Genomic DNA, 130,761 nt, shown 5'->3' on the forward strand with positions numbered 1-130,761 from the left:
CATTTGACATCTAGTCATAGCCAATACATAGACACTTTAATAGCCTGTGCATACAGTAGCCTTTCATCTTTTATAAAATGCGATTTTGGCCAAATGTATTTTACAGAAGGAAAAACTGAGCGCCCATATAGGTACAACAAACTAGTTGGTTATAACCTGTTGATGCAAATGTAATGTGATGCCGCCGGCGCCGTTTTAATGACGGACAAAAAATGCAAATTTTCACACATTCGCTGGTCAAAAACTAGATACTGATAAGTAATACAACAACATATAATTTGTTTTTACCATCGGAAAAATAACAGGTGCGCCCCCGCGCTGTTTCGTACTGGAACTTACACAAAGCGACGAGTGATCCTCGTCACCTAGGTAACATATATTTTAAGAAGTAAGACATTTCTTCTTTGATTTATGATTGCTGATATACACCTAATTTATTAACATTTAGACTAATCATGTTATGGCTAATTCAAGGCTGTTAATATGCACGTATTATCTAGCTAATTTTTTAATCTATAGTATTCTACACTCTCCGCTCGTCCTCACATGGTTTTACTACAGTAATATTGTAGTAGTGACTTGCATTTTTTTTTTTACAGAAGATGACTGAAATCTTTATATTTTATCATGCAGAGTGTAATTCATGATTTAATTCATTCCAAGGCTTCATTTATTTGATCCAAAATACAGCAAAAACAGTAATATTGTGAAATATTTTTACAATTTAAAATAACTTTCAGCATCATTACTCCAGTTCAGTACTCTTCAGTGTTACGTGATCCTTCAGAAATGCTTTTCACTGCAACTGTACTTTTCACACTATTTATTTATTTATTTATTTATTTCATTGCTGGCTTATTTTAGGGAAAGTGTAGTGAATAAGAGACCTTCAAGAGACCAACATCCCTGGCTCACAGAAGGTTGCTGTTAGGTTTAAAGAAGCCCTTAAAACCATGTTTATCTATATTATCTATATTATTATTATTTTGATTGTTATTAATCGTGAATAAATCTAAAGCTTTTGAGACTATTATTTTGTGTTATTGAAAATGGGAGGGGGGTGCCCTTTTTTTAGTTTCAGCACATGCCCCTCAAAAAGTCTGTGCACGGCCCTGGTTCACGCTCACCTGGCTATGTCTGGCAGGTTTGTGTATAGGAGGATCTTTGTTGACATATTTGTACGCATGCGCGAGTGGTTGTGTGGCAACAAATCAAACAGTATTGCGGGCTGTAAAGACGCGACGAGCACTTTCAAGAGAGTTAGCGGGCAAAATCCACAATATATAAGCACTTTAACATCTGAAGACCGGAGGAGGTTTGGAGAGAAGCTCAAAATGTGTATTGGTGACAAAATCGAAGTTATTTCAAAGCCCATATGAGATCTCCGCTGACTGTGCGTGCAACTCCCCAAACAGACGAGCCATTTATACTTGACGCAACTGTTTTGTTTTAGACTGAACACCAGACCATACAACTGATTTAGACGCGCAAACTGGGTGATGATGAGATGTACTAATATCCGTCTGCTCGGGCAGATTCGGCTCAAAGTCGTGCATCTGCGGATGCGGAGGCACGCGCGCTGTTAAGCCGAATCTGCCCGAGCAGACGGATATTAGATTTTGATTACCTTCGCGCTCATGCGGACGCGTCGACTATAAACAAGGTTTTACAGCTCAGACACTTGTTTTTTTTTTCATATTTTTTTGCAAGTGGAAGATCTTGGTTTACATTTGGACTTGAATGTGATCTTATAGGCTTGAAAAGGTTGGTGACCACTGCATAACGCAAACCCAGTCAAACGTTTGACTGCAGTATCTTCTATTCTATGCGCCTTATAATCCGGTGCGCCCTATATATGAAAAAGTTATAAAATAGGCCATTCATTGAAGGTGCGCCTCTGCTTATAGTGCGGAAAATACGGTAGTCTGGATGCTGTGGATCGCGGTTTGGGACACCTGAATCAGAACGCGAAAACACGGATGACTCGTGTTGATTTGACTCAGTTTTATTATTTTTTATTTTATTCAATCTTCTATAAATACATAGTCACTAAGACTTAGGCCTACCATGAACAAAATTAGCCTCACAAACTCGATCAGTAACGTTAGGAATCCAGGCTTCGGAGCGTCCAGGTTCAATCGCCTAATTGCAGGCAACCATTTCTTTCGTTTTTCGCGATCCTTTTCGGAGGGAATTCGAAAAAACTTTTTATCAGGCCCCCAACGAGCCGTACAATCGACCACACAGCAAGAGTGAACCATCCTCTTCTCTAAATCCTCCTCCAAACGTGCAAAACAATCAAATTACAGGTATCTAGCGGTGTTTCCTGCCACACGATTCCCGTGATGCAACGCGGCAAACATAAACAATGACGTCACAAAAGATCCGCCTATTCGGCGCCATTATCCGCATCAACGAAGACAACTCAAGCGACTTTGGCAAAAGTAGAAGATGGATTCAAAGAGACCGGCTTCTAGTTCATCCCAAACCCCAACGCAAACTCCACGTAACCGCGTGCACAACTCTGGTTGCAGTTTCGCGTGTCGCCAGAAGGGGGCATAGTTCTGCAAAAACTCAGAGACTTGCGCAATGCACCTTTAATTATATCACTTTTTTTTTTTTTACTTAAAATTATGTTTTAGTAAAGCAAAGCTAAATGTAATTTGTTTAGTTCTATGCAGCTATGCATTAATACACACTAGACAAATGCAGTCTCAAGGTGAATACATGCATAAATTAGGCTAAACAAATTATATTTTATTTACTGACAACAATAGGAAACATGAATAGATGAGTAAAAGAATGAATAAAAGTAGCCATCACAATAAATAAATACATATACAAGTCAACAACACATGAAACAAAGCTTTATTCAAACTTATTGTTCTAACAATCACATATTTACAGTAAACCCCACATCCTACTGCCATCTCAACACAGCTGTGCCAATTCTGCGGCTTTATTTTGATGAATCACCTGACTAACGGGCCCTCATTCGCTTGTCTTTGCCGTCCTCATTGCTGCAGTCAGACTGGAATCTGATCATGGATGGGAAAGGGACATCAAGGCTATCCTTGCCTGAGAGCACCCATCTGCCTCATCACCCCATACAGGGAGCCAGAACAGAACCCTGTACAGCAAACACTCCCGTGCACAAAGCATAGTAGAGCCTTTGGCATGCTGAAAACACACTGGTGCACTATTTTCTTCACGGCCTTTGTTTTCTGAGGTTGTTGTGTGCTGCACTGTGCTTCACAATCTCGCTCTTCTCAATGGGGACATCGTTGAAACAGAGGATGAGGAAGACCATGATGATGGCCCCCCTGAACCCCGCAACCTTGAAGCAAAAGTGGGAGAACGTGTGCGGGACAATCTGCTGTGTCTGCTCCTAACATTCATGTAACCGCTCTATCTGCAAACATTTAAACAGGTTAAAACGTTTTAAAATTCATGTCAGCATTCAGTTTCTTAATATTTTTACAATTACTTTCATGCTAATTTTTGTTATAGCTAATGTTGAATGTTAGCTTAATGTTAGTGTTTCTGTTTATTCCAAGGTTTACTGTGGTCAGCCGTATCTGGTGGAGGACCTGCGCCTAGACCCGACCACAACGCATCCCTGAAGTGTCATCAGAGATTTTGTTAACTAGACTCCCCTGTGAAGGCCTCATTGACACGACAGCCATCGGCACTGATCCTCAACAAACCCGTCTACATGACGCGTGATGACTCCGATCTTAAGAGACAAATGATTATACTTACCTTTTGAGTCCTTTTAGCGTATTTGAAGTTATTGAAACCTATAAGAAAAAAATAGGTACGAATTTATATTCTTTGTTTGGGAAGTAAACCTTGTATTTTATTTTTCTTTCCTGTATTTTCTGTTATTTATTTATTTTCTGTTATACATTCCAGTTATTGAGTTCAAGTTTTGTATTCAACACAAACAAATCAATACATTCAGTTAAACCTAATACCTTGTGTAAGTGGCTCATTATTGTTGTGAAGTCCTTATTCTGTGCAGGCGAATTTAGTCTTCTGATCTAAATGGTCCATATACACAGACTTTGTGTCTGTACCAAATTGAGTAAAGGGTTACAAGATGGAACTGGATAAATATTCTGAATGTTCCGATCCAAATCTAATTTCTGACCTGTAATGCTGCATGAATCATAATCATACACTGTTCGTTCGTTGGCCAGAGGAGAATTGGCCCCCTGACTGAGCCTGGTTTCTCCCAAGGTTTTTTTCTCCATTCTGTCTCGTGATGGAGTTTTGGTTCCTTTGTTTCTGTCGCCTTTGGCTTTTGGCTTGTTTAGTTGGGGACATTTAATATCTAACAATACTATTGATCTGACTGCATTGACACCATAATGAGCTCTGGAGAAAACCGTGATCGTCCAGTGTTGGCTAAAACATAGTACCATTTTGAAACGTATCAGCAACTCCTAGCAACTGTTAGCTAGGCTTAAAATATTTTTTTTCAGTGCGGGGTTAGTTGTAGTGTTACAATAAAGCCGCCAAGTGTACAACAATAATGAAATGAAAACAGAGTATTAATTTATATATTTATATATTATATATTTATGTTGGACTTTCACAAACAATGTTGGAATTTAAATGTCAAAGTATGATTTTTTCACATTAGTTTACTATGCATTGATCACTTGTTTATTTATTAAAAATATAGCCTGTTTTTCATGCAATGAACCCTTTAAAATGTTATTTTAAAGCTTGTTTTTATTATTATTACTGTTATTATTTTTAATAATAATAATAATTTTGCATGCAGCTGGCACACACAAATATAATTCGATTGCAATTACAATATTTGATTATTTTGTTTATTTATTTATTGCAAAACTGTGCAGCCCTTTCCTATATCTCTATCCATTATATTGATCCATAATAGAAGGATGATTGGATGAGGGATGGATGTATGTATGGATATCTATCTATACAGATGTACAGACAATATCAAACTATACAGATAAAATAGTACTGAATTATATGTGTTACACACAAGTGTTACAACGAACCCCTCTGTCTGTTACAATTAACCCCCGCATATGGGGTAAGTTGTAACATTTGCACTTCTGTCACCTTCAGTGCAACTGTACAAAAATGGTAGGTCCTAGAAAAAAACTTTAAGTGTTCATTTGTAGCAGAGATGTGTATGTGGCTTGTGTAAAAAAAAAAAAGAAAAAAGATTAATCTAACTTAATTTTTTTTTAAATAATTGAGCCAAAACCAAAATGTGTTAGGTTGTTCCCCGCTCTCCCCTAGGCTATGTCTGCTCACGCTCCCTGTACATAATAAAGCAAAATCACAAATATACTATATTATACTATCTAGTACACCTTCAACAATTCAACAGTTTACAGTAGTTCTACAAATGTGATTTTAACATGCAAGGAACCGTGTTTTTGGTTTTTAATAATCACATTTGAAAACACCCGCATCTCTGTCCTCTGCGATGTTCGATTATGACGTATCCTCTCCCGTTGCCTCCTGGGAAGGCTAGGATAGAAAAGTATCCATCGATGAGTGCTTCAGAATCTGTCAGGAAGCAGTAGGCCATCCAGGGATTTCCCGTCTACTGTATTATGAATACTGAATGTAACAGAGGTATTTTTCTCTATGGGGACTTTTATTTTGACAGGTTTTTCTTTCTCCGACGTGCTCGCGGGAGATGCAAAGACATCTGGGAAGAAGAAGAGAGCGCAATAGTTTACGAGAGGGACACGCCATGATTGCTGTACAAGAGGTCGATATTTTTCCGTTTAAGCTGTAATGTAAAACAGTGATGCAAGTTCGGATTAAGTTTCGTGAGTAATAGTGTACATCAACATTGTCATGTGAGACTGTAGACACAGTTGAAACAGAAGTTCGGTCGATTGCGTCATCGGACGGAGAACGGTGTTGGAGACTGGCTGAGAGCACGAGAGAGAGTTGCTAAAGCCGTGAGTTTAATCCAGAACATTTGTTTTTCCGTAACGTTAGTATGACTAAGAAATTGAGCGTCCTACTGTTTTTCTGGGTGATCTACAGACTGTTTTGGAACGAGAGACATTTATTTTTTGTTGGTGAATCATTTAAGTGCACTTGTTAGTGCGCGAGAATGCGTATGTGAGCTGAACGATCGATTTTGAAGGAGTGATTCGTTTTTTTAGAGACTGACGATCGTCCATGATCAAAATTTGTTCTTGAGAGACATTTTTGTGTGTGATTCAGATCATTCGATCTATGCGTGCCGCGTGTGAGCTGGCTGAGCTGCGCCATTTTGTTCCAGAAAGTTCCTGAGTTTTTCCTGGGCCGTGCTGAAACTTTCTTGTGTTTTTTATTTTTATTTTTTTATTTTTATTTGCCCTGCCATTCTTACGACATCTCACTGTCCTGTCTCAGCTGTTCATTACATCGTTACAGCTGTTGTTCAAGTCATCGCAAGTCATCGCAAGTCATCGCAAGTCATCACATCAAAGTTGTCGTTGCCACAGACTGGTACTACAGTTCGATACACACACATACACGAACATTTCACTGATATAGTGTGAACTGAACTGAGTGTTTGAACAAACTGAGGGTTTCAACTGTCAATTTGAACTGTGTTTGTGATAACTGAGTTGTTTGGAAACTGAATCATCAAATTGATTCATGGGAATCGTTTAAGTGATTTCAAGGTCACCTACATTCGAAATGAGTTGTTAGAAGTGAGTCATTTAAGTGAAGTCAGTGTTATCTATTCAATTGAAAGAGGTTCTTTGAAATGAATAATTTGTGTTGAACTATAAGGGTCATCAACATCCAGTGTTGTTTGTAGATGAGTTTGTGCCCTATTCTGACATTCATTTTGGGGAAACACTTTTGAGGTGTTAAAAGAGGCTTGTTTGGAAAGTGTTAACTATCTGAAGATCTTTCAAGAAAACAAAACAATCTCAAAACTGTTTAATTTTTTTTTATTTTATTTTTTGTTACTTTTTGGTATTTTATGCTATTGAAACAGATCCTTCCAGCAGAAATATAATTTACAGAGAGAAGGAAAATAAATTGCTAATTGTTAAAACGTGAAACATTTGACAGTTTTTTTTTAACTTACCTTGGGGTAGGGGCGTCTCACTTACACTATTAGGATTAGGTGGGTGGGGTTGTGAATTTCAATTTATTTTTCACTTACATACACTTCAGGAAGCCACCGTGTCGACATACTCACCTGAAGCCTACGCTACCTATTCCTGTAGTATAAAATAGTGTAAGAGAAAACATATACATTAACATATTGCATATTGAGGCTCAAAGCACTCGAGCGGGGACTAAGATCCTTTCGCTTTTAAGTCTTCCAAGGTAGTGTTTTAATTTTCCCCTACGAGGCGAGACTTACAGTCCCGTTACATTTGGCGTCACGAACAGGATAGAATTAGACTGTATTTACCTTTTTGTTTTGTGTCACACGTCCCAGGCCTACAAGCTGAAGAATGGCAGAGTTTGAGGAACTGAAGAGGGAGATGGCGGAGATGCAGAGGCGGTTTGCCGAACAGGCGGGAGCACTCGACCAGGCAAGAACTGAACAAAGAGAGGCCCTGTCACTAGCAAGAGCTGTCATCGAGCATCAGGCTACCGCTCAAGCACCCCCAGCTACCATTTACATTCCCAGGGACAGAAAACTGCCAGAGTTCAGTGGCCGTTCGACCAAAACTGGAGAGTTGAGCGTTGAAGAGTGGGTTGCATCAATGAAATCTGCCTTCCAAGTGATGAGAGTACCTGCAGAAGATCGTGTAGAGTTGGCGAAACAGCATCTCAAAGATGAGGCCAAAGCAACTGTGAGGTTCATGTTGGGTGATGGTGAAAAATCTACCGATGATATCTTTCAAGTCCTACTAGACACCTATGGAGACAAAGTACCAATTGGAACCAGACTGAAAGATTTCTACGAACGAAAGCAAATGCAAGGTGAGATGATACGCTCATACGCATATGACCTACAAGAAAGACTCAGCCGAGTTCAGCGCAGAGAGCCAAACAGAGTTCCAGAGGCCGAAAGTGTGTTAAAAGAACAACTTGTCTTGGGCCTCCGAGATGATTTTCTGAGGCGTGAAATGAAAAGGCGAGTTAAAGAGGATGCAAGTTTGACTTTTGTTCAGGTGATGCAAGCCGCAATCACTTGGGCTGAAGAAGAAGAAACTCAAACGCCAGACATTCCAAAACACAGCCCCCGTGTCAGAGTTGTAAGTGCTGATGCAGAGCAAGCTTCCTCTGCATTAACACTGGAAAAACTGCACGAAGCTATACAGAAGATTGCCGCCCGTCAAGATGAACTTTACCAAGCAGTACACAGTAATAGCAGAGTACAACTTCAACAGAGTCGTCCAAAAAGACAACCCCTAAAGGACAGTGATGGCCGATACATCTGTTATTCATGTGGTGAACCTGGGCACACTAGCAGGTACTGTCCCAAAGGTACTGAAGCAACTACAGTAACTGATCAGTCCCGACGTTCTACAGTGATGCCTGGAACTAACACAAGAAACGTTCCATCCAGTACAGCTCAAACCAGCCCTGGGCCATCTATGATAAGAAGTCATACAGCTGAATGGACTGACGACGTGACAGAGAAGTTGAAAAGTGGTGCATTTGGAGATTGTCTGACTGTCGAAGTTAGAATAGCTGGTGTTAAGACAAACTGCTTACTGGATACAGGCTCAGAAGTGTCCACTATTACAGAGTCGCACTTTAGGGAGCACTTCGGAGAACAAGAGCTGAGACTGTCATCTGCTCACTGGGTACGACTCACTGCAGCTAATGGACTCGACATTCCGGTTCTAGGATGTCTGCAAGCTGATGTGGAGTGTATGGGGAAGGTTCTCCCAGGAAAATGCATCTTTGTGCTGACAGACACAAGCCCACAAGCAGAGGAGATAAAAGGACTTTCAGGAATAATCGGAATGAATATAATCAGTGAGTTCAAGTCAGTGTTCGTCACAGGCGAGAATGTGAAGTCAGTTAACAAATATGGACAACCTGCAGAAGCAAAGATACGAAGGATGTTAGCCAGCGTTGAGAAAACCGAAACTCTGAGTCCTGACGGCAAGATTGGGTTTGTCAAAGTCGGTGGAAAACAGGCCGTCACCATCCCTCCACTAAGTGAAAAGGTGTTCGAAGGTCGTTGCAGAGTGCCACCTAAAGTGAAGTGCCAAGTATTAATTGAGCCCACCACTGGTGTGAGTCTACCCAAGGGGCTGCTAGTGGCTAATGTGCTAACAAAAACTGAGGGTGGTAAAGTTTCTGTACGTGTCATGAATTCGAGCGAGCGGACAATCAGACTTAACCCAAGATGCAGAGTGGCAGTAGTTTCTAAACCACAGGAGGTGTTAACTGAGAATACACTGGAGTTTGAAGAGGAGGAAGGGACGCTTCATGTCAGACGAGTGGTGCATGTTCAAGCAGTCGAAATCTCTGACAACCCCCCAGTACCAGTCCAGGTGAATTACGAAAAGCTCACCCCTGCACAAAGAGAGGAACTTAACCAGTTGTTAGCAAAGTACAGAGACATATTCTCCAAAAGTGACAGTGACTTTGGGTACACACAGTCAGTAACGCATGACATTCATACCGGTGAAGCTCCACCAGTGAAACAGAGGCACCGTAGGGTACCGCCACATGTTTTCCAAGAATTCAAAAAACACGTGCAGGACCTAGTGTCACAAGGCATCCTTAAGGAGAGTGCGAGTCCCTGGGCATCCCCAGCAGTGATAGTTGTGAAGAAAGACGGCAGTGTGCGTTTCTGTTGTGATTACAGGAGGTTAAATCAAGTCACATGCAAAGACGCATATCCACTTCCCAGAGTGGAAGAATCTCTGGACGCACTGGGAAATGCTCAGCTGTTCTCCACCTTAGATCTTACAGCTGGCTATTTCCAGGTAGCTGTAAATGAGCGTGATCGTGAAAAGACAGCAGTCACTACCCCGTTTGGACTGTTTGAGTGGACGCGGATGCCATTCGGGCTGTGCAACGCGCCAGCCACCTTCCAGCGCCTTATGGGAGTAGTGCTCGGGGATTTGACCTTCGATGTCCTCTTGATATATCTTGATGATATTATCGTGTTTTCTAAAGACTTCAAGAGTCACTGTGAGAGACTAGAGCTGGTCTTTGATCGACTGAAGCGGCATGGCCTAAAGTTAAAACCAAGCAAATGCTTTCTCTTCAGATCTGAAGTAAAATTCTTGGGCCACGTGATTTCCTCTGAAGGAATCCAAGTCGACAGTGAAAAGGTTAGTGCCTTGGATGCTTGGCCCGTGCCTAAAAGTGTGAAAGAAGTGAGACAATTGATCGGATTCATGAGTTATTACCGGCGGTTTGTACCACAGTTTGCTCAAATAGCAAAACCATTGCATGCGTTGATGGGCAGCAAAGACAAAAGGAGAGCATCTGAACTGTTCATGTGGAGTAGCGAATGCCAGACTGCGTTTGACAAATTGAGACAATACCTGATGTCACCACCTGTCCTTGCTTACCCCGACTTTGGCCTTCCGTTTATCCTCACTACAGATGGAAGTCAACAGGGCCTCGGAGCTGTATTGAGCCAAAAACAAGGTGGAGCAGAGCGCGTCATTGCATTTGCTAGCAGAGGCCTGAGAGGATCAGAGCGGAATGACAAGTACTATAGTGCATTCAAACTGGAGCTGTTGGCCCTTAAGTGGGCTGCAACAGAAAAATTTAAAGAGTACCTGATGTTCTCCAAGTTCACTGTAATCACTGACCATAATCCACTGCGTTATCTGGAGACCGCAAATCTTGGTGCAGTTGAGCAACGCTGGGTGGCCCAGTTAGCGGAGCTTAATTTCGAGGTTCTCTATAAGCCTGGAAGACTGAACACCAATGCGGATGCTCTATCAAGAATGCCCTCCAGTGAAGTTCCAGAACAGGAAGACACAGAGAAGGATTTCATCAGACTGAACTCTGAGGAAGTGCGTGCATGCCTGTGGCCCGCGCAAGACTCCAAGCAGGGCGAGACTGATGTTCAAGTGGCCGTACAAGCGTCCATCAAGAAAGTGCTGAATGGTTACAGCTGGAATGAAATAAGGGAGCTGCAAAGAACTGATGCCTTGATGGGTCCCGTGTACAATGCACTTTTCAAAGAGAAAAAAACAAGCAGGACAGAACAACAGAGTATGCCACCAGAGTCGAAAAAGCTTTACAGACAGTTTGAACGTCTTCAACTGCATAATGGAGTGATGTTTAGATGCATTCTTGATCCAAGGGATGGAGAAAAAATTAAGCAGCTGGTTGTTCCGGTCCCATTACAGCGATCAGTTTATGACAGTCAACATGAGCATGGGGGTCATTTCGGAGAAAAGAGTACTCTGACACTGATGAGGCGGAGCTACTATTGGCCTAAAATGTCTACGGATGTTCAAGGATTGATAGCACAGTGTAAAAGATGTACCCTTGCAAAGGATGTCTTTCCAAGAATCCGAGCTCCGATGACCTGTAGCAATGTCACTGCTCCTTTAGAAGTGCTGGCAATGGACTATACTCAGCTGGAAATGTCCTCAGGAGGGTATGAAAATGTACTGGTTCTCACTGATATGTTTACCCGGTTTACAGTTGCCGTCCCAACCAAGAACCAAACAGCGAGTACCACTGCAAAGGCCCTCATCAAACATTGGTTCGTCTGCTACGGGTGCCCAGCTCGTCTGCATTCAGATCAGGGAAGATGTTTCGAGGCGCAAGTGATCAAGGAACTCTGTAAAGCCTATTGTATTGGAAAAAGTCGTACAAGTCCCTACCATCCTCAAGGAAACTCTCAGTGCGAGCGGTTCAACCGCACAATGCATGATATGCTGAGAACGTTGACACCTGAGAAAAAGAAAGACTGGAAAACTCACCTACCTGAGCTAGTAATGGCATACAACAATCACGTCCACTCATCTACTGGCTATTCTCCCTTTTACTTGATGTTTGGGAGGGATGCGCGCCTTCCATTAGATGTGTTGGGTGGAAAGGATGTGGAGGAAAGTGATGCAGAAGACTTGGACGAATGGGTGAAGAGTCATCATGGTCGACTAAAGACTGCCGTAGAAGTCGCAAATATGGTCGCACAGGAAGCTTCCAAGAGACGGAAAAGAGTGTATGACCGCAAATCTTCTGGAGCGTTTGTAAGGCCTGGTGACCGTGTGTTGCTACGTAATCACAAACATAGGGGCAGAAATAAGATTCAAGACAAGTGGGAACATGCACCGTACATTGTAGTAAAGCAGAATCATTCAGACATACCTGTATTTACTATCAAACCTGAAAAGGGGGGTCCATCCAGAGTAGTACACAGAGATCAGCTCCGTCACTGCACCTTTCCTTTGTCACCTGTTATGCCACTTACAACCACATGTAGGCCCGTAAACCAGTCAGACTCCGAAACCGAATTCCCAGATCTTGTTTGTTTTCCAGCCACTGCACATAGACAGAGTAAAGATAAAGGGGTGGTACAGATGGAAACCAATGATGTAGAACAAAGAGGGAGTGTAACACAAGAACAGGGGAATGTAGTGGAAGATGTGGTCTCTGAAGTAGAGTTGGGAGTACAAGAAGTTTCTGATGATGCTGACATTTCAGATGTTGAATGTGAAAATGTTCCAGAGCTCAGACGCTCTCAAAGGCAAACTCGTGGTAAATTACCTGTGAGGTATAGAGCTGATTATCTGATGAAATAAGGTAGAAAGAAGAAAAATTAACTGAGGTTGTGATGAGGAATATGGATGAACTTGTTTGAGATTGAAAAGAATGTATTTTGTACAATGTTGCACTTTTAAATTGTGTTCTGTTTATGTTCCAGGGGCAGGCTGTCTGGAGATGTCGATGGTATGGCAGGGTTTAGCAGGGGGGAATGTAACAGAGGTATTTTTCTCTATGGGGACTTTTATTTTGACAGGTTTTTCTTTCTCCGACGTGCTCGCGGGAGATGCAAAGACATCTGGGAAGAAGAAGAGAGCGCAATAGTTTACGAGAGGGACACGCCATGATTGCTGTACAAGAGGTCGATATTTTTCCGTTTAAGCTGTAATGTAAAACAGTGATGCAAGTTCGGATTAAGTTTCGTGAGTAATAGTGTACATCAACATTGTCATGTGAGACTGTAGACACAGTTGAAACAGAAGTTCGGTCGATTGCGTCATCGGACGGAGAACGGTGTTGGAGACTGGCTGAGAGCACGAGAGAGAGTTGCTAAAGCCGTGAGTTTAATCCAGAACATTTGTTTTTCCGTAACGTTAGTATGACTAAGAAATTGAGCGTCCTACTGTTTTTCTGGGTGATCTACAGACTGTTTTGGAACGAGAGACATTTATTTTTTGTTGGTGAATCATTTAAGTGCACTTGTTAGTGCGCGAGAATGCGTATGTGAGCTGAACGATCGATTTTGAAGGAGTGATTCGTTTTTTTAGAGACTGACGATCGTCCATGATCAAAATTTGTTCTTGAGAGACATTTTTGTGTGTGATTCAGATCATTCGATCTATGCGTGCCGCGTGTGAGCTGGCTGAGCTGCGCCATTTTGTTCCAGAAAGTTCCTGAGTTTTTCCTGGGCCGTGCTGAAACTTTCTTGTGTTTTTTATTTTTATTTTTTTATTTTTATTTGCCCTGCCATTCTTACGACATCTCACTGTCCTGTCTCAGCTGTTCATTACATCGTTACAGCTGTTGTTCAAGTCATCGCAAGTCATCGCAAGTCATCGCAAGTCATCACATCAAAGTTGTCGTTGCCACAGACTGGTACTACAGTTCGACACACACACATACACGAACATTTCACTGATATAGTGTGAACTGAACTGAGTGTTTGAACAAACTGAGGGTTTCAACTGTCAATTTGAACTGTGTTTGTGATAACTGAGTTGTTTGGAAACTGAATCATCAAATTGATTCATGGGAATCGTTTAAGTGATTTCAAGGTCACCTACATTCGAAATGAGTTGTTAGAAGTGAGTCATTTAAGTGAAGTCAGTGTTATCTATTCAATTGAAAGAGGTTCTTTGAAATGAATAATTTGTGTTGAACTATAAGGGTCATCAACATCCAGTGTTGTTTGTAGATGAGTTTGTGCCCTATTCTGACATTCATTTTGGGGAAACACTTTTGAGGTGTTAAAAGAGGCTTGTTTGGAAAGTGTTAACTATCTGAAGATCTTTCAAGAAAACAAAACAATCTCAAAACTGTTTAATTTTTTTTTATTTTATTTTTTGTTACTTTTTGGTATTTTATGCTATTGAAACAGATCCTTCCAGCAGAAATATAATTTACAGAGAGAAGGAAAATAAATTGCTAATTGTTAAAACGTGAAACATTTGACAGTTTTTTTTTTTAACTTACCTTGGGGTAGGGGCGTCTCACTTACACTATTAGGATTAGGTGGGTGGGGTTGTGAATTTCAATTTATTTTTCACTTACATACACTTCAGGAAGCCACCGTGTCGACATACTCACCTGAAGCCTACGCTACCTATTCCTGTAGTATAAAATAGTGTAAGAGAAAACATATACATTAACATATTGCATATTGAGGCTCAAAGCACTCGAGCGGGGACTAAGATCCTTTCGCTTTTAAGTCTTCCAAGGTAGTGTTTTAATTTTCCCCTACGAGGCGAGACTTACAGTCCCGTTACATGAAGTTTCGGACATACTACTCTTTTCACATACTGTTTTCTCCTATATACTGTAGTAGGTAAGTAGGCATATTCGGAAGCAAGAACAGAATATGCATGTCCAAATCTCTACCACCAAGGGATTTCTCGCGTACTCTTTTATGAAAACTGAGGATTCGGACATACTATTCATTCGCCTACTGCTTTTTGCATACTATAGTAAGGAAGTATGCGGTTTGAATGTAGCCATACGGTGCGTCCCAATTCGCATACTATCCGTCCTAAATAGTATTCAAAAATAGAATTAGTACGTCCCAAATCGTAGTATGTTGAAATGAGTGTTCCAAAGAGACCCGGATGGTCTATTTTTTTTTTCAGTCAGAATCCGAAGTGCAGATCGATGCGCAATATAACGGCTAATATTGCCCACAACCCATCGTGCGGTGGACGAGGATTCGGTTAGAACCACAAACACGAGTGAAAAGTGTTAAAAAACTACAGACGTGGAGGACGCGCGAGTCCGGCAGTTATGTAGAGAGGTTTAGATAAAGGGGTTTGAGTGATTAATTATCAGTATCTAACCTGACGAAAATTGATTTATTCAATGTTGTCCACATTTTATTGAAACTGCAGAAGCATTGTGAACTTTTGTAAAGATACGTTTAGCCATTAACTTTTAAATGCATCATTATATTCAAATTGCAAACACATGAGGAGAGTCTCCGCATGAAAGACCCACGACTGGCAGATCAACGTGCAACTACATTTAAAACACGAAACAAGCAAGAAAACAAGAAAAGGCATTTGACCGGGTTGAACACAGCTATCTCTGGTGCACACTAGAGTTCGGGTTCAGCTCTGGTTTTATCGCCATGATTAGGGTTTTGTACAAGGATGTTGAGAGTGTACTGAAAATTAATGGTGATTTTAGTGCTCCTTTTAAAATTAACAGGGGTATTAGACAAGGTTGTGCACTTTCAGGAATGTTGTATGCTCTTGCCATTGAACCTTTATTAGATCAGAGAAAGCATTGAAGGTTGGACCATACCTTGCTCTGGAGACAATTTTAAGTTGTCTACATATGCAGATGATATTAAAAAAATGGATTGGAAAAAATGGAAATGGCTTTTGCCAAAAATGTCTTTTAGAGGGAAGGTTATAATAATTAATAACCTGGTGGCTTCAGTTTTGTGGCATCGTTTGGCCTGCATCGATCCTCCAAATGGACTTTTGAGTAAAATTCAAGCCAGTATGGTGGACTTATTTTGGAGCACTTTTCATCGGATACCGCAGAGCATACTTTTTTTACCCAGAGATGAAGGAGGACAAGGACTTACCCATTTGCCCTGCAGGGGGGCAGCCTTTCGACTTCTGTTTTTTCAAAAGTACCTTACAGGACCAAATGATCTAGTCTGGAGAAAAGTGGCTGATGTTATTTTTAATCAAGCTGGCAGAATGGGATTGAACTCTGTTTTGTTATTGATGGACTCGAGCAAGCTGCAGTGCAACGGACTGACTCCTTTTTATAAAGGACTTTTTAAAGTTTGGGACTTATTTGAAAAGCGGAGGTTGGAGGCGACTTCCTCGTTGTACTGGCTTTTGGAGGAACCTCTTGTACATGGAGCTCGGCTTGATGTTACTTGTGAAGTTACACCTGGACTACTTCATTGTTTAATTACCACTAAGACATTAAAACGGCATCATTTGTTGGATGTTGCTGGTTCTGGTTTAAATAATGCTCAGTCCATGGCCTCATATCTAGGTGTGCGGTCGGTACGGTATGTAGAAAAAATTCTGGACATTTTTTAACAGAAACTCACAGAGGAAGAAAATAATCTGGTTCCTAATAATACTGATCCCTTTCCAAGTATTTATCTTAGTCCCAATCTCAAAGGACTGTCTGGACCTTTTCTGAACCTGAGGGGGCTAGAAGGGTTAAGTGTGCAGGATGTTCAGAGTAAAGTTTTGTATAAATGTTTTAAATAAAGCAAATTTAAAAGAACACAGTGATACAGTGTGGAGAGAGGAATTGGGAATAGATAATGAAAATAAACCTGTTTGGAGAGTTTTATACAAACCACCAATTGAAAAATGCACAGGTGATATTCAATGGAGAGTTTTACACGGCGCAGTTGCTGTAAATGCATTTGTGAGCTTAATTAATCACAATGTGATTTTCTTGATGTTCTTTTCATGAATTTTGGGGAGATTTTTTCTTCTAAGATTTGGATTCTTGGACCCAAATATAGTGTGGCACAAATTTTTTTATTGGGCAAGCCAAACTTGCTGTTTACATAACCAGGAAAAACAAAATTTAAGGTAGAGAAGGACAACATGTGGTTATTGTATTTAAAAATATGATAAAAGCAAGGGTTATGTTTGATTTCAAGTTCTATAAACTGATGAATGATTTAGAAAGTTTTTTGCACAAATGGTGTTTTAATGGAGCTATTTGTACGGTTGAAGAAGAAATGTTGATTTTTACTACCATGCTACAATAAGTCTTGATTTTTGTACGTCTTTTTTGTTTTGTTTTTGGATTGGATGTTTTGCTGACGTTGTAATGATATAAATAGAGTGTGTTGACTCAAAACTCAAAAAAAAAAAAAAACTTTTTGGTATTAATCATTGCTATAGCAAAATTCCTTCTTCAGCATTCTCTGTAGTGCACTGGATCTCAACCTTTTTTACTTCAAGGGCCTTGTTAAGGCCCCCTTGTGGGCCCCGCTCCCTGGTTGACAACCACTAGTGTCCAAATTAAGCTTATATTATAAATGTATATGATTTAAAAAGTCACCCTGTAGTGCAGCGTAATTATAAATCTGGGTAGAGGTTCACTTCACTATTTGTACATTTATTGCACTAACCATTAATCAAACCTGACACCCACTCAAACAATTCAAGTGCATATTAATAATGTATGTTCCCTGTTGCATGCATAAATCATTACATGCAATTATACAAAACAATATAGAAATATTTTCTGCATCTGTAATTTTCGATTTTGTAAGGTTCCATCACATTATTATTATTGGCTCATGCATTTTAATGCAGAGTTGGTGTGAATGTAATAAATGGTCCCACAGTGAACAACTGTCCCTTACAGCTTGCATCTGAATGTGTGCTTAAATATATCTTCATTACCTTCGTGCTGACACTTTTAATCTCTTTAAACCTCAAACAATTTACAGTACAATTAATCTACACTCCCCAATAAAGTTTTATATATATAATATACACGAGTGAATTCTGAATTCAGTGTCCCTATCAACCTCTTTATTTTTTATTTTCTCTTCATTATTATTATTAATAATCAACCTGAATTCACCCTATACACAATTGTTTAATTGAAATAATAAGCCATTGTGGTGTTTCTTTGAAGTATTCAATTACTACTCTAGTCAAAAAGGATAAAGGAATGAGAGGAAAACAATAAAATGCACAAATCAATGGCAACTATTGCAAATGTTCATATGGTGCATTTACTGTAACATAACAAATGCATGCATCAATTCACATATTCAATAGACCCATCCATTGTAGCACAAATGCGCATCATTTTGTTCCTGCAATTTAATTCTGTAATGTAAAGCACAAATATGTTTCACACAAATGTAGAAATGTGTTTTGGCAGCTTGTTTATTTGAATTATAAAGTACTTCTTTGTTTTTGTAAAGGAAGGCCTTCTTCAGCAGATAAATCCCTGAATTGCATACATGCGAATCACCACAGTGTCATGAACGTGAAGCTAAAGCACTTTTTGTAAGGTGCTCTAAATAAAAAATTTAGCCTTAATAAATGGCTTAAATGTAATTATAAATGTGCCTTGAAAAATATACAGAAATTCACCTTTACATTTGAGGATACTTTTCAGACTTGATACATCACTAGGCCTGAATGCCTGATGATATTGACAAAGCAGATGTATCGAGACTCAAAAGTGCCCTCAAATTATGTCTCAAATATAATATATATTTATATATATACACACAAACTCCTGGGCAAAAAAATGAGCCATGGCAAAAATGGCACAAAAAAAACAACAAAACAAAACCAAAACATTTGTGGGGCCCTATCTTGCACCCAGCGCAATAAACTTTGTACACCGACGCATGTGTCATTCCTATTTTGCACCCGCGCACAGCGGACTTTTCCCTCCACAGACGCACGCCGGTAAACTAGGCAATGAACTTGCGCTACCGGGGGGGGCGGTGCAGCGAAAAGAGGAGGCATGTTTCGGCGCAAACGTTCCCCGATGCTATTTTGCAGGCTTAGAAAACAATTCCGCCACTGACCAGGAAAAACCTAGTCTAAAGTCAGTGGTGCATTGCGCATGTTATTCATATGCTATTTTAAGGACGCATGCTTGGCATACACTTTGATTATCTCATCTACACAGAGGCAGCAGTTTTCATTTTTGCAAATCATACATTATTACAAGGAAAAATATTAACACACGAGGGAAATCATTGTTGTGTCCATGAAGATGTGAAAAAATAGGCATAAATCACATTTACCCAAATTATTATACGCCTGTTTAACCGAAGCTAATTTGGGTGGGTTTCTCCCATCCCCAATGTCACTTCTCTGTGTTTTACGGCCCTGACGAGAACGTCGGTCTCCTCGGCTGTGAACCGCTCCTGGTGTGCGCCTGGCAAATCCGCCGTATAATAGCAATCTGCCATGGAACAAGCGCGCCTGCTCTTAAAGGGAATGTGAGATGTCGCTCTGATTGGTTTATTTCACGTTACGCCCAAACCACACCTATGAATAATGAAGCTTTCAGACCAACCCATTTTAGATTTGCGTCGGGCGCAAGAGTCATTTATCCCACCGGTATAATACCAAAAGCGCCCAAGACCCGCCCACAAAGTTACTTTCGTTTTGCGCTTGATACTTGCGTTTCAGATCGTTAAAATAGTGCCCGTGGTCTTTTAATGGTCTTAACCATTTTAATCACAAATCACTGGTCAGGAAATTATGAAGAATTGCATGAATACTGTATACAGAATTGCCTTCCCCAACATGCAGACAGCTTTTTACAGGAAGAAGAGTCAGTGTTGTTCCACTCAATGTTAATGGCTTCAAAAAGTTCATGAGCAGCTGAAAAATGCTCCCAGTTAGTTTGAGTTTAATGTGAGAGCAAATATTCACTATACGGTTCAAATCTTGACTCTGACCAGGCCAAAACATGAGCCGGATGGACTTGGACTCAAGACGCTTCTTGTTTGTCTTTGCAATTTGAGCAGGAGCCTTGTGTTGAAAAATAACATCTGATCATTCCTCTTTAAATAACAGCTTTTCATTTGTGGGAAGCAAGCCATTCTGCAATAGTCTCCTGTACTCCAAAGCATGAAATGACTTTTCACAGTGAAGTAGCTCAACAATACCAGCAGCTGAAAAGGCTCCCCACAGAATGACACCTCTTTCTTCATGCTTTACTAGAGATGCACTTATTTTTATATTTCTCAACAGATTTTTTGAAGACACCAATCTAGAGCATCACCATGCAACTCGTGTTTCATTGTGATTCATCACTCCACACACAACTTCCCATAATCTGCCAATCTTCATTCTGACCTTTTCTGAGACAGCAATGGGTTTTTAAGTAGTGCATTTGCTAAAATGTTGCTAATTTCCTGACCAATAATTTGGCATTAAAAAACGACTGTCTTTTGGCATTAAAAAGCTATTGTCAGGACTTACTCAAGGTGTGGACCTTATTGCATATGCATTTGTTGGAGTTTCCCTTTCAGAGGCAAAATGTATGGGAGGAGAGTATTTAAATATATTATGGTCATTATGAAAAATAATCTGGCTGCGTCTGTATTTATATATATATATATATATATATATATATATATATATATATATATATATATATATATATATATATATATATATATATATATATATAAATACACACTAAGAAAATAAAATATGTTGAAAAATGTGTCCTATAGGCCTATCCTGCTAGAAAATTACCAGTACTTTTTCTGTCAAGTTTATGCACATGTCCTTCACAATGTTAAACTACATTTTAAGAAAGTTTAGCTTATGCCATCAGAAGGAATGTTGAAAGATAAATAAGAACTTACTGAAATCAATCATGTCTCGTAATCGATCAATCAGTGTTTCAACAGCGGAAAGACGTCAATAAAACAGCTGGAGACCAATAATGTCACTTAACGCAAAATTTACTTCAGGAAAGGCATTTAAAGGTCCCATGACATGCTACTTTTTGTAGGCTTTAATAGGCCTTTGTGGTCCCTAGCAGTGATGCGTGGGTTGATCCAAAATCAGCGGGTGCCTGCGGTCACCCGCGGTTACCCGCGGTTACGAGTCATCCAAACATATTTTTAATGATATTCGGGTCGCGGTCGGTCGTTTGAAATAAAGATGCAAATTAAACCTTTAGAATTTAAATAGTACTAGACACAATTTTCTATGAAATACATAGGCCTACACTTTATTGGCTGAACTGGCAAGAAGTACGATGACGCACAATCTCAGTCTGCAGATAGAGATGGAGGCGGCAAGAGAAAAGGTGAAGACTGGGGAGTGGAAGCTCCGCAAATACACAAATAGAAAGAGCAAAGTGTGGGAGACATTTGCCGAAATAATGAAAGATGATGACCAAAGTGCTGGCTTTGTCATGTTCCTGCGATGCTATTTACACATGATTTGATAGCCACAAAACTGGCACGACCAACCAGGCACGGCGCCAGGATTCCAGTTTTGGATGGGCCAGATCAATTGTGGGTGGGCCTTAAATTAAAAACGTTAAATAAAAAATAAAAAACATTATCCAAACACTGCTTAACCTAATAAAAAAATATTGACTAATATAGCCTACTGTTATATTATCTGTGCGTATACATAATAAAGATTTTAATAGCTTGATGCTCTTTAAATATTTTGTTGCATTGTTAAAAGTTTCGGTGCATAGGACAGACCTATCCGCGATCGCTCTCCATGGTTCTGACCAAAGAAGAGCGCTTTGGAATCTCCATTACGCATCATACGCATGATACCTGGGCTGCATTTTCCGGTAACATTGTCTCTTAGCGCGCTACGAAGACTCTTAAGGTATAACTCAACTAAATGTATACTACCACTAAAGGTATATCATTGCTAGGCGTCTTCAGGGCTATCATCCACTCGCGAGGCAGAGGCGCTGGCGCCCTCCTAGCAACGGCGCTGTTTTTGGTAAAACATGATTTTGACGACTTCATTAAGTTTTGTTTTATAGAAAACTCTTTTTAAAAGATTTTCGTTTTGTATAAATTGTATCTTAATTTTGATCAATGTTTTATCAATCAATTGCCCGTATTTAATGAATAAGAAGCAAATATATAGCAGACAATGTAATAAGGTGCCTGCACGATCACTTGCATTGCTTGTGCCTCACAGATTTGAGAAATATAGGCTATATATTACAGAAAGCTTGAAATGTCTACTTTTAAACGAAAATATTCAAACCAAAATAAATAGGCTACTCTCTGATTATGTAATCCATATGAAATGTGCATTTCTCTCTGGCGTTCATGGTGAGTGCGAATCGTCAACTTCATCTTTGCAGCGACACAGAAAACACCAGTTTATTACTAAACAATTAAATGTCTCCTTGCTAATTTAGACACATTCATAATCATTAGGCTACTTTAACCGGTTCTTTGAGGAAAGCTTTATGCGTGCGGTCATAACGCTTATTATCCTGTAGGCTATAGCCTATTTAAGTAATTAAATTAATATAAAGGGTCGATTTGTCCACGAATGGCTTAAATGAACAACTTCTAGTCGACTAGAAAAAAAAATAAAATTTAGTCGGAGGCAGCCCTTATTGCTCATATTTTCGAAACACCAGGCCATTCTGGATTGAGTGAGCGACCGGAGCGGAATCTTCAGAAAATGCGCTCTCCGCTCACGAGCTCTGATCGGAACAAACCCGAACCTCACTGTTTGCTGAACTTGCGCAGAAACATCAAAATAGACATAACCAGCTTTTTAAAATTGTTTTTAAAACTAAACATTTAGGGCCCTATTTTAACGATCAGAAACGCAAGTGTCAAAGCGCAAAACGCAAGTAACTTTGTGGGCGGGTCTTGGCACTGTTGCTATTTTCCCGGCGGGATAAATGACTCTTGCGCCAGGCGCAAATTTAAAATGGGTTGGTCTGAAGTAGCTTCATTATTCATAGGTGTGGTTTGGGCGTAACGTGAAATAAACCAATCAGAGCGTCATCTCACATTCCCTTTAAGAGCAGGCGTGCTTGTTCTAAAGCGGATTCCTATTATAACGGCGGATTTGCCAGGCGTGCGCCAGGAGCGCTTCACAGCCAAGGAGAGCAACGCTCTCGTCAGGGACGTTGGGGATGGAGAAACCCACCCAAATTAACTTCGATTAAACAGGCGTATGATAATTTGGGTAAATGTGTAAGCTAGATGTATGCTTTTATAATAAATTGTCTATCTATCTATCTATCTATCTATCTATCTATCTATCTATCTATCTATCTATCTATCTATCTATCTATCTATCTATCTATCTATCGTAATAATGTATGATTTGCAAAAATGAAAACTGCTGCTTCTGTGTAGATGAGAGAATCAAAGTGTATGCGTGTTGTGCACACGCTACATTGATTATGGCCAAGCATGCGCCCTTAAAATAGCATATGAATAACATGCGCAACGCGCCACTGACTTTAAACTATTTTTTCTTGGTTAGCTTGGATGAAGGAACTAAAAAAAGGCTTCGGTGTTCATTTGTAGCCTACATCCAATTATTGAGCAATTATTATGCTTCGCTCGCTCAAAAGCCATGATATCTCTCGTGGACAAACTAAAATCGCGCGCGTTCCTACTTCCTAGCTCATTTTCTCATGGGCGGGAAATATTCTGTAGGTGGGCAAAGCAGAGAAAGGGGAAATCTACATTTCTCCTTATAACATCATAAGGAGGAGATTCAAGATCAGCCCGTTTGAGCTTCCATTTTCTCAAAGACAGAGAAAGATAGCAAAAGCTTGATTTACACCGATAAAAATTTCTAGAAACTTGGGGACCATATACAGGCTAGGGGAACTCATATTAATGTTAAAAAACCTCAGAAAGTGAAAATTTCATGTCATGGGACCTTTAAATGATGTCACTTTCGCTTTGTGATGTCATTTAAAGCAACAGTACATGATTTAAAGATAAAACAAGTTAGTGTGACGGGGTGGTAAGTCAAACTGAGGGACTCACAATATAAAACAATTATAAAATATTTACAAAAAAATAAGGTTTATTTTGAATAAATATATCTTATGTAAAAAAATGATTAATACAATCCTGAAAATAATAAATGTTGTATATATATATATATATATATATATATATATATATTTGTATCACAACCCCAAGGATGCATAAGGCGGTCAAATTGATCCATTTTCATTTCCTTTATAATTTTGAGTCTTGGTGATATTATAGATGCAAATGTCATTTTGGTCGTGAAATTGGCTATGTACTAATGCAAAATGATTAAAAAAAATTGTATATTAATCTTTATAAATAGCATTTTTATCATATATCATGTTAACAAGAACACCTGAATTAATAACTTTAAGCTTTGGAAACACATTTTGGGACATTTTTGTGCCTTAAGCATCTCATCAAACGTTGCGGACCCAAATGGCACATGATTCGTAGAATGACTCACGATTCGTAGAATGACTCATCCACTCTTGGATTGCGTGTGTAACGGAGGCCAGTTAGTGAAAGTCGCGCTGACGACTGCTAGTGAATGCGGTGTTTAGTATCATTGTTAGTGCACTCGACTCGCTTGCAGGGAGATCGGGGTTCGAGGTTCGAGACCGACTCAGAGCAGGGCTGTTAGGATTGAATAGTGAGTTTAGGAGGCGTAACAATGAAAGAAGGAGTGTGTTTGTTTGGATTGATTTCAAATATCAACATTGGCCAACAGCATATTTCAAAAACTACTGATCCCTAGCCTGGTTAAAACCAGACCCTTCTCAGTTGAAACTGAGTGTAGGGTCTGGAGAAGCTATGTAGACAAATCATTTCCAAAGGGGCGTCACCAACCGACGTAGCTCAGCTTGATTGACAGGTGATCTGCTGAGACTTTGTTTAATATGTTTAATATCAAACGTAACCGAAAAGTAGCCTGCTCTGTCCTGTCTGCCAGCGTGTTGTCAGTCTCCTCTCTGCTCCGCAATGTATTTTTCACTGCGTGTGCGTGAGAATTCCTTCAGCGTCGCTGCGCTGTCGTCATCATGTAAATCCCTCCCCAAACGTTTCTGATTGGTGCCGCGATTTTGGCGGCACAGAAATGAGTTTGAATGGGCTCTTCTCCAGACTATCCTGGAGAGAGAATGAAAATTCGCCGGAAGTAGTCTGGGTTTTCCCAGGCTAACTGATCCCACCTTTAACTGTCAAAAGATCAAGGAAAATTTGAATTCTCAGTTCATGACCCCTTTAACTATGAATTAACTAATTAACTAATAGAAAGCAAATGATTTCTAAGTTGGCTACTCTATTAATGTACACTTATTATAAAGTGTTACCAATTAATTCCAACTGTTTTTAATGAAAAGTCATGGAAAAGTTTTCCTCAGTTTAATCAATTTTATTGAACATTTTTTATTTTTTGAGTGCAGTAAGCTAGGAAATTCTCACACTAGAAATACTTCCCCCAAATTCTTGTGTGAAGAATAACAGCTACTCTCAGTAATGCACAAGCCATGTTCTAGATTCCCCACTGATACTAGACATGATGACAGCATGCCTCATTTCTGGCCTTTAGATGGGAGAGAGACTTGTGGAAAGGAAACAATTGATAAAAAGACACTGGCATTTGCCTCAGCGAGCTTGTCATAGGTGAACATTCAATAAACTCCAACTGTCGCATCTCTCATGCACTGATAATGTCAGTGACAGTGTGAATCAAGCACTTTACATTTCCTCAAGAAAATAACTTTTCCTCTTATTGAAAAAGGCTCTATAAAAAAAAGCCTTAAACTGGGTAAAGCATATTTTTATTTATTTTTCTCTCACAGCATAAATAAAAGATACACTGTATCACTGTACAATGAATTTCCAACATATAAGTTATAACAGAAACATGTTTCTATGCACAGTAGTTCATGAGCTCTTCATAAAAGACTACGCCCATAAAGTATGTGCTTGTTAAACATTTCATTTGCAAATCCACAGACATTACAGGGTAATTCATACTGATTTTGCTCCTCGATTTGCTGCTTCAACTCTTCTGGGAAGTATAAATATTTTTTGGAACATAGCTTTAGGGATTTGTGCCCATTTAAAGACAAGATCATCAATAGGTTTTTCCCATAGGAGTATTTTGATGGAGTAAGCAGTGATCTGATATTTATCATTGTGTTTCATATTGACAATGTTGGAAATGTCAGAATGTCATTATGATATCGATAAAAAATGTAAAGAGCTGTTTCTTAAACATATAGGCTATTGATGTTGCTCTTCTCACAGGTAATAGAAGATCAGGGTTAAGCTACACTCTAAGAAAAGTCTGTATACAAATATGACCCAATGTACCGTGTTGTGTATTGAATTTTCAGATGTTTCACATTAACTCGGATAATGTTGGGCCCTATGTGAATATGAAGGCCCCAAAACCTCTTATATAGTGCATTTATTTAGCAAAATACTCTCTATAGTTAATTTTTCTAGCTATGGTCTTGCTAAGCCACTGTCTCTTTCACTCACTCACTCACTCACTCACTCACTCACTGACTCACTATCCCTTTCACTTTTGTTGTAATGGTTGTTCATGAGTCCCTTGTTTGTCCCGAACAGTTAAACTGCCCAGTGGTCTTCAGAAAAATCCTCCAGCCCCTGCACATTCTTTGCTTTTCCAGCATTTTCTGCATATTTGACTCCTTACTAGCAGTGATTGTATGATTTTGAGATCCATATTTTCACACTGGGACTCATACAGAACTATTACAAACACTGCAAACATTCAGTGATGCTCAAGAAGGAAACATCCATTAAGAGCCAGGGCGTGTAAATTGTTCTTATTTTGTTTAAAAATTCATTAATTAATTTAGTACTGCCCTTCAGAGGCTAAATAAGATATTAGAAAAGAAAATAAGAAAAATGTACACATCACCATCATCTTGCTCAAACGTTTACCCCTGGCTCTTAATGCATCGTGATGCATTCTTGAGCATTACCTTGCAGATTCTGAATAATGTGACCAATCGTAATGCAGATATCCACCATTTTTGTCTGATAAACAAACAAAACCAAAACCAAAAGGTGTGTATTGACATCTTTTTGCAGTTCTAATGTTCATTCATGTTTAATTCGTGCTATAACTAAAATAGATGATCAGTTCACATGCTGCTTGAACTAAGGCACTACACATTAAAGCGCCACAAAATGGTATTTATTGTTTGAATTTCACAAAAATTAGACAATTTTAAAGCTGAGACTTTATTTTATACCAAAAGGAACCTGCTCTGTCTTGTCTTTTGGCACACTGTCTTTATCCTCTTTGCTCCGCAATATATTTTTCACTGTGTGAGAACATGATGTGTGGAGTGAGAGCGGAATGGCTTATCGGACTTAGCAACAGTAACTAAGAGGGGTGGGTCTTTGTGAAAGGTCAGTTTCAAATCATTGAAATCTTTGTGGACTCGACTGGATTCGACTCGGACTCGGATGTTAAGGATTCGGACTCATGTCCGACTCGGGCCCTTTTGGACTCGGACTTGAACTCGGACTTGATTGGTAAGGACTCGGACTCGACTCAGACTCGACAATGGTGGACTCGGACCCAACACTATCCTGGGATCATCATGGATACAGATGAAACACATGCCTTTGTAAAATGTATGCACCGTGTTGGTGCCAACAGGTTCTTCTGGCCTTCAAAAGATGACTTTCTGTGATATCTCTTTGAAGATGTGCCTGAAATCATTCAAGCACCACAGCCTGTGACATCCCGCCACATGGAATCCAGAGGGATGTGTGGATGCGACTCTCCCAGTCACTGTTATGATGCTCTTTTGAGTTTTTCAGAGCATGACCAAAGTTTTTCATTAAATCTCCAATTATACTGTTTCCACTGTTTATACTGTTTCCAGTATTATAAAGTTTAAAACAAGCAGATCATATAGAGAAACACTTTGTCCATACCACCCTGTCACAGTAAACCACTCCGTTACATCAGTTACCACCCCTTCACAGGGTAATTTTGTTAAAATCTGATGGAAAGGAAATTATGGTTGAATGATGTTCTTGTTGTGTGGACTAATCAAATAAATGTAAATTTATTTCTATTTTTTTAAGTGAATTATTTTTTTTCAGTACAAACAATGAGGCCATTGAGATCTCTAATTCATATTTCAAGATTAAAAATTTAGAGAAAAAATTTAAACAATTTAAAGATTAAAAATTTAAAGAAAAAAAATATTAAATTACAGACTTTCTATTGATGGTTTCCAAAAAAGGGACATTTTACTATTAGGAAAATATTAGATTTTAAATATATATTTCTTGTTTTACTACTCTAATGGCATACATATTGTCCGTGATGGGGTGGTACCAGAAAGTCTCCCTTGCCTGAAAAAAACGTATAATATTTTTAAGGATTTTGTGCCTGAGGTGGGAAAATATTATTTTTGTATTTTTTTTATTTTATTTTTTTAAATAAGCTTATTCTTAATGAAAATTTGGAAAATTGCAAAGTGAAAAATGGCACCATAGAATGACTCGGACGTCTGTTTATACAGAAGCGCAACAGAATAATGCTTCACGAATAATAAAGCGCAGATGATTGACGAATGACAAGGAAGCACAAAAAATGTACGTACACTAGGCCTACATAATAGTAATTACAAACAAGAGTTGGTTGTTAGTTGCCAACAGCACAGCAGCTCCAGACACACAATGACACTCAAACCCAGTGTTACTCACATGTGGAGAGGAATCTAAGCAACATCCGCGTCTGTTTTCAGGCCTTCACTCTTCACTCTCTCCAACGGACAGCTTTTCTAATATTAGCACGGGTCCTAAAGCTCTTGCCTAGACATAACCCTTTATTTTCCAGTAATTTCTTCTGAGCTTTTCTCTTTTGTATTGTGTCTCATCTCTATTTCTGCAGTCTTTCTTCAGTTCAAATCTCCCTCTTGCTCGTTCTCTCTCCTCCACCGTCATACGCCCCTAATGCTGATTGGCTGACACATTTGTTGTTGGTATCAGACTGACTAACATCCAAACAGCATATTTTCAAAAACTACTGATTCCACCTTTAAGAGGTAGTTATACTATAAGAATATCCTTTAAAGGAGACATATCATGCTTTTAAATTGTTCCTTTTTACAAATCATACATTTGTAGTCTATATAAAGTGGAACTGCAATGCTTGGGTCTGAATTCCTCATTATTATAGCTCCACAGGCCCCTTTTCTACCCATTTTCTGATGTGCGTCTGAGAGCAACTCGTTTTGGTGCGGTCTCTTTAAATACAACTGAGACACTTCATACCCCGCCCCCTCTCCAGGTTGCAGAGGTTCAACTCCACCCCGTTCGGCCATTTTTGTAGTTTGATAGCAGAGATACGATTATCTAGTGGCACAGAAACCTTTTATTCACACGTTATTAACAAAATGTCAACAACGGAAGACTTGTCCAGCCAGCCTTACATGTTCGAGCCAGAGTCAGAGCAGGAGCGAGATGAAAATGAAGACGACGAACCTGTAGAACAACGTCTTCATATGGATGTATCGCAATGGTGTATACTGTATTTACACATGAAACTTTGGTCTTCCGACCTTTTACCACCGTGTCGATTTATTTTTATTAATATGTGCGAGGGAGAGAGAGCAAGACAGCGTCTAGTTTGGAGACGGTGATGTCTTGTTTACACTTTCGCCTGGCTCTGAAGAGAGAGAGTGAGCGCGCGCGCGACCGGGTCTCTCTCTCTCTCTCTGCTCACAAGCGCGGCAGTTCATCTACATTAGATGGTGTAATGAAGCGTGTGGGTTACTACATCCAACAACCGAACATTTTAACTTACCCTCTCGTAACTTTTGCATCCTTTAGCTTGGACTACAAAATTGCAGCGAGAAATAAAAATGGCGGATTGCTCGAAGTGTTGGGCCGGAAGTCAATGTCCTTATTTGGCAGTTCCGCTGCAAATACTGTGACGTAATAGTTCACAAAACGTCATAGATAACAGAAAAATTGGAACAGGTTGAAAAATATGACCAAAACAGAATATAAAGATATCAACGAAACACCTGAAGAGAATCATTTCATATTTTCTGTACTTCTAAACACTCCAAATATACAACAAAATGCATGTAAGGGCTAAAAAAGTGCATTTGGCATGATATGTCCCCTTTAAGTTTAAAAACTTCCTTGTTATGCTTGGCTAGAAAATGACATGATCTCAAAAGTGGTGACTTATGATGTCATAGGGCAGCGAAAGACCGCCTTTGCAGAAGAATATCAACGCCTGCGTCTACATCACGCGTCGTTGGCACCGCCCACTGGAGCATTAGTGAATTGTAACATGAGAACGAGTAAAGATCGACACAGGATCAATACCATTACTTTCCAAATGATCCTATCAACAATGTGAATGTCTCAGCAGTGCATTATTTGTTTGTATTCGGTGCATTTCACTGTGGACTATTTGGTAGTCGCAATTTTAATGCAGGCTTTGCAGACTTTTACGATATGGATCTGCCAGCAACGCCACAAACATGTAAGTAACCATGTTTATTCTAATGCCTGATCTGTGGTCAGTGATTTCTGATGTGTAATTATTCAAGTTCAGATAGATTATCTTTCTCTCAAAATCGTTCAGCTACCCTCACAATTGTTTTTGCAAAGAAGAATGGAAAAATATTCCCAAGTCAAGATATGCCAAGAAGCTGATAAGACACATGTCAAAACAGAAATTCCTGTAATAAAATCAAAGGTTGCTTCAACTATTCAACAAGTATTAGTTCAGGGGTTTGCACAATTATGCAGTTAATCATTCCAGGTTTTTTTTTTTTATTATTCTATTGAGTGAAAAGGTAGACTTTTTAAACCTACTGTAAGTGCAATTAAGACAATGTTTTATTTATTTTTTTTTAAACACCAAAATTATGCCAACATAAAGGCAAAAAACACAGGGAGAATTCATTAAATATTGTATAGTTTAATGCATTTCTTTGTCAATGTCATACACAACTTTTTCCTGGCTCCAGAGACTCCTCTCAGCCTGGGTGTTACATATTCCTCTGATCTCAGGATGTGAGAAAAAGCAAGAAGTGCTTTAAAATTAAACCAGACCACAGGATCTCTCACTTTGCCCAGTTGGATGTGCATTCTGCAAAGAATACTGTGATGCAGTTCAGACAGCTGTAGGAGATTGCAAGCTGTTGTCTCAGTTTCATTAATGAAGCTCTCAGTTTCAGTAATGTGTTCAAGTGCATTTCAGCAGATCGGACATGCCGTGGGTGTGAGTCGACTGTAATTGTTTCCAGCACAATGCAGAGAACACTAATGAGCCATGTTGGCTTTCACTGCCCTTAAGCTGTTATCTATTGTCAGCGATCATTATTACACTGTTGAAGGTTAGCAAAGCCTGACCTACGCCATGCAAAAGACTACAGTTCTGTCATACTGTCGGACTATAAAGGTAAGAATGAAATGGTCTCTTCTTTACTCAATTGTCGAATTTTAGCGATGCTAACCCCACTTCTAAATTACAAGTATGAAACATTCCTTTACCTAGGGTTAAAAATGGGCTTTAGAACAATAACCCAGGGTTATGTGCAGTGTAAAAAGGCCCTTGTGAAACGTTCCGTTAGCTTTAGGGGTTTAGAATAGCAGTAAGCCGGGGGTTTTATTGAAGAACAGCATTAAAAGCCAATTGAGAAGAATATCAAGTGAAATTGAAGATATACAATAAGGGAAAAATGAATGTTAAACCTAATAAAAAAAGAGTACATAGCATAGTAATGCTTCACTTCTGGATATAATAAATACCACCTAAGCAGTATTTTTGTTTGAAATATTGTCTATAGCATTAGAAAAGGTTTTCCACAGGTGTGTTTGATCTTCAAACGTACTGGTATTATATAACAAATCTCTCCATGCTAAAGATAGAAATCTACAGTATTAGTTTACAGAGCTGGACATAAATGAGGGATTGTGAAGCAATAACATCAGGATGATGGCTAAACCACAGCTCTGATCCACTGTAGTCTTGCACTTCACCCCTGTACGCTCACACAGACATGTGCTTTCACCTCACAAACACTGTCTATTGTTCACATATACACAGTGATAAATCACTGAAAGACCTAATCACTCTCTCATTATACTATGTTGTAGGCTATATGCATTTACCAGGAGAATTACTGCAATGACAGATGTGACCGCTCACAGATAACATGTTTACATAAAAGGCGAGAACATTCAGTATTATGCTACAAATTCATTTAGTCTGCTATTTATCAATGGTCATGTCTGCTCTTTGCTCTGGTGTAATAAATATAATCTGTGAGAAACATTAATGCAGAGTCACCATCTGCCACATGGAAAATGTAATCGTAAATAAAGCATTCTCTTGCTTGAAACATCTGTACAGCATTTCCCCTGTTTAATGTGCTCTTTTGTGGTAAAGGTAAAAATCCAGATTTAAAAAAAAAAAAAAACAAGTCCAGTTTCAGACTTTGGCATAACCCCCAGAAGGAACCCTGTTTGTTTCTGTGCCTCTGCCCTGATAGACCTAAACCATGGGTCTTGATTTTTACCCTCAAGTTACATACCAACCAGACATCAACAAATCTGAACAACAATAACTTTCAAAAGCCCCTTAAGCTTTTTGGCTTACAAAACTAAATAAATATGGTATTTTCTTGGTTATTCCCCTTCATCGTAAAACATTTTCCACCAGCACAGTATTTTCTGACCAGTGTGCCAGGTGAGTTTACATATGAATTCTGATACACAGTCATACGGCACTGGGAATTTTTTTTGTGTATCACTTTCCAGTTTTCAAAACAGATGGAAGGATGGAAACCTCACTATTTTGTGTTGCTCAATTGTAGATTCTGCTTTAAAATCGTTTGGAAAATATTTTTGCTGATGGAGCAAAAACTGACAAAGTAATTGGTATTTTGTAAAAAATCTTATTTACTCAATACTAACTATTTGTTTATTTAACTTTTGCATAAAAAAAATATCACACTCACTCACATTTGTGCTGCTGGTCCCAGTATTAGCATGGCTGTGAATTACCACAGAGATAATATTTGGAACACCACTCTTCTCATATTTAAAATGCATTATTTTTTTTTTTCTGGTTTAAAAAATTAAGAACATGCTATAATTCTGAAAACCTCTTTTGACTGAATCCAGGAGTCTATTGTCCTCTATTCATTAGTAGTTTGTAAAGGAGGTTTATATTGCCCTCAGCCTCAGATGTTGGAGCCTTTGTATGAATCGAATTATGAAATCATTATGTCTGCAAATCTGAGTCCATTCATTTTGCAGTTAAGTGAGTCATGTTTTCTATATTCAACTGATATCCTTTTTTTTGCACATGCTTACACAAGTCTGTTTGTCCGTTCAAGTGTGTCAGAGTCATAATGTCTGTCACCTCATTGAAGTTTTATTCAAACTTCAAACTTCCATTATATTTACAATACAGTCAGGATGTAATGCAATCATAGCATGCAAACAAGAAAAACCTGTATTTTTTATTCAGTGTGCATTAATTCCACTCTATTATTCAATCATGATTTGCTTCCTCTCACGCAATTGCATCTTCCCACTCACTTGATTTAAAAAAAAAATTACACATCATATACGGGACATTACGTTGTGTGGTACTGTATGTACATTGCCTTAGACTAGAGCAACAGTTTACCAATAGTCTCCAATTCTCACAGCAAATGTTAGGTTCAAGATAGTTTGTAAGGTGGTTTAATAGTAATCGTAATTGACATTGGCCCCGTGTCTGTAGGAACCAGGGTCCTGTTGGCTCATAGGTGCATTCTCATCATGATGATGCTGCCGGCCCTGGTCATTTGATCTGGCCTGGTCCATCCAATAGGAAAGATCAGTCTCAAGTCTCTGGAATACATAAATGTTGAATGAAAGCAGATAATACACTGTATGGAAAAAGATTTAGGTTACATTTGGGTTTTGTTTTTTTGCGCAGACACAACAGAGATAGACAGCAAATGAATGAGTACACATTGCAGACCAGACTCACACTCAAAGTGTTACAGTGCAGTGTTCAAAGACATCACCCTGTTCTCATACAACTTTATTTAGGCTCATTTTCTTTTGAAATTAGCTGATAATTACTTGACATCCAGAGGTTATATCAAAAACATATTCATTGTGAATATTTAATGTACTTTGATTCTCTTCGAAATAAAACGACGAGGCAGGCTGCATAGTGTTATGACAATTGACATAGGCTATTTGACATCATTTGTGTGATTATTGTTTTACTCACTGCCTCGTCATAGCCCATGTTCATGAATTGCTGGATCCACTGCTGGACGTCGGGGCGGCTTCGGTCCCACACGTTTCTCTTAGTCCTGTGAAGAGCTGACAGAAACTGTTTAGCCTTGGACTGCGACACTGCGATCTGTGCTTTAGGCCTGGGTTCCAGCTCCTTTGCTGTGTGAAGAGAACAGGAAACATTCAAGGCCAGAGACATAGGCACGTTCTGATTTTGCTGAGGTAGACATGTTCCTGGGTCGACATATTTTGTTGATCCTGGAACAACATTCCGGTCTGAAAATTTAATCAGAACTATATCCCTACCCCTAAACCTTACCCTAGCCATAAGTTATCCCTAAAATAAGAGGGACATGATAGGTGAATAACAAGATGGGTAAACTTTCCTTTAAATCTTGTTTGGAATGTTGTTCCAGGATCAACAAAAATGCTGATCCAGGAAGATGTTGCTCTTGGTGAAATCAGGTTCTGCGAGCCAGAGTCTTGTTTTACTATTTTAAAAGACCAGGGGGCGTATTACAAAAACTTTCAATCTTAAGTCTTAAGTTAAGATCTGAAAAGTTAAATTTAGGATTTTTCACAAATTCGTATTACAGAAGCAAATTTTAAATTGATGTAGGATTCTTATCCTTTCTTACAAAATCTCATCTTATCTGTAGTTAGGAAATCTTAAACCCCTCCATCGAGTTCAGTAATCAACTCTCAGGTCTGTTACCAAGCAAACACACAAAGAGCTGCTGTGAAGTAAAGCGGAAAAACTCTAGAGATTAAAATGAAGAAACAAAATAAGTGGTTGTAACGAATGTATGTTGTTGTGGGAAGGAGGCGGGAACAGGCGAACATATAGCCTAACAACTTTAATAATCATAAAATAAATAAACACAAAATGAAAGTAAAGGTGGCAGTCGGCTGTGAAGGGCTGCAGCCTTTACTTTCGTTTTGTGTTTTTTTATTTTATTTTATGATTATTAAAGTTTTAAATATATACATATAACATAACATAAATAGTCCAGGCCTGGTCCTCTCTCATCGAGAGCATCCTCCTTTTATGCTTCCGCTCCTCCATGATAATACGAGACCGGTGAAGCGCGCAGGTGTCGCTCATCATCAATCACGCCACCAGCGTTTTGTCGTCAAAAACGCAGCACATCATTTGGGTGTTCACAAAGTCTTTCCACCATCAAACACCGCTATTCTTCATCTTGTATCATAAATAAATGTGATGTCATTCTCAGACAAGGCTATTGTTATGTGATTTTTAAAATTGGCTTTCAAATAATTTTGAAGTTAGGACACCATTGGGGTTGTCCTAAAGTTAAGACAGTTTTTAGGATTTTTCGTGGAGTTAGGACCCTATCTGTAGTTATAAGATTATGCACTTAAAAAAATTTAATTTTGTAATAGCTTTTGTCCTAAATGAGGTCCTAACTGAAATTGCCATGGTTACCAAACAGATAAGATAGGATTCTAAAGTTAGGATCTTTCTGTAATGCGCCCCCAGGAGAGTTTCTGATTCTTCCGCAAGAATCAATGAGGTTCTCACATGTCAAGCAAGTACAGTTGAGCTTCCGTTTACCATATGAGCACTACTCTATGTATGTTCACTGATCAGTGTTTATATATAAATAAAAGCCAAATTAAATCTGTTTATCATATACAGCATTCACGTCTCTTCAGAAACCACTTCATATGGATTTATTTTACAATCTCTTTATGAACGGTTTGAACCATCAGAGTTTTGCGTGAATTGTCTTTCAATTGGGGAATTAGAAATCTCTCAGATTAAATTAAAATATATTCATCTGTGTTTCAAAGATGAACAAAAGGAATGACATGAGGGTAAGTGATGACAGAATTTTTGGGTGAACTATAATGCATAGTTATAATACCTATAATGCATAAAGGGGATCAAACGGACCCAGCATGCTGTGATTTTTAAAATATTTTATCAACAACAACATTATTTGATTGATATTCCATGAATTCTCCATGTTTCTGACCCTCATCAATGTCATTTTCAGATTTCTTGGTCATAGGATGGGGGTATATATATATTTGTATCACAACCCCAAGGATGCATAAGGCGGTCAAATTGATCCATTTTCATTTCCTATAGATTTTTGAGTCAGTACAGTATTTTCGGATACATTTTTTGTCAAAAATAATATTTCTTTTCTGAGGATTATGTGAAAATCTCTTCTTTTTTGTTTTGCTCCGAGCCACGAATTTGCCTCAGACACCAACCCTGTGTCTGAATATGTATATCTCACTACTATATAGTAGGTGAAAAGCAGCATGCAAAATGAATAGTACGTCTGAATACACAGTATTCATACCACAGCAGGCAAATAAATGACCTACTGCTTCTGCCATGAGTCATATCCAATGGACACTTTACTATCCATTGACCATGGGAGAGGAGTCGTGAATGGCAGAGAAATTACACAACTCACTCTATAGCTCACATGACAAAGCTAACACAGTGGCAGATGTAGTACATTCTGACTGCATTCATACTACACACATTCATGCTTGATAATATATATATATGTATATATATATATATGTATATATATGTATATATATATATATATATATATGTATATATATATATATATATATATATATATATGCAGTTTCAGATGCAGTAGATGGAGTAGAGAAAGGTCACAAGGACAGCTCAACAAAGGAAGATGTGCAAACTGCCCAAAAGTTATGCATAGAAAGGTACAAATCTAATGTGAAATGTTCTGTCTCTATCTGTAAAGATCACTTTCCCAGTCTGTGAGAAATGTGGGGAGTGAAGGTTCAGACTTAAATATAATCTACAGAGATTTAAATTAGTTTAGAGTTTAAGAAAAAAATACAACTACAATTTAAAAAAAAGAATAAATTATATATTTTGTAATGCATATATAGCTACAAGGAAAGTGGAAAAATGTACATGTTTGATATATTAAAACATTTGTGTATCATCGATTATTTTTATTATTTTTAATAATAGGACACCTATTTACCTACAAGAAAACCATTAATTCCAATACAGGTCATTTTGACCCCCTTTATGCATTAATGATATGTTTTTTTTTTTTTGGTTCATGCATTCTAAACTAGCAGACCCTAGATCAGTTTAAAAAAGAAATGTGTGTTTTAAGCACAGAGGATGATAACAGCCTAAAGCGACAGCACCCCTGCCCAATTATCTTGCTCTGACGATGACACATAGAGACTCTGACCTGATCTACAGCCCAAAGCTTCCGCACCTCCATGTTATAAATATCAGCGATGCCTTTAGTTTATAATCATCCATGTTATCTTCCCTTGGAACATATCAGCCATCAATCTCTGTCAGTTTTGGAGGTCAGAAGCTGATTTATGGACAAGTGTGAAGAAATTGATGGAGAAAAAGGCATCAGGAGGGCATCAGGCTATGATTAAAGATTTATGGGAAAGGGTTAAACCGTTGGCATGATGGGCAGGGTGGGTGATTAGGTGGAATATGCTGGTAGAATGAGAGAGTTAATAAACCATATATAATTAACCAGTAAAATGTTTAAAATGGATGCTGATATTATCATACCATTTTGTTTCATGAGGATCCCGTGAAGTCTTCTCTCGGATGAACCACCTAAAAAAGCAAACAATGTTGTTTAAATATGTTGAAATAGATTGATTTAAATCGTAAGTGTAGGCCCGATATTTAATAAGACTGTAAGTAATTCCATAAATGGTGTCATCCTATATACCTCAGCTGTCTGTCTCTCTTTACATTCTTTACACCACCGCAAAGTAACATTAGAGTTATCTGTATTATCAATATCAGTTGTGTCAGCTTAAAATATATTGACACCATATGGAAATCATAGTTGACTGAACCTTACTGCATTCTTTTCGGATTTTCTTTATAATTATGCTTAAAACTATCTCTGTGTCAAAGACCGTGAGTTTTAGAGGAAGTCAGCAAACTTTGTGGGATGGTCTCAAATGCTCCCCACTATTCAGGTGAACACACAAATCCTACAAAGAATACAAGTTGTCAAATAAAAGGCCTCAAAATTTTGGGCGTTGCCCACAATGACTAATTCATAAAAAAATATATATCTTCCGAAGTCCAAGCTTCAGAACAATTAATACATCTGTAAAACAGTGGTGCCCAATCCTGTTCCTGGAAATCTACTTTAAAGCAAAGTTCAGCCGGATCTGAATTCTGTGGGTATGTTGAGCTCCATTACTGTACACAACAGGACATTGTAGGCCAAATTCTTCCTATAGGGGGCACTGAAATTTAGCAAGCATATTCTTGCTCAAGTGGTTACATTACCTAATATTATCAAACAGACAAAAGAACAAAAATAAAGGGTGAAAAATGAGCCAATCAAAGTTCAACAGACAATACATTCATTTTTGATTGGCCAATGGCTATGAAACTTGATGTATACATGCAGCATATGATGCTGTGTCTATATAAACAATTAAAACAATCTGAAATCAGAAATGGCTAATTTTATACATTTGTTGTGCAAGGGGTGCTATGTCAAAGATGTGCAACTGTGATTTAGATTAAAAATGACCAGACAATCAACTATGTCCAGCATTTACAGCATCTGATCTTTAAAATTTAGCAATTTTGGTTCTCCACACATGCTTGAACCCTGATAATTGCAGCTTGTCGCTATATTAATGTATACGTTTTCAGATTTCCTTTTTTATACAATGTAGAGTTGACATGTTACGAAAGGAATTTTTTCCATTTTGAAAATGTAAATAATGTATTTTAAATGACACACTGTAAAATTTGATATTTTATGCTCATTGAAATGTTGGTGTAAAAGTAATTGTAAATATGTTAAAAATGAAATATGTTCAGTTCTAAAATGTGATGCAATTGATCCATATTCTTGCTAAATTAAACAAATGGGGCATGGTTAATCATGCATTGTAAAACGCTGTTGAGTTCAAAGTCTAACATTTTCCATGCTTTACATTTTGTCACATTTCACAAAACCTGTTTACAATGCTTATAAGTTCACTACACCCTCATTAAAGAAGCCACCTCTGAAATGTGGTGTCTGAACGCCCAAATGCACTATGGAAAGCCTTAAATGACATACCCGAGGGTGAGCAGACAGACAGGATGCTCATGAGAAGGACGGCTTGCACACCGAGGCTGTGGAGTGACATGCTGTTGTTCTATCAGCTGTGGCTGCACTGTGCGGTGGGGAAGGATTTGGTCTCGGGTGAGATGAGCGACGAGGCGCCATCCTGGACGAACAGGCAAACATTCCTACAGGCGACCTGTTAGCTCTTGTGGAGGAATGTCTGCAGGAAGCCAGCAGAAAGCCCCCTACCTCTAAAAATACCACAGTGTGCATGATGTTTTATTGCGTGTACCGGTTGATTCGAGGTCTCAAGTTTTTAACTAAACTATTCATTGGTTTACGTTCATTAGTTAACAATACCTTGGTTAACATGAACTAAGAATGAACAACACTTCTTTCAGCATTTATTAATCTTAGATAATATTAATTTCAAGTTATGTTATTAAAATCAAAGGTTAGTATATTGCTTAATATTACTCAGTACTTAAATATATAATTACACTGTAACAAGGGCACATTGAAATAAAGTCTAACCAAATAAAGTGGGTAACACTTTATTTTACTGTGTCCTTACATGTACGTTACATACTTACCATAGTAATAACAGTACATTATGCATGCAAAATGCATTACATGCAACTAACCCTCAAACAAATCCTACTCCTACCCTAACCTTATAGTAATGTAGTTAATTAGAATTACTCAGTACTTAAATATATAATTAATACACTGTTTTAATCATAAAGTTAGTCTTCTTGCTATAAGAATGATTAGCATGAGCAGTAAACAGTATTATTTATTAATATCTAACAGGAATATTCAGCAATCATCGTTTTCTAAATTGCCCAGTTACAGCAAACCGGCTATTGAATATTTATTTTATGCTGTCAGTCTAGTAATCCTATTTTATGCTCATTTCACTTTCCTGTTTTTTTTTTTTTTTTTTTTTTTAGGGGGTACATTTAGGGGCAAAAGCATCAAGACAACTTGGGAGGGAGACAGATGTTTCTTCAGATGCAATAAACATCATCTTTTTCTTTCTAACTCAATTTCCTGCCACAGCTTTGAAGTCCCTGCACGCTGTAGGACATCAGGCTTATGGCTATTTCTCAAATGTACCGCAGTAGCTTCCTGGTTATATGTTTATGCGTGGGAACCTGCAAAGCAGAACCAACTCTTGACAGAGTCAGAACCAGAGTTCTCATGTAGCACAATACACCAAATGTTAGCCATTTAATAAAGTTAGTGGAACTCACGGTAGATTTTCATCCTTTATCAAATTATGATGTCTAAGTGAGTTCATAAATCAGATTTTCTGATCTTAATTAGTGCAAAATATACACTACCGGTCAAATGTTTGGAATAATTTAGATATTTTTATATACATACAGTATAATAAGAAATGCTGGTAACACTTTTTTTCGATGGTCCACTTCTACTAACTATAAGTAACCTTCCAACTATGTCAACCAGCAGCCATTAGTGTATTAGTAGACTGTCTGCTTAATATCTGCTAACACTTTATTTTGATGCTCCTCTAACAGACATTCAAGTAACTATGCAACTAACCCGAACCCTAACACCTAACCTAACAGTCTATTGATACTCTAATGAGAGTTAGGTAGTTGCAAAGTTACTTATAGTTAGTAGAATGACTAAAGTGGACCATCAAAATAAAGTGTAACCCAAATGTTTCTTGAGCAGCAAATCAATAAAATGAGTTCTAAAGGATCATGTGACACTGAAGACTGGAGTAATGATGCTGAGAATTCAGATTTGCCATCACAGGAACTACATTTATATAAATATATTCAAACAGAAAACCATTCTTTTAAATTGTAATAATATTTCACAATATTACTGTTTTTACTGTATTTTTAACCAAATCAATACAGTCTTGGTGAGCAGAAGAGACGTGTGCCCAACTTGGAAGCATCAGAGCCGGTAACACTTTACAATAAGTCTAACAATAACGAAATATAACGAGGAACAAAACATTTCATTTTAATTTATGTACTACTACTTGCATTTTTTACATTTAAAATGTATAAATTAACATTAATGTTTAAAATATAAATTAAAAAATGTAACATTAGATTAATAAATTCTGTAAAACATTAGTCTAGATCCAAATGCTGTAATGAAATGTTGTTCATCGTGCACTAACTGCTGAATGCACTAAATGCTGCCAGCTATTGAACCTTACTGTCAAATGTTTTGATATTAAGTATTAATATCCAAACAAGCTAAAAGAAAATTGAACTTAAAGAAAATCACTCAAAATGTGTTTTTCATGATATAAGAGTTTATATTTCCTTGTATTTGTGTAAAAGCTTACACTTATTCTATCCATAGTACACTGGAGTTATTATAAGAACATGTTCCTGCGTGTACTTGTCCTGAGGGAGATGACCCTTGTCATCTCTTAACACCTGGACTGCATTCCCACCTGATAACAGAACACCTGCCTGCTCTGTTGTGCTGCTGAATAATGGATATTTGCCCTGCTGCTTTTACTCTGTGTAGCACACATTTACATTTAATTCATAGCAAGAACAAATGCAGTGTACATGTATTTTAAAGTGCCCCTATTATGCTTTTTTGGATATTGCCTATTGTGTAATATAGCTGTATATATAGGCTACAGTATGTGTATATATAGATGTTTGTGAATGTAAACATTTTTTAAAGTGCACGATAAATTGAGTTATTGTCTCCCAAAAGAAAAAAGCAAGTCAGAACTGCCTGAAACGAGTCATCAGTAATTCCAGTCTTAATTCCTGCATGAACCTACGTAGGTTGGTAACACATTTGCACAATGACAGCCTTAGAATACAATGACATACCATGGTATATGGTAAATATGTCTATTTTGAACCGCCCTCAAACACTGTAGTTGTAGCTGAGGCCTGGAAGAGTTTGGTGTGTGTTGTTGACATGTTGAGAAGAAGCTGTTTTCTTGTGCTGCAAAAAGAGAAATCCACTTTGCATGCACTTCAAGAGGACGAGGACTCAGGGTCTAACGGATACGGGAGAACCGACGCTATTTGTATCACTGTGTATACAAGTGCTGAGGAATCCTCTGGAGCTGAAATTCAGATATGGGTTTTCATTTCCTAACATTTCACAACAGACTGGGCCATCTGACCAATCAGAGCAAAGCTCTCGGTAAGGAAGGGTTTAGATAGACCGGATCCTTTAGTGAACTGTTTTAGACATTTAGAAAAGAGGTGATGTTGCAATACTGTATATTATGAGGAAATTGTGTTTTTTGACCTGGGAGTCCTCCAAAACAAAATTAGGACACTTTAAAATAGCATAATAGGGGAAAATACCACAGTGTGGATGATTTTTGGGTTCGGAGTGGTTTAATTGCTTGTACCAGTTGTTCAAGGATTTTAAATAGCATAACAGGGGCACCTTAAAGAAGAACCAGGACAAATATCTATTTTTTCCAAGCAATAATAAATAAATAAATAAAAAACAGTTTGTGAACAGAACACTTTTACTTGATTTGGATGCTGTTACATTACAGGTTTTATACAACATAAAAAAAATACCTTTCTCAGGGTATCTTGCCCTGGCTCAAATCAAGTCTAGCTGAATAATAAAGGCTGTTTGTCTCCTTTTCCAAGAGCCGTGCCATAATGAAAGGGGCAAATGGTCTCGATAACACACACTCCGATTCAGACGGCGTTATTCTTCTGGAGCGGGAGGGTCGTAACCCAGGCGGCTGGCAGAAGGAAAGTGAGCCCAGAAAGTTCTGGCCAATTCCTCGATCTTGTCATAACCAGCATGAGAACGCAGCTCTTCAATCCAGCCGAAAAAGTCTGAAGAAGTCATTGCCCAGTTAGGCACATTCCTTTTTTCCCTTGATTCAGCTGTGAGCCAAGAGAGAAGGCAAAGAGGTCAACAAGAGTGATACAAGAACAGATCCTTATACAGAACATCAATGGTTTAGCTTCGGGTACACGGGGTAAAAGGCCTTTCAACTTTCAGAAAACATCACAGCACTTTCCTAAATATCTGTTTGTTTGCATGCACTGTGATGGGTCCTGAATCACGAGGCTATAATGTGCGATGACAAAAGGCTTATTCTGAGTTAATTGGATCTAATTTGTATTAATATTCAAAATGCTTCAAATTCAAATAGGCCATTATAATTATCACACATTCAATGAGTTCACTAGATTTTCAGTAGCTGTGGAATAAAAAGACCTTGGGTTTGGCAGAAAAAGATCATTCAGAATACCAATTAATTGCTCTTGTGGGAGGAATGGCTTTGCTGTGAAAGATATGCAAAGTGATGCACACTGAGATTCATTTGTGAAATATGCATCTACCATTTCTACTCCAATACACAGGTCATTTATTAAAATACAGAAATATGGACCCTGGATGTGATAAATAGACCCTCATGCATTTTCCCCCAATTGTCATATTTTAGGACCCATTGCACCTCACATTACAGGTTACAAATGAAATAGTTTATAAAGTGATTTAAAACTTACCTTGGTTTTCCTCTGCCCCTGTAAAGCAAACAAACAGAGGGACATTGACCAAAAAGAAGGTATAGATCCAACTTTTAAGGCAAGAAACCGAGGAGAATGTGTATTTGTGAAGCAATAATAGAATGTGGCTGACTGCTGACACATTTGGTAGGAAAGCCGACAGCAATGTGACTTTTAAATTACTGCACTGATCTTAATTTAAGACTAATCATTCCAATGATGCCCCGTTTTTAGTAAATCTGAAGAAAAGAACAAGGTTAGACTACATTTCAGTTCATGCATATATGGTGCAAATACCTTGAGAGCTTCTCAAGGACTTGATTTAATGGCAAGAATGTCGCATTATTTATAATCTCCCATTCATCTGTTATCCTAGTCTGTCACGGCTTCAATGTTCACAGCAGCCGACTGGTAAACTCGGGCACACACTCAGTCTCAGGTAAAAAGAAGCAGAGCTGTCTGATTCGGTAAGCAGTCCCATGTTTGGGAGGAACAGATGAGCTTTTGTCTGTTTTCAATCTCAATGTTCTGCCAATGTTCTTTCAGGGGTTTCAGCATGTTTGACAAAGCCAGCATATTTCAGCTAAACAAGTACGTCAAACCTGATAGCCTTTAGCTGTTGTTATGTCATTTGCGCAATTTTGCCATTCTTGTCTAGCTCACAACAGATTCACATGAGAAAAATATTGAAATAAGTATAAAGGCTCCAACTTGAGTGCTAAAAAAAAATTTCAGGAACACTTTTCTATGAAATATTTTAATGCATTATAATAGTATTCTTTTTGCATAATGCAAACATAATGCCTTATATGTAGTATAATATGTTAGATCTCTTATAATATGTATAATTTCATGAACAATTGTATCAGCAGTTATAATACTTACAGCACTTTATTTTACAGTCCTGTTCTGCATGCACTGTGTACAACTATAATAAGTAACCCTAAACCTAACCCATATTAAGTCCTTTCTTGTGTAAATACAATGCAAGTGCACATTTAACGGTTTAAAAAAAAACGACATTTTTGGTTATAACTTTTAAGTACTAAAATGCATTATACCTCACCATGTTTGTTCATCTGGCCAGAGGAGAACTGGCACTCTTTTTTTTCTCTTTTCTCCATTTCTGTCTCCGATGGAGTTCCTTGCCTCTGTTGCCTTTTGGCTTGCTTAGTTAGGGATACCTAATATTTAGCAATATTACTGACTTTTCCCAAAAGCATCGTAAGCCTAAGTTGATCGTAGAGACCATTGGTGGCAATTGTTCTACGACCAATAGGCGTACGATGCTTTTGGTGCGTTATACAGTAAACAGGCTTCATATTTTTTTTCAACAGCTCATGTTTTACTTCAGATTTATGATGAATACAGATGAAGATTTATGAAGACGTTTTTTCCTATACATTCAAAGGATTTAAAATAAATGAATAACTGTATTCAGCAAGAATGTATTAAACTGTTCAAAAGTGACAGGAAAAACTTTGTTATTCTATTTCAAATTAATGTCCTTTTGAGAGGTCTGTTCGTCAAAGAATACTGGGGGGAAAACGGTGTCACAGTTTCCAAAGCAAGACTAAGACCGCAAGCAGAAGTTTTTAACACTGATGGTTATCAGAAATGTTTCTTGAGCAGCAAATCACCATATTAGATTGATTTCTGAAGGATCATGTGACACTGAAGACTATAAATTCTGCTTTGCAATCACAGGAATAAATTATATTTTATAATAAAAAATATATTTTAAATTGAAATATTTCACAATTGTACTTTTTTCACTGGGTTTTTGTCAAATAAATGCAGAATTGGTGAGCAAAAATAAATAAAAATGACTAATGATCACAATGACTAACTTTTGAATGGTAGTGTAATCAGTGTCAGGTTTTCCTACCTGTGAAAGAGAGCAGTCCAAGCCAAACCACACAAAGGAAGAATGAGAAATACAGACGAAACATGGTCACCTGAAAGTAGCATGGCAACACACTCAATATAAGGCTCTACAGTCAATTTTCTATTTTCAAACTTCAAAGAGATTCTAACATAAAACAGGAAAAAATGATTGCATTAAAGGAACCACAGAAAGTATTCATACATCAGTGTGTCTGCCTAAGATTACCTGCAGCAGCTGTTCCTGGATCCAACTGTGGTGTCATGGAGCCCAGACCTTTAAGTAGAACCCCAAGTCAGGGCTGGAACTGTCTTGTTTACCTTTCACATGGACCTTTCATATGTCATACCCTTCATTTCTTTGCTCGTTCACTCTATAGCTCTTTGTTTGCAGGGGATTCTCACACATATCTCCACAGCTGAAAGAATCCCTTGTTCAAGTAGCGGCCTTACGGTCCAAAAATTCTAGAAGCTTTTCTCTGGGTTTCCACCTCTCCCTTTTAGAATACTGCAGTTGTCTGTATGTGTCATAGTTTACATCTCAAGTTTATATCTCAGAATTCTGATTTTATTTCATGCAATTGCAATTGCAATTTTCTAACTTGTAATTCTCCCCTTTTTCACTGAATTGTGATATATAAACTCACAGTTGAGAGAAAAAGTCAGGATTGTAAGACACATAGTCACAATCCCCCTTTTTATTTTTTATTCAGTGGCGGACACAAGCTTCCACCAACCTCTGGACTGTGAAGCAGACCTAAGTTATAGGTTCTCTCCCATTGGGTATACTCAAAGTAAATGAAAGTGGCAGTGTGTGTCATAACTGACATAAAACAGTAATTACTTAATAAAAATAAAGTAAAGAAAATATTCTGCATGTTTCTAAAGTTTTCAACATGTGGCTAATTTGCTGGCATGCAGACAAAACAATGAATTCAGAACATTCCAAAAAGTTAAAGTAAAGTAAAAAGATAAACCTGTTATATTATATGGCTCTGCAATGATATAATACTTCAGCACCCTCCAGTGACCAGTATGTCTAAATACAAAGACTTCTTTGGAGGCTACACTCAATTATGCTATACTAGTAATACTGTAATTACAGTAGTATTGCACAATATGCAAATAATATTCAGTATGTAGGCCTATAGCAGATGTATATAACTGGATGGCCTTCTACAACAGAGCACATTGCACAGACTGGAGCATCCCACAATGCAACAAACTTTCTCGACTTGACTTTTAAATTTAAGCGTCACAAACATAGACATCATAGGCCTATGTCTATGGTCACGAACCCCATGAACTTTCTTTTATTCCACATGCTCTTTTAAAGCTGCAGTCCGTAACTTTTGGTGCTCTAGCGGTTAATAAACATAACTGCATGCATCTTAAGGAAGAACATAGCCAGAGCTATTTCTCTCTGTTTATGTCTATGAAGAGTCACGCCGTTATTACTGGGCTATACTCCGCAGTGGTACGACCCGTATCAAAAGGGACAGTAAGATTTAAATGTTGTTCGTTTGAACTTTAAATTAATCAAATAATCTTGAGAAAAAAAGAAAAAAAAAAAATCACAGTGAGTGTCCATGAAAATATTAAGCAGAACCACTGTTTTCATCATTATTAATAAGAAGAAATGATCTTGAGCTCCAAAAGAGCACCATTGAAGACTGGAATGGCTGCTGAAAATTTCTCTATTCCATCATAGGAATAAATTACATTTAAAAAAAGTGTGTGTGTATGTGTGTGTGTGTGTGTGTGTGTGTGTATATATATATATATATATATATATATATATATATGTATAAAATATATATACATTTTATTTTAAATTGTAATAATATTTTGCAGTTGTACTGTATTTTTGATCAAATAAATGCATACTTGGTGAGCATGAGACTTAAAAAAAAGATCTTATACTGACCCCAAACTGTTCAATGGTAGTGTAATGCAACCAAGAAACTATAAAAATCACACAGGTTTGTTAATACTCTTGCAAAGTGTTTAATTAAACAACAGTATTTAAACTTTTTGCACAGCTATCATGGATGTGGAGCGGACTACACTGTCCTTCTCTGCAGCTTTTTTCTTTCCTTAAATAAACATGGTTTAAATAACAATGCTCAGTAACATTCAGACGTACCATATTTTTATAAAAGTTTGGAAAGTAAATGAAGGAACTCATTTGAAAATAGACCAAACCATTCTCGTTGAATGGTGCCCTTTCGAAATGGAAACTAACAGTTTTGCTGTAATAAGGTCTATGCCAACACTTTAATATTGATACAGATGTGTGAATCTGAATGAGGTGGATATAGTTCTCTTATATATATCAAATTAGCGGTGCTTGAATGTGAAGGTGGCACATTTGGTTAAGCATCTACAAAACATTCATCTTATAAAGACCCTCCTTGTTGGCATTTCTCAGTTCATCCAGCAGGAGGCGACTAGTACCTGTCACCAACTCTCTCTTTGGCAACTCTTATGTACATACAGTTTCCTGTAATTCCTCGGTGTCTGTATCCTTGCACTTGCCCCGTGACAACCTTGAATATTGTGCTGCCAAAATAGTCTCAGGCTGTATCAGATGAAGGCCGCATCTGTTGGCTTTCATGTAGTGTGAACAGAAATTGAGCTGTCGGTCAAAAGGCAATGGGCAAGTGCTTACATTCTCACTTGGAAAAGGCGATATTCATTTTCGTGAACCACTCCAGGTGAAAAGATCATCAGTTAAAGTAACATGGAGACACAGGGACAGAAAGGATACGTCGCATCATTACTCTAAATCAACAGTAAAGTTAATTCCCGTGATTTTCCAGTGGGTTGGTGTTCGGCAAGTCCCCTGTTTGCTGGTGAGAAATGAGCGTTATGTAGGAGTTGCAGATAACTTGGCTCAGTGTGAGGTCAGATCTGGTCTGGTTGTAAGGCTCATTTGTGTGTGGAAGGTCACTGGAGGGGTTTGATCAGGTAAAGCTTTTCTCCATGTTCGCTAGTGAAAATGGGAGCTTTCTTGTAGTGCTCTAACAGTTCATCCATAGAATTGAAGCGGCGTTGACCGATACAGTAAACTCCATTCGACAACTGCACCTTGAAGTGTTTGTTCTTCCCCACTGCTTTCAGAGACACTGAGAAATCACTTGGCTAGAGAGAAAGAAACAGAATATTCATTAGCGAACTTCAGCCTACAGATGGCGCCATAAGCCCTAGATTTCGAGTTTGAAAACAACTGCTCTGGACTGACAAGCATTCTGTATGTGTCCATGATAAAGAAATTTACTTTAAATGTCAAGCTTTTAAAAATGTAAAAATCATTTCGAGTTGGTAATTTTAGTGCTTCAAGAGGACCTGTTATGCTTTTTTTACATGTTCAACTTTCTAGGTTGAATACATACATATAATAACTTTATATATGTAATGTTGCTGTTTGAGCATGTTTGCAAAATTTCAAAACACTTCCAAAGGCAGTTATTCCCTATATTAATAAGAACTGTTTCTGAACTCCCTAAAAAAAACCCTCAATTGTAGTCTTCAGTTTTCTTCCAGGAACGTACGTCACAGTTTTCTTCCAGGAACGTACATGTCACAATATTCCTCATTTAAATAATTCTCCGACAATGTTTTTTTCCACCCCAGATCTGGCGTGACATTTCCCAAACACTCTTGAAGCGGTTGATCAATTACAACACACTGATCCAGTCAACCAATCAGAGCACATTGTGCTTTTCGGAAGGAGGGGCTTCATAGAGACCAGAACTAAAAGCGTTACTGACAGACTGGGAAGAGAGGTGCTGCAACAATGTAAAATATGTGAAAGAAAAGTGTTTTTTGAACATCCAAGCATGAAAACTTATTCTAGTAGATCCCAGAAACAAGTTATAAATGATTTGGGGTATAGAGGTGGACAGTAACAAAGTACATTTACTTGAGTACTGTACTTGTACACTTTTTGAGTATCTGTACTTTACTTGAGTATTATTTTTTCTGGAAACTTTTTACTTTAACCACTACATTATCGTACTTTTTACTCCACTACATGTCTGTCAAGGTCCTTGAGTAGAAAGTTGTAACGTCAGTCAGGGGATGATTTTGGTTGGAAATGAAAGTTGGGTTGACGTCAGAACCCGACATCAGATTGACCTCAATATCCAATGTCGTATTGACGTCAGAACCGGCAATGTCAGAACCCGATTTTCATTTTCAACGTTGGGTTTGGTCTTCTAAATGCGAATTTTGTCATTGTTTTGGAGCACACTAGCAATCTCACAATCCCACTACTGGAACTGTGTTCTAGAAATTAATTTGATATTGATATGAGGGTAGGTAGGCAGGCATAGATTCAAAGGCATAAGGTACTGTAAGTATTACATAAAACAATGCAACAATAATAAAACAATGCACTGACATTTACTTTTTACTTATGATAGTTAAGTAGTTTTAAAAACGAGTACTTCTGTACTTTTACTTAAGTAAAGATCGGTCTTTACAACTTTTACTTGTAACGGAGTAATATTTGACCAGTAGTATCTGTACTTTCACTCAAGTAAGGAAGTTGTGTACTTTCTCAGCCTCTGCTCTTGGGTTTTCATCTAATATTTATATTCATAAGAAATTTTTTTTAATAGTTTTAGTGTTAGATAATGATAACCCTGCAAATGACACTATGGACACAAATAACTGCACAGCACTCAAGTGACTATTCACAGCTATTGACAGCAGTTATCTGGTCACTGCATTTTGATTAGATCCAGATAAAACTCAACTCACAGAGGACTCGCTGTCTCGCACGAGGAAGTCTCCCTCCACCCCCCTCTCGTTCAGCGCACACTCGGCCTGGAGCCGTGTCACGTTGCCATAGTACCAGTCCATTCCGCCAAATTTCCCTGTGTGGGAGGGCCCCGTGTGGCTGTTCTGCTGGGAATGGGAGCCCGAGGCCGTCGACAGCGGACCATCGTTGAGCACAACCACATAGTTCTTTGGCACCAGACCCACCTGCCCACGGCAGTTCTTACACCTCCACCATTCTGGGTCGTTCTCTGGCTTCTCCAGCACCTCCATTGTCTCGCCCTTCTCAAAGTTCAACTCCTCCTCCGTGACGGAACTGAAGGGGTAGAGCGTCTGAACAGTGTGAAGGACTCTGGGACTCTGACCATTACTGAGGCCCGGCTGTGAGGAGAAGACAGCGGGAAAGTCGGCCAAAGTGTCCTCCACCTCCTCCTCCACTTGGACGTAGTTGGAGGGGAACCAGCCCATTTGACCGTTATAGCTGCCCCTCCACCAGCCGTCACTGCATTTCTCCATCACCATCAGCCGCACCCCCTTCACCAAGCTGAGCTCATCCTCCCGTTCCGCGTTGTAGGCAAACTTCACCGTGGCTGGAGTGTTCAAGTCATATATTCGCTCAGCCCCGCTCCCATTAGAGGAGTACTCATCCGTGCTGGGAGTTGGAGAGGCTTCCCGTGTGCTCGTTTTGCGTTTCGTTTTACCCAGGCCTGAGAAAGAGAGAGATGGGTATTAGACATCAGACACCGTAATTATGTAAAACTCGAGCCTCTGAGCGCTGCTAATTAGAAGTAGAAGAGAAAGGCCAGGGATATTGATTAGTGCTGCAAATTCATCAATACTAATCATTTCCTGCTGAAAGAATACATGTGATATAATCACTGCAGCCAGCCACATTTCCTATTAGTGTCTTCTACATTCTTAAACCTCATTCATCACATTTTCTGTTGCTCCCAACCAGGCAAACATAACGATATAGTTCACCCAAAAATTAAAATTAGCCCATGATTTATACTTCACCCTCAAGTCATCCTAGGTGTATATGACATTCTTCTACCAGACGAATATAATCGGAGTAAAAAAAAAAAAAAAAAACCTATTCCAAGCTTTATAATGGCAGTGAATGGCTGTTTCTATTTTGAAGTCTATTAAAGTTGATCTATCCATCATAAGTGCTCCACACGGCTCCAAGGGGTTAATAAAGGCCTTCTGAAGCGAAGTGATGCATTTGTGTAAGATAAATATCCATATTTAAAACTTTATAAAGTAAAATATCTAGCTTCCGGTCAAATGAACAAACGGATGCGACTTAAGTCTAAACGCAACTTACGCGAGTAATATTATATGGACTTCAAAAACAGAAACAGCCATTCACTGCCATTATAAAGGTTGGAAGAGCCAGGACATTTTTTAACTCCGATTGTATTCGTCTGAGAGAAAATGTCATATACACCTAGGATGACTTGAGGGTGAGTAAATCATGGGCTAATTTTCATTTCTGGGTGAACTGTCCCTTTAAACCATGCTTTTCCAAAGATCCAGAGCCTCGCAATACAATTTCAAATATGAAACGCTTGCACAAATGCTTCTGCTACGCAGAGCCGTACCTCTTATGTGGGCATTGTGAATACTGCGAATGGGCAGTGAAATAAATGTGCGATGTGATACAGATCTCAGTGTTGCTGCTTATCAGAGTATAAACATAACGATCAAACCAAACCAAACAAGAGACATGTTGACCCATCACTTAAAATAGACTCAGTTGTGTATAGTAAAGAAATACACATTTACATGTGCGCAACACATAAACACACAACCACAAATATCAGTACCCAGCAGTTTCCTTCCTGTAGCAGATGATCCATGCACCCGGTTTCACACACTCATCTCACCATTGCTTTCCCTACTCAGTAAACAACACACAAACACACTTACTCAACCTCCAACCCTAAACTCCTCCCTCTTTCTCAATACACACCTGCAGAGAATACAAAATGACAATAACTTCCTCTCTATACTACGAAAGAATAGGAGAGAGAGAGAGAGAGAGAAAGAGTGCAGGTGTTCATGTGTCCGCTCAACTGAGGAGAGGGGGGAGGGGGGTGGCCTACTTTTTATGAGCAAAAAGCAGCATGATATACTATGTGTGTATTTTTAAGGGTTTGTTGTGAGACAGTGATGCTAAGAATAATGGTTTACATTCACACATGGCGCGTTTCTATTCAAATGAGGAGGAATGTGTCTGGTATTGTGCATTCCTAATGACTGGAGCAACTGTGTATGTCAGGTTTTTTTTCCCCTTCAGAACTGATATTAAATGTAATTTAACCCTTTATAGGAAAGGAAATTATATATTCCATTTGGAGACATATGGATCAACGACAAGAAATTAAAAATAATATATTTTTGATTAAAAAAAATGACAGGGTGATACAAATGTCCTAATATCATAATGAATAAAAAGCCTAAATAGAAATATGAAATTCTTGAAAAGAAACCCTTAAAGGGGTTGTTCACCCAAAAATAACAATTCTGGCATCACTCTGTTGTGTCGTTCCAAGCCCATAAGACTTATGGAAGTTCAAGATAAGACATTTTGATTAAATGTTTTCCATTTTTTAAAGGTTTTCCCCATAGATGAAAACAGTGTAGTGTAAATGGCCCATTAAGATAAGGCCCATTCACAATAAGATAAATAACATGCATTTAGAAAATAGATAGTGTGATTTTTCATTACATAACAGTAGTTTGACATAATTTTTCATTATCATTTCTTAAAAAATAAAATAAATAAAAAAGCAGTGGTGTGGTGGTAAGCAATGTGCAATAATATGCTATAAAAACCTAAAAGAGCAAATTGTATCATATATAAAAAATCCTGAAGTCCATCATGACTGTGTGCCAAGGTCAATATGCCTCTTAAATATTAGATCATTTTCCCTTTTTTTATCACCATTAACAAACAGGAAGAGAAGAAGGGCAAAACCAGAAGGAAGCAGACATCTCAAAGGACACATTTATAAAGAGAAACCTCAAATATTTTGTCCCTCAGGTATGATGATCCCAATGCTTCATTAAAGCAGTGATGTTCTCTATTAGCATACTGTGACATGAGAAAGTGCTGGCTTAAAAAAAAAAGAAAAAAAGAGTGGGAATCCTCTAAAGACAGAAGTTCAGAGGCTTTAAGGTCAATTTTTTTCCATGGAAACAATTTCTCAGGATAGCAGGATGCAACTCTTACAGCTGGATTTTGAAGTCACACTAAAGCAGGGCTCCATACTAACATTTGGTGGCACCAGTACCTGATTTGGTAGCAATGGGGGTGGGGGGATTTTAAATTATAAAGGTAATTTGATTATAAAATTACTATTATTTTGCATTAATAAGTGCAGTAACAAATAATATCACATGCTTGTTTCTTGGAAATGCACATTTGACAGTAAAGCACTGAGCTTGAGCTGAGATGCAGATAAAATGAACTTTTATTAACAAAAGTAACATAAAACCCCCTTTTTTGTCTTCACGTTAAAAATGACATTTAAACTGGATAATATTTAGAGCTTTGAAGTTGTGGAAAAAGTGTGAAGCATTAGAATGTCCTTGGAAACAGTGATTGAATTTCACTCTCAAAAGGTTGTATGAACTCCAAAATGATTAATGTAAACACAATACCATGGTTACAGTTAGCATTGCTACATTAAATCCATGGTGAATGTTGGTGATCTGTTGACTGAAAAGCCTTCTACAACTTGTTCGTTCATGGCACAATATTTATCCTGGTTTCCACGTCAGCCACGTTTGATCTGATATGGTTTGTAACAGAGAATTCAAATTTGAAATCTTCTCACTAGATCTCACAGCGATGTTTTTAATAATGCAGGCAAATTTAAATGCTTCCTCACTGGACCTCCCAGCTAACAGTGATGCACGGTCAAGATTGGCCAAGAGTAAATCTGTTCTGAGCTAGCGCTGCGCTGTCTAATATCAGAGCTGATAAACTGTCTGCGCAGTGCAGCTCGAACATGAAGCGGTTTCATTCTGTTTTCCGTTTGATGTTTTTCATATGCAACAGAAATGGCAGAACATTTATGTTGCAACGGCAAGAAAAAAAGATTGCAGTCTGGAGCCCTGTTAAAGCCAGTGTGAAACATCTATGGTCTCACTGATTTATGTGAGACAAAACACTCAAATACATGCTTAATCTAGAGACTGAAGTTGGAAATTAGGCAAGGTGTTTCAGTTACACCAAGTGTCAAGCGTGTTCTCTAACACTCATGGTAACAAACATTAGTCTGTCTGTTTAGGTTTAGTTGGGGAGATTGAGTCATTCTGCTGCTGTTTATAGGCAAAAAGATGATCAAGCCTTTCATTCATAGGCCCTTCTGTGATTTCATTGGCTACAATACATTCTAATTCGAAAGAACAGGATGTCTTGTTTTCTCAACTCACACATCTCCCGGCAGATTTTTCCAAACAAGTGAATTTACTCACAATTAGCCACACCGATACATTTAACACTCATCACACAAGACGCAGTGGTTTTGATCAGTGTGGCTGATGAATTATTCTATATTTTTCTACAAATCTGGCACCATATGTTAAAGGGATAGTTCACCCAAAAATGAAAATTCTGTCAGTAATTACTCACCCTCATGTTGTTCCAACCCCGTAAGACCTTCGTTCATCTTCGGAACACAAATTAAGATATTTTTGATTAAATCTGAGAGTTGTCTCACTCCTCCATAGGCTTCTAAGGGACTGAAACTTGCTGGCCCAGAAAATGTATTAAAGACATCGTTAATATAGTCCAAGTGACTCCAGTGGCTCAAACTTAAGTTTATAAAGTGACGAGAATACTTCTTGTGCGCAAAAACAAACAAAAATAACGACTTTATTTCATTTTAATTTCCTTCTCTCTGGGCCTCGGGTCTTTTCACATAGTGTTTAAGCGTAGCGCGTCTGTGTTGTAAGTCACTTGGACTATATTAACGATGTCTTTAATACATTTTCTGGGCCAGCAAGTTTCAGTCCCTTAGAAGCCTATGGAGGAGTGAGACAACTCTCAGATTTAATCAAAAATATCTTAATTTGTGTTCCGAAGATGAACGAAGGTCTTACGGGGTTGGAACAACATGAGGGTGAGTAATTACTGACAGAATTTTCATTTTTGGGTGAACTATCCCTTTAAGACAGTGTGCAGTGAAAGAGGCAATCTGTCAATCATGCGTGTTCAATCATGCAGGTGCAGACAAGCACAAACCTCTCTTGCAACAGAGGAGAACATGGGTGGGACAATTAACCGCAGTCTGCTTTCACAATACTTAACTTTGATGTTATTTATGACAATGTGCACTATACAGTATTTCATAAAGAATATGCATGAAACATTAGAGCTTATCTAAACATACTAAAATTAATTCATTTGTCATGTGTTCAGCTAGTATGCACGGCACTTTAAAACCAAAGAATAAAACCTGAATGGGTTTCATAGAATCTGTGTAACAAGTAAATGGTCAATTGTAGTATGACACAAAATGGCAGACAGTTATCTTAAAGGAATAGTAAAAAAAAAAAAGAAAAAAAAAAGAATTGTCAACATTTAATTACCCCCATTTTGTTTTTATGATTATGAACGACACAAAAGAGTTATTTAGCAGAATGTTAATTATCTCTTTTACATAAAATGTTGACCACAAGGCCCCTATTGTCCACAACAATGTAGACTAATGCAGTAGGTTCCACTGGTTTATCTGATGTAATGATTTTTTAAAGCTTTTTTTTTAATTTGCAATTTTGCAGATACTAAGAATGTCCATATAAAAGAGAATAAAATAATTATAATTAAAATAACTACATTTCAGAACTTTTAACAGCTGAATGTTACATGTAAATGGCAACAAAGTATTTTCTTTGCACTAATTGCAAATAGCAGTATTTTCTTTTAACCAAGTTTAAATTGTTGTTAGATGCTATACTTAGCGCAAATAGTGGCAGATACTATTTGCACCTGTGTATAGTAGTATATTATAAAACAGTATGCAATAACAAATTGAGTGTATATGATTATATTTATTAATCATAAATGGATGCTGCCTTATTGGGGCATTACTTGTCACTATCCCTAAAGCCCTCCCCTACACCTAACTAATCCATTAAACACTTTATTCCCACTATTATATACCTGTTAGGCTTTATTTCCACTTTTCGAATATTTTCTCCAAGCTGCTATGTAATAGGAAAATGGAGGAATAATGAGTTTGGAAAAATACAGATCACAAGCTAACGCCAACCACCTTACTCTCCACATCACTGATCTGTTTTCACTGGGATTTATTCTGACTAACTCTGCTCACTAACAAGACAGGCTATTTGCATTGGTGTAAATAGACACAATATTATAGAGCTTGGGACAACTAGAAAAAAAAATTATATTCATTATATGGTGTTTTAATATTTATTTATATGACTTCCTCATACATCCAGGTTTTAAATAAATAAAACCATTTGGAGGGATGAATAAGAATAAGAAATATCTTGATTTTTATAGTTTTAGCAAATCATTTTAAGTCAACTTGAGACACAATTGGAAGCTTGCTAAGGCCCCATTGTGGCCTCCGGACTACTGGTTGAGAACCACTGATCTAAACGAACATTCAAATATGACATCAAGATGTTAGACCAGTTTGATGTCAATAACGTCAAAGTTAATTGATTATTTTCTTGTGACCAAACATCATTGAGGTCAAACCTGCCGCAACACATCATGACATATTTGAATGTAATGTAATTTCCTGTAAGGGATCAATAAGTATCAACAACAACAATGCGATTTACGAATAATAATTTCAGCGACTGACTTTACAAACAATTTCTGTCTGTTCCTCACATAACGCTATCATACAGCTTCAGAATATGTTGCATGAATCAAATAGACAACTTATATTAAATAGTTGAAGTGATGTTTTGTTCCTTTTGTCCATTCCCTTTCGTGGTCATTGAATTGGAAAGGGGCTGCACAAACATTCTTCAAAATTTCTCCTTTTGTTTTTCACAGAAGAAAGTCAGTCATACATGTTTGGAACCACATGGATATTTTCACTATCTTTCCATCTCTTTCCAAGTCTCAGCTCACAGACTTTCCTCATTGAGAGAAAATCTTTTATACAGGGATATGAAAGAAGACCTGGAAAAGACTGAGGAAAAGAGAATAATAATAGGGAGAGAAAGACAGATGAAGGCTGTCAGAGAAAGGGTAACCTTGTCACAATGGATGAGCAGAGAGGGGAGGTTAACCTTGATAACTGCAAATCAGGTGCAGGGATGAAAGCAGGAGCCGTATGCATGAGCAGCATTGCCTGAATGACCTCAGACACAGATGACATTATGAGGCCAGAGGGTGAAAAACACCAATACACCAGCACGCAAACACACATCATTTATGTAGCCCATAAACACAGAGTCTCTGAGTCACAGACAGCGGATGAGCACATTTATCAAAGCACATTGAAAGAACAAAGAGCCTGTGAGAGAGCTGTCCTCACTCTGTCCACAGAAGATCGATAGGCCAATAGACTGGAAAAGAGGATGTGCTTTTAAAACATGACACCCAAGGCCGAGCATTGAGGTTGCCTGTACAGTCATGACTCAGCTTTTGACTCGCTTTCAGTGGCAAGTAAAAGAGCCATTAGAGGTGGTTCAGTGTACAGTGTATTTTTGTTAAAGGAATAGTGGTAGAAAAAATAAAAAATATGTTATAATTTACTCACGGTCCTGTCAAACCCTTGTGTGTCTATTTATTTATTTTTATTTTTGTCTGGTTCAAAAATCTGGTTCTGAAAACAGTTTATTTACAAATCTGACTGATTCCCCAAAAATCTAATTTCATCTCAGTGTCTCACACACCTTTTCCATAAAATGTGTATTCCTAGTGCCAGAGCCAGACCTGGTTTTCAACCCAGTTTGAAAAGTGTAATATAACAGGAATCATGTTCAGTGATCCAGTCACAGTGGTTCTACAGTTGACAGCTCTTTGATGGCAAAAAGATTATCATTGAATAGTGACTTAAACTTCAATCCGTTTCTCACACAAAGATATCTTTTGACTTCAGAAGACATTCAGTCAGTCCTATTGGCTGCTTGAATGATGTTTTCTGAGCCTAAAGTAAAAGTTCACACAAAATTAAAAATCATCATTTGCTTACTTTAATGTCATTTTAAACCTTTTATGTGTGTGTATTTTACAATACATTTTGAAGAATGCTGGTATAACAAAAAAAAGACATTTCTAAAAGCGTCGTCTTTTATTTTCCACAGAAGAACGTCAGTCATAAAGATTTGGAACACCATGAGGGTGATTAAATCATAACAGAATTTTTATTTTCAGGTGAACTATCCCTTTAACTGCTGTGTTCTCTATAAACTGTAATAGCTATGTTAATGCACTGTGCTGCAATTCATTTTTATACAGTGCAAGTCTCATGTAACAGACGCTTATACCTAAAATAGCTCACAATACTCTTAATACAAGGTCAGCCCCCTGGAGTAAAGAGCTATTTATACCAAGGACAATGACTATAATGATACCTATTACTATAAAGTTTCAATCGTTCTAATTCTATGAGAATAGCGAAGTTCACACTGCAGCTATAACGATAACGTCAGAGGAAAAATATTGTTGGAATTGGAACCACTTTCAGAATGTATTTTGGATCTGATGAATGATAAAAAAATATCGACAGACAATCAAAATCCACTCAAGTTTAAAGAACTCAAGCATTTAATGAGGCAGACCACATAAAATAAACAGAACATTACCGTCCGGTGGTGTGGAGCGGACGCTAATATAGTTATCATTATAGTTATCGTTTTTGGTGTGAACAGGCCTTTATCTGGGATTAGGCATCTTGCTCACTGGCACAATGGTGAAGATCTCAGTGTTCATATCGTGTGGGTTTGAACCCACAACTTGAGTTAGCAACCCAGATTCCACCACTATACCACACAACCTCTACCATGCTACAGTTAGCTTTAAAAAAAAAAAAAAAAAAAAAAAAAAACTCTAAAGACCATATAAATTTGGTTTTTAGATTTAAGCTACAAACAATGAAGTCCTAGGTGGCATTTTATTAAGCTGGAAAGCTCTACTTTTAAACAGTTCATGTTCTCGTCCAGCGATGGTCTGCAAATGACCAAAATAAGCCAGAGCCAACCAAGAGCCATCAAAACAGCTATTTAATAATGATCTTAAATATACAAGAAACAGTGACACATGCTGCATAGTCTCACTGCAGAGGTTCTTGTCCTCCATCCTCCCATTTCCTGTCTTGGACTCCATGCAGAGATTCATGTGTCAGTAATTAAGAGAAGCATGTAACAATCTTCATAAGGAAAGTGAGGGAGGGGAGAAAAGGATGTTCTAGAGAGGTTAAGGTCAAAAGGGTAGAGAGCTGGGGCCCATTTACCCTGACAAGAAAGGGGTGGTGCAGTTTGTGTGTGAGTGGACATCTTACAAATAGATGTCAGCAGGAAAGCAAAATGGAGTTGAGGATGTCCTTAATTGCTCTGTCTGTCTCCGAAAGTGATTATTTTGCACTCAACAAGCATCTCTTTATATGTGTAGATATCTTGATGGCTGCTAAATCTGCCTGCCTATTTGAATTCTTCATGCATGTACAAAACCATGTACGCCATTAGTAAAAAAAGTTTGGTCACAATTATTTTATAATGTTTATAAGTCTCTTATACTCATTAAGACAGTATTTATTTGATTTGATAAAAACAGTGATATTGTTAAATATTATTACAATTTAAAATAACTATTTTCTATTCGAATATATTTTACTGGAGCCATAACTCCAGTCCTCAGTGTCACACGATCCTTCAGAAATCATTGTAATATGCTGATTTGGTAGTCAATATTTTTTTTCTTCTATTTTTATACATTTTTGTTGCTTAAGATTTTTGCTGAAATCATGATACACTACCATTCAAAAGTTTGGGTTGAGTAGGATTAAAAAAGAAAGAAAACAATGTTTTATTGTGCAAAGATGCATTAAATTGATCAAAAGTGAGAGTAAAGACATTTATAAATAATGTTACAAGAGATTTCTATTTCGAATAAATGCTGTTCTTTTGAACTTTTTCAAAGCATCTCGGTTTTCATAAAAATAATAACTGTTTTCAACATTGATAACAATAATAAATGTTTCACCAAATCAGCATATTAGATCGTGTGACACTAAAGCCTGGAGTAATGGCTGCCATGCCATCACAGGATTAAATGTTCAAATATATTAAAATAGAAATCAGCTATCTTTAATTGTATAATATTTTACAATGTTTTACAGTATTTTTGGAAAAAAATATTAAATGATTCCAAACTTTTGACCATAAGTGTAGATGAGATTGAAACACTAATTAAATCAAAAGACTATCCATTTCAGTTTAATTTACCCATGAAATGTGCTTGCTTAAACCATGTAGTTGATGTGAAGATTAAACAGGACGTCGAGGAAAAGATACAACTGCCATTCGCACGGCTCATTTACTACCATCTGCATATCAACTGTCTTTAGCTTGTTCATCCCAGGTGGTTAAACCAAGTCTTTGGGGTAATGCATGACAAAGAACGTGAGTTACGTAATCAGATTACTTTTTTCAATAAAGTAACACATTACTTTTAAATTTACAACAAAATATCAGAGTTTCTTTTTCAAACAAGTACACAAGTTACTTTGTTTTACCATTTATTGACTGACACCTCTCCTGTCCCCATGTTGAGAGAAATCAGAGGCGTCTAAACATGATGGTTAATGTAGTTCTAGACTAAATGAGAGCATGCAGCCATTTACTCATCTCACTTGCACAAAAACAGATTCAGTTTTCCTCAAAATTAATAAAAACAGTGAAATGCAAACTCAAAATATTACGCAAATCTGTAATACTTAAATGTATTTAATAAAAAAATATATACTTTATGTATTTAATCTCACTTTATTAACCAAATTATTTGCTGCTGACCTTCGATGATCCAATTCAGCCATGCCAATAAGTAAAAATAACTTAAGATGTTTCTTTATCTTTTTTTAAATTGCTGAATAAAGAGTGTTAACCATATTATTCTTCAGCAATCCAGAATGGCAGGACAGCTGAAAAGTTTGTTTGAGCTGCAGCCTCAACTGAAAAGGTGTGATTTCCTTCAGCCTGAATCTTAGTTATTCCACTCTTGCTCTGCGTTCACACCGCCGCCGGCGAGAGCGTCAAAGTGGCCGGAAGTCATTCATTTTCAATGAGAGCCGACAGCAAGCGTGGCGCGTCTTGGACGGTGAGAGCAGGGGGGCAGGGTTTCATAAAATATTGAAGCTTCCCCGGGCGCCGCCATTGATTAGCGGACCCCCACCTGCTGTTAGCATTCCATTAAATCCCATTCATTTTGGTGTCACTTTGACAGCGAATAACTTTACATCTGAGGCGTTTAAAAACTCCATTTGTCAATTTTTTATTTCTAAAGAAACACGAAAATGTATAAAAGGCTCCATTACCTTATCTTACATTATGGCCCTGTAGATGCAGTTTTTAAGTGAGAGCTTTTAATTTACTTCACTTGTCTCCGTTGAATCTAATGGGGTCGCTGTGTCCAGTTTATATACTGTCTATGGGTGAGAGCGGCAAGGAGAGTTGAAGTCAGGTCAACTTTATGGTAATAAGCTATGACGCAGTTCGGCGGCAACCAATCAGAATGTAGAAGTCCTCCGCCTGAGAGGATTCCAGAGAACGCAATCCTGTAAACATTGGTTCCGACCATATTAGTTCCCAAGCAAAATGGAGGAGAAGTTAATTATTTCTGTTGCGGGTTTCCCATTGTTCTATGACTTGTCCCTGTTTACGTACAGTGACATAAATAAAAAAACCGATGCGTGGAACAAGGTGTCTGAAATTGTTGGTGTGTCTGGTGAGTTGCTGATGTGCATTAACGTTATATATTTTCTGGGAAAAAGCGGGAACTGCATGCTAACTTTAGCGTTATAGCACGCAAAACAGTTGTTGATGAGTCAGTCAGTATAAAGTTAACTTTACAATTTTTACAAGATCAGTTTTTGTCTCCACATAATTAAATGTGTAACTATGATATGGCTGTTTACTGATGCTGTACAATAGCCTACTTTAACTGATGCTTGTTTTTCAGCGGGAATGCAATTCATTTGCTCAAAACAATACTGATTTTGACCAATTGCATTAAGGCTACAACCAGGAAAGTTATTGTAATGTAAATTGCACACAAATCAATGTTAATGTTAATTAAAGACCAAGTCTAGTAAACGTCCTATAAACTGCATGTTGAAATTAGACTCGCAGTTGACCATGAACACAAAAGCCACACCACACAAATGGAATTTGTTTATTTCGTTAGCAAAGTAACTAATTGTTAAGTTCTTTCCATAGGTCATTTTCTTACGTTAACATTTAAAAGATTTCATGAAGTTAACTTATACCCTACGTGTGGCCAGTCTGCACAAACACTGATCAACATGCTTGTTTTCTTTGCGGACCCTTTAAATAAAGTATAAAAAAAGATCATGCCTTCGATCCACGTCAGAGCATCAGAGTGTCACCGAATCTTTCTCCGGCGTCGTTGGCAGGGTGGCGGAATTTTGCCGCTCTCGCCGGCGGCGGTGTGAACGTACAGTTGGAGTAAAAGGGCCTTTACATTTGCCAAAAATGTACCTTTTTTTATATAAAAACAAACAAACGAGCAAGCAAGCCCAGCCCAAGTGAGAAAAAAATTATGCAAAAGCATTACTCTCCTCCATAAAAAGTAATTAAGTGACACAATTAGTAACTTTTTAGGGAATAACGCAATATTGTAATGCATTACTTTTAAAAGTACCTTTGCCCAACACTGTGTGTGACAATTAGACACTCCACTACAATAACAACTACAATTGTACACTACAATAAAAACAAGTTACCAGTGTGTGAAACAAAGTATCAAAGGCGAGGTTTCTATGACAGTACTTGGCACCTCCCCGATATCAACACATGATTCTGCAAATAACAGCATACCACTCTGACGCCAACTTTAGACCCATTAAACCCAGAGGTCAAAACGAAGTCAACACTGTATGATCAGCGTTGGAAATTCTGGGACACATTAGTCTCCACTTCACAGCCAGGAGAATTAAGTCTGACTCCTCTAAACTAACACATACATTAAGCCCCAAGACACAGCTGATCGATCGTTCACCTCTCTCCCCTGTGTGATTAACAGATGGGAAACTAATTAGGTTTTACAACAAAAGCCTTTAAATTACTGCTTCCTGCTTACACACCCTTGATGTTGAAGGTTTTATTTCTGCATCTCTGAAGGTTTTGAATTTGCCACATGAAAACAGGCAATAATTCAGAAATATCAGAGAGATGGAACTATCATAATGAAGAAAAAAAGTCTCATTAAAGAAAATCATTGAAAAGAAAATATTAATTAATTAAGCAGTCCGGCAGTATTTTTATCTCCAAGGGGGAAAAAAACACTGCTTGTTAATATTTGAAAACAACAAGTGGTGCAACCAACATGCAAAATAATAAACAAAGGAAATAATATCATCGAGCCCTGCAGACCCTCATGAATACATGTCAATCTCACATAATTTAAATAAAATATCAAATAAAAAGGTTATATTATATTTATGATGATGATAATATTAATAATTCATGATACTAATTGTTACCTGGAAAAATACACTACCATTCAAAGCTAATTTTGTGAAATATTACATATAAATAAATATAAATATTTCATTTCAAATGAATGTTTTCTATTTTAATATATTTTAAAAATGTAATTTATTCATTTGATGGCAAAGCTGAATTTTCAGCATCATTACTCCACTTTTCAGTGTCACATGATCCTTCAGAAATCATTCTAATAAGCTGATTTGGTGCTCAGATAACATTTCTTATTAGTATCAATGTTGAAAATAGTCAAAACGGTGATACTTTTCAGAATTCTTTGAGGGATAGAAAGTTCACAAGAACAGAATTTTGCTTGAATTAGATTTTTTTGTAACATTTTAGTCATTATTTTTTTTTTTTTTTGTGAAAACAGTATAAAAGTTTTCCAAAACCATATGAAACTAACAAGAATAGGTATGCATCTTCACTTGCCTCACGGTGCACCTCCTGCACTTTCTTTTTTACATTTATGCATGATCTTTTCATAAAAAACAAAACCGAAACATCAGATGCAAGTTATTTGCTTCCTAAAGACACACAGAACTTCTTTATTAATATATAATAAGAGTAGCCTACTTTATTTACAATAACACAGCAGATTAATATGTATTATAGCCCTATTTAATTACATTTAAAAAAAATCTATTATTTTGTAAAAAATGATTATATTCCACAGCTCTAATGAATACATTTATTACATAATATAATAATACATATTTCTAAGCATGTGCTCTAATGAATACATTTATTACAACATAATACATATATCTAAGCATGTGCTTTAAATCAGACACTCTTATTTGCCATTGTGTCAGGATCTTATAAATAGATAAAGAAGTCTAAATAAACAAGTGTCTTACCAAGTGTATCTTTGAGATTTTTCACCAGAGAACCTTTCTTCAGACTGTTCTTGCGTTCAACGTAATTGGAAGGAACAAAGCCTGTTCTGTTGGATGCATTTCGCACTCGCCACCACGTTTTTGAGTCATCGAGAAGCCACAAGCGCTCATTTTTCCTAATGTCAAGTTCCTGGTCTTGTTGTGCCGTATAGTCCCACTTGGCAATAACAATCGCCTCCTCTGACATCTTTCATGGAGTCCCTCTGAAATATAAATAAAAGAAGAAATTAGAATCCTCATCCAGCCAAATGACTTTTAATAGACTAATGGAGAGTGTCCTGGACTCATGAACAGCCATGCAGATTTTGGGAACTAGAGAGCAGCTCTGCTCTGTACAGGCTATCCCTAGACACTGAGCAGCAACCGCAGGAGTGCCAGGACGGATCAAGAGCCCTGCTAGCCTGGAGGTAAAGCTTGTTTCTAAATGAACGGCTCTAAATGTGCAAGTCTCTCTCTCTTCCTCTCACACACTCCCCACGAAGAGCAGCCTTGGTCCTCAAACAGCTTTTAAAGCCTCCCTTTTCACCTAACTATCTTAAACACAGTAAATTATTCAGCAGATACAATGAAGGAGAGAAAAAAAGAGGGATATTGAAAGAAAAGAAGAAAGTGAATAATCATTTCAGAATCTATAAGGAATTAATTAAACAAATCCATGTGAACATACTGAGCAACACACATTATGAGCAGGGTGAAAAAAAAAAAAAAAAAAAAAACGTTGATAATAACTAGCAACATAACTATAAGAAAAAGAAAGGGAAAACAAAAGACAAGGAAATATAGCTTTAAAGCATTAGTTCATCCAAAAATGAAAATTCTGCCCTCATGTTGTTCCAAAGACTTTTGTAGATATTTTCAATATTCTCTCATTGCTTTTGTCCATCCATTGAAAGTCAACATGATCAACATTATCAATCTTCAAAAAGTAAATAAAGATATAGTATAAATGTAAAAATAATCCATACATGTATACAAATCTTCTGAAGAAACATTATATCTATATGAATCTATATGAAGAACAGATTTTAATTTAGGTTTTTATTTACATACAAAACATTAATGAACGCACATACATAGAGCACATCAAATATGGTAAATGGAAGCTCAAATATGCATGCTTAATGCACGGGAAGAAAAACCTCATTGGTTCTTGTGCATCAAGCATGAACTTGAAAGCTAAATAAGTGAAAAGTTTGAGTAAATGGCTGAATTTTCATTTTTTGTATTAACTATCCATTTAAAGAAATAAACCCATGAACACAAAATAAGTGTTTTGTAGCTTTTAGTCACATTTGTATTTGTGTTTGCTACTTTTAAAATGCATTCCACCACAGATTACATAAAATGTTGTTTGTAACTTAAATTACTAAGGGACATGATCTAATTACCTAATAACTTTTCAACACTAGGAGATTTCTTTCACGTCTTGAGTATACTTAATAACAATCTAACAGTGCTTTAAGAGAAAATAAAATACGATACTGAAAAAAGCCTAAACATTGTACTAAGAAGTATAACTTCTTTATTAATGAAGTGTCCGCTGTTCTTTAATGCTGAATGGATCCAATCCATGTTCAGTGAAAATGAATAAATACCTATATATATATATGAATATATACATATAAATAAATGTCCTGGCTCTTCCAAGCTTTATAATGCCAGTGTATGGCCAGTTTCTGTTTTGAAGTCCATAAAGTGCATCCATTCATGATAAAAGGGCCCCACACGGCTCTGGGGTGTAAATAAAGGCCTTCTGAAGCGAAGCGATGCGTTCGTGTAAGAAAAACATCCATATTTAAAACTTTATCGACTAAAATAACTAGCTTCCGGCAGAGGGCCTACGCAAGTCGACTTGTGGCAAAAGAGCAATTTTAAGACATACACACAATACATAGTTCCCACAGGCCAAATAATGTCACGTGACCTCCCCGGAGACGCCATCTTTGATGGCATAAACTGCTGTGTTTACAAAGTTTTACAAGCAAATTTCGAATATTTCTTTCTGTTTATAATGTTACGAAAATCATGAAGAGACAAAGTGACAGAGATTATAAAGAGACTCTATTAACACAAGACAGAGAGAGGTACAATGCGAAAATTTCAGTCATAAATGGTGTGGATCCGTATGCGCTAACGCTGTCTGTGTCTGTGTCTGTGTGTGAGAGAGAGAGAGTGAGAGAGAGGCGCGGGCGCGATCGAACAGTGGAAACAATGTTGTTTTTGTATGTTTTTAATACCTTGTCATTTTGTTCATACAGGACATCATTCAAATTGCAAAGTGTTAACTTATATTTGTGTACACTCGCAATAAAACACAACATTGTGCACCTGACACAAAGTGCTCTGAGCAAATTCTTGCGTGTTTTGAGGGAGTTTCTTTCCTGTTTATCCTCGCCAGCCATAACCTCCGTCGTTGTTCTGACAAAAGCTTAGTTTTCTCACATTCATGAAGTCTAATGACGGGTATACTGTAAAATTCAAATTTAACTGAACCTCCAGCACGATTTGAACATCCATTGACCCAGCAGGAGATGACCTTTTCACTTTTTATCACGAAATTAACTCGTTTCAGCTTCTTCTTCTAATGTTCTGCCCACAACATGCCCACAGAAATGGCGCCGGGTCGGCAAATGCCCGTATGTTGTGACGTCATGTAGGAACTATGTATTGTATGTCAATTGACGCGATGTATGAAGTAGGATGTGCGAGTAGCGTAAGCTTTGACGCCTCTCGCGGTTCAAACAAACAGGGGTGGCCAACTAACTCAAGCTCCTCTGACATTTCTCTTTTTAATTTGTGACTGGTGTTTTGTTTTGCTCTATCCTCTGCGCTTCCGCGTTCGTCATTATGTAATACGTCAGGTCAAGGGTCAAGGCTAGTTATTTTAGTCGATATTTTTCTTACACGAACACATCACTTTACTTCAGAAGACCTTTATTAACCCCCCCAGAGCTGTGTGGAGCACTTTTATCATGGATGGATGCACTTTATGGACTTTAAAACATAAATCGGCCATTCACTGCCATTATAAAGCTTGGAAGAGTCAGGACATTTTTTTTATATAACTCCAATTGTATTTGTCTGATGAAAGAAGAATGTCATATACACCTAGGATCGCTTGAGGGTGAGTAAATCATGGGCTAATTTTCATTTTTGGGTGAACTATCCCTTTAACTATAGCCTATTGGCCCAAACTACCCCTTTCAATAAGAAATACATTACCACATGACATAAACCTGTGCTTCCTTGTCAAGCTATTTCTTTAAAAACAAGGACTCATAAGTGGCATTCCCTCAGACTTCCTCGTACGTGTGTGTGTTTGAGAGAGTGTGTCAGTGAAAAAGGCTTTATAGGATCATGATGGCACTGTGTGACAGTGCTGCTTCCTGCTCCAGGGACACACTCAATACGTTGTTGTCCAATTACTCTGACAGCTGCCACACACAAACACAGATGCAGGCTGAGCAGTGAACAGTGGACACTTCATGATCCTGTACACAAACACTAGCCACTTCATCATTAAACAGCCTCCTGCCTGCCTAATGTGACAGCAGGCTACCTCATCCATAACGCCAGAACAAAATGACGAAATGCAAGTGTGTTAAAGTGGGCCGTCCGTAACGCCACAAATTACAGGTCTTGTTAACTACTCTCAGATATAAAATGACAGCTTACAAAAGACAGCAGACCTCAGGTATGACTATAAACTGCTACTTTAGAAGTTTAAGAGCTAACAAGTACAGCAGTACCCTTCCAAAACCACTGCCAGATCTTCATGTTTGTTTCATGAAACCTGTCAACTCACAGATAAAGCTGTCATATGTGTCAACACCGGGTCGATACAATTACAATGACTGCCTGACAGCCAGCATTTTAAACAAGGGATAAAATCTCCTCTTAAACAAGCATGTCGTCTCCTAGATCTTTCCATTCCTTGTGTGGTGTTGAAAGAGAAACCTGCCCTCACAGAGTGGAAAAAAAATGTTTTTCTTTTTTTTTTTTCTTTCACTGACACCTGTCAAACTGGGGTCTGGGTAAACAGAGGACACTTATTGCTTACAATGCAGCGTTATATCCCTGTTACTTACCCATGGTACTAAGCTCATGCAGCCAAATTGTCTAAAATCCTAATCTGGTTATGCAACATGATTATGGATCCAAAATCCACTTTTTTAAAAGCATACACATTAAAGTGGAGGGAATAAAAATCAATCTCCATTTCCACTAAATTACAGCACTATAAGGACTGACTAGGAAGAGCAGGGCTACTTTACAAATAGGGACATGACTTCAAATGATGTTACTACATACCTACTATTTTTAGCATTCATTTTAAATCAGTTACACACATGCTTCAGACTTTCATGAATGAAACTACAAATAGATTTTCTATAAAAATGTATAGGGATTATTCAGTAGGTGAATGCATTGGTCATGTTTTCTGTAAGTGTTTTATTACCACTCAATGCACGTTTTTATGCTCATTGCAACCCATCCCAGATGTCACACACACACACCCATCACAATGTAATGCATCACATTATGCTTTATCATTCTTACACTGCTCTATTTTCCGCAAAAGACGGCCAGTTTATATATAATATCAGCTGCTAATATATAAAATCATCTAAACTGGCTAAAAAACAGAAGTGAGAAAGTTTGTCGAACACTACATTTACCTTATACAGTAGATAAATAAGTTAGAGAAGATGAGCCCAAAAAAAAAGCACAGAGAAATGCATTTATTGTAACACTATTGGTTGTTGTATATACGGATGTCATTTTAAACAAACTATTTATAATAAAAAATATATACATGCACGGACTGATGGCCCTTTCCATGTAGCCAATGAGCTGCATGCTCCCTCTAGCTCTATATTTAAATAGTCTTGCATCGTGTTTGCATGACCAATGCCCCACTCACAAATTAATCACTCTTTGGAGTCGATTATGTTCAAAGACTTCATCAAACAGGTTGGCAAAACTGTGTAAATTGGTTTGCAAATCATTTTGAATTATTTGTTCAGTTTCCTGCATGCACTGAATCGTCTGAAGTGGTTTCTCACTCTGAGTCGTAACAGGAAATTTAAGAAATCAGCAAATGCATCCTATTGTTTGCCAGTGATAAAGATCTATAACAGTTGATTACATGTACCTGCAGAAACATTCATTTGATTACATTTTGGAGAACAGACGGAAGAAGATCTGTCAATGTGCATTTGATTGTTAGTGTTCAGAGCATGAGCACATGTTAAGTGTTTTCACTCTTTCTTCTCTGTGTCAGTGGTTCCCTTTACTTACCTTTGAACACAAAACTCTGCAGGTTCACTTTATTTTGACACAAATAATCCAAATGTAGCTGTATACGTTATTATACAAAGCAAAGGACATGCAATGATATTGTGGCTACAGAAATTACAGAATTAATGCTTATCCCTGTGTTTGTTGAAAATATAACGAATTATTATAATATAATAATTTAAATAAATTAAGTATTATCTTAATAATAACATGTTATTGTATGGAGTAGTTTTCTTATTTGATACTTCTTTACTCTCACTCAAGTAACTATTAAGATTATTACTTTTACTTTGAGTAAATATTTATATAAGTACTTTTACTTTTACTTGAGTACAGTTTTTGCATACTCAACCCAACTCATAATTAATTAAAAAAAAACATAAGAAATGCTTTGCCATTTTAAATTTTACATGATATACAGCTCCCCACATCTCTAAATCATCTTACAGTGGCCATTATTTATGTCTATGTGTGCAGTATGTCTTAAATGCTCAAAGTAAAAGCTCAGTAGTGATTCAGTTTTGATCCTGTAGAAGCACCTCAAGAGCATCAATATGTAGTTTGACTCCTTTTGAAATTCCTACCAGTGTTAACCCCAAACCTTGGTATTTATGCAGGAGGGTTCAAAGGAACTATGTCCTGATAGACACCTTTAAATGGTGTCTGTAATGAAAATGTATTTTTGTGACTGATTTTTTCAAACATGCATAAATAATAAATAATCAAGACATTACTAACAGGTTAAGTGAAAATATAATATGTATTTACAGTGCATACATTTAACAAAATGCTTTACTCTAGTTTTTTTTTTTTTTTTTTTCTAATGAGCTGTGGACACAATGTCATTTTTGAGGTAAATGTAACATTATGTAACATTGTTTACAAGCTGTTTTACTGATATATTTCCACAGTTGAATATTAAACAATTCTACAACAACATTTGTTTGATTTTGTGATAAAATTGAGACTTTGACAGCTGAGACTTTGTTTCATATCAAAGGTAGCAAAGCACAAAGCATATTGTGAATATAACACTAAAAGGTTCATCAAAATGAAGATTGATTAAAATCAAGAAATTTAAATTATCAACCCAGCCATAGCATCCACACAGCTGTTTACCTGTTGTAATTATCCACGTTGTGTTCACAAAATAGACTCTGACACAGTCAAACCATTTGCTATTCCAGTTGAATATTTTTGGTTACCTCACTGTACCATCATGTAAGTATTTTCCTAATGTATCCAGGAGCAGATCCAGAGATGCTATGAGAGCTTTGGTTTCGCTAGTTTTAAGCAGATGTCTCTCAAAGCGACAGCTGGAAGATGCAATCAGACAAACAACTCAAGAGCACTTGAATTTCCGCCAACAGAAGCGTGCGCCAGTCTCACAGTTTCAGGAATCAAAGAAGCTCTCCAACAAAGGACATTGGGCATCTCATTCCCCTCTAAATAACTCCTCTTTAAATGTCTTTATAGGAGTAACTGCTGAACACAAAAAGCACTTTGTTTTGAACTGTGAATTATATAATGTGAAAACACATTAAAAGATGGATTCAGAAGATACAAGATTAAGCAACAAGAAATGGAGAGTTTCACTGTCCTCATCCATTTGTTTAGTAAATTACCATGTGTAGCGTGTATTGAATAGCCGCCAAATTCTGCTTTAGAAGGGAGAGAGAGAGGGATTGATACAGGCACAGAAAGATGCTTTTCAGATGGCAATGCTCTCCCAGTACATCTGCAATACTCACACAAACACAAAACATACACACAATACTAATAACACACTCACAGCAGCTCTTAGTATCAGTCTTCTTCATTACCATAAAGAGATTGACAGCATTAAATCGGCTCACGTTTATGATAAACGCAAGTCGATTTAATGCTCTCAGTCTCTTTATCCCATTATGACAGGATGTAGAGAAGGACTAGGACTAGAACTAGGGTCACACATACAAACATTTCAGGAGTTGATAAGTAAAATGTCATACTTTGACAACTATTCCGACATCAGAGCAAACTAAAATATACACTCTATAAAAACTTGAAAATGGAAACGAAGTTTTGGGTCTGTAAAATTGTTTAATGTTTTTAAAAATGTCTCCCATGCTCACCAAGATTGCATTTATTTGATCAAAATAAAGTAAAAATGGCAATATTCTGAAATCTTACTACAAAATGTTCAAAATGTTTTCAGCAGCCATTACTCCATCTTTGGTGTCACATGATCCTTCAGAAATCAAATCTAACAGACTGATTAGGTGCTCAAGAAACATTTTTATTATCACAGTTGAAAATTGTTGTGCTGCAAATTGTTTTTTTTTTTGTGAAAACCATGATTTTTTTGATGAAAAATGTATCATGTGATTTGATAGAATGATATCATTCTGATGTGAAAAAAGAGGATTTACTTGAAATATATATTTTTTTGTAACAATGTAACTCTTTACTGTTACTTTGATCAATTTAATGCATCCTTCCTGAAAAAAATAATAATATATACTATACTATACTATATGCTTTATCCTATATTATAGTATATTATAGGGGTGTAACAGTACATGTATTCTTCCCAAACCGTCACGGTACGTACAGACGTCACGGTTCGGTGCCTACAGTCAAACGACGAATACAGTCAGTCACAGGCCATCCACACTCCAATCCAGAAAGGGGCACAGACAGTAGTGCAATGCTGTTTGCCAACCACCACAACATGAAAAAGAGCGGAAGAAGAGACGATCTATGCACTAACCCAACACAAGTGTTCAGATGGCATGCAAGAGCTTGCAAGTAGCCTATACGCTGAGTTTCGATTAATTTTTGTGACACGCTCCACTAACTTCACGGAAAAGAAACTGGGATGGCAGAAAGCAGCATCCGGTGGTTTTCTTTATTTTATTAAAGCACAACTGTTTTTATTGTAAGTGTAGACAAATAAACATATACTAGTTATGACCATAAATGACAGAGCATTTCATTGATTGTGACTAAATACCTTTTATTTTTTATCAGCCCTTCAAAAAATATGCAATATGACTCACTACGGAAGAGTGCATTATAGGAGGCTGTACTCTACCAACTACCTCGGGGGACAAAAAGACGCTAGTTGGAACAAACTGTATTTTGCACTACTGTCTGTTCAAAATAAATGAAAAGAAAACTACCATTGGGGATTTGTTTCTTTTTCCTGTTGTACCGAACTCGTATCAAACCAGGACCCCAAAACCGAGGTACATACCGAACCGTGACTTCTGTGTACCGTTACACCCCTAGTATATTATTATTAGGCCTACTCATATTATAATATATACTTACATTAAATAAATATTAAATGAAAAATAGTAGATAAGATAGTAGATAAAAACTGCTTCTGTTTTTCCAAGTAAACAGTCAGCAATAAAGAACCAGAGCAGTAAGCGGTTTTGTCTTCTTCTTCTTCTTTTTTTTTGTCAATGTTTTTGGAGTAATTTTAAATAGACAGATAATAGACAGTAGCAGAGATGCTGCATTTACATCGCAAAGACTTATGCACAGATCTGATATTTTCCAGAAGATCGGAAACAGTGCGTTTACATTAAAGTCCACATGAAATCAAAATTGACCATATTTACTTTGTTTGCCTAAATTGATCATTTTGTGGTGAACAATTCATCCATGCAAGTCAATCCACACAAAAAAAAAATTTGGCTTCGTAATCTTTAATCAAAATCTGAAAATGCCCCTCCCCTCTGCATTGGAGGACCTTCCCTGATGACGTAGGTTTGACGGCAACTAATTAAAGGGTTACTTCAGGATTTAGCATTAAGCTTTGTATTAGTAGAAAACCTGTAGTATTTTCGAATTACCATGCTTTCCCCCCTCATATCCCCCTGAGAGGAGAGATTTATGTATTTTTTGTCTGGAAAAAATCCTCCGATGACGCAAAAATCGTCATTTTGCGTCATCGGAGGATTTTCTGTCCAGAGGCTAAAGACTACAGCCAGTAGATGGCGTTGTTCCGCATGTTTTCAGCCCGCCCATAGAGGGTGGGATCTCACTCACAGAATGTACACAGTATCAGCCGTCTTTCTTTGGAAGCTAAGCTAGCATGCTCTTGTTCTGTGGAGAAAGCTGAATAATAGGAGAAAGCTGAGTAAGTAGGGGTTACCATCTTCCTTTTCCCGGACTTGTCCGGCGGGCGAGACTGTTAAAAATGTCCGGGATTCGGCTTTTGCGTTCTGCGGTCGCCATTCATTGTTTACATGCACACCTCTCGTTTCAATCTAACTGAATTAATTCCGATCGGTGAATCTGACTGTAGTGTTTACATGAACGCTAAACAAGTGATTGGTTGGTTGATGTGCGTTTTAACATTGCTAAGAAAATTCCCGCTCCTCCGTGAGAGATGCGAGACCCGGCGCGTCTCAGTAATGAAGCCACCGGCCTCGCCCCATTCTCCCACGGCCGTCAGCCTCGTCCTGCTCGCCACAGTAAACATGATGAATGGCGACTGTAGAACGCAAAAGCCGAATCCCGGACATTTTGGGTCTCTAAATCCCTGGCAAACTCATCACTTACTTAGGCTAGCCTTGTTGTTTTCAACTGTGCTCTCTAACCGGTAGGCGTGGCCTCCTAAGGCAGCGAAGCAAGTGCATTCTGGGAGTTGTTGTCTTTCATCCACATAAGCCAAAAATACATTTTCTGGCTTTTCTCAGTCTAGAAAGCTCCAAATTCAAAAATTTCTCCACATTTCTTCTACTTAAATGACCTATTTTAAATACACATTCATCTTCCCAGAGGTGAAGTATCCCTTTAATCATTACATTAATCATGCACATGAGCTGCATGATTAATCATTAAAAGATCGCAATCTCGATTCAAACACGTACGCAATCTCATTCCTAAATGACAATGATTTGGCAGTGTTTATTAAACCTTTGACAAAATCACAGTGAACATTCAAATCTTCGTTGACGCTGCCGCTGACCCAGAGAAAGCAGTTATAATGTAGACTGTAGGTATGAAACAGCTTCACAAACCATACAGTATTATTTCTGTTACAAATATTTGAATTATCACATACTGTAAGTACTGTGATAAAAGTTTATTCATTTCGGATATAAACACTGATGTCTACGGAAGAGATGAAATTAGAGTAGATCCCCTTTTGAAAGTAACTTGGCATTTCAAATAAATATTGTATCAATTACAGTGTAATGCCACTATGTGGCGACAAGTGAGTTAAAAAAGTATGTCATTGAATCATTCACTCAAACCGATTTTTAAAATAATTAATTCAAATGAATGAAACATTTTAAATAGACTGCAACAATAAACATTTTGTCAGAACTAACACAATGTGTGTGTGTGTGTGTGTGTGTGTGTGTGTGTGTGTGTGTGTGTGTGTGTGTGTGTGTGTGTGTGTGTGTGTGTGTGTGTGTGTGTGTGTGTGTGTGTGTGTGTGTGTGTGTGTGTGTGTGTGTGTGTGTGTGTGTGTGTGTGTGTGTGTGTGTGTGTGTGTGTGTGTGTGTGTGAATAAGTAGTATAGTGTCTCTGGATTATTATTTTTTTCAGCATTCAGGCGGTGAAGTTGAACCATGTGACTGTGCACTCTTGTAACCAAGTTGCTGGGAAAGCCTTGACCCTGAGGTGAAGAAGGGATGAAGAGAGAGGAGGGGGCTAGTGAGGCCACATGGGCCAGCTGTGACACACAGGAAGTCAGAAATGTGACCTTAAAGTTATAGTTCAGCCAAGAATGAAAATTCTGTCATCATTTACTCATCTGTACATTTCGGCCAATGCGTATGACTTCCTGTTTTTCCATTAAACATGAAAGGGGCTGTTCTGAAAAATGCTCAAGCTGCTCTTAAAGAACGGGATTGAGGACTTAATAGCCTCAGCCCCCAGAAATGGAGAAAAGCTATAGATAAAATGCATAAAAAGCAGTCCATTTGAAACCATACAATACCTTTGTTTAAGAAATGGGCTACCTCTCAAAATCTCATTTGTGACTTAATTTTGTATAGCTTTAAAATACTTGGAATATAGTGCACATATCACATGGACCAATTTTACACTACTGTTCAAAAGTTTGGGGTCAGTTAGATAAATCAAGTTTATTATGCTCACCAAGGCTGCATTTACTTGTTCAAAAATGCAGTAAATCAGAAATATTGTGAAATATTGTAACCATTCAAAATTTTATATTTTAAGATATACTGTATATACACACGTATGTATATAAGTTGAATTATAAGCATTAATTCCTCCAGTCTTCAGTTTCACATGACAGAAATCATTCTATGTTGATATGGTGCTCCAGAAACAAACATTTCTTATTAACAAGATGTGCTGCTTAATTTTTTTTTTTTTTTTTTTTGTGGAAACTGATAAAACATTTTCTGTATTCTTTGATAAATAGACAGTTAAAAAGAACAATTTACCTGAAATATAAATATTTTGTAATATTCTAAATGTCTACAGTCACTAATCAATTTAAAGCATCATCGCCAAATAAAACTAAAGTATTAAATTATAAAAAAAAAATAGTACTGACCTCAAACTTTTAAACAGTAGTGTATGGTCATTTTTTGAGCTTGATAGCCTCTGGTCTCGGTGTAGCTTGTGCTGTATATAAAAGAACATGAACATTCGTCAAATTCTTCTCTACTTTTTTTAATCCCATGCAATAAAGAAATTCATAGAGAAAATTACAATGACATTTTTTTTTTTTGGGTGAACTATCCTAGGAAAGAGATCAGCCAGTATATTTGTCCCATATATTCGTATAGTTTAGCACTGCAGTTTTCCTTGTTAGCAGAAAGGAAAATTTGACTAAGTCATGTAGAATGGAAAAGGATGATATCAAGAAGCTTTTTCCTGCTCTCCAATTTTCACTGAAAACACTATCATTTCAACTATAAAGTGCAGCCTATTTGTACAAACACAACAGGCTAGACAGAAGAAATTACTGCTGGCTAGATCCATATCTTTGATAAATATAAGCTGGGGTGCTTTGGTTTGCCCTGACACATTATTGCAGCTGAGGAGAGAGACAGATGAGGCTTATTATTGACTTTCAAGACCACAACAGCATATTTTTAAAAGAGACAAATGAGCTGTAAACTTCCTATTCCTATTTCAAGCCTAATATTACAACACCCTCACAACCTCTGAGGTTTCAGAGAGTGATCTAGTGTTCAAACCAAGTTTCATTTGTGAGTATTTCTTGCCATGGTTTGGTTCTCAGACATCAAGCCCACAGACCACCCACACACACGTTATTCGCTAACCACCTGATCTGCATTGCACACTAAACTGGAAATGCTTTTTCGAAGAAAAATAAAAAAAGTCTAAATCTGAGTGGCTGACATCTACAGGATTTTTTCGTGCACCTAGTGTTCAGCGATCCCTCTATAAAGTGTACACAGTTCCTCTTTTCCCCGCACTAGTGACACCCCTGTCTCAGGCATTCATATAGAACATTATACATTTCTATTATTCAAATCAGTTCAATGATTATTATCCTGCACAGATTAGGTCAGCCGGAACTGGGGACACTTCCTATAACACCTGATGTACTCGTTACATCATAAGAAAAATGGCATCTACGCTAATGCTAGTCTTTCGGTTTATTCCGAGGTTTACTGAAGTCAGCTGGATCTGAGCCGTATCCAGATCAGATGGTGGACCTGCGCCTGGACCCATCCACAACGCATCCCTGAAGTGCCAGCCTCATCAGCCCTGTGAAGGCCTCATCGACACGACAACTATCGGCACAGATCCTCAACAAACTCGTCTACATACCGGCGTGACTCCGACTTCTACCCAGATAGAACTGGATAATATTCTGAATGTTCTGATCAAATCTGACTTCTGACCTGTAATGCGGCCTGAATCATAATCATACACTGTTCATTCGTTGGCCAGAGGAGAACTGAGCGATTGAGTCTGGTTTCTCCCAAGGTTTTTTTTCTCCATTCTGTCACTGATGGAGTTTTGGTTCCATGCCACTGTTGCCTTGGCTTTTGGCTTGCTCAGTTGGGGACATTTAATATTCAACAATATTATTGATCTACCTTACTTAAGGTGGACGATGACGCAATTTTCTTCTAGAAACAAACTTTGTTGTATTATTTTCATATTATCACTGTGAAGCTGCTTTGATACAATCTGTATTGTAAAAAGTGCTATCTAAATAAAGGTGACTTGACTTGAGGCAGAATTTCACAGGGCCTTACTCTCTGAGAAAAGAATATCTGTGGCAGTTAAACATGCAAGTACTTACAGCCAGTGATAGTACACTAGTCTGTTATTTAGAGACACTTACCCACCCCTAAACATGATGCTGAAACAAACAAACTTCCAAAGCGGCCTCTTCCTGTCTAAAGGCACGGGTATACTTTATTTTCCAAGTTCTGCTCCGTCTTGCGCACTTTTGAGTTTGTGAGCCTTTCAATGTATACTCCTTTGGCTGTATGTGCAAAAAGAGCACATGCGCACTATCTAGTGGACTTTGTTTTCAAGCGCTCAAGTCACTTGCACATGCGCTGTTGTACTTTTCATAACTATTTCAAACAATAAAATCTTACCCCCAAAGCATGGACTGATATACACGGATATCATGTGTATGTCAATGTGACTTATGTCAATTTCAGGCAGAGACTTTTTTAAATTTCAGTCGGTTTTTATGACTAAACTCCAAATATCATGGCATTTTAGCACTGCAATAGAGTTGTCAAAAAGTAATGAATTTTGGCACCAAGTCGGTACTGAAATTGTAAACATTTCACGTTTTGAGCACTGTTGAGCGGAATCGTAAACGCCTCTGACTGGCCATTGTACTCACATGGTCATTTAAAATCCTGACACTTATTTTAGTCGAGAAATCACTGGTCTTTCACAGTATCTCAGCCTCTGTCTCACCCTGCCTTTGCCTTCTCATCTCTTTCTCACTGTATCGTCTCTCTCTACCGCTGTCCCCTTTCCAAATTCCCACGGTTTTAATGCACGAGGGATGTAAAATCTGCTTCCCCAGTTTAATACTTGACTGCGTCCCAATCTGGTAGTTCAAACCGCAGATCCCTTAAGGTCCAGCTGCAGTGTCTTGGCGCCAGTGTCATTCACATCCTGATCTATCACGCAGGTGCACACAACACAGCCTTGCAGCACTGTTGTGCTAACAGGAAACTAAAAAGCTGACAAATTTGACTGACACGACAGTACCATCCAGAACGCTTAAAGGAGGGAGAAAGAGAGCACTTTAAATCTTTCACAATCTCTCAGCAACTGCACCAGAGGAAAAATAACTTAACACCACACTGTACTTGGCATTCAGATTACAAACAGCTGTCAAGAATCAATTTTCTGTTTGTCTGCTCTGCTGCCTCTAATGCTTCATTACGTTTATAGTTGTATATGGGATATTTACAATTGATATGAAGGGTTTGCTTGTATAAGAAAGCAAAATGGCTACTGCTGTTCCCTTTGAGTTGTTTGCCTGTCAACAAGGTGTAATGTACCCTCATTTATGAAGACATGCATAGAATGTACCTAAAGTCGACAGTTTCCAAAATTTCCTATGAATGGTTTAAAAACGCCCATACAAAAGTTTCCCAAATGCATCCCACTTTCTAAATTGCAGTTTATCCAAAATTGAAAAAGGTGAACATATATAAAATTAAAGCTGCAAGCAGCATTTATCGGGGTTCAAGCAGTTAAAGCCTTTAAGGCCTTTAAGCACAAAAGTTAAAAGCATCAAGTTATTAAGTTTTATTTAGCAAGCATGTAACCACTCACATAATAGATGGAAAAGACCATTTACAGCCAATACAGACAATGTACCATAGGAAATATATGGTTTTAAAGCTTTTTAACAGTTATAGCTCCACCTATCGTCTGATCTCCATAAACTTTTGCACGCTTGTTAATGATGTTATGTTACATATGCTCACCAATTCTAGGTCAAACGGCCTAAGAGTTTTGAGCGATTTTGTACTTTTGGTTGCTGTAGCGCCACCTATGGGCCAATCGGGGTCATACTCTCATAGGTTGTCCCCAAATTGAGGCCTACCATCTGGCCAGGTTTCAAGGCCTTACGGTTTGCCCTGCACGATGCGTTTTACGAATCCTTACAATTACAATAGGGTTTCAGCATTTCATGCTTGAACCCCTAATGAATACATTTCAGTTATGTAATTATTATCACAATGCAGTTGCTCATTTTCACATTTAATAATATTTAGGCTAAGCAATTTTTGGTTGTCTATTTATCTTTACATTTTAATAAACAATGTCAGATTATTTTAATCACTGGCAAAAAATAATAATAATTCACTGCAGGCATTGCCTTTATAAAACCTGATTTGCTCCTCACTTTTGTGGTAGGATGAAATCCATGAAATTTAGGATCATATCCGATCACACGTTCGTTTCATAAATGAGGCCCCTGCTTATCTCAATGAAATCCGAGTTGTGGATTTCTGCATAGTTTGCTCGTGTTCAGGTTTGTTTGTGTTCTTTTCCACTTTTCCAATTAGGAATAGAGAATTCTGATTTTCCATGTTGAAGAGAAAGCAGCATATCTCCGCTTTTATTGCTGTGTATAAATAAATCTTTCCACAGTGCATGCTAGGAAAACTATAACCAAAACACAAGAATGTGGAAGGATAAATGCACATTTATAGCGAGAGACTAAAAACCTCCCAGACATGGAAATGTGCTATAAATTTTACAATAATACATGTGACTTTAGTGAAGAAAGAGATCTTCCCTTTTATAATATAGGGACAACAAAAAGTAAACTATTTGGTGACTATCCTGTCCTCATCTATGATGAGTTGAAAAACAGGTTTGTCAATCACTATAAAAATGTAAGTCTGCCCTGCACTCATTTTACAGATGGCACATTTATAATAACCTTTGCAGTTGATCTGCATTATTTGCTTCCAGCAAAACAGTAATTGTGATGTTATTTTTTTGTTAATCACAAAAGAGAGCACTGGCATCTTATAAGTGAAAGATATGAAACACTTTAAAATGGAAGACGCTCTCTCCCATACTTCATGAAGTACTAACTAGCTACAACATCCTTTACTTGCTTTGATGAGAAGCGAACATTCTCTTAAATGTGTCAACACATTTACTGTTGTTCGCCAAATTTTCACGGGCAAAATCCAGTCATTTCAATAGGAATCCGCACGATTGGGAATTTCCTGTGAGGGCGAAGGAGAGATGGTGTGAGAGAAACCTTTACCTTCAAGAACGTGAAAGAAAAAATAACGGCATAAAAGTAAAAGGACGGCGGAGACATTGACTGCTCTTGGCTTTAGTGCCAGGTTTACCCCTCTTTTTTTCGAGTCACTCATTTCCACAGCTTGAAGTTACTCAGGGGTGTCTTGTTAAAATAGACACTGCTGAGAACCTTACCTTCTCTCTCTCTGACTCACTTGCTGATCATTACAGTGGAAAAGTTCCACCAAATAGAGTTATTTGCCACTGAATGTTTTTAAATTAAAACTACTAAATGCAAGGAAAATTCACATTAAAGTCACCATTTTTTTAAATCAATAATATAGTATTGATTATAAATGATTTTCATGTGCCCTCATAATCTCAAAATAACTTCCTCCCACATCATACCGCCCTACAACTATTCTTGTTCGAGAAGCAGTTTCATTCTGATATACGTCACAATCATCGCAACTTCCGTTTCATGCCAAATTTATGCAGTGTCGAGTGAAATGCCTCGCTATAGAGCAAAATAGAAAAAGAAGGTCTTAGTAAATCTACATTTCCAGTGAAATTTTGTGAATGAATCTTTTAAGTAAACGAATCATTGTCATCTTTGCGCAGGGTCATCTTTGAAACACGACTGTTTTTCTGCCTTTAAAGAATGGCAGTAGCACAATACATAGTCGTTCTTGAACTAATTGAATAAATTGTGACATCTCAGTTGCAAATGAGGATCTGCTGAACGACTGAATGTTTGTTCAATTTTGGCATGCAAATCATTTTCCTTCATAACAAGGAGAGAAAGGGTGTGGAAGAATGACGAATGTGAAATTATACCTTTTCTATAGCTGTATTAAAGACTTGCTACAAAACAATACAAAATGGTATTTTTAAAGTTTAAAAAAAAAAAAATTTACCATTTAGAAAATTTAGAATGGTTTTAGATACTTGTTCTTTGTTTTTGTATGTCTGCTGTGTCCACGGAATGTGTTCAGAATGCATTGGAACTGACTGTCTTGTATCTATGGTAAATGTGGTTTCCTACAAAAGCTTGTAGAGTAAAAAACACAACCCATTCTGAGGTCTCATTAGGAGGGAATTAATGTGCAATTAATAATCTACTTGCAATTTGCATAAAAGACAAGCTAAAGTGAACATTTTGGTTCAAAATTGTCTGATACCATTTGCTTTGAAGAACGTCCATTCCCACATCAAATTTGAAATTCATTTGGGGATTAAGGTATCATAATGATAGAACTGACATGGACATTTCAGTAAATTTTAGCATGATTTCTTCTTCCTCTGGAATGCCTGGAGCCAAAAATAGAAGCAAAATAGATAGACAATGCCCTCTCTTCTGTCTCCTCTCAAAAAGCATCAAATGGTTAAATGACTCAAGATCATATATGACATATGAATGTAGTCCAATCCGCATGTCTCTTTGCTCCCGGATTGTGACGAAAGCAGATCAATAACCCTGAGGCAGAACATGTTCCCTTCTAACTGCTGGTCACCAGAGCCCTAAAACATTGTAGAAAGCAATAGTTTTCTGAACACTTTGAATGTGTGCGTAAACACTGAGTATTTGCATGAGTAAAGACACAAAGTGTGTGAGTCAGAGATGTTGTGGCTGTCGTCATCGCTCTCTCAGATGGATGACTAATAAGAACAATCATTTTTAGGCCCTGTCAGAGGGCCACTGCACCACATGGTTGTCTATTTTAGTCGATGCCACCTTTCGTCAACAAGTTTTTCCCATAAACGCTGGCAAATAGTCAGATATTCATATTGTGAGCTGACATTTAGAGCAGTATTTCTTAATTCACCAGTCACCACCCAACAAGCCAGGCCAACAAGGAGATGATGTTTGCGACAGTGAATGACTAAAATGTAATCAGACAGGTACAATATTGCAGTCCTAAATTGATACTGTACGTTCAATAATCTTTTTGCACTTTTTTTGAACTGTTTACATGTGAGAGCTGAAACTAGTGGTTGTGCCAACGCACTACATTTGCATCTAAAAAAACAAGTTCAAGCTCTTGAGCTTTTAAATAATCCAAACCGATACTGAAAGAGATCGGGTGGGCAGCAAACAACCAAAAATCAAATCCTTTGTATGTTGTTTACACATTTTTCTCAATCAGACCCAAAGACCAGCTAAATTTAATCCAAAGACAAAGGCACATTAATGGCATAGTTTGGTGTCCAGTGAACTGAAAATAAAACAGCTCATAATATTAAGTTTGACAATAAATATGTCATTATAAAATCCTATAAAACGTCTATCCTATTCATGAAGTGTCACCAGAAACATTAAAAATGCATTAGACTACAGTACATTAATTGCCTGCTTAGTGTTCTTAAGGATTCCACACACGCTTAATTTTATATTTAGTGCTTAACACACATTCTGATGACAAAACTTTGCAGGCTTCCTCCCACTCCTCTGTTTCCTGTGTGATCAGAAATGACATGCGGTTTCATTATTCAGAAAGCTAATAAAAGAACAATTGAGAAGACCAAGTCATGCCATGAAAGCAGTGGAGAAACAGATGAACACAGGTTTAAGCATGTTCGTTCTGTGACTGAAATGGATATTTTTACTGACGTTTGTGCACGCAACAAGTTATTGCATCATGTTTCAAACGGTGATGAGATACTGGCCAAGAAAGCCATTGGAAAATAAACCAATTTAGAACAGGGAAAATAAAAATAAACAAATGGACTGAGATCACACAGCAAAGACTTAAAATGTAGATACATGTGTAAACATTTAGGAAACCGTACAGCATGAGTCACGCAAATATGAGTATGACCCATGAAGAAAACGGCACAAATGGATGAAAAGATGTAATATGCGCAAAAAGATTGCTAATTAACATCTAGTGAATTCTTAATGTGAACTAATGAAGACATCAGCTGGCTAAAATAAGCTGGAAAGAGGAACAGCATAATGGTTCAAGATTGGGTAAGGATTCTTCTCGCTCTAGTCGGTAAAAATAGAGTGACGCTGCCTGAGTGGGAAAATAAACATTCAGCAGTAGGGCCAGCTAAAAGCTACAACTGTCAGAACTACCAGAACTCTTGCAGATGCAGTGATCAGAACAATACTCATCCATCAAGGTTCCTGTCTGCTTTTTTACTCTCTATCATCTTTCTCTCTATTTTGAGGAATTAACATTCCAACCGGTGTTTAGGCATTTGAGACAGAAACCATATAGATTCTATTACCATAGAACATTACAGTGACTGCAAACTTGTTCTGCATTCTTGGTTCTGGAAGCATCTGACTCATTTAATTCTAAAAAAAACTAAATTATCTGAAAACAGTAATGGAAATGTCCTCCTGAAAAAAGTCCACACTCTCGTTTTTAAAGCATCAAATAACTAACCTAACTAAAATACATCAGCGTGATAAAAACGACCTGAAATGACAGAAACCATCTTTGGGAAAAAAATATTTGAAGTGTAATGCAACGCTGGTAAAAGGATGCTACCCTCTCGTTCACTGATCCAACTGGTCAAAAAATAAATCTGGTAAATGTGATTCTGTTGCATAGAACTGAATAAAGGATAATATATTGATATGTATTATAGTCAGGTCCGGATCTTCAAGATTGTGTAACCCTGTAGGCATTTTTGAGGAAAAGTTGTTATACCACATTTTTAGAAAGTTCTATGTCTCCTGAATAAGGATCCACCGTATAACATTTGAAATAAGGGTCCCATTTTCTTGTAATTGTTATTGAAAGAATAGGTGCATTATTCACAGCCGAAACACTAGAGGTGGATAGGGTAAATTTTTGAAGTTATAGATATTACCATAAAACCTTTCCAGTTTTTCACTTACATAGAGACAGACATTTTTTGTATTACAAGTTTTCTGAAATGTCATGTTTACATATGCAAATGAGGCATACCAGTATATATATATATATATATATATATATATATATATATATATATATATATATATATATATATATAAATAATTCGAGGGGCAGGCATACCAGTACGCGGTTCTCCCTTTCGGGCTAGCCCTGTCTCCTCGCGTCTTCACGAAGGTTGTCGAGGCAGCCCTTGTTCCTCTCGACGCTTCAGCTTTGGCTACGCGATTGAGTCCCGAGGTGGGCAAGGCAACACGGCATGCTCCGAGTCCCAGTGACTTCGACCTGCCGTCAGACCTTCACCCCGTGGACGAACCTCAGTCTTCTATGGGCTGGAGTGCCTATAGAACGAGTTTCCTGGCATGTTGTTGTATCAACAGATGCCTTCACAATGAGCTGGGGCGCCATGTGCAATGGACACGATGCCGCGGGCTCCTGGACAAGCGCCTTTGGCATGTCAATTGCCTCGAGTTGCAGGCTGTACGTCTCGCCCTGCACCGCTTCTGTGCGTTGCTCAGGGGTCAGCACGTATTAGTCCGATCAGACAATACCGCCACAGTAGCGTACATCAACCGACAAGGTGGTCTGCGCTCCCGCCGTATGTCGAAACTCGCCCGCCACCTCCTCATATGGAGTCAGAAGCATCTGAGGTCGCTTCGAGCCATTTATATCCCGGGAGACCTGAACCGTGCAGCTGATCTGTCTCGGTTTCGGCCTCTCGCTGGAGAATGGAGACTCCATCCCCAGTCGGTTCAGCTGATTTGGGATCAGTTCGGGGACGCACAGGTAGATCTGTTTGCCTCCCACGACTCGTCCCACTGCGACCTGTTTTATTCTCTGACCGAGGGCACGCTCGATCTTTGAAACCTCCATGTGTGGTTCCTGGACAGGACGAGGCAGGTTTGAGTACCCTACCACCAGCGGTGGTGGCTACCATCACTTCCGCTAGAGCATCGTCCACGAGACATGCCTATGCGTTGAAGTGGAACCTCTTCGTCAACTGGTGTTCTTCTAAACTTCAAGAACCCACGAAAGGCCCGATCAGTGTCGTGCTTTCCTTCCTGCAAGAAGGGTTGGAGAGAAGGTTGTCTCCCTCCACCCTGAAAGTGTATGGTGCCTCCATTGCCACACATCATGATGCAGTTGATGGTAAGTCCATTGGAAAGCACGACCTGATCATCAGTTTCCTGAGAGGAGCGAGGAGACTGAATCCTCCTCGCCCTCCTCTCGTTCCCTCTTGGGACCTCTCAGTGGTTCTGACTGCCCTGCAGAGTGCTCCCTTTGAGCCTCTGCAATCAGTGGAGCTTAAGTTCCTGTCAATGAAGACAGTGCTCCTGGTTGCATTGGCCTCCATCAAGAGGGTAGGGGACATGCAGGCATTTTCAGTTGACGAAGCGTGCCTGGAATTTGGACCGGCTAACTCTTACGTCATCCTGAGACCCCGGCCTGGATATGTGCCCAAGGTTCCCACCACACCCTTTCGAGACCAGGTGGTGAACCTGCAAGCGCTGCCCTTGGAGGAGGCAGACCCAGCCTTGGCACTGCTCTGTCCAGTACGCACCCTCCGTGCTTACGTAGACAGAACGCATTGTTTCAGGACTTCAGACCAGCTCTTTGTCTGTCATGGTGGGAAGCTGAAGGGAAAGGCTCTCTCCAAGCAAAGGTTGTCTCACTGGATAGTGGACGCCATTGCTTTGGCTTACCAGCAGCAAGGTCGACCATGCTCCCTTGGTGTGACGGCCCACTCCACCCGGAGTGTGGCATCCTCTTGGGCTCTAGCGCATGGCGCCTCGCTAACAGACATCTGCAGAGCTGCAGGCTGGGCGACACCTAACACGGCCTCTGGGCGACCCCCACGTGTGTAGTCCACTGTAAGCCTCTCTGAGCATGTGTCTTTCCCTCGGCAAGCCACCTTGCCACCCCTGGGTTTGAAATATTCCACCTGCGGCTGGACACCCCAGTGATTCTCAATATGCAGCCCCCTGGGGTCATGTGTATTCCAAGTCCCCCCCCTTCGGGCTGGGCATAATTGCATATTTCCACTGATATATGCTTCCCAGTGTACCTTGGTACCTTGGCATAATTCCAGCAGCTATTAAAAACTGTCCCTTTCATGTAAATGTTGTTTTTTCATTGTTTACATGTTTAAATATTCTGAGAATGCATAGTTTAGTTCTAATGTTTAATGTTTAAAAAGCAATAAATGCATTAAAACGTTTTTTTTTGGCAGCCATTTTGTTTTTATTGTTTATGCCAAAACAGTGATGTTTACAACTTGTTATACGGCAGAAATGGATTCAGCACCTAAAAATCATATAGAAACAACACTTGAAGTACTTTTCCTCAAAAATGCCTACTGCATCTTATCCAGGGCTATTTATCTATTTTGGGACTCGACTATTATTATAATATTGGTTTCACTTATTTTTGATGGTCTCTTTAACACATTCTGTTGACTATAAACGTTGCACCTATATGTCTACTAACTCTCATTAGAGTGTTGTTATTAGATTGGATGGGTTAGGGTTAGAATCAGTTGACATGTAGTTGTAAAGTTAACTCTAGTCAACCGAATGTCTGTTGGAGGACCATCACAATAAAGAGTTAGCAGATATTAAGCAGACAGTCTACTAATACTTGAATGAGAGTTCATTGACATGTACAGTAGTGACTAAGTTACATACAGTCAAAAGAATGTTCAAAAGGGACCATCCAAATATAGTGTTACCAATATATTTTCTATATTTCAGTTACTTTCAATTTGTGTTATATATTATTTTATTGGCTTGTGTTTTTTAAATGCAGTACCAATAAAATTATTGAATTTCATAAAAAAAATCTAATATTAACACAATTATACAAAAAAAGCTAATTGAAAATAATAAATAAATCATTTTTTTGGTTTTCGGCCAAGTACATCCAGAATTTCGGATGTGAATTTTCATTTCGGTGCATCACTACTACTACTACTATGCAGTATCAACACTCACAGCACTGATTTAAAAAAAATCATGTTCATATGTACCAGGTGACAAGAAAAAAAAGACATAAGGAATATTTTCAAAAACTTTAAATCTCTTGAAGCCTGTTTTCTCTATGTTCCAGGAAAGTCAGAAATCAAAAGACAGTCAACATAATTTTTTTACAGATCGGGCTTCTACATTATCAAGCTTCTTCAAAAGAGGATGAGATGCTTTTGCAGCTGAAAGTAGGTTTGTGCTCGTCTCAATGGAAGCAGCTAAAGGGTTATTTTACTTAATTATGTAATTTAAAGAGTCAGTAGTCTGCCAACACTTAACACCCAAGAGGGAGTGGGAAAAGAGCGCGCGAGAGAGAGAGCGAGTCAAGGAGACAAGCAGTAATTTTGTTTTGACAAGCTGTTTTATGGTCAGACATGACTTCTTTTTCAACCTTTCCTCATATCTTAAAGAAACTCTTGCCCTATACAAAGGTCATATTCTGGAGCATCTCTGCCTGAGGGGTCACACAAATGTAGCCTACATTTCTAAACTGGCAACATTCAGCTATAGGTGCAATTAAAAGTAACGGGTTGACCAAGCTAATGATTTCTCCAACATGCCATAGAAGCCTTAGAAGGGTGATGGTTTTATTTCTTAGATCACAAAAGATGTGCTTACAAGTCAAGGTAATCCATGATGGAAACAAACCACTATACCTCTGAACTTGCACAAATGTCGTCAACATGCAAGAACATGCAAAAGTCGTCATAAGTCGGGTCAGAGGTCACCCTTCCGCCGGAACTGGATTCTCTCATGAACGTGTGTACGGCCGTTTGCCGGAAGCAAGTGAGTTTAGTTTATAAAAATTTCTAACAAAACCCAATGCTTCGCTTCAGAAGGCATTTATTAACCCACTGGTGTCATATAGATTACTTTTATAATGGATGGATGCACTTTTTAGAGCTTCAAAATCTCAGCACTATTGTTACAAAGCTGGGAAGAGCCAGGATATTTTTAATATAACTTCAATTGTGTTTGGCTGAAAGAAGAAAGTCATATGCACCCAGGATGGCTTGAAGGTGAATTAAATGAAAGTAAAAGTAAAGGGTGAAATATTATGTGATCATTTTCATTTTTGGGTGAACTATTCCTTTAAACTTTGAAACCCATTTTCAGAAGTTTGTGTTTTCAGGCCGCCAAAACAGCATTGTCAAATGAACGGCCAAAAAGCAAAAACCGGTGTTGTGTAAATGGCCCTTTAGTCAACCAATCTTTTATTGGTCGGAGAAAAAAAAAAACTCCACAGAAATTGACGAAATTCCACAGTTCGTAAAGGACAAATCATTAACACAGCTGGTCTATAGGGTAATTAAGTCGGGTAGGAAATCCAAATTATCATGATTATCATTTGAAACACGTTAGCTATTTTTACACTCCCCATCACTCTAACGTTAACCTAGATAAATGTTCACTATTATTAGGTGCATATCCGATTGCTCATTTGTCCGTGAGTGAAAACATCAACACACAAGAGCTGCTTTATAGTAAAAAATGAAGTTGTTATTCTGATGAAATGAGACATCGACATTGTTTCTCATGTTTAATATAAAGCTGCTTGATTTTAAGCAATCTATTGTATAAAGTGCTATATAAATAAACGTGACTTTACTAGAGTGCCGAAATGCAGAGCTTGTGCAAACATATCCACTTTCCTATGATCAGATGCTTTTCTTGTGCTTTATTAAAAAATGCTTGTTGTTTTCTCAATTTTGTTGTGTGCTTATTTTATTATTGAGAGAAAAGCGCACATCAAATATTTACATATTCACCTAAGTATCGCTCTTAGATAAACAGTCTACCCTAAAAAAAGAAAGAACTTTGCCGTGGCCCGTGAGTATATCAGGGCCTTAATATTCTTTCTAATATATATTAATATATATTTTCAAATAGTGGAAGATGTGGCCAAAGATCAGAACTATCTGTTTCATAACATTCTTTGCACTGTCAGTCATGTTGGAACAAAGTATGCATTGAGAAAACTGTCAGGATGCTTTTTGTCGTGCACATCACGTAAAGTCAAAACACACGGACATTGTGTAATCTGCCACTGTCAATTTTACATTAGCATGACTTGAGATTTTGAATCTGACATTCAAAATCAGTTTAAAGTTAATCAACAACAATCCTTTCCCTGACGTTTCCTTGACGCCATCTTTCTGTTCCAAATATTTTTAGCAGCACAAACGGTGCCCAAAGTTAGGTAACTTTCTCAAGGTCTTTTCTGAGATCACTGCTCGGCAGGGGTTCATTCTGGAGATCCAGATTTTTAACAATGCCCTGTCAGAAACAAGGAGTCGTAACTCAAGTAATTTGTCCTCTTCATAGTAACTTTTAACAGAGCCTATTTTTGGAGGGCTTCATACTTTTTCCTGGCACAGACGACAAGCTGTGCACTGATGAAATATTGAGATGCTAAATTTTCCCAGACTGTTAATAAAATATGCATCATCCACGCTGAGCTGCAAATTGCTCCGTTCCTGCGCTGCATGGGAGAGAGAGCATATTAAGACTATAAAGACAGATTCTTAATGACGCTATTATTTAGAGTTACAACAATTCTGTACAAACTTTTAGTAAGCAGTGTTGGGGAAAGTTACATTTAAATGTAATGCATTACAATATTGTATTACTCCCTCAAAAAAAGTAACTTGATTACTTTTTACGGAAAGTAAGTAATGCTTTTGCCTTCCTTTTTCAACACACACACACAAAAAGTGTTTTTTAAAAACAAAACAAAAATTGGAAAATGTAAAGGCCCTTTCACACCAAAAGTCAAATGAATAAGCCTCAGGCAGAAGGAAATGCAAATTCAGGTCTGTACAGTAGAGCGCAGTTCAAACAAACCTTTCAGCTGTCCTGCCATTCTGGACTGTTGAAGAAGAAAGTTAAACACTCTTACTTAACTTAATAACTTGCAATAAAAAATAAATTAAAAAACTGCAACAAAATGTGATGTATAGCCTAACTAATCATTTTTGCTTATTTGTATGGTTGAATTGGATCATCAAAAGGTCAGCAGAAAAGACATTGGTTAATAAAGTGAGATTAAATACAGTAAATTTGTTTTAAACATATTTAATAATTACATGTTTGCATAATATTCTGATTCTGCATTTCACTGTTTTTATTCATTTTGAGGAATACTAAATCTGTTTTTGTGCAAGTGAGATGAGTAAATGCATGCTCACATTTAATCTAGAACTACAATCTCCATCATGTTTACACACAACACCTCTGTACCTTACTCCCAATTTTTCTCAACATGGGGACAGGAGAGGTGTCAGTCAACAAATGGTAAAACAAAGTAACTTGCATTACTTGTATGAAAAAGTAACTTGGATATTTTGCTTCAAATTTAAAAGTAATGAGTTACTTTACTAGTTTATTAGAAAAAAGGGTAATCTGATTACGTAGCCCACAACACTGCTAGAAACACAAATAACATTGTCCATGTTAAAGAAAATGTTTTATCTTTTTAAAAAGCTTAAAACTAGGGATGTGTGAGACTAGTCATCTAAATACTGCTGCTGCTAGTCAACAAAGGAAATACTAGTTGTTTACTTTAAATCTGTTTATGGTTATGAGGGAAAAATAGCCTTTTTTAGTTTAATCGTTTTTAATTTAATCATTTTATACCAGTTTAAAGGGGAACCATTAAAAAAAATGAAACTTACTTTACAACAACTAAGGGTGTCACGATTCTCCAAATCCTCGATTCGATTACATTTTCGATTCTAAAGTCACGGTTCGATTCGATTCTCGATTTAAAAAAAAAAATTGAAAGCACAAGCTATGTCATTTTTAAACTTTTATGCAATATAATAATATCTGACCTTTGTTCGCAATGTACCACACACATTATCAAATTTAAAATGTTTATTAACAACATAATGTAACAATAACTTATATCTTAAGTCAATTGGAAACTTAAACAATATAACCTATTACAGTCCCGGGGCTCCCTGGACTCCTCAGAGCAGTCACAGGCGAATAGCACGGCGTTTTAAATTGGGTTCCCACAGCGTTTGCAACGCAGTACGAGAGAATGTTCTTGTAAGGGAACGTACAGGGTTACTTGTGTAACCTCGGTTCCCTTAGAGATAAGGGAACGAGTAGCCTACTGCGTTGCCTTGCCGTGCTATTTCGCTCATATCAGGTACTTCGCTTCAGTCGATTTAAACCTAAAGTCCTTTGGCGAGTTTTCTCTGAATTTATACACTTCAGCTGCGTCCAAATTGGCGCGCTCGAGGTTGGCAGGGCACCAAGCGCTCCCATTGGACCGCACGCCACTGCTAAAGCCTGTTTTATACTTCTGCGTCAAACTGCCGCCGTAGCTATGTCGTAGGCTGTGTGTAGCGCGCGTACCCTACGGTGTACCCTGACGTGCACCTCTCCAAAAATGTAACAACGCGTTAATTCTACGCGGACACAAGCGCGGTGATTGGTCTGCCAGAACCCCTCCCTCGGGGTTTCACATGCTCCCTAGGTGCGCGTCAACGCGGACAACGGCACAGAAGTATAAATTAAAACCAACACGTTGCCTACAGCGTATAGGCTCCGGCGTAGGTCCGACGCAGAAGTATAATGAGGCCTTAATTGCCATAGGTTCGTGCAGTTGCCGCAGCACAGCCAGCTTGCTCAGACGAGCTATGACGCTGTGTGTGTGTGTGTGTGTGTGTGTGTGTGTGTGTGTGTGTGTGTGTGTGTAAAATGCACTCCTGCATGGTCCTGCAATTAGTTTTTAGAAAAATATAAAAAGCCTTTATTCTTTCATGGCTTAGATTTTAAAAACAGGTGACAAGCAACGGCACAACTACACGTTGCGGCCAATAAGCCTTCATCAGGGTGTAATAGTAATAGGTAATATAATTATGATAGTAATATAAAACATGTGAGTCTATACATTTAATTAATTATTTAAAACATATTTTTAAATCTATTTTTCAATGTAAAACATAAAAAAAATCTAAACACATTTTAATGCACAAATTAAAAACATGATAGTGATTTAAAAGAATGTATTTAGGTTAAAGCTACAATATGTAATTTTTTTCGCCGCTAGGGTGTCGCTAACCTCTTACAATAAAAAAGGTGTAAGTTGATGACGCATAAGTGGAATTATGGAACTTGTCATGCTGATGGATCTAATAATGTTTATGGATGAGTGAATACATTGATGTTTTTAACATGACGTGGTATGAAGCAGGTCGCGCTTGCTAATGATAGACAGATGCGCCACTCGCGAGTCCCGCAGATATAAAGGAAAAAGGTCATTTCATTCTACCGAACTACCCGCAAGTGCTAATTAATACTCACATAGGTCAGTTTATTAGACGAATGAAACTTATGAGGTAATGCAGCGCTGTTTCACTTGGTCTACACTATCACACTAAACTGCATTTGATTGTGTTGAAAGTTATAATGTTATTCTATGTGTTAGTTTGTCTGTATGAGACAAGCAGTAAGCTAGATCAACATCAGAATAACATACTGATCATATTCTAACATTTCATCATGTTGAGCTATATAACATTGATTCGTTTTATGTACATTTGCGTGTCTCTGTCAAGTCGAAGTTTGTCATGGAGCTCTCGGCATCTCGAAAACGCCACGCTGATATTGATCCTCGTTTTAGTTCTCCTTTAGTCCCAAAGTCTGCTTGCCATGGTCCATAATGTTTGAACGAAACAACAACAGCGCGAGTGTGCCGCTAGACGTAACGCAGTTGTCCACGTCCGTCACCATGGTTACTATGGCAGTACGAGTGGAAACCAGGGATAATGCAGATATTACGTCATTGACAGGTGACAAGTGGGACAGGGCGACAGTAACAAGCCATTATTTAAAATTGGAATTTCTCTGAAATTAAAAATCTTTGGGAAGTTTTGGGATATTGTAAGTACACAATTGCAGGAAATATATCACACCGTGCAAGTGACTTTTGGATATTTTATTACAAAAATATTACATATTGTAGCTTTAATGTATGTAAAAACTATATTTTAATAGCTTATAGCTTTTTTTTAATAGACAAAAAAAGTGTGTCATGTAATTAACCAACAAAAATGTCATGTATACTAAATGCCTTGAAACTGCACGGTGTAATTTAAAATATTCAAAGGGTTCAGAGTTGATCATAACCATCATAAATGCTGGGTCGTGTGGACTGCTTCGTCATTACCTACATTGAGATCAATAGGAAAAGCTTTGAAATGCTGTTTCATGATCAGCAATTAGCCTAAACTCCCAATGGGGCATGATTCCAGAGTTCAAACCTGGAGAGAGGATGTTATTTTTGGCAGAGCTGACCCCAACAGAGAAAAGAAACAGCAACAAGCGCATCAGGAGCGAGTGAAAGCATAATTATTTTCACACACTCCCTTGACCAAAGGGGATACTGACAGTGATGGCACAGAACTTCTATTTACATAACCCAGTTCAGTTAAAGCCTAATGTATATCATATTTGTTAAATATATTTTGTTAAAATGTGCAAATCAATAATGATACATCAGGCATGTTTATTTGTACATCTCTCAGTCTTAGTTGCATTGCATTAGCCACATTATATGTTTTTCACCCCACAATAAAAACTAGGGCAGGGACAATAAATTGATGCATCGCGATTCGTGGATAGATTTTTTTTATTTATTTTTTTATATTGAAATTAAGTATGTGATTACAATCAAGTCTTGCCTTTCAGAAAAAAATACTGATTTTAATGTATTTTATAATGTTTCAATAGCCCCACCCGTTTTCAGCGCGGCTCTCATTGTATTCTATCTTGTCTTCTGGATTGTATTTCCACAGCATGAAAGTAAGATCTTACGGATTTATGAATGAACCGCTCATTTTAAAATTTTCCCAGTCTACTGACATTTATGACATCCGCTTCAAACATTACAATGCTCATGATAACTCTCATTAACTCAATAGGTAGCTAAATCCACTTCACCAACTAATTAGCCTACTCTTCGCAAAGGGTTCAAAAAACTGTTCCAAATATATTCTTCTGACTTATTTCATGTCAGGCTTTATAGGGTTAATGCGCCATTGTAAAAGATTCCGATAAGAGCCAGCTAATTCATATTTAAATTAAAACTTGCTTGGAGTGATAATAATAAAATCCAAAACTGGCAAGAGATTGATTATACCGCATAGTATTACACCAATACATGACAAGCACATTAAACTTATATGACATTTTTTCAATTACAAACAATTTTAAATTGAGCTTCAATCTGATCTGTGAAGGAGAAGTATGAATGGGCTGAACGGCATCCAACCCTGATGCCAAGCGAGAGACGGTAAAATCGCACATCCCCTAATGAGCTGTAGTTGACCAATTTAGCACAGTCATTCTATGATATTGGTGGTGTAATGCATGTATGACCAACCGGATTTCGACTATCGACTACAGCCCAGAGCCCACAAATGAAAATAACAAGGGAAATGGTGCCAGCTCATTATTCTTGTCCTGTTCGTAGCAAATGAGAGAACTACAGGATTTAGAGTCCAATTCCTTTATCTCAGGCATGCACACAGTCTAGAATACAGCAGAGAGAGCCAAGGATGCTCCCTTCCACAGAATTTTCACAGGACGGCAGAGGCTGAGTAACAGATGCTAAAGAGACAGGCAGACATAGGATACTGACCGATATTGCAATTCGATATTCAAACTTTTCTACTTCAACTGTCAGGTCTACCAATCAATTCCATCTGGTGGGTCCCAGAAAAACAACACCACCAAGCAACAACATTTACACAATTTTATGTTCAACAGGAAGCTAGGTCAATTACTTAAGTCATTTAATATTTTATTGTGTTGTTTGCATAAGTTTGACTTTAGGATGACTGCCATTCAATGGATAATTATTAAAGCTCACCATTTTGTCCAGACTTGTATTGCTTTCTTACTTTTGTTGAACACAACAGAATTTTTTTTTTTTTATCCATTAAGTACAAGTCAATGGGGTCCAAAGTTGTTTGGGTGCCAATGTTCCTCAAAATGTTTCATCATCAAAATGTCATCGCAAAATAAAAAAATGCATACAGGTTTGGAATGTGGGCAAGTAGCATTGATGACATAGGCTATCCTTTTAAGCATTAATTTTTTTTAAGCAATAAGTATTTTTAGATGAGCTTGAGACATACCATTTAATAAAAAAATGGGTTGTTAAGAACAATTACAGGGCAATAGTTTGCACTGAGCAGAAAACGTAAATAACAATTTCAGGAATGTATGTAACATCTTTACACCCAAACAGGTTAACCCAAAATATTATGAAATATTTATAATAAATATTCCATCAAGAAACTGAATATATTAGTTTTGCATAATATTGGCCACTTATTAATAATAAATCATATCAGTATCTGTTCAAGTTAAATCAAGTGTTCTCTATAAAAAATAAATACATATTAAAAAGACAAAAAAATAATAATACGCTTCCTAAGAAATATAACGTTACACTTTTTTAACAATTGTAGGACCCACAGGTATTGCCTCCTAGTGCACCATTCTACGATTGCAGTGTTTCTTTGCAAGATTATCTCATTTTACGATGACAAAAATAAAGTCTACACTGACAAGTAAAACAGTGTCACAGAAAAACAAACAATATCGCAAAACGTCAACTGGTTGCGGGATCACCATAGCAGCCAGCTAATATGCGCTCTGATTCGCAAGGAACGATTCGAAGACTCGAATCTTACTGACCTCGTTGCTATTGTGCTGGCGTGAGCACACAAAAAGCTTCATTCAGTATTTAACTAGCGGCAAATTCAGAAGACAAAATCACTGTGTGTGATGACTTTAAGAGTCTTATGTTGGGTTATAAGCTAATTAAATAACGCTTTCGCTTTTCAGCAAGACTTTTTCCTCTCGAAACCTCTATTGCAGTGAACCACGAAACACCGAATACACCTCCCGTGAAGCTGCCAAACACGCTCACGCACCAACTTTATGCGCTCGTCGTTCTTTACCTTTACCTTTACAGGTTGCCTCTGGACAGATCGGGGGAAACAAAGGGATGCGGATGGAATCTGCCGTTCGGTGTGGGTGCATGCAGAAGAGGGCGATGGAAATCCCGTTCAGAGTGCTTGCCGTTGTCCTCCTAGTCCTTCATTCGCAGGCCCTAGGAACTCCACCGCTGCGTTCTCGCGCTTTCTCTCTCTCTCTCTCTCTCTCTGCTGGCTGCTCAACCAAGCTCTCGATGACGTCACCGCTGCCAGGGCTGGACTGCCCAGGGCGAGCATAGTTCGTGATTCAAAACCGAAAGGCAATATACAAGATCATGCATTGTCAACTTAATTGTTTGTCATGTGTTTCTGTGTACTAAAAACCAAGTGAGATCCCACCCAGACTCTCAATAAACCAACCAAGGAACCCCCAGTATTATATTCAATGTCACAATATTCATCCGACTGTTGAGGGTAGTGGCACTAGACTACTAGGTATTTAGGGAATTATTTTAGATTTATATTAATGGGGTTATAACTGATTATTAGCCTAAGTGCAATAATTCCAAACAAGTGTGCAAAAAAAATCTTTCTTTTTTTTAAGGGATATAGTTCAGCCAAAAATTTAAATTAGCCCATGATTTACTCACCCTGAAGCCATCCTAGGTGCAACCGTGCATATGACATTCTTCTTTCACACGAATACAATCTGAGTTATATTAAAAAATGTCCTGAATACGGGGAGTCAATGGGTGTATTTTTTTGGAAGTCCATCAAAGCTCATCCATCCATGATAAAAGTGCTCGACACACTCTGGCGGGTTAATAAAGGCCTTCTGAAGTGAAGCGATGCGTTCGTGTAAGAAAAAAATATTAATATTTAAAACTTTATCGACTAAAAACATGACAATCTGGGGCTCAGGTCAGGAAGCAGACAGACTGGCTTAACCGACTGTCTGCTAGCGGCCTCGCGTCACCAAGGTCAGATAAATCCTATCACATAGAGCCTCTTTCACCTAGCTATCATCATATAGAAACTGTGTCTGTTCCCCGAATTTGGAAATCCAAAAAACGTTTAAACCCAACTAAGGTTAAAAATTTAATTGATGTTCAACAAATAAAAAACAGCTATAATACAGATGAGCAAATGCTAAAGCTTGGGTTGCTGAATATTCGATCGCTTACTTCAAAAGCACTCGTTGTTAACGATATGATTTCAGATAATAACCTAGATGTGCTGTGTTTGACAGAAACCTGGCTAAAACCAAACGATTACATTACTTTAAATGAATCAACCCCGCAAGATTACTGTTATAAACATGAGCCTCGTCTAAAACGCAAAGGGGATGGTGTTGCTGTAATTTATAGTAATAGTTTCAAAACCACTAAGAAATCAAGTTTTAAATATAATTCTTTTGAAGCATTGGTGCTTAATGTAAAAATATATAGTGTAAACGATAAATCACGTTTGAGATTTGTGCTGGCTACTGTATACAGGCCACCAGGGCACCATACAGACTTTATCAAAGAATTTGCGGACTTTCTATCAGAATTAATATTGACTGCAGATAAAGTACTAATTGTTGGTGATTTTAATATACACATCGATAATGAAAAAGATGCATTGGGATTGGCATTTAAAGACATTGTAAATTCATTTGGAGTTAGACAACACGTGTCAGGACCTACTCATCGTCGTAATCATACTCTAGATCTAATATTATCACACGGAATAGATGTGGATGCCGTTGAAATTCTGCAGAAGAGCGATGACATCTCAGATCATTACCTAGTCTCGTGTAATTTGCATTTAGCCAAGGCTGCAAAGCCGACTCCGTGTTACAAATATGTGAGACCTATCACTTCTGCTACTAAAGATTGCTTCATTAATAATCTTCCTAATCAGTTTCATCATCTCAGCATCTCAGATAGCTTAGAAGAACTAGATATTACAACAGAAACGTTTAACTCTCTCTTTTCCAGCACTTTAGACACAGTTGCTCCGTTGCGCTTAAAGAAGATTAAAGAAAATAGTCCAACGCCGTGGTACAACGAGCACACTCGGGCCCTTAAGAGAGCAGCCAGAAAAATGGAGCGCAACTGGAAGAAAACAAAACTAGAGGTATTTCACATTTCATGGAAAGAGAGCTCGATTGCTTACAGAGAGGCTTGAAAAGCTGCTAGATCTGCTTATTTTTCAACCCTATTAGAAGAAAATAAACATAATCCTAGGTATTTATTTGGAACGGTGGCTAAACTAACGAAAAATAAAGCTTCAAGCACCGAAGTTTCCAAGCAACACAGCAGTAATGACTTTATGAACTTCTTCACTTATAAGATTGATAATATCAGGGACAAAATTATAACTATGCAACCGTCTACTACAGTATCGCATCAGGCAGTGCATTGTAGTTTTCCTGAGGAAAAATTTTATTCATTCGTTGCTATAGGAGAGGAAGAATTTACTAAACTCATTAAATCATCTAAATCTACAACATGTATGTTAGACCCTATACCGACTAAGCTACTGAAAGAAATACTTCCAGAGGTCATAGATCCTCTTCTTAATATCATTAATTCGTCTTTGTCTCTAGGATACGTACCAAAAAACTTTAAGCTGGCTATGATTAAACCGCTTGTTAAAAAAACGCAACTTGATCCTTCAGAATTAATCAATTACAGGCCGATCTCGAATCTACCTTTTCTGTCAAAGATATTAGAAAAGGCAGTATCCTCACAACTGTGTTCCTTTCTTGAAAGAAATGATATCTGCAAGGATTTCCAGTCAGGATTTAGACCGTACCATAGTACCGAAACAGCTCTCGTTAGAGTCACAAATGATTTGCTCTTATCATCCGATCGTGGTTGTATCTCTCTATTAGTGTTACTCGATCTTAGTGCTGCATTTGACACCATCGACCACAACATTCTTTAAAATAGATTAGAACATTATGTTGGCATTACGGGAAATGCACTAGCATGGTTTAAATCATACTTATCTGACCGTTATCAGTTTGTAGCAGTAAATGAAGAGATGTCTAATCTATCACAAGTTCAGTATGGCGTACCACAAGGCTCAGTACTAGGACCGCTGCTGTTCACTCTGTACATGCTACCCTTAGGAGATATCATTAGGAAACATGGCATTGGCTTTCACTGTTATGCCGATGATATTCAGCTCTATATTTCTTCAAAACCTAACGAAACTTATCAAGTCACAAAATTAACGGAATGCATAGCGGATATAAAAAATTGGATGACTTGTAATTTCCTACTTCTAAATTCTGAAAAAACAGAGTTTCTAATTATTGGACAAAAAACTTCCTCACGTAATAATCTAGAATACTGTCTAACACTTGATGGCTGCTCTGTTAAGTCTTCGTCGTCGGTTATGAACCTGGGTGTGCTCTTTGATACCAATCTTTCATTTGAAAGTCACGTGTCTAGTATCTGTAAAACTGCATTTTTCCATCTTAAAAATATATCTAAATTACGCCATATGCTCTCATTGACAAATTCATGCGTTCATGACCTCAAGGCTAGATTATTGTAATGCTCTACTGGGTGGTTGCCCTGCACGCTTAATAAACAAACTACAGCTGGTTCAAAACGCAGCAGCTCGAGTTCTTACCAGAACCAGGAAGTATGACCATATTAGCCCGGTTCTGTCAAAACTGCACTGGCTCCCTATTAAACATCGCATCAATTTTAAAATATTGCTGATTACTTACAAAGCACTGAATGGTTTAGCTCCGCAGTACTTGAGCGAGCTCTTAACGCATTATAGTCCGTCACGTCTATTACGATCTCAAAATTCCGGCCAGTTGATCCTTTTCCTATTTAGCACCAAAACTCTGGAACAGTCTTCCTACCATTGTCCGGGAAGCAGACACACTCTGTCAGTTCAAAGCCAGATTAAAGACACATCTCTTTGACCTAGCATTCACATAATACATTATAGACTTCTATAATTTAATGTTAGGCTGCATAGATTAGGTCAGCCGGAACCGGGAACACTTCCCAAAAATCCTGATGTACTCGTTACATCATGAGAAGAATGGCATCTACGCTAATTTTAGTGTCTGTGTTTATCCCGAGGTTTTTCCTGCAGCCTGCCGGATCCAGGCCGTATCCAGATCTGACGAAGGACCTTCGCCTGGACCGATGACAACGCAGTGCTGAAGTGCCAACTAGTCTCTCCCTATGGAGGATCCCACTACCACTCTACAGATTAGGCGTTGTCGGGAAAATTCGTCTCGCGGTCCTACCCCAAAGCAACAAATAAAATAAAATTCCTTATCAAATTCCTTATCAAAATTTATAAGAAAAGACAAGTATTTTGTTTAGGCTTGGCTTGTAGGGAATTCCAAACCTGCGTATATTTAAACGCACATAACTATAGAACCCATTCTAAATGCTCATGTGAATGCCATCAGTGTTTCTCACAGGTTCGCGTTTAAAGTCTGTGTAGAGGGAATGGTGTCGTCTTAGCGGCCCCTAATTTAATAACAAATGATCATTGCGACGGAAGCAAATCAATTAAAACTAACTTTAGATGGAAATAACTTAACTCTGCTTAAAGCCGAAACAATCTCTGTTACCTTAAATTATACGCTTATCTCTGTAAAGCTGCTTTGAGACAATCTACATTGTTAAAAGCGCTATATAAATGAAGATGACTTGACTTGACTTGACTAAAATAAGTAGCTTCCGGCAGACGGCCATACGCAAGTCGACTTACGCCAAAAGAGTAACACTTGACGATGTATATTGTATGATGTAGTAGAATGCAGGAGTAGAGGGTGGAGGAGAGAGAAGAGAAAGGGAAGGTGTTTGAAGTTGAGTTGTGAGGTTAGTCAGGGGTTTGTAGGTAGAGTGTAAATGGTCCTGGCGGTAATGCACTTATAAGTCTGCGATCCGCCATAAAGCAAGAAGAAGAAGAGGAAGAAGAAGAAGAAGAAGAAGAAGAAGAAGAAGAAGAAGAAGAAGAAGAAGAAGAAGAAGAAGAAGAAGAAGAAGAAGAAGAAGAAGAAGAAGAAAAATAATGTAGGAGTAGCGTAAGCTTTGACGCCTCTCGCGTTTCAAACAAACAGGGCTGGGCAAGCGCCTTCGTCATTACGTTGTGCGTCAAGTTTAAGGGTTACTCTTTTGTCGTAAGTCGACTTGCGTACGGCCGCCTGCCGGAAGCTTAGTCGATAAAGTAACCCCCATTATAAAGCTTGGAAGAGCTAGGACATTTTTTAATATAACTCTAATTGTGCCATGCACAGAAATGATTAAAGACACACATCATTGTCTGAAAGCACTAGATGGCCCAGAGAGAGAGACATCATGTGGAGTTATTTTGTTTTGGAATAATAAATATAGTTTTGTATTAAGTAATAATGAATCAGGAGGAGTGTATCATGATAGGCTACATATATTAGAGTAAGAGTAGAGTAAAGGGATTTGTGATTTTAATAAATAGAAATAAATATAGAACAGATTAATCATATTGCCAATAGACAGTTACATTAATACACGTTTAGCTGGTTAGTTAAATGATTTTAAATTAAATAGATTTTCACGGGGTGACTTGATGAATAACCAACCGTATTGTTGATTACAAAGGCTAAAAAGCTTAAAAAATAAAATAATTTATATTTCATTGTAGATGGACTTAGTTACCTAGCTTTCCTGGTAGCTTTGTCAGAGAAAATGATTCATATATCAACCTGCTGTCAGTTGACCCTATGTTTACTTTCTTCACTGACAGACAAAAATGAAAAGCCTAAATCAGTCAAAGCTCAGCTTAAGGAGGGAAAAAGACAGAGCAAGAGAAAAACAAAGAGAAAAAGAGTGTGATGCTGATGAGGTGAGAAAAAACAGCTGCCCGCACATGGTTTTAAAGCTATTGTCATCCAATTTGTTTGGCCTTCAAAACATCTTAAAATGCACATGTGTAGATCAGAGAAATCAAAATTTTCTCAGGGGAGCATGCCCCCGAACCCCCCTAGATACCTTACATTCAGTACCACAGTGATTATAAAACCATGCCATATGCATGTTACTGGACGAATGAATGAAACTACTTAATAATGAACATTAGACCATAAACTAACTTTTTTTTTTTTTTACATCATATCCTCATTGGGGGCTGAGCCCCCCTAAAATGAAAATCCTAGAATCGCCCCTGGTTTGTATAAAGCGCACTGCAACAGCAAATGCTTACAAAGTATTTGAAGGTTGAGCACATACTGTAAGCTCATTGGCTACTGATACAGCAGAAACACTCTAAAAAATGCTGGGTTGTTTTAACCCAATTTTGGGTCAAATATGGACAAACCCAGCCGTTGGGTTACATTTTTATAATGTATTTTTAATCATGGGTTTGTCCATATTTGACCCAAAATTGGGTTAAAACAACCCAGCATTTTTTAGAATGAACCAATCAGCTGTGCCCAAAAGAGAACAATGTAATTGCAAGCTGATTGAGTAAAGGACCTATCAGCCTCCACCATCTACAGTTTCATGACAGAACTTTTTATTTGTTTTGGGGTATCTATTCCTATAAGCTTCAAGATTTACCTAAATATTTCTAATAATACATGCCACCACTCATTATTATTGTCCTCATTTATTGTAGGGATTTGTTTTAGACTGGCTCTGCAATGCACTAAAGTTTGCAACCATGTAGATAAAGATATTAAACAGTTTTATTTCCGGAAGCACAAAGATAGGCCTTTTCACTTCAAAGGTTTATAATAATAATAATAATTCATTACATTTATATAGCGCTTTTCTCGACACTCAAAGCGCTTTACATAGAAGGGGGGAATCTCCTCAACCACCACCAAAGTGCAGCATCCACCTGGATGATGCGACGGCAGCCATATTGCGCCAGAACGCCCACCACACACCAGCTTACTGGTGGAGAGGAGACAGTGATGAAGCCAATCAGTATATGGGGAGGATTAGGTGGCCATGATGGACAGAGGCCACTGGGCAAATTTGGCCAGGATGCCGGGGTTACACCCCTACTCTTTCGAAAGACATCCTGGGATTTTTAATGACCACAGAGAGTCAGGACCTCGGTTTAACGTCTCATCCGAAGGACGGTGCTCTTTTGGCAGTATAGTTTCCCCGTCACTATACTGGGGCATTAGGACCCACACAGACCACAGGGTGAGCACCCCCTGCGATCATAGGTTCATAGGTTATCATAGGTTGAGACAGTTTAAAAGCATTTCTTCTTTTGTATTCATTGAAAGCATTTATTCAAAGGGGTCATATATACACAATACAATACAATACAATACAAATTGTATTTCTATATCACATTTAAAACAACTGCCGTTGACCAAAGTGCTTACCAGCATAAGTAATACAACAAAAGCAATACAGTAATTAAATTATATACACAGCATTTGGCACTAATTGTAGACCCTGTGAGATACCTATATATAAAGAATTACAGTAATCAATATATATACTGTATGTAAGAAGTCATATATATACAAGTCATATATATAAAAGATGTCTTGACTTGACTGTGAAAAACAAAGCAAAAATTACTTTTAAAACAAAGCAAATGTGGCTGTGGTGATTTGATGACTTCTTTCCAGTCTTGGCGTCTCTCGTGTTCTTTGCTCAGACGTGGACAGGCTCTCTGGTGTGGCGGCTTGAGTTCCCTGTCAGGTTGGACTTCAGGCTTCGTGTCAAGTCTCCAGCTCAAGCCCAGCACCAAGGACAGCATATGTTATTTCCTATCCAATACAAAGAGTATATGAACAAGTAAACTTGTGAATGTTCTTTAGAGCTGATTTACAACAGAATTGAATTCTGTTTGCATCACTGATTCTGTTATTTTCCTGTTTATTACCATGAAGCCACTTTGAAACAATCTGTATTGTATGAAGCGTTATATAAATGAAGGTGACTTGACTATAACAAGAACATTACAATGAACACAAGTTTGAAAATCTCACAACAAATGATCCAGAATTGAAGACAAATGATAATAATGCTACTCTTTCTGTTACACTTCCTCACACCTGAATTCACTGATCGAGTGAATCTCCTGTCTACTGTAGATCATTCCTAATTCATTTATGTTGTAACATCTGCTCTAATGTCGGCCGTTTAGTTGGATCCCGGGTTAGGCACTGTCTAATCAGATCACTGCATTCTATACACATTTTAATAAGGAGAGAGCTGGTTAGTCATGACCATGTGACTTGGCATCTATGAAAACAGCATCTAAAACATGATTAATATAAATGTAAAATGTTCCTTAACTTTACTTTAAAAGTGAAGGATGCAGTTTCAGTGACACTTGTGGCACCTAGCGGAATTACACAATTTTTCAAAAAACCTTTCGTGTGTCGCAGCTCTTACTGGGTTTTGTGAAGGCATGTTTCAGGTCCAACATATTAGGAATACTTTTAGCTGTGTTGCATTGGTCTCTTTATGGAAATGTGTCTTTCTGAAAGGGTGCATGATGATGCTGTATGATACTGAAGCATACTTTGCAGCGCGTATAATCATGATGCCCGGTTTCCTTTGACGTGTTAATGACTCGTTTAATCTAAGAAGGCATAAATGCAGCAAATTTTGGCTTTCACTGCTAACTAAAGCGGAATTTCTTTCCACATGGCTCCGCCTGCTACAGTAGCTACGCCCCAAACTCTCACTATACGTTGAACATAAATAAATTAAAAATCTTACATACTTCACCTCTAACTGTTTCTGTACAGATCCTTTGCTTTATGTGTATGTTTAGCAATGTTATCAATATTATTCACTCATTTCCGTTCCGAAAAGGAGGACATGATGCATTCACCATCTCATACAACAGCACTGCTAGAGCCCAGACATTTGCTGGGACGGCATGGAATCTAGGTTCTGTTAAGACTTCAGGTGGGCAGTAATCCAGCAATCCTGTAAGCAAGACATTTGCACATTGTTGAGCTTTTTTTTCTTAAGCATCAAATAATCAGTAAGTCACTACATTCAGGTTTACACACTCCCTAAATGCTCACCACGGTATATTTTGCTCTCGTAGCCATCACTGCTTAATAGCTGACCGCAGCCAAAGTCTATCAGCTTGAGCTCTAACGTGTTTTTCTTCAACAGAAAATAATGTGTATGAATGTCATGATGACCCGTGTTATTGTTTCAGGCAGTTCAGGATTACGAGTGATGAACTCCAGCAAGCTCTCGCAGGGTTCGGGGTACTCCATAACGAGAGTGAATTTTCCAGGGTGTTCAAACCACTCGTATAGTTGTATGACGTAGGGGCTTATTGGTTCTTGCCTCATCATTAGCAGAAGCGCTACTTCTGTAACGATAGATCGAGGATGCCCAGGCTAGAGAAAAGTAGTAGAAAGAAGGTTAGCTGGGTAAAAATCTGAAGGAAACATTAAATGTACTTTTCTTTGATCTTTTTAGACACGTTCAAAAGAGCCTTTTCAGCTCAAAGTTACTTAAGAGTAACTAGAGTAATCTGCACTTAACTCAATACATATTCAGGTTTTGGCCAACTTACAATATCAAGATAAAGATCCGTGTCAACCTTGCGCATCCGCTTGATGGCAACCTGAAAAAAAAATCAATAACAATAAGTTTCAATAACAGAAACAGTTTTCAAGCACCTGCACCTTGCACTAAGAATTAAAACCTCTGTAATTGTTTTTAAATGTTTGATGCATGCAAGAGCAAATTGTTCGTACTATTTGGTAAGATTTACCTTTTTGCCATCAAATTTGCGTGTTCCCTCGTACACTCTGCCAAATCCTCCGGATCCAATCATCTCTCCCACGTTATAGAGCGACTCAAAGGACTCTGAAAAACAAACTATGTCAAAAGTGCTTCAAAACAGTAAATGCGTGAAGTGCTGCATGGGGTATGAAGTCTCGGTGCTCTTTGGTTGCGTGGGATGATTAAAGATATTAGAAAAAGTCCAAGGCACTCGAATTGGTGAAAAAACTTTAAAAAGCCTTTATTTCTTCATGGCTATAACTTTTAAAATTGTTACGGTGAGAAGCAAAAGTAGGCCTACACCTACGCGTTGCGGCTGCTAGCCTTCATCAGGGTGTGTAAAACAAACTTCATCTCAGTTCATTTAACAAGAGTTAATTAGTCGAATTAGAAACACCTGGGCCCGTATTCATAAAGAATCTTAATGCAAAGAGTAGCTCCTAGTGACAAAATTCTAAGAAAATTCTTAGAAATGTGGGCGTTTACTCTTAAATTTAAAGAAAAAATCCTAGTAAAGAAAAAAATAATTCAGAAAGCATCTTAACCCTTAAAAGAGGTCTTAAGGTCAAAATTGTTAGGAGCACGGACGAGGACTTTTAAGAGGCTTAAGAGTTTCTTTAGCAGAAGAGAAAATGGCAGAAAGACGAAGAAGGAGAATAAATGTGTTGCAGACAATGGATGACAGTGAGTTAATAAGACGCTTTAAATTAGATCATGCAGGGATCATGTTTGTGACAGATCTTTTTAGAGACACGCTAATATCTCCAACACAGCGCAGAAATTCCATAGCGCCCGAAATGAAAGTAATCACTACATTACGATATTTGGCAACTCGGAAAATTCCATGTTTGATACATTAAAACCAACATTCAAACCACCATTTAAATAGACATGCCAACAATCAGTGTAATTAGAAAGAGTGGAACAATTTTTATCATTCTAAGCCAAGCAAATACCTTATAGGAAATCAACAGCATGGTTAATAAAATAAGGATTTATATATATAATGTGTGTGTGTGAGAACGGTCAAATAGGAAAAATTACGCATGTAATTTCAAAGTGAAGGCTTAGAATAGACCCTATACTTAAAATCACTTTTTTCCCCTTCTTGGACAACCAACCAATCACAGTCTTCAAAAGATTGTGTCATACATAGCAACGGGGTCAACCCCGCCTTCTTACTAAGATAAAAGTTTTTGTCTTTTCCTTACTCAGAGTTGCTCTCAGATCAGTCCCGAATTGCTCTTAAGCTAAGACTCCTACGTAAAAGTTTTTAAGCTAAATTAAGAGTTTTCTGAGAGGATTCTTAGAATCTTTATGAATACGGGCCCTGATCTTGACCTGATCAGCTTAAAGATAGGGCTACCTTTCAAAGAGTATGTTTTTCACAATACAATTGAAACAAATACACAAGTCAAATTACATACATGTCAGAATTTGTAATATAACTTCTCAACAAACGAGAAGAAAAAAAAAAAAAAAAAAAAAAAACCACCATCAAATTAGCAAGATACAGAGTTAATACATTACAAAAATGGTACAAAATCTAGTTCTCCATTTAAACCCGGAAATGTAGTTGCTTTCAATGTATAAATCCAGAAAGATTCTCTCTGTAACAACCTTTTAGTTCGATCTCCTCCTCTTATTGATTTCGGGATATGTTCAATACCTATAATTTTTAATGTATTAGGACTACCATGATTCATATCTCTATAGTGCAGTGCCATGGGGTATAACGGATTGCAGACTCTTATCGCATTTTTATGCTCTGATAGTCTGATCTTCAATTTTCTCGTAGTCATCCCTATATAGAAACACCCGCAAGGACACTCCAGCCGATACACCACGAAAGAGGTATTACAATTAATGAATGATCTTATTTTAAAATCAGAGCTAGAGATAACATCTCCAAACACTTCAGTCTTAACCATGTTTTCACAATGATTACAATTACCGCATTTGTAATTCCCTACACTTGAATTTAACCCTCTGGGCTTCTTCGCCCGAAAACGGGCGAAAACTTGAACGTTTCGAATTGTTTAATTTTTTTGCTTCATCGGATGGGGGTGAAACTTGGTGACTTTTGTTTTATTACCTATATGAACACACAAAAAAATCAAGGAGATGATTCTGATATGTTAAAGGGTCGTAAAAAAAAAGTCACACTTAGCTTCCTCCCGCCCGAAAACGGGCGACATAGGAAATGAATGGGAAATACGAAAAAATAGGAAAACTCAGAGAAACTTTTGGTGGTACAAGCTACAGATCAGCAACTGTGCTGAAAAAAAGTGTACAGCAATGAAGGGGTGACACTCTTGAACATCAAGAGTGCAAAAAAGACACCCTCCCCCCCACACACACACACCCACACACACACACACACACACAAACACACACACACACACACAGAGAAATGAACTGGTAAGACTGAAACAGCAAATTTTGCCCCAAACTATATAAAAATGATATAATCATAATAACTCCAAAACTATAGAAAGGAGAGTCAAAAGGTAGGTATCGTTTGAAAGAACTCTTTTTAAATTTTTTGAAAATATAAATTACATTACATTTGGACATTGTCCCGCCAAGAAACGGTGGATAAAAGACAATATATATATATAATTTTTATTATGATTTTGCATATCTTTCATATTTGTCATGGAATAACTCAGGAAGGAAATAAGGTAGGAGGAAAATTCTTTTTTAGTGAAGTCCCCCTACATGTTAGCTGCATCTGGATAAAAAAATAATAATTTTTGGATAAAGGAATCAAAAATTACAGCATTTTGAAAAGAGATAGCCTTTTTGTACAGTCTGTCACACCCCCTCATGGGCAATTTTTTCTCCATGAAGAATATCTTGTCATAAAAGCAATAGATTATGTTAATTTTGGGTTTATTTTAATTGTAATAATATGCTGTAAAAAATGAAGTGCCATTTTCAATTATCTGAGAATGTTTCATGAGCTGTATGATGTTTTTGACACATTGCAGTACATTATTTTATAGATTATGAAAAAAAAGAGAAATTCTATGTATCAGCAAATAACTCAGCAATACTTAAGAGTTTTTCAAAGTGGATACATTCACTGTAAAGTTCAGACTCTAAGCTTTCAAATGACATCAACTTTGTGTTTATCAAGGCAAGATTTTTGAAAAATATGGTAATAAATATTTTCGCAGCTAGGTGGCGCCTGCTGGCGGTACACTTGGTTTTAGAGGGATTACTCAGCACTCGTTAGGAATTAATACATTTAATTAGATGCATTAAAAAGCTGAGATTCTAAGCTTTAAAATGATATATAATTTGTGTTGTTCCATTCAGTGGTTGATTAGTAATAAATTGTTTTCTTTCCGAATGGGAATAAATCAAATAAATAAATAAAAAAGCTATAGGCCGCCTATGGGCGGTTATAGGACATGACACAAATTAATCAATTTTGAAGCCACTAGGTGGCGCTCTTCTCACTTGAAATATTTTTTTTTTTTTAGGCCTGCACTCTAATTTGATGTGAAATGTTGCATTTATTGAAAAATAAAATAAAATAAATAAAATAAAAATATATATATTAATTCTAATGGAAAAAATAGCTCATAAAAATTACATAATTAATGCAAAGTATCATAAAAAATTCTAAAAATTCTATATAATAATCAGAAAACATTATAGAACAAAACAATATTTGATTGGTTATCCTAGGACAAAGTTAAGTACAATTTTAAGGCTTCGCCCTAAGTGTGACCCAATTATGAAGAAGCCCAGAGGGTTAACCATGTATTTGATTTTTTTATAGGAAGATGGCTTCTCACTATTTTATCTTTAATTGTAGGTGCTTTTCGGAATGAAATCGAAGGAGACTCTGGCATGACTTCTCTTAAATAAGGATCACTCATCACTATTTCCCAATTACTTTTAATAATCTTCTTAATTCTGTTTGCCTCTGTGCTATATTGTGTCACAAAATAAACTGAATTATCTGAATCTTGTGATTTTTGTTTTCGTCGTAATAGCTCATCTCTACTCATATTTTTTACTTTATTATGTGCTTTATTAATCACCATATGTCAAAAGTGCTGTCAGTACTGGTTGTGTCGAGAAAATAATATGGGCAAAGTAATATTAATATTCTCTGAAAACAAGACGACAATATGGTTTAAAATAATGTTGGCGAAATAATGGCGATTTACCATTATTTGTCTTGACGCCAGAGTGATCTGGCGCAGGTGATGGATCAGGATCAGTTGATGGCTTCAGATCTGTTGAGAGGACAAAAGGCTCCACGACATCCACAGCACTACTGTGGCTACAGCAGCAGAAAGAAGACTTCATAGCGCTCCATAGCCAGTTGAGGAAAGAACCAATTCCTGTCCTCTTCCTAAATTCTGTAGGTTTTTCTGAAATGAAGAAAAACAATTGACAAAAACAACTATTAGAAATATCTCTGACATCAAATTAAGCAATGATATACTGACATAAATTACATTTTACATTTTACAAGTTCTTTTCTGTAATGTTACAAATCCAAAGTAATGAAAATATTTCCAAGATATCCTTTGACTTCTGCTTAATGCCTGCATAAATGTCCCTAAATCTTATTTCACAATATCAATAGTCATTTTATTTCACAAATCAACAGAACATACATTTCCAGGCTTCATTTGGCCAATGGCAAAGATCATATGGGCCATAAAATATTGCTTTAAATATAATCTATTTAAATAAACATTGTTTTTTATTAAATATATAGCAATGTCTTATTAATAACATATCTGACTTGCCACGACAGCCATTTCGACAATTTTGTTTGTATTTGACATTTCAAGAGCAATAAGTCGCAAAATAGAATTCTATTTGTGATTGTGTACAGAGGAAAAGCTTCCATGGCACCCTGAGCAGTTAGGCCATTCTAAGGCTCAATCCCAATTCACCCCTTGCCCCTACCCCTTGGCCCTACCCCTCCGTTTTGCGCGTTCCCGTGAAGGGGTAGGGTTGTCTCGATTCTCTTTTGGTTGGAGGGGTAGGGGTAAGGGGAAGGGCCAGATACGCCCTTGAAACGAAGATTTTTCGGGACCACACTTCAAACGAAGGGGTATGAGAAATGTACCTGCATACACCGGCTACAGAGGCAACATGACTGCCAGTAATCATTTTCTTTATGTCACATTCAATCTTGTGTTTACGGTCATGTTCTTCAAAGAAACGGTTGCAAAAAAAAATCGTTAAAGTTCGTTAACAATATGACGCGTGTAAAAAGCAAAAGTTTGAAGCGAAGTGGACGCGCGAATGAGGCGAATTCGCGTCCACCGCGCCGCGCTAAACGCCTCATTCGCGCCGCAAGACCTCCAGTCCAGACGCGCGTAAACGCGTCTTGAGCCCAATTTATACTTCTGCGTCGAACTCACGCCGTAGCTACGTCGTAGGCTGTGTGTAGCACGCGTACCCTTCGGTGTACCCTGACGTGCACCTCTCCAAAAATGTAACAACGCGTCAACTCTACGCGGACGCAAGCGCTGTGATTGGTCTGATTTATACTTCTGCGTCGGACCTACGCCGGAGTCTCTACGCTGTAGGCAACGCGTTGGTTTTCATTTATACTTCTGCGTCGTTGTCCGCGTTGACGCACGCAGAGGGAGCATGTGAAACCTGAGGGAGCGTTCCTAGCAGACCAATCACAGCGCTTGCGTCCGCGTAGAGTTGACGCGTTGACGCGAAGATTAAGTCGAAGATATCGTCATCTCCGTTGTTTTCAGTAAACTTCAGAAGAAAAATGCAAAAAATAGCTGTAACTCACGCACGACAGCATCTTGGAAGTTTGTGGTAAACATTGGCGCATCTCCTGTGACGTAGGCGCTAGCGAAGATGTACAGTATAATGACATGTAACGGTGTAGTAGTGGTGTCTCATTTCTTAGGGAAATATTTTCACCCCTACGCCTTGACACTCTGTTTCAAGGGGCAAGGGTAAGGGGTAGGCGAAGGGTTAGGGGTAGGTGAAGGGGTATAAAATAGAATTGGGATTGAGCCAAAGTCTCTGTTGGCTCAACAGGAACTTGACCAGGCAATGGAGGGCACTGCCACAAATGGCTGTCGGACCTGGACAAACAGCAGTTGCCGCAACTGCCCTGTTCGTTTCGGCTATCCGATCGATGGCCACTCCTCCTCCAATCGAGGTTGTACGAGCATCTGCTGCTCAACTCTCTACATAACTGCCTCTCTACATTGTCCTCAGAGAGGGACGAAGATGATGCAGTGGAAGCAACTCTCCTGGATCTGTAGCGGCCTGAGGCTGGAACATTTCAAACATCAAAAACGTTCAACTTTCTATTCAATGACAAATTATTTATTAACTGAGCCATAACTTTTTTACTAAAAGCATATTCTGACCTCTGCCAGGGCATTTAGCAGGTCTTTTAAATGTGGAGAGTCGTCCATCATCTGGGCACTGCTGGCTGCCTCTCTGCCACTTCCCCTCCCAGTGAATCTGACCTGTGGACACAGAAACAGACAACTCAGAAAGCTGAGGAGATAAATACCCAGGTTGCTCCTGGATCAGTGTCTGGGTCGGTGCTGGCAGTGGGTCCTGATCGCAGTCATCAGGCCAGAGTCTCCAAACCTCCGGACCAGCCGTCTGAGTTTAAGCACCTCTCCTGGATGTGGAGCGGTCTGAGGCTGGAATATTTCAGACATCACTCAGTTAGTAATGTTTTAATAATAATCAATGTCAGTGGTCAATTACAAATTGTTACTAAAGTTAGGTTCTGGGTTCTGGGTTCTAATCCGCACTCGTATAGGTTATTTTTTTCTCATCAAAACTGATTATGTTTATCAGTGGTTGTATATCAGGCAGGGACACGTTTGTGTGCATTTTGTTTTGTAATTTCACCGGAATGAATAGAGAGTCTCCACAACGGACTGAAGCGCGCTTCCGAGTGCAGACTGTGTGCAAGCCAGAAGAGAATACCGTATCCGCGCCACTGATCGCAGGGCAACGAGCACTTTGATCACTTGATTTAAAAAACAACACATTTCAGCGCTAGATCGAAATGAATAAACGAACTAAACAAACAAACTAATGAATGCTCTGCTAGTTAACTGGAGATGTTTTATTTATTTGTATCGGTACATTCGTGCCGCGAGATGTTTCAAAAGTGGTGGGGACAATATCGACCTTAGCAAAAAGTGGTGGGATATGTCACACCCGTCCCACCTATGCTCAAATAGAAAAATTTTTTTCATATGCAAGGAATCAAATATGCGATCACTTAACTGAATGCAGTCAGAATTCATAACATGCGTCGCTATAGCAACTAAAATTCGAATCACTCATTCGCAAGCACGCAAACCTGAAGTCGCCTGCGTGAGCAATTAAGCGCATGATGCTTCTGTGTGCATTTGATAACAACGTCTGGTGACATACAAATGAGGAGAACAATAGAAGCAATCAAACTAGGACAACAATATGTAAGTGCTGTGACTGACAAGTAGTAAGGTTTTTTTTTATTAAATAAAAAAAAATAGATTGAATAGAAATATAGAATAGTACATGATAGTAGTCTATTAATGGGTTAAGTGTTGACGAAAAAGATCAAACACTTACGAAAACACTTTCGTTTCTTGAGAATGGCTAAAGATTTAGCTGCTCGGGTTGAGTTAGACAGGTCATTCCACCAGCATGGAACAGTCAAGGTAAAGCTCAATAAAGGTGATTTTGTGCTTCTTTGGGATGGCACCACAAGGTGCATTGCTGAACGCTAGCTCCTGGAGGGAACAGAAATATCACAAAAAATGTTTGTGTGAAAGAGGCTACATGATTAATGTAAATAGTGTTTGCTTCTCCATAACCATGTGCTTTTATGTCATGTTGTTGGCATTTGTGTGAACACTGATCATCCTTGACTTTGACTCTTTTTATGCACATATTCTCTCTGAGGGGTGTGTGTGTGTGGCTGGCAGCCCATATTCAATCTCTGATCAGCTCAGTGAGAGTGATTTGAAATGCTATTGACTGAGTGCAGTGTTCCTGCAGCTGGCTCATGAGGGATGCCACAGTCATCAGAGAGATGGGCCTTTCAATATCATCTGAAGGACAGAAAACTGCTGTCTGTCTCTCTATCTCACACACGCACACACACACACACACACCAAAGCCGGCTGCTGACAAGCCAAAAAAGAAAATTTAGATGACAGGAAATCAATGAAAGCCGAATTATGATTTGTGAATATACCAAATGGAAACACTAAAATGATTAATTCATGGCAGTGTTCCAGGGTTGGCTCAGTCATATAGTCCAGGTGATATGTGGACTAAAATTATGTTCACTTTTTCATAAAAGCATGAAGCCAGGTACACATGTACAGTTTGCGGCCCTGAACATTTTCAGAAATGGAGCCATCGCAAAAACGCCTTGTGGCGGCCATTTTGCTTTCCGCCACAACTGAATTATGTATTTTGTATTATATCTCCTGAACCAAACATTATAACATGGAACATTTTATGTCTACCACTATGTTTTGATGGTCAAGGATTACAATGATACCTTATACATATAGGCCTACAAGTAGTTAATGGTGAATTCGGTGACGTTGTGAGAAGAATTGCAGTATCTGACAATGTCATTGAAGCTGGGGCCACACTAAAAGATTTTTTAAATCTTATAATATTTTCTAAATGTGAGAGACCACAAACATGACGATAAAAAAATCATAGATTTATCTGTTTTGTTGCTCTAGTGTGTGGAGTGCCGCGATGTGACCAGGAAAGCACACCACACACCATCAGATTCCATTCACAGACAGAGTCCCGTCTATCACCCCGAATATATTGTAGTGTTTACCCAGCATAAGTGATGAGTTTGAGAATGCCTTGGAGTTCAGCAATAAGGGCGTCTCTGAAAACAGACATCATGAACAGGCCAAAAGTGTCCAGCTGAAATTCAAAAGACATGTGAGTTGGTTGAAATGGGAAACCCCTTCAAAGAGGACAGCAACAACCTTCTGAAGCTGAATTCAAGAGAATTAGCAGACCAAGCTGTTGTGGATGCTGTTTGGGTTGCTGAGAGGAAGGACCAAGAGCAGTACAAACTCTTGGTTGCAGAGAGGATGCAGGGCACAGAACGCATCACTGCCCCTTTAAAGAGGAAGCTCTTTGAGAGTGGATAAAAACAAAACAGAGCTGTTTTACTCTCTGGCCAGGAACCTTGTGAAAATGTTGACTACCAAACAAGTTGCTTATACATGCGGCGGACCCAATCATCTCACCCACAAGAATCAGATCAGACTGCCCCTTGCACACATGAAGAGGCAGATACAAGGATGCTACTCCATGCAGTGGATGCTGCAAGAAAAGGATTTAAAAAGATCACCCTGTGCAATGTGGACACAGATGTTGTGGCTCTAGCCATTGCACATGTGTCAGAGCTGGACATTGAGGAGTTGTGGGTGGCATTTGGGACTGGCAAGAACATAACTGAAATTGCCTAATAAGATTCCCATTGATGTATGGTTTGTTAGGATAGAACAATATTTGGCAGAGATACAACTACTTGAAAATCTGGAATCTGAGGGTGCAGAAAAATCGAAACATTGAGAAAATCGCCAAGTTATTCATTTATGTTCGCGATTGTGCTGCATTCACTCACAAAAATAAATGTTTTGGTAGGAAATGTACAAAATATTTGTATGGAACATGATCTTTACTTAATATCCTAATGATTTTTGGCATAAAAGAAAAATCGATAATTTTGACCCATACAATGTATTGCTGGCTATTGCCACAAATGTACCCGTGCTACTTGTGACTGGTTTTGTGATCCAGGCTCACATTTGTAAGTGTGCAGTTACTGCAGTATGGAAGCATGTTAATGTACAGTGCAGACTTTTCCCTTTTTTTATTTATAAGGAGGTTCAGGTTGGATGTAGTGTTCATCATTTTAATTTAGAGTTCAGTAGGTTGACCGTAGAAACTGTTTCTGAGTCATGCTGGTGCGACAGTGAAAGGTCCTATAACGTCTCCCAGATGGAAGAAGAGTAAACAAACAGCCCATGGCTTTGATGAGAGATGTCTTTAATAATGCTTCTCACCCTTCATAGGCATTATTTGTGGTATATCTTTGATCGGGGTATAGTTGAGCACCAATGATATTTTGGGCATTTTTCACCACCCGTTGGAAGGCATTCTGGTCTGAGACAGTGCAGTTGCCATACCACATTGTGATGCAGTTTGTTAGGATGCTTTCAATTACGCATCTGTAAAAGTTCAGCAGGATATGGGGGGACAGGTGAGCTTTCTTTAGCTTCCTAAGGAAGTAGCCTAAAGGCGCTGTTGCGTCTTTTTGATAAGAGTAGCAGTGTTGATGGTCCAGGAAAAATCCTCAAGAGATATGGACACCCAGGAATTTGAAGCTAGTCACACGTTTCACTTCAGTCCCATCAATGTAAATGGGAGTGTGTGTGTAGCCTTTCTTAGTCTGCTGGTAGTCCACAATCAGCTCCTTGGTCTTCTGGGAATTGAGTGTAAGATTGTTGTTTGCACACCACACTGTCAGACCACTGCGATGTTGTCTGCAAACTTGATGATGGAGTTTGAGCCATGCTCAGGTAAGTAGTTGTGGGTGAAACTAAAATAATGCATTTTTTAAATAATCAAATATAGATGCAAATATACTACGGATGCTTTTTATTTTATTTATATGCAAATGAGAATCAAAATCTAATATTATTTTAGAAATTATGCAGTAAAAATTGAAATGTGCTGCGTAAGAATATTTACATCTTTAGAGCCACCTTTTACAGCAATGTCAGCTTTAAGTTTTTAGGAAATATATCTATTTAAGTTTTGCTTACTGTTGGTTGATATCAGCCCATTCCTTCAGGCTGGTTTGCTACACAATTGTTAAATAGATTTTAAATTTTGACTGACATCAGAGCTGTCTTATGTTATTAAGCCACCCAGTGTTAAATTACAAACAAATTCCTAAACATTGATGTCCTTACCATAAAGTTAAATATAGAATTCTTCTGTACATTTGATCTTTGTTGTTGAACATATAGCACCCTCTGGTGTCTAAAGATAATACCAAGAATCACACATTCTAAAATTTGCTCATACAGCTTAGCATGACATGGTAGATTTATATTTTAACATTACACACTCTTACAAAGAAAGAAAGAAATAAAGTTCAGTGGGCTAGGGTTCTTGACTCAATTTTAAAGAACCCTTTTTGCCAATAGGAGAAATGTATATATAAATAAAATGATGAAAATATTACAAGAGTTGAAAAAGGAGCAGCAGGTGGGATTTCAGGAAGAGCACCAAATTGCATACAGTAGAACCAAAAGCCACCTGTTGACCATGAAAAGATCAATTCATTAATTGTAACGTGCATACTGCGTACTGTTGAGATTTGCCATGTTGTGCCACGTTATCGGCCAGGTAGAACAATTCTCCCAAATACTATCGTGATAAGATTCACAAAAAACCTGCCTGCTCCTTCTCAGTGTACCCAAACACACAAATGAACTAGAGGAAATTACTAGCGGTATTTGCACCATTTGCAACAGCAGCTACGCTAATTATTTCCTATTTGTTTCTCTGTTTTATCTTGGGATGCCCATCCTGAGGTAACTAGAGAGTATGTCAGCTCCAGTTTGGATCCAGCCTATTATGAAGACTTCAGATGCCCAACACCAATGAAGAGACGGCGCCAACTCCTGCGATGACTTCAGATGACAAACTCTGAATCTATATTCACCAATGCTATATTTTACTAAATGTCATAATCATTTGTTAACAAACAAGTATTTATTAATTCAATGAGATCATTGTTTCTGCATTAAATTACATTGTTTAAATTAATACATTTTTAGCTAACTGTGATTTTTGTATATGTACATTTCTGAAATGCATAACTCATAGATCGCTCTAAATTGTAATATGGACTCATGCACCTTCTGTAAGGCTGCTTTAAAATGATGTGTATTGTAAAAAAAGCGCTGTAAAAATAAATGTGAATTGAATTGATTCAGTATTACAATATGTTCTCAATATCTGAGAATTTTATTTTCAAAAGAGAACAGAGCATATTTTAAAAAGGTTTTAAAAAAATAAATAGCTTTAACCGAAAAGTACTTCATGTGCAAAATTTTGGCGCAAAATGTATCAGTCAGTGAGATCCATTCAGTTTCCACACAAAAGATCTGCATATGTAGTGAGTAACTGTGAAAAGACAGGTGACCATGTCCATTCTCAGAGCAAAGAATCAGGTGGTGTCGTCGTGTCGATGTCTCAGCTCTGGGCCAGCTCTAGTTTTTTTTCTGATGTTTTTGGTGCTTCAATTACTTCTTCACACATGAACTGCTCCTACAACAAAAATATAAGCTTTTATATGAAATGTTATTCAAAATCACGCTAAATTAAAAAAAAATGTTATGGAATATTGCAGTATTTATTATAAATTAAGTATTTGTGCATACATTATTATTGTTATATTAATCTTTAAATAAAATAACTTTTTTTTTTACTGGCATGAGGGCGGGGAAACCTGTCACTCTCACACGAGATCACAGCAACAGCAAACCACAACCATCCAATTAATTCCCAATGGACAAAATCAAGTCCCGCTCTATACTTTTTCTTGTTTGAAAAGCATTACTCAGATATATGTCACAGTAGGGGAGAAGCAGGGGAGAAGCCGAGTGAACATGCAAATTCATTCCCTGACATTAGATGGCGCTTAATGTAAAACAGAAATACCCCGGTTTTGTGGTCGCTGTCACGTTTGTCATATAGTTCTTTATGTTCCGACACCAACGAGACCAGCAGCTCTACATTCATCTTGCCTTGCCTCTTCCTCGTCTTATTTCTTCCCAGCAGTGTAGACGCTACTGTTTATATACTGTCTATGAATGAACTTGGCATATATCCTCTTCGCCGTTACGTATGTGTGCTCGGCAAGACCATTTTGTGTTTGAGCGCCCCCAAGTTGTGTTTTACTGTAACTTCAGAAGCTCCAGACACGTGAGCAAAAGCGCCAATCTCATTGGTCGGATAGTTTTTGACGCGGCGCGTCAAACCAAAAAAACGAACCCGAGGCGTTTTTAAAAAAAAAATGACGCTTTTACGCGTGGCGTTTTTTGCGTCGGTGTGCACACTCACATTGGCGCCCTTTGTTTAGTCAAGAGCCGTTAAACGTCGGCGAATATCGCGCGCGAAATTCGTCCCGGTGTGCACAGGCCTTAAGACTGCATCCGAAAACTTAGGCAGCTGACTTGTTTCCTCACAGCCTTATCAAGCAATGACTTAGTATGTCAAAAACTTACATTTACATACAAACTGACCAGAAACCGCAAAATTTTGAACGCCATCTTTATTTTTTAGTTCAACTGTCACAGAATGGAAAGCACAGGATTGTGGGATATCAAAGGCAGTGAGGGATACATCTATTGGCCAATTCACACTGCACAGACAAGTGCCAACAAACACCAACAAACAAGCTGGCCATTGGATTTAGAATTTTATGAAGAATACCTGTCATGTTCACAGTGCCCCAACAGACACAGACAAACGCTAATTGAATTATGCAGTCGGGTGAACACAAACCCCGACAGGGTAACACACTTGATCCGACAAAACCCAACGAACGTGTTTGTTGATGTTTGTCTGTGCTATGTGAACTGGTCTTATGTCAACTTCAAAAATCGATCAGATGAAGGTATCTCAGGAGACAGGTAGTGAAGCTAACATTGGATTTGGACATGTCTTAATGCCGTCCAACCTTGGAATACATCCTTTCTTTGAAGGCAGCATTTTTATGCTTTCAGACGCAGCCTAAGAAAAGACTATTGCAAATTTCCCTACATGATGACTTTAAAACAGTTGAGGTCAAATGTTATCAGATGGCATTAAGTGGTCGCTTAATGGAGTTTGAAACTCAAAATAGTTGTTGAACAGATACTATATGAAGGCCTTTTTTTAAAGTCGGCATGAAATGGAAGTTGTGAAAAAAAATGTAGAACAGGACTTGATTTTGTACATTTGGAATTGATTGATAGTTGGATCGTGCCCTTGTCCCATTAAAGGGATAGTTCACCCAAATAGTTCACCCTCATGTTGTTCCAAAACCGTAAGACTTTTGTTCATTTTCGGAACACAAATGAAGATCTTTTTAAATGAAATCTGAGACCTTTCTGTCCCTCCGTTGACAGTTCCTCAACTACCACTTTGACACTTCAAAAAGTTCATAAAGAGATCACAAAACTACTCCATATGAATTGAGCGGTTTATTCCAAATTTTCTGAAGAGACACGATCGCTTTATATGATGAACATATTGAATTTAGGCTTTTATTCACATATAAACATTCATCAACTCACACATCAGTTATGATAAACAGAAGCTCAAGCATGTTCGCTTGCCATGCGGGAATTAATGAGGTTAACGTTTGAGCTTCCGCAAGAACCAATGAGGTTTGTTCGCATGTCAAGCAGGTTCGGTTGAGCTTCTTTTCATGTTCCCTGATTAATCTTTAAACGTGAATAAAAGCCTAAATTCATTCTGTTCATCATATAAAGTGATCGAGTCTCTTCAGAAAATTTTGGACTAAATCAATCAACTCATGTGGATTAGTTTTATGGTCTCTTTATGAACTTTTTGAAGCGTCAAAGTGGTAGTTGCGTAGCTGTCTATGGAAGGATAGAAAGCTCTCAGATTTAATCTGAAAGATCTTCAATTGTGTTCCGAAGATTAACCAAAATCTTCCAGGTTTGGAACGACATGAGGATGAGTACGAATTTTCATTCTGGGTGAACTATCTTTTTAAAAACGTCACAAAACTATCTATCTATTTATTTATTATTTATAGTGCAGAACAACAAATCAATGACCAAGCCAAGTTGGCTATACACAAATATCAGAACATACTAAACATCTTACCTTATCATAGATTACTTTTACTATAAGTGAGCAGCTCGGACAGGTGGCCACTTCTTCACCATTCTCAAGATCCTCCTGAAAAACAGAGGATTCATCTTAACAAAACAGTAAGTATTTTTCAGGGTTTATATATATATATATATATGCCCCTAGTTAAACTCTCACACTCTTTGAGTTTTGGTTAATCTTTAATGGTCTTTTGGTTAATGTCTCGTAGTTCTTCAAGTTTAATCCATAAGCCAAGCCCGCTAACATAACAGGAAGGAACAACGATCACAGATTCATATAAATAATATAGAAATGGACACACATATATTACTGTGAAAAATATTAATCTGGAAATGATTAACGTTAGTCAAGTAATGTGTAGATTCTGCTAGAACAACTTGCCTTCGTTATCGCAAATCTGTCACCACATGGACAAGGAAAATAATATGTTTCTGTTTCTTCATCATACTCAAAATCTTCTATCTCAACCTCGTCGTGAAACACCGTCATTTTAAATAAATTACTGGTTAAAAGCCCTCGCCAGTCGCCGGTGCTGATTCAACATGCAGCCGCTGTGACATAAGTGGCGCACAAATTTGACGTGGCCAGCAGCGAATTACAATAAACAGCTGTTCACAATTTAGCCACCAGGAGGAGACACATTTCTTTCCAACCGATGCTGCACAAGTCTGAGTACAGTAAATAGTTTTCTGTAAACATTACAGCTGACCACGACAGGGGTTTTCAGTATGCAGTGGGATATTTACCCTGCAATCGATGTTATCCAGTCATGTGTGCATGCAGACCTACCTAACTTTCCCAGCGCAAATTTGCTTCCATTAAAGTCACAGAGTTAGAGATTATGTTGAAATAGCAGCTACCACACTTAGTATTTTTACAGTGAATGTAGCCTATACTGCGCAATAATACTTGCACATTAAATCTGCATTTGAAGTGTTACAAATAAAATTTAAGTAATATCAGACACAGTCTTTTAACACCTTTTTGTGTATTATTAACAATTTATTATCTAAATCATTATCTAAATCATATCATTATCTAAATGTAATAATTATAGGCCTACTGCATTGAACATAGCCTAGCTTATCTGAATATATCCTTTCACACTTGAATCACATGTACACAACACATGACTCAAGGACCTAGACAGCATTTTTGGCATCAAGCACTTACATACTTGGCAACAGGTTTTCACTTCTCCCATGTTTTTTTTTTTTTACCATCCCAAATTCTGAAGAATTTAGTATTGAATTCGATTTTGTGATTTTCAAGTTGAAAAGAGAACCATGACACGAGTTAAGGCTCAGAGACAAGCATTCATTCTTGCAATGCAAATGGGATTAATTGGTCAAATAGATTTGGGCTATTTGAGGAGAGAAGAGAGGAGGACAAGATTTTCCCAAGAACTATAGGGTTTCATGAGGCCACAGGCAAAAATTACAGTGCCATGAAAAGTACTTGATATGAAAAGTATCTCGAATGCATGTTATTCGCTATTATCAAGCAAAAGGTAATATTGCATTAAAGGACAAGTTCGGTATTTTACACTTAAAGCCCTGTTTACAGATCGTTTCTGATAAAATAGAACGGTTAAGATTAAATTTTGGACAAATATGCTGCTGTCCCGAGAATTTTAGGTTTCTTTCGCTTTCCCCAAAACCTCTAGAATAGGTGTAGGTGCACTGGAACAGTCCTTCCTAAACGCATTAAACTTTCGTTTACAAAGACGTGAAACTCACCGAGTGGTCAGGGGTGTTCACTGATATGCTCACACAAAAAATCGCTGCAAAAGATGCTTTCCAACAGGTTTTATCGTAGTTTTGTCCAACTCCATTGACTTGTATTGGATGTGATGTGAGGCACGGTATTACTCCGCCGCGGAAACTGAAATGGGGTTGTGTTCTTCTTCTTCTTCTTCTTCTTCTTCTTCTTCTTGTGTTTTTTTTTTTTTACGGCGGATCGCAAACAAATGCCAGTGGTTTGCTTGCAAAGGTGCATTATCGCCACCAACTGGGCTGGAGTCTATTATTCAAGCTCTCAACGGAAGAATCTATGGGTGTGAGACGTTTGGAAAAATAGGTCCACAGTTTTACAACGAATGGTAAAACACCTGTTGGAAAGCATCTTTTGCAGCGATTTTTGTGTGAGCATATCAGTGAACACCCCTGACCACTAAGTGAGTTTCACGCCTTTGTAAACGAAAGTTTAATGCGTTTTAGGAAGGATTGTTCCAGTGCACCTATGCAGTTATTCTGTAGGTGGGGGGGAAAGCGAAAGAAACCTAAAATTCTTGGGACAGCAGCATTTGTCCAAAATTTAATCTTAACCGTTCTATTTCATCAGAAACGATCTGTAAACAGGGCTTTAAGTGTAAAATACCGAACTTGTCCTTTAAGGGAACCTTAATAATGACACAATTTTGCAGCATTTTTTGTTTTATTTTCTCCTTTCAGTGAAAAATCAGCAAATCATTAACAGTGGCTCACATCACCCCTGTGAACAAGTAAATGTCCTTTTAAACCAGTTGGACAGCAGCTATTACAGCAACTAAACACTACCTGTCATTTAAAATGTGCTTTGCTGTCTCTGAAGTAATTTTTGTCCATTATTCTTTGCAGAACTACCTAAGAGATTGTGATGAATCTGAACTGCTCTTTCAGAATCTTGGTTCCTTGTCTCCAGGCCTATATAGGCCACTCCAAAAAAAAAAAAAATTTGTTACTTTTAAGCCATTCAGCTGTGGAATTGCTTCTGTGTTTTGGATCACTGTTCTGCTGCATCACCCAAATACAGCTCCTGTACTGATGAAAGGACATTCTCTTTAAAATGTGTCTGGTATATTATCAGAATTCATGCTTCCATTATTAATAACAAGTCGCCATGTTGCGAAAGTAAAGCAAACATCCCCAAAATCACTGTGCTTCACACTGTAAGACTTTTGTTGTAAATACATATTTTATGATTTTATTGCCTTATATTGTTGATTGTCTATTGCTTGTTTATTTTGCTTTTATTTCTCTATCTTGTTCCCTATTTATTCATAGTGGTTATTTTCTTAAAGGAGAACTCCGGTCAATTTTAACATTGAGCTCATTTTATTGTACATTTGGAGTGCTGTCAATACAGAGAACAACTACAAAAATCGGTGTTGCCTACACCGAGTTATTCTATTTTTAAAATTTGCACCCTGTTGACTTCAATGGGGCAAGTTTTAAACCTGCTTTTAGGCTCTTAACATCCTTGATGTGTCATTACAAGTGCACAGAAAATGTGAGTGATTCCTTCTGAGTGAACACGAGTGGATCTGACTGCCTACTTTGGACTTCAACCGAAAAACAGGATGTAAACAGGAATTTGCCCTGGCTTAAATAACACCATTTTTATTCATATCTTTCACATCTACTGCAGTCAGATCCACTCGTGTTCACTCAGAAGGAATCACTCACATTTTCTGTGCACTTGTAATGACACATCAAGTATGTTAAAATCAGGTTTAGTACTTGCCCTATTGAAGTCAACAGGGTGCAAATTTTAATAGAATAACTCGGTGTAGGCAACACCGATTTTTGTCGTTGTTCTCTGTATTGACAGCACTCCAAATGTACAAAAAAATTAGCTCAATGTTAAAATTGACCGGAGTTCTCCTTTAATTGTACTGCATTTTGGTCAACCTCGTTTTTTTTAAATGTGCTCTACAATCATTAATTTGATTAAAAAGATTTATTTTTTATTCACAGCATTATAATTTGTTCCAGTTTACTTCATTTTACTATATAACTTATACAGAACACTGGATCATCTATTCGGAGGCAACAAGAAGAGACACAGATCCTCGAAAGACTGCAAGTGCTTAATAAGTCACAGAGCTTGCATGTGTGCACAGAACACAAACACAGAGGAGTGTTGTTTAAGGTGGAAAGAGTGAGAAGTCCCTCAGATGGCGTAATTGTATAATGGGTGTCAGCAGGGATTTGTTTGGGAATTAAGACATGAGTGAACTTCAGAGACTAGATGTATTTAAATGCTTTAACTACAAAAGCAATCCTTGAGTAACTTGAATGGATATATTTTTATAATATGCACAAGTAACAAACACAAGATGTCTTTGTACATCAACTTAGCAAAAGATCTAGCAAGTCATGGGCACAGATGCGAAAGTAGAGGGTCATTTGGGGTCACTTAAATTTGAATTCTGAATTTGTTTGAGCAAAATTGGTTAATGCTTCGGCTAATACCCTTAACACAACAACAAATTAGTTTCAGTTCAAATAAAAGTTTTCCAGTATTGACCTTTCAGTCAACAAGCCTTCTTAAATTTTTAAAAAGTGTATTTTTTTTCTTCCTCATGGCTCATGTCATTTTGACCTTTTTATCTTAAAGAAGTCACCTAAACTAAGTTTCCAGTCATGTGCCCTTGTTAATAATTAAGCCACAGTCTTAAATTAGCGGAATTGTTTCCAAGTAATCCATGATGTCAGTATGGAAGTCCATCACCAAATAATTCAATAATGTAATTTTATTAGTAAGTTAACATCTTTGTGGTAAACATCCATATGGTGATTTAAATGAAGGGACAGAATGTGTGCTTCCTAATTACATCATGGGTAAGAAGATCTCAGGTCAGTGAATATCAAGCACATGCAACTTAGATGGAAATTCGGATTTATTCACAAATGTCTTCTTATGAGAGAGTTTTGAAACATTTTGATGCCAAGGACCCAAAAACATCATGATCCTTGTGAGGGACCCCCTTCCTAAAATATAGGCAGCTATATGTTTTTAAAGACCCGAGAGGAGTAAATGAGAGAAAAACAGCATTGTTCTAAAATTAAATAATTGGCTTTTGTATTGTCATTATACTTAAGCCAATAGCAAATTAATAACATTATATTTTATATCTCATTATGTTATTCATTCTCAGTCTTATTAAATATGTTTGAGAATTACAGTAATGTATAAAGCTCCAAGCACCCTCCTTCCCCGGGGTTCCTGTTTTAAAACTCTTCATGTAGATTTATACTCTATGACAATGAAATTACAGAAAATAAGTAACATTCATTAAAGTCCCCGAGTTAGAGATTATGTTGAAATAGCAGCTACCACACTTAGTATTTTTACAGTGAATATAGAGTAGCATACTGCACAATAATACTTGCACATTCAATCTGCATTTGAAGTGTTAAAAATGAACTTTATATCAGACACAGTCTTAACACCTTTTTGTGTATTATTAACATGATTTATTTATTATCTTAAAATGTAGCCTAATCATTATAGGCCTACTGCATAGCCTATCAGTAAGAGGTAGGCTACTGAAGCTAGTATTTATCAGTTCTAATAATGAAAATATCTTATGTCAAATCAATTTAGATAATTAATGTGGTTCAGATTACATAATATTTTGAGTTTCTATTGATTCAACCAATCTCCTTCATTGCATTAACTAATTTTTTAAATTTCAATCAACTCAACATTTTAAGGCAACCAGGTACTTTTTTAAGTTAAACCAACAATATTTTTTTTTACAGTGTATATCCTTTCACACTTGAATCACCCACCCAACACAAGACTCAAGGACCTAGACAGCATTTTTGGCATCAAACACTCAAACACTTAAATACTTGGCAACAGGTTTTCACTTCTCCCATGTTTAAAAAAAAAACATCCCAAATTCTGTGAAAATCCAATGTTGTAATTTTGGGAAAGAATTTAGTATTGAATTCGATTTTGTGATTTTCAAGTTGAGCGAGTTACCATGACGCACCGAGTTAAGGCTCGGAGACAAGCATTCATTCTTGCAATGCAAATGGGTCATTTTTTTAAAATTGAGATTTATATATCATCTGAAAGCTGATAAATAAGCTTTCCATTGATGTATGGTTTGTTAGGATATAACAATATTTGGCAGAAATACAACTATTTGAAAATCTGGAATCTGAGGGTGCAAAAAAATTGGTTGCATTCACTCACAAAAATAAATTTGATATATTTTGCGGTATAGGAAATTTACAAAATATCTTCATGGAACATGATCTTTAATATCCTAATGATTTTTGGCATAAAAGAAAAATCGATAATTTTGACCCATACAATGTTTTGTTTACTATTGCCACAAATACCCGTTCACTTTGTGACTGGTTTTGTGATCCAGGGTCACATATGATATAGTGGGGATTGAAAACTAGGCTTGCATGGAAAAACACAGAGTTCGGTTGACCTTTTTAATTAGTTTTTAATGAGTAACCAGTGGTTCTCGGGGTGATATTAGTTTAGTTTGTTACAAAAGAAATCCTATCAAAATCACTATGAAGTTACATGGTAAATCATCTGCCGATACCTTTGTTATTTTTAAGTTATTGCAAATAACAGCACTGAGCATGGAAAAATATGCATAAGCCTACATGTGTTTCTTTCAAAATCTCATGACACTATAAAGTTTCAGGGGGGGGGGGGGGGGGGGGAAAGGAACGTCATGAGCAACTAAACCTTTCCTAACTTAATTTGCATTGGTCAATGAGTAAAACTACGACTCTAATGATGTTATGCTGTGTACGTCAAATCAAGTATCAAGGTCTCCTGTTAGGGAGTTGTAAGCTGTGGAATTTTGTTCAGTCACTGAGAGATTTATATATTGTTGCTCGACACCATATGGGGGTCCATTTAATGTGTTATAGACCTCTTGCCTGTGCTGCTTCATGAGCAGCAACATTATGTTCCAAAATAAAAGATAAAACCCGAGTTGCTCCAACAACAGATGGTTCAGAACACATATTGCATGATGGTTTCATGAATTTAAAACATTAGTTATCATAAATTAATTCATTAAATGAGAATTTTCACAAAAATTGGCAGCACATTCGGATAAAACGATTTTCATGCATGTATAAATCATTTAAATGGAACTGGACAAAGTTTGCACTGTTGGTTGGTGGTTGCACAATGGTGGTTGGACATCTGAGTTGATTGCTTTCAGGTGGTTTTAGATGTTTTTTTTTTTTTTTTTTTTTTAGTAAAACCATAGTAACCTTTAAAAGCCTTAAAAAGAAACTTCCTGTCAGATGCATGTGACATTCCTTAGCATAGAAGAGTGTAGCATAGAAATATAGGCTATAGCTACATGCAGGTAAAAAAAAAAAAGTAAAAAAAAAAAAAAAAAATTAGTTTGTGTGATCACACTTTATGTCCTTTTTACAGTGTAGGCCTACTTAAAAAAATGTTAGGGATTATAGTGTTAGTAATTTACTGTTTTTACTATAGTAAATACATGTAACGTAAAAAGACCTTGATTTTAAGGTTTCCTAGTTACAGTCTAATTGTACATTTAAGTAGCCTATATTTAATTATTAATTATGAATATTAATTAACAACATGCATAATATAGGGTTAGGAATAGGGTTAGCTGCATGAAATGATGCATCATTTAGGCTACTGTTATTGCTGCAGTAGGCTAGTCTAAGTATGTATATGTAACAAGGACACGATGTTACATCGTTTTGTAACCAGACGCGATCCTCTACGGACGCGATGCGACAAGATTCCAGCGACAAATAATTTGTCTGTCCTTACCAGACGTGACGCGACTATTAGACACGATAAAAATCACAGCCAATCAGAAGAGCGCATGGGCGCCGACGGGGTCTGGTACGCTCCCGGCGCAACGAAATGGATAAGTAGACTACATAATCAAATTTATTAATGTTACACCATTTTAACATGATAAAAAATACATACTTAGTTACTGAAACAATCGTAGTCATAGAATAAACTCTGTTAACAATGAGTTGACAGTTTGAACGTTCTTGTTCACTTTTATTTCTTTTGAACTATATGAGGTTAATTGTTGCTTTCAGTAGGCTACGGCTATAAAAGACACAGAAAATGATATTCAAACTCACACAGACACTTTTAACATTAAATAATGCACACAAAAACAGTAAGCCTACCCGAGATTAGGCTATAGGCTACTTCTGTTGTTGTTTCAGCCTCGATGTCGCAGAGAAACCGTTTCTAAAATAGAATCATCGCGTGTTAGGACACGGTGTTACCATAAAGTAGCTATGTGGGCTGCAAAAATGTTTGTTCTACTATACCATAAAAGATTAATGTTCTTGGAAGAGCTCATCTTGTTTTGGGAACCATACAATGGGCAGGCACACACAAAGTTACATTGTATAGAGATGTGTTTTGGACTAAATAACTGCACTAAAAGTACATCACATCCTGACATTAACACATCTTTTCTAGCTATGTACACTGTTGTTGGACTGGTCAGATCTGGCAGAGCTGGGTGATTTACTGCCAGTGTGATAGCCCAGGAGGATCACTGCTGACCTTACAGAGATTGAGCTGTACCTCTTGTACTGTAATCTAGACCATTGCTGGATTTATCCAAGGCCTTATCACTGGGCAGAGAGGCTAAGGTGTGTGGCAATGCCAGCCCCGTGTACGTGTGCTAATCAGCCTGGCCTGTGCACTTTTGGTGGCATCCGTTCTGTCTTCACATTCTCGTGTTGTATTGATGGCATGAACTCTCAACACCATGAAGCTCAAGAAGTTGTGTTTCCCTCTGGCCCGCAGTGGGAACAATCAGCTATAAATGCTCAAATGGTTAGTGTATCACTGAAATTAATATCTCTCTGATTG

At 37.8% G+C, this 130,761-nt stretch overlaps 4 protein-coding genes across 7 annotated transcripts; all 4 read right to left on the reverse strand.

Moving 5' to 3' along the window:
- Window positions 1-33,398: 33,398 nt before the first annotated feature.
- Window positions 33,399-39,399, reverse strand: ecrg4b (ECRG4 augurin precursor b). Its single transcript, XM_081380005.1, has 4 exons — window positions 39,268-39,399; window positions 37,737-37,784; window positions 34,149-34,315; window positions 33,399-33,757 (listed from the first exon to the last, which is right to left on the reverse strand). The coding sequence occupies exons 1-4, from the start codon at window positions 39,335-39,337 to the stop codon at window positions 33,608-33,610; spliced, it is 435 nt and encodes a 144-aa protein (XP_081236131.1). The 5' UTR covers window positions 39,338-39,399; the 3' UTR covers window positions 33,399-33,607.
- Window positions 39,400-42,845: 3,446 nt separating this feature from the next.
- otos2 (otospiralin 2) lies at window positions 42,846-44,890 on the reverse strand (the record flags this gene model as incomplete). The annotated part of the gene is made up of 3 exons (XM_081380518.1): window positions 42,846-43,136; window positions 43,767-43,898; window positions 44,833-44,890. The coding sequence occupies 3 exons, from the start codon at window positions 44,888-44,890 to the stop codon at window positions 42,952-42,954; spliced, it is 375 nt and encodes a 124-aa protein (XP_081236644.1). The 3' UTR covers window positions 42,846-42,951.
- Window positions 44,891-47,643: 2,753 nt separating this feature from the next.
- Window positions 47,644-97,809, reverse strand: nck2b (NCK adaptor protein 2b). Of its 4 annotated transcripts, none has more exons than XM_081381817.1 (5): window positions 97,475-97,676; window positions 76,899-76,969; window positions 65,024-65,265; window positions 50,418-51,142; window positions 47,644-48,794 (listed from the first exon to the last, which is right to left on the reverse strand). In XM_081381817.1, exons 3-5 carry the CDS (start codon window positions 65,247-65,249, stop codon window positions 48,600-48,602), a joined length of 1,146 nt encoding a protein of 381 aa, XP_081237943.1. In that variant the 5' UTR covers window positions 65,250-65,265; window positions 76,899-76,969; window positions 97,475-97,676; the 3' UTR covers window positions 47,644-48,599. The 4 variants fall into 4 exon arrangements, with proteins under 4 accessions (XP_081237943.1, XP_081237944.1, XP_081237941.1 ...); XM_081381818.1 differs by having other exon boundaries at window positions 97,469-97,661; XM_081381815.1 differs by lacking the exon at window positions 76,899-76,969 and having other exon boundaries at window positions 97,475-97,809.
- A 20,032-nt stretch (window positions 97,810-117,841) lies between these two features.
- dph3 (diphthamide biosynthesis 3) lies at window positions 117,842-122,710 on the reverse strand. Its single transcript, XM_081380045.1, has 3 exons — window positions 122,500-122,710; window positions 122,110-122,184; window positions 117,842-119,538 (listed from the first exon to the last, which is right to left on the reverse strand). The coding sequence occupies exons 1-3, from the start codon at window positions 122,605-122,607 to the stop codon at window positions 119,464-119,466; spliced, it is 258 nt and encodes an 85-aa protein (XP_081236171.1). The 5' UTR covers window positions 122,608-122,710; the 3' UTR covers window positions 117,842-119,463.
- Window positions 122,711-130,761: the final 8,051 nt, after the last annotated feature.

Source organism: Scardinius erythrophthalmus (assembly GCF_964197995.2).
Source record: "Scardinius erythrophthalmus genome assembly, chromosome: 12".
Classification (NCBI taxonomy): Eukaryota; Metazoa; Chordata; class Actinopteri; order Cypriniformes; family Leuciscidae; genus Scardinius; species Scardinius erythrophthalmus.

What these genes read in the sequence shown, in the direction of transcription:
- ecrg4b (XM_081380005.1), bottom strand. Translation starts at nt 39,337, where the DNA reads ATGTCACTCCACAGCCTCGGTGTGCAAGCCGTCCTTCTCATGAGCATC. An exon ending in GTCTGTCTGCTCACCCTCGG is followed by an intron (nt 37,785 to 39,267) that starts GTATGTCATTTA and finishes TTGCTTTTTTAG; the next exon opens with GTGGTTCATCCGAGAGAAGA. An exon ending in ACATGGGCTATGACGAGGCA is followed by an intron (nt 33,758 to 34,148) that starts GTGAGTAAAACA and finishes TATGTATTCCAG; the next exon opens with AGACTTGAGACTGATCTTTC.
- nck2b (XM_081381815.1), bottom strand. Translation starts at nt 65,249, where the DNA reads ATGTCAGAGGAGGCGATTGTTATTGCCAAGTGGGACTATACGGCACAA. An exon ending in AAATCTCAAAGATACACTTG is followed by an intron (nt 51,143 to 65,023) that starts GTAAGACACTTG and finishes TCTCTTTCTCAG; the next exon opens with GCCTGGGTAAAACGAAACGC. An exon ending in TGCGAGACAGCGAGTCCTCT is followed by an intron (nt 48,795 to 50,417) that starts GTGAGTTGAGTT and finishes CTTTCTCTCTAG; the next exon opens with CCAAGTGATTTCTCAGTGTC.
- dph3 (XM_081380045.1), bottom strand. Translation starts at nt 122,607, where the DNA reads ATGACGGTGTTTCACGACGAGGTTGAGATAGAAGATTTTGAGTATGAT. An exon ending in ACAGATTTGCGATAACGAAG is followed by an intron (nt 122,185 to 122,499) that starts GCAAGTTGTTCT and finishes TCTGTTTTTCAG; the next exon opens with GAGGATCTTGAGAATGGTGA. An exon ending in TAAAAGTAATCTATGATAAG is followed by an intron (nt 119,539 to 122,109) that starts GTAAGATGTTTA and finishes TTTTTGTTGTAG; the next exon opens with GAGCAGTTCATGTGTGAAGA.